The sequence below is a fragment of the Pseudorasbora parva genome, chromosome 12 (genome assembly GCF_024679245.1).
Source record: "Pseudorasbora parva isolate DD20220531a chromosome 12, ASM2467924v1, whole genome shotgun sequence".
In the NCBI taxonomy this organism is placed as follows: Eukaryota; Metazoa; Chordata; class Actinopteri; order Cypriniformes; family Gobionidae; genus Pseudorasbora; species Pseudorasbora parva.
In genome coordinates, this window is record NC_090183.1 from 17,821,842 (window position 1) to 17,966,020 (window position 144,179).

The following is a 144,179-nucleotide window of genomic DNA, read 5'->3' on the forward strand; positions in this document are numbered from 1 at the left end:
AACAATCGTTTTATTCAATAGACTGTAGCCTCAAAAGCGAGGCAAGATCGCTATGATCAGTAAAATGCTGTTGCTTTCTCAGTTTATTGCGATCTCACAAAGCTCCGTTATAAAATGAAGTTGTCAGCAATAAATCACTTACTTTGTTTGTTAATGAGCGGTTTCGCAAGCCTGCATTAACTCAGCACTGAATAGCCTAAAAACTCAAGCGTTTTGAGCGGTAAGATTCTAATCGTGTTTGAAAGTTCAACACCTATTTTTGATTGGCTACATTAGGCCTACTCACCACTGCAAAAACACGCTGTAAATGGATGCATTTGACACTCTCCAGAGCTTGCACTTCTGCCAAATCTGTTTCACCAATATTATCATTACATTATCAACTGAGGGTGCTTTTGCTTGGGTTTGAGAGCACCACCATTGAACCGGGCATTGACGCAGTGTCAAAATGACTGACAGATAGGGAAACATTACTTTAATGAGTCTACCCCCAAGGTTGTTATAAACATGAGAAACATCCGAAAGGGAGAAGGGAAAGTGTTGCTGCAATTTATATAATTTTGTTTTCAGTGTTTACTCAGAAGTCTTGTAATTATTGGTGATTTTAACATCCACCTTGATAATGAAAAATATGAATAATGATTGTTGTAGACATTCTAAACACTATTGGGGTTAGACAATGTGCCAGGGCCCACTCATTGTAAGCATTTAGATTTAATATAGTCGTATGGAATGTGTATGCTGATAATGTTGAAATAGTCTATTTTATACACTGCATTTAGCCGAAGCTACTAAAATAAACATACATTATAAACAAAAGTTATAAATATTGAACTATCATTTCTGCTACTAAAGATTGCTTTATTAATAGTCAACCTTAATTGTCTTAACTTCACAGTATACCAGATAATTTACAAAATCTTAATGTTGCAAAAGAAAAAAATAGATTCTCTCTTTTCTAGCTCACTAGATACTGTTGCTCCTCTGCACTTAAAGAAGGTTAGGGAAAACAATAAGGCACCCTGATAAAATGAGCATAGAGGAAGAATAGCATTTAGAATAGCAACAGAAAGGCTTTAAAAAGTGGCTAGACTTGCTTACTCTCTTAAAAGAAAACTAACAAAACCCAAGGTTATTTATTTTATATATTACAGAGGTTAAATTGACCAAAAAAAAAAAAAAAAATTGTTTTTGTTTTTTCTTTGGAAATCTTTCACTTCACTACACTAGGAAGCATAATGTCATACTTTTTCCTGCACTACATTTCATAAATAATAGTCTTTTCTTTAACTTTAATACTTAACTACATTAAAATGTAGTCTTACTTGTACTCAAAACTTTAAATTACTTTTACTTGAGTAAAAGTAAGAAAGTACTAGATTTCTAATCCATTTAAGTATTAAATGAAATTCAATATGAAATGTAGTGCAGTAAAAAGTACGACATCATGCTTTGGAATGTTGTAAAGTAAAGTCAAAAAAAATGTTGTGAAGTTTTCCAAAGAAAAACTCGGATAAAGTAGACACTTGAAAAATGTACTTAAGCAGAGTATAAATACTTCACTTCTGTCCGCCTCTGTGTGTTAGAAGTTCTATCAAGTCATCAGTCAAGAACCAGGGTGTGCTATTTAAAATGAATCTAAAAGGAATCTAGCCACATTTCTAGCATTTGTAAAACCACAAAATATCTCTAAATTAAGACACATGATCTCAATGTCAAATGCAGAAACGTTAATTAATGCATCTATGACCTCAAGGATATATTATTGTATTGCATTTTTGGGTGGATGCCTTGCAGGTTTATTAAACAAATTTTAACAAGTCCAAAATGCAGCAGCTCAGCTAGAGTGCTTAGAACCAAGATGTATGACTATATTCCCCCAGTTCTGTCAAACTGGCATTGACTGCCTAATAAGCATTGTATACATTTTAAAATATTGCTGATTCCTTTTAAAGCTAAATGGCTGAACTCCTCAGTACTTAAGCGAGATCCATTTCTGTCCTTCACTTTTATTGCTCAAAATTCTGTCCAGTTATACCTAGAATATAAAAATCCACCATGGATGGTAGATTCCGCGTATTATGCACCCAAAAGTATAGACAAGACTATGTCACAGATCCCTATGTATTAATGGCACAGCTATTAATGTATCATGTCAGGACCAGCTAGGACTGCAACATAACTAGACAAGATCTTTAACAACTAGACGGATCATTGTCACGGATAAGTCAATTGTTGCTGGCTATAGGCAGCTCTAACTTTATATTTCAATTTGACGGACAGACTACAACTCTATTTTCACCTAATTACATTTATTAGTATATTTCAAGTTCTATGTGTATAGCGTGCTGGAAGCAAATTTTTAAATATCAGTTCACAAATTCTGACGAGATTCAGGCTGAAATCATAAATCACAACATTTTTGTTCATTTAGGACAGAGGAGAACTGAACTCCCGACTGAGTCTGGTTTCTTTTTATATACCCAAAATAATTTTAATAGTATTTTCATGCTGTGAAGGTGGGGGCAGAAACCTTTAAGGCACAGCCATGCAGACTTACTGGTCTGTCTCATTCTAGTGTTTAATGCTGAGGATGACTCTAGCCTAGCCTCAGAAAGACAGCATGGCTTAGAAAGGACACAACCTCACTAGGATGCAGCATTCAGACTGAGAAAACCATTTGTATTGATTTGATGTGACCTATGCTCAAACCCCTTGCTTGGACCCAAAATAGGGCATAGAAATACCCCCAACAGCATAATAGCCACTGGATCCCCCAGATTCTCCTTTAATTTGTCACCCAAAATACATAAAAATGTATTTTAAGTCAGGATATGATGTTTAATATTGGTAAAACGTCTTCAGCACTTATCACTTTTCTTGCATAGTGGACACATCATACTGTATATGTCAGTGGATGGTCTTCGTAGCAATAGTTGACAAGTCCTCTCTCATAAGTCACATCTTCATCTTTTTCTCCATCCTCCAAAAAGTGGCTATGCCCATGTATTTCAGTGTCTTCGCTGTTTCTCTGTCGTCTCATTATATGCTTGTTGTTGCTGTTTCTTACTGATGCCTCAAGAGCTTTTTGTTTGCGGTAAAAATGTGAAAATTTGTTGAAAATGATAGTGATGGGGAGTGCCACAACTAATGTGCCACTCAGGATGCAGCCAGATGCTGCCAGCTTTCCTGCCACTGTCACTGGCACAAGATCTCCATATCCCACTGTTGTCATACTAACTGTCCCCCACCACCAGCAAGCTGGGATTGTGTCCAAACCAACATCTTCCTCATATTCTGCAGTGTAAGTCATTCCGGAGAACACTGAAACACCCACTGCCAGGTACAGTAATAAGATTCCAACCTCTCTGTAGCTGTGCTACACAAAGAAACAAAGACATCATTTTTTACATGTAAAATGTAGGTATAAAATCTTCAAAGCACTTTTATTGAGTTGCCAAAACGTCTCAGGTTAAGTATCTAACCATTGTTCCCTGAGAACAGGGAACGAGACGCTGCCTCAGCTGACGAAGCGTGAGTTCCTTTTCGAAAGGGAACTAAGTATTCTGACTGTTATAGATTTTTTTTTTTATTGTATGGAATTGAACGTTTTACAAAATTACAAGACAAGGTAGTAAAAAATAAACAATGCTATCTCACGACCAATTTGTACGTATTTGTATGAGGTGGCTAATTTGTAGGACCTCACTCATACGACTTCACTCGTACGAATTTATACAATTTGTTTAAACCCCAGTGATGGCTAGCGTTAGATTCATAAGATTTCATTGGGCAACTCATAAAATACACATGATTTAGAAAAAATCTTCATCGTCTTCAGAAATCGTACAAATTAGCCACCTCTTAAAATACTTACGAATTGCCGTGAGATCGGGTTGAATATAAATGTTATTTCTGGATTTTATGGAGAGGCATTATTTATTTATTTAGTTAGTTAAATAAAGCATAATCAAAACATTTAAAGTCAGTACTATTCAACATGCCAGTGGTTTTCAATCCTGATTCTGGTAACCCACAGGGCTTCACTTTTTTTTCTCCTTTTATGTAACACATCTGATTCAGATTATCAGCTCGTTAAGAGAGAGCTGCATACCAATTCGCCTACATACAGGTGCTGGTCATATAATTAGAATATCATTAAAAAGTTGATATATTTCACTAATTCCATTCAAAAAGTGAAACTTGAATATTATATTCATTCATTACATAGATATATTTCAAATGTTTGTTTATTTTATTATTTATTAAAATTTATGTAAAATTTTATTTTGATTATTATAACTGACAACTAAGTAAAATCCCAAATTCAGTATCTCATGAAAATAAAATATTGTGAGGTTCAATATTGAAGACACCTGGTGCCACACTCTAATCAGCTAATTAACTCAAAACACCTGCAAAGTCCTTTAAATAGTCTCACAGGCTAGTTCTGTAGGCTACATAATCATGGGAAGACTGCTGACTCGACAGCTGTACAAAAGATGACCATTGACACCTTGCACAAGGAAAGCAAGACATAAAAGGTAATTGCAAAAGAGGCTGGCTGTTTACAGGGCTCTGTGTCCAAGCACATTAACAGAGAGGCGCGAAGGGGAGGAAAAGATGTGGTAGAAAGAAAGTTTACAAGCAATAGGGATAAACCCACCCTGTAGAGGATTGTAAAACAAAACCCATTCAAAAATGTGGGGGAGATTCACAAAGAGTGGGCTGCAGCTGAAGTCAGTGCTACAAGAACCACTACACACAGACGTATGCAAAACATAGGTTTCAGCAATCGCATTCCTTGTGTCAAGCCACTCTTGAACAACAGACAGCGTCAGAAGCGTCTCGCCTGGGCTAAAGACAAAAAGGACTGCTGAGTGGTCCAGTCACATTCTCTGATGAAAGTACATTTTGCGTTTCCTTTGGAAATCAGAGTCCCAGAGTATGGAGGAAGAGAGGAGAGGCACACAATCCACATTGCTTGAGGTCCAGTGTAAAGTTTCCACCGTCAGTGATAGTTTGGTGTGCCATGTCATCTGCTGGTGTTAGTCCACTGTGTTTTCCGAGGTCTAAGTTCACCGTAGCCATATACCAGGAAGTTTTAGAGCACTTCATGCTTCCTGCTGCTGACAAACTTTATAGAGATGCAGATTTCATTTTCCAACAGGACTTGGCACCTGCACACAGTGCAAAAGCAACCAGTACCTGGTTTAACCCTCTGGTGCTCTTCGGTCATTTCTGACCGAAAAATTTTCTGTTTTAAAATTTTTAAAATCCCAGCTTCATCAGAATAATATGAAACTTGGTGACTTTTTTAGCATTAGGTATGTAAACACACAAAAAAATTGGGGTCATGATTCGAGCATGCTAATTGGTCATTAAAAAAAAAGTAACTTCATTGTCTTCGGTCATAAATGACCGACCATAGGAAATGAATGGGAAATCGGCAAAAATACAAAAATTCTCTGAATATTTGTGTGTACAATCTACAAATCGGCCACAATGCTGAAAAAATGTACACAGCAGTAAAGCGGTGACACTCAAAAAAATCAAGAGTGTGATACTGACACATCCACTCACACACACGCACACACATACACACACACACACCTATGAAAAATGTAATCTATGAACCACATTTAGAATTTTTAAAAATCACAGCTTCATCTGAAAATTATAAAACTTAGTTACTTTTCTAGCATTAGGTATGTAAACGCACACAAAAAATTAGGGCATTATTCGGGCATGCTAAGTGGTCATAAAAAAATTACTTCCACTTGTGCTCTTCGGTCAAAAATGACCCCCATAGGAAATGAATGGGAAATCTGCAAAAACACAAATATTTGCAGGATATTTGTGTGTACAATCTACAAATCGGTCACAATGCTGAAAAAAAGTACACAGCAGTATAGGGATGACACTCTAAAACATCAGGAGTGTGATATTGACACATCCACTCACATACACACGCACACACGCACACTTATACACACACACACCCATGAAAAACTGAACCTATGAACCACATTTTGAATTATTAAAAATCAACTCTACGTCAGAATGACATGAAACTTGGTGACTTTTCTAACATTAGGTATGTAAACACACAAAAAAATTGAGGGCATGATTCGAGCATGCTAAGTGGTTGTAAAAGAAATACTCCCACTTGCCATAGGAAATGAATGGGAAATCTGCAAAAACACAAATTCACAGAAAAAAAATCACCATTTCTAAAAAAAAAGTAATAATATAAAAATAGTATTTGATTATTTTTATATATTTATTCAAATCCAGCTAAAAAAACCCATGGTATCCCTGTTTTTAATTGGTCAGCAAACTCGCCTGACCTTAACCCCATAGAAAATCTATGGTGTATTGGGAAGAGGAAGATGTGATATGCCAGACCCAACAATGCAGAAGAGCTGAAGTACTATATCAGAGCAACCTGGGCTCTCTAACACCTGAGCAGTGCCACAGACTGATCAACTTTCCATGCCACGCCGCATTGCCCAACTAAGTATTGAGTGCTGTAAATGCTCATAATTTTCATGTTCATACTTTTCAGTTGGCCAAGATTTCTAAAAGATTTCCTTTCTTTGTATTGGTCTTAAGTTATATTCTAATTTTCTGAGATACTGAATTTGGAATTTTTCTTAGTTGTCAGTTATAATCATTAAAACTCAGAGGTGGAAAGTAACGAATTGCATTTACTCGCATTACTGTAATTGAGTAGCTTTTCTGTGTACTTCTACTTTTTTAAGTAGTTTTAAAAATCTGTAATTTTACTTTTACTTAAGTACATTTTGATTAAAGTATTGTACTTCGCTACATTTTAAACCACATTCGTTACTGAGTTAAAATAAATCATTAATGCATTATGCAAAGAGGGGAGGAAAAAAAACGCGATCCGGAAATGACTAATATTGAATAGAGGGCGCGGGGCGCGGGAGAGAACATGCGCGCAAATATCAGATGGAGACGAACAAGACAGACGTCAGTGACGCAGACCCAGGTGAAAGCAAAACGCCGTTGTGAACTCCTGGCTAGTATGGAAATACTTTGGATATAGAAAAAAATAATGTGGTGTTGTCCTGGAGGATATCAAATGTGCACAAAATGTGGATGCAAATGAAGAAACACATAGAACATGTTCGGGCACACATCCCTCTGTGCAAATAAAGGTATGTTTATAACTTAAGGCCGATGGATTTCTGTGACGCAGAGGGAATCGCGGAATCCAGTCATGAACCTTAACTTTACATTATAACGTAGAATTGGCGTAATACACGCAAACTGGTGGATCAACGAAAAACTCAAATGTAGAGCTGTAGGCCTTAGAAATAAATCAAACCGCGACATGGTCTGTGAACATTAAAGCACAAAACATTGCTATATGAATATATGATCTGCTTGTTCTCTCTCTGTGAATGATTTGCTACATATTGACTCTATTATTCTTTAAAAAAAAATTACGAATTAATGATAAAAATAAGTTGTTAATCTAATTCATAATAATGTTTTGAATTTAGTTTATTAGACATGTTTTATTGAAATTTTAATAAACAAAATAAACAAATGGTTTTAAGTTTGTTATAATAAAGCATTTGTTCAACCAAATAAAAAAGACCATTCTTCTTCATTCATTTAACATCATTTTAACTAGTGATAATAACCATCATTTCCCTATCTCGAGGGAATTTCGAGCTGCGTCGAAACGCTAGCGGACGCCTCTGCGTACCATGTCATGAAGCACTGGTGTAATCAGTCCAATAGCGAGACGATACGTCACAGGCGGGTGAGGTCATCGACCAGGAAGCTATAAAGCACACCTGGACCAAACAGTCACTAGCTTCTGTGTCTTCACAAGCGCTCTGTGTGAATTGTATGTCCATTTATTGTGTGTGTTCAAAAAAAGAAAAAAAAAAGAAAGAAAGAAATATGGCAAGTCAGTATAGGTTGTGTTCCTCCCTGCCCATGTTACATCACGGGTGGGGATACACACGTCCTAATGTGTGATGTGTTTGGGGCTCGAGCATGCCCAGTCAGCTCTCGAGGGGGTCGGCTGCGAGCATTGCGAGAGACTCCCAATGCGCATATTAAGATCACACCGGGCACTCTTCGAGGAGAGTGCTTTGGCTCGCGGTCCTCAGGGCTCGGGTCCCGCTGTTGCCGAGGCGCAGCGAAGGCTCGCGTCCTGGGGATCGCAGTTGGATCTAGTGGCGGGGTTAGAGACGGGTGATCCCCTATCTCTGCCTTTACCCGCTGGATCTCATGCCTCAGTTAGCGAGTTGGAAGCACGCTCTGCGGTTTTCTTCCGCTCGCGCTGAGGCACAAACGCAGCAGCCCTCCAGCTCCGAGGAACTGGATGTTGTTAGCGCTGATGATGATCTGCCAAAAGAAAACGACACACACTCATAAAAAGAGGTGCTATTGGTGTAACTCGCGCTGTGTCCAGGTTAAGTTTAGACTGGCCGGCCGAGTGTCAAGAAGTTCGCCAAAAAATAAATAAATATATAAATAAAATAAGAAAGAGAAAGAACAATATAATGGCGAGCAGACAGCATGTTTGAGATTACGAGGGGCTGAATCTAGTGGCTCGGATCTCGCGTTTGCCGAGGCAGCGTGTAGATCACGGGTCTACAATATAGATTATATGACTCGATCGCGGATCTCGCGCTTGCCGAGGCAGCGTGTAGATTACGGGGTTGAGTCTAGTGGCTCAGATCGCGTGTTTGCCGAGGCATCGCGTAGATTATGGGTCTACATCTATCATTCAGAAAGGGCGACGATGTCTCGCGGGGAAGAGACGCTTGCGAGCTATCTCTCCCCCGAGTCCGCATCGTCACACAGCCCCACAGCTGCCCACAACAAGCCGGTAAAAAAAAAAAAAAAAAAAAAGTCGGCTTTGGGGGTAGGGCATATTCGGCAGCAGATCAGGCGGCCGCCGGTTTGTATACGGCGGTTGCCCTGCAAGCATATAAAACAAGCAGACCTGCTGGGGGATATTGATATTGAGATGTGAAATATAAAAAATATATATATATATATATATATAATAAGTAAATAAATCAAAATGTCCCTCTGGGGCTGTCGGGCGGGGCAGCCTCAGCCGAGTACATCCTTTCTCAAACCTACACCGAGCAAAACAAAGAGAGAGCGTGGCCGCTCGGGGCCCCCCCGTAGAGAGATCGGGGGTCCGGGCGACGCGCTCAGCCGGGACCTTCCCATGGTAGGGCGGATCTGAGGGCCGTCCTTACTGCTAGGAAGGCCTCAGCTAAGAAGTCCTGACGTCAGAGGCGCAGGACTTCCGATGGCAGTCCCCTCCGGGAGAGTGCGGCTCGCCGAGGCACCCGCTCGTTCCCGGTGCCATCGGGGGGGGCCGGTCTGCCAACCCTGCCACCGTTGGTGATTCAGGGCGTGGCTGTCCCCGGCGAACATATATCTCCTTGTCCGCCCGGAAACGTAGCGGCTTGGGGATGTTCGCGCCCTCTCGTGAGGGCCCCGGGGCGGTCAGTTCGGTTGCTACCTGCCGGTTATCCGTTACAGGACACCGGGCTGACCACCCAGGAAAATCCAGAGACCAGCCTCGAGAGGCTGGTTCCCTTAGTAGATTTTCTGGCAGCGTGGAAACTTCTGCCGAATATCTCAGAATGGGTCCTGCTCACATTATAAAAAGGGTTCGGGTCACACCCACCCGTGTTCAGCAGGGTTACTCCTACGGTAGTAACCCCCGAGCAGCCTCTGGTCATGGAACGAGAGGTACAGACTCTTCTGCGAAAAGAGGCTATACACGGGTCCCTCCCCTCTGCAGAGAGTCGGGCTTTTACAGCCGGTACTTCATAGTTCCAAAGAAGGATGGAGGGTTAAGGCCTATTTTTAGATCTGCATCAGCTAAACAAAATGCTCACGATAAAACAGATCGTGTGTCACGTCAGGTCCGAGGACTGGTGTGTCACAATAGACCTAAAAAATGTATACTTCCACATCTCCATCCTTCCGCAGCACAGACAGGTCTTCAGGTTTGCTTTCGGGGGCGAAGCTTACCAGTATTGAGTGCTGCCATTCGGCCTAGCTTAATCACCCCACACTTTCACCAAGTGCGTGAATGCAGCTCTTGCTCAGGTGCGACTCCAGGGCATTCGCGTGCTCAACTATATCGACGATTGGCTGGTGTTAGCATAGTCGAAACAGTGGGCGTTCAGCATCGGATTACTTGGATCGATTGCTCCTGGCTGATTGATTGTTCCTGATCGATTGCTCCTGTCGGTCTGCCTGCTGCTGCTGCTGCTGCTGCCACCACAGTGTTTGTAGCTCTGTATAGCTGCATTTGAATCTCTATTTTATATATTTTCTTTGTAATTTACACTGCTAAATATAACTTACTCATCACCATATAGTGTTTTAATATAGCCTATCAATTTAAATTTGACATTACTAGCTTTTAATCTAAATCACTACCACACGTTAGCTTTTCACTAGCCTGGTAGCTTTCCATCCCAGCATCCGGGTCTCCTGTTTTCTGAGTTCTTTAGACAACTGTGGTGAGTTGGATTATTAAAAAGACTCCATCAGACAACTGTGGTAAGTTTTGGATTCATCAACAAATACGGTAAGCCATGTCTTCTTCTCCTGTCATTGTCACTTGCACTGCATGCTACATGTTTAGCATATCTATCTCCGTTGGCGAACAGGGCTTCACATGTGATAAATGTAAGGAATTAATCAGGCTGACGGAGAAGATTTCAGATTTAGAGACACGCATCCAAGCTTTATGTGAGAGTAGTGAGAATGTAACAGCTTTAGATACTGCTTTGGATGCGACTAGCTTAGTGGACACTCATTGTTTGGTTCCGGCTGAGCCCGTGCAGCAGGGCTGGGTGACGATGAGAAAGCATAGTCGCGGATCAAAAAACCACTCTTCCGTTCCGATTAGAACATCAAACAGGTTCTCCCCACTCAGTGACGCACCCACTGAGGATCCTGTTGAAAGTGCCCTAGTTATTGGCGATTCTATTACACGGAATGTGAAAATAGAGACACCAGCCACCATAGTCACATGTTTACCGGGAGTCAGAGCGCCTGACATCAGAGCAAATTTAAAAGTGCTGGCTAAAGCTAATCGTAAATTCTCTAAGATTATTATTCATGTTGGCACTAATGATGTTCGACTTCGCCAGTAGGAGATCACCAAAATTAACATTAAAGAGGTGTGTAAACTCGCAAGTACGATGTCAAAAGCCGTATTTTTCTCTGGTCCTCTCCCTGCTAAAAGGAGTGATGAAATAGTTAGCAGATTATCATCACTCAATGGCTGGTTGTCTAAGCGGTGTCTGCAAAATAACATAGGGTTCATAGACAATTGGAAAAGTTTTTGGGGCAGACCTGACCTGTTGAAGATAGACGGCATTCATCCCTCCTGGGCTGGTGCTGCTCTTCTCTCTAGTAATTTGGCACATAGTCTTAGAGCTAAACCTTGACTCACTGGGGCCCAGGTCAGGAAGCAGACAAACTGGCTAAACCAACCGTCTGCTAGCTGTCTCACGTCACCAAAGTCAGCTAAATCCCAGCACATAGAGACTCTTTCACCTAGATATTATCATATAGAGACTGTGTCTGTTCCCCGAATTAGTAAATACAAAAAACCATCAAAACCATTGAACAGTAAAAATTTAATTGATGTCCAACAAATAAACAACAGATATAATACGGATGAACAATTGATAAAGCTTGGGTTGCTGAATATTCGATCCCTTTCGCCAAAAACGCTTGTTGTCAATGATATGATTATAGATCATAACTTAGATGTGCTGTGCTTGACAGAAACCTGGCTAAAACCTGACGATTACATTACTTTAAATGAGTGCACCCCCCGAGATTATTATTACAAACATGAGCCACGTCTGAAAGGTAAAGGGGGAGGTGTTGCTATAATTTATAATAATATTTTCAGTATTACTCAGAAGTCTAGTTTCAAATATAATTCCTTTGAAGTTTTGGTGCTTTATGTAATGCTGTGTAGTGTAAATGATAAATCCCGTCTGACATTTGTGTTGGCTACTGTATACAGGCCACCAGGGCACAATACAGTCTTTATCAGAGAATTTGATGGTTTTGTATCGGAGTTAGTATTAGCTGTAGATAAAGTACTAATTGTTGGGGATTTTAATATCCATGTAGACAATGAAAAAGACGCATTGGGATTGGCATTTAGAGACATTCTAAACTCTATTGGAGTTAGACAACACGTATCGGGACCCACTCATCGCCTTAATCATACTTTAGATCTAATAATGTCACATGGAATAAATGTTGATACTGTTAAAATTCTGCAGCAGAGCGATGACATCTCAGATCATTACCTAATATCATGTATACTTAATTTACCTAAGGCTGCAAAGCCATCCCCTCGCTTCAAATATGGCAGGACGATAACCGCTGCGACTAAAGATTGCTTTGTCCATAATCTTCCTCATCAGTTCCATCTCCTCAGCATTACAGATAGCCAAGAGGAACTTGATGCTGCAACAGAAACTATTGACTCTCTTTACTAGCACTTTAGACATAGTTGCTCCCCGGCGCTTAAAGAAGATTAAAGCAAATAATCCAACGCCGTGGTACAACGAGCACACTCGGGCCCTTAAAACAGCAGCCAGAAAAATGGAGCGCAGCTGGAAGAAAACAAAACTGGAGGTTTTTCTCAATTTGTGGAAAGAGAGCATGATTGCATTCAGAAAGGCCATAAAAACTGCTAGATCTGCTTATTTCTCAACTCTTTTAGAAGAAAACAAACACAACCCTAAGTATTTATTCGATACAGTGGCTAAATTATCAAAAAATAAAGCTTCAGCTTCTGATGTTTGTAAACAACACAGCAGTAATGACTTTATGAACTTCTTTACTAGTAAGATTGATAATATTAGGAATAAAATTATAACCATGCAGCCGTCTATTACAGTATCACTTCAGACAGAGCATTGTAGTGTCACTGAGGAAAAATTACACTCATTCACTACTATAGGAGGAGAAGAATTGGCTAAACTTGTAAAATCATCAAAATCAACAACATGTATGCTTGACCCTATACCGACTAGGCTATTAAAAGAGATACTTCCAGAGGTCATAGATCCTCTGCTTAATATCATTAATTCATCTTTGACATTAGGATATGTACCGAAAACTTTTAAGTTGGCTATAATTAAAGCACTTATTAAAAAAACGCAACTTGATCCTAAAGAATTAGTCAATTACAGGCCAAACTCGAATCTACCGTTTCTATCAAAAATACTAGAAAAGGCCGTGTCTTCACAATTATGTTCCTATTTAGAAAGAAATGGTATATGTGAAGATTTCCAGTCAGGATTTAGACCTTATCATAGTACTGAGACTGCTCTAATTAGAGTTACAAACGATTTACTCTTATCATCTGATCGTGGTTGTATCGCTCTATTAGTGTTACTCGACCTTAGCGCTGCATTTGATACTATCGATCACAATATTCTTCTGAATAGAATCGAAAATTATGTTGGCGTTAGTGGAACTGCTTTGGCATGGTTTAAATCATACTTATCTGACCGTTATCAGTTTGTAGCAGTAAATGAAGAGATGTCACACCGATCACAAGTTCAGTATGGGGTACCGCAAGGCTCAGTGTTAGGACCGTTGCTTTTCACTCTGTATATGCTACCACTGGGAGATATCATTAGGAAGCATGGCGTTAGTCTTCATTGTTATGCTGACGATACTCAGCTCTATATTTCCTCACGCCCTGACTAAACCTACCAATTCACAAGATTAACGGAATGCATAGCTGATATAAAAAATTGGATGAATAGTAATTTCCTGCAACTTAATTCAGATAAAACTGAATTTTTAATTATTGGACAGAAAAGCTCCACAAGTAGTAACCGAGAATACGGTCTAACACTTGATGACTGCTCTGTCAAGCCCTCGTCGTCAGTGAGGAACCTGGGTGTGCTCTTTGATACCAATCTTTCATTTGAAAGCCACATTTCTAGCATCTGTAAAACCGCATTCTATCATCTTAAAAATATATCTAAATTACGGCACATGCTTTCAATGCAAAATGCTGAACAGTTAGTACATGCGTTCATGAGCTCAAGGCTAGATTATTGTAATGCTCTACTGGGTGGTTGCCCTGCTCGCTTAATAAACAAACTCCAGCTAGTCCAAAACGCAGCAGCTCGAGTTCTTACTAGAACCAGGAAGTATGATCATATTAGTCCAGTTCTGTCAACACTGCACTGGCTCCCTATTAAACATCGCATACATTTTAAAATCTTGCTTATTACTTAAAAAGCACTAAATAGTTTAGCTCCCCTGTACTTAAGCGAGCTTTTAACACATTATACTCCTTTACGTCTATTGCGGTCTCAAAACTCTGGCCAGTTGATCATATCTAGAATATCTAAATCAACTGCAGGCGGTCGCTCATTTTCCTATTTAGCTCCTAAACTCTGGAATAGTCTTCCTAGCATTGTTTGGGAAGCAGACACACTCTGTCAGTTTAAATCTAGACTAAAAACACATCTCTTTACTATGGCATACACATAGAACATTTTTTACTTTCATTATTCAAATCAATTGACTGATTGTTAGGCTGCATTAACTAGGTCAGCCGGAACCGGGAACACTTCCCATAACACCTGATGTACTCGTTACATCATAAAAAGAGTGGCATCTACGCTAATGTTAGTCTCACTGTTTATCCCGAGGTTTATCCCGGATCTGGGCCGTGTCCGGATCGGATGGTGGACCTGCCTGGACATGACCAGCTCATCCTGGAGTGTCTGCTGAGCCGTGTCAATTGGTGTCTCCTCTGAATTTGCCTCAACTGGCACGACATGCTCAAAACCCGTCTTCGGCGCAATAATTCCGATCTTTCATGTATTCATAGTTTTGTGTAATCGACACCCCATCCCATCATTTATTTCCAAATAAATCTGTCTCTTCCGTGATACCCTGAAATTTTGAATATTCCAATCTAATATGATTTCTGACCTGTAAGGTTGCCAGAATAATAATCTTACACGGTGTGTTAATAGGCCAGAGGAGAACTGGCACCCCGACTGAGTCTGGTTTCTCCCAAGGTTTATTTTTCTCCATCACGCCCTGATGGAGTTTTGGTTCCTTGCCACTGTCGCCTTTGGCATGGCTTGCTCAGTTGGGGACACTAAAAATATGATTAAAGTTATTCAACTTATTATACAAATAAAATGTATGAATTAGGTCTTATATAATTCTATAAACTATAATACTGATCTGCCAACATTGTTGCTATATGATAAATTAAAATAAGCTGATAACATTACTGTTTACTCCAGTACGACTGTGCAGCCAAATCTAATTTTGTCACAATATTATCCTGTTTGACACTGTGAAGCTGCTTTGACACAATCGTGATTGTAAAAGCGCTATATAAATAAAGTTGATTGATTGATTGATGCTGTTCTCGCCCATAGGAGAGTGTTGGGGCTAAGGTTGAACGGAAAGAAAAGTGTGCTGGCACCTATAAGCTGCAGAGCATTACTTTTCTGGCGGTAGTCTGGGACACGAAAATAATGTCGGCTCGGCTATCCCCTCCCAGGATAAAAACTATCCTGGATACCGTGAACCAGATAAAGCTAGATCAGTCACTCACTGTGAAACACTTTCAGAGAGTGTTAGGGCTGATGACAGCAGCGTCCAACGGGGTACCTTTTGGCCTGCGGTACATGAGACCCTTACAGTGGTGGCTCAGGACCAAGGGGTTCTCCCCGAGGGGAAACCCTTTTTCGCTTGATCAAGGTCACGCGGCGCTGCCTACGTGCCTTAGTGAAAGTGAAAAGATCCTTGGTTCCTGTCCCAAGGTCCAGTTCTGGGGGCTCCTTGTCGTCGCGTAACGCTAACGACGGATGCCTCCCTAACTGGCTGGGGAGCGGTCATGAGTGGCCGCTCGGCCCAAGGTCTGTAGGTCTGTACAACGTCTGTACGCCTTCCCCCCTCTGGCATTGCTCCCAGGAGTGCTGGAGGGCATCCGCCGGGACGGGGTTCAGCTTTTATTGGTAGCCCCGCTCTGGCCGGGCCAAATATGGCTCGCCGACATTATGTCTCTCCTAAAAGGTCCTCCCTGGGAAATCCCAGTCAGGAGAGATCTTCTTTCGCAGGCCGGGGGGTCAGTACTGCACCCGCGCCCGGAACTGTGGAAACGGTGGGCTTGGCCCCCAGAGGGGGCCCAGTTCATAAACATGGGTCTATCTACTGAGGTGATAGAGACCATGTTGCACTCCAGAGCACCATCCACAAGGAGACTTTACGCACTCAAATGGAGAGTTTTTGTCGCCTGGTGTACGCACCAGGCTTTGGACCCTGTTAACTGCCCGCTCGGTTCAGTTCTTGAGTTCCTACAAGAAAAATTCTCCGCAGGGTTATCTCCGTCGACACTGAAAGTATATGTGTCGGCGATATCTGCTTATCATATTCCATTAGATAATGCATCATTGGGGAAACACCCTTGGGTCATGCGTTTCCTTCGTGGTACTTTGAGGCTCAGACCTGCGGCACGCTCGAGGGTGCCTAGTTAGGCAGTGGCACCCTCTTGTCTGGAGTTTGCACCAGGAATGGTAAAAGCATTTCTCTTCCCGAGGGAAGGATATGCTCCCAAGGTCCCGACTAATGTGCCGGGACCAGTAATGCTGCAGGCTTTCTGTCCGCCTCCGTTCACTAGTCAAGACTAAGAGAAGCTAAATCTGCTATGTCCGGTCAGGGCCCTAGATGCATATGTCCACAGAGCTGCCCTGTGGCGAAACTCAGAACAGTTGTTTGTGTGTTTTTGGGTCCCCGAGCAAGGGAAAACCGGCTTCAAAGCAGACGCTTAGCAAGTGGATAGTCGAGGCTATTTCGCTCGCTTATGAGTCGGCCGGACATCCTTCACCAATGAGGGTCCGCGCCCACTCCACTAGGAGTATGGCTGCCTCTATGGCTCTTATTTCTGGAGTTTCATTGTCAGAGGTATGTGATGCGGCTGGGTGGTCCTCTCCGCATACATTTGTGAGGTTTTACAATCTAGATGTAGCCTTACAACGGCGTCCCGGGTGTTTCTGGGTTGATTCACACATACAGACATTTGGGACTCGGCGTGGGTATTGAGGTCCCCTAGCGTTTCGACGCAGCTCGAAGTTCCCTCGAGATAGGGAACGTCTCAGATTACGTATGTAACCATGGTTCCCTGAGAGGGAACGAGACGCTGCGTCGCTATGCCATACTCCCGGCATGCCTGTGATCGACTTGTTCGGCTTTTTCCAGAAGCTAGTGACTGTTTGGTCCAGGTGTGCTTTATAGCTTCCTGGTCGATGACGTCACCCGCCTGTGACGTATCGTCTCGCTATTGGACTGATTACACAAGTGCTTCATGACATGGTTCGCAGAGGCGTCCCCTAGCGTTTCGACGCAGCGTCTCGTTCCCTCTCAGGGAACCATGGTTACATACGTAACCTGAGACGTTAATAATAGGTACAGTAAATGTTTAATTGATGTTTTCTGAGATAGTTGTCATATCGTGAAAATCTCATTCTATCACAACCCTACAGGGGAGAGTCCCCCACCCCCACTGTTAAAAAAGTAACTAAGTAACTTTTACTCTGAGTACATTTTAAATGAGCTACTTTTTACTTTTACTTGAGTAAATTTTTAGACCAGTAATTTTACTTGTACTTAAGTAAAATTTCATTGAAGTAACAGTACTTTTACTTGAGTAGAATATTTTGTTACTCTTTCCACCTCTGTAAAACTTAAAGAAATAAACACTTATATATCTTATATACACTTATATATACAATATATCAGTCTGTGTGCAATGAATAAATATAAGTTTTACTTTTTGAATGGAATTAGTGAAATAAATCAACTTTTTGATGATATTCTAATTATATGAACAGCACCTGTATACTATATGCACTAAATTAATGGTAAAATAAAGGGAAAAGTACATACCTTTTATTGTGTTGCAGAAGAGGAAATTTCCTCATGTGTTTGCATAATGATGCATTTAAAAGTTAAGGGCCTAATGGATCTTTATAAAAGTCCACATTGTTGTTGTCGATGAAATATAACAGGTTACAACATAAAGGTTACATTTTGATTATTAGTCACTCAGAAACCCTCAGCTGTGCTAGTTCTGATTGCTCCTCTGAAGTGCAATGGGTTGTGGGCAATATTAGCCATTATAGTGTGCACAAATCCACACTTTGAAACAGTAAAAAAATAGACTATCCAAGGACTTTTAGCATAGGCTACTCTTTAAAACATACTATGCTTTAGGACACATTTATATGCCCATTATATGCACACAGTATGCACATTTGAATGCAATGACAGATACTAATTATGGTGGTTCGTATACAAACTGGGAACCAAGGTATTTTAGATAAGAGACAAACAAAATGTGGAGTAGCGTGGGTCCAGGATTAAACACCACTACAGCAAAGGTCTATAACCTTACTCCTGGGGACTCATTGTCCTGCAAATTTTATTTTCAACATGCTTTAGCACACCAGCCTATATATTTTCAAATGATTGAGCTTGATTAGCTGCTTCAGGTGTGTTTAATTAGGGGTAGAGCTAAATTCTGCAGGGCAGTGGGTGTCCAAAGAGCAGGGTAGATGACCTCTGCACTACAATATGCAGATTGTAAATGCACGTGCACAATGGCAGTGTAATCTCACCCGCAGAGTTGCCCCTAGTGACCTTAACCCTGTTGAATGCCTAGCCAACTTTAGCACTCTGAAGATTCTCATCAGCCGCAACACCTGGACCAGTTTTCCCAAGTTGCCCAGCTCTGACTCACTCCCAATGACCAGATCAAAAAAGATTGTGATGTAAATTGGCATCACTGAGATGATGTCGATCACATTTAGTGGTAGCAAGAAGAATTTACGATGGTTTGGAGCAAGAAGCATGCGTGTTACTACCTCAAATGTAAACCAGCAGATGCAGAACACTTCTAATACATGCATAGTTGGGTCTTCAACTGGATTACCATTTCCATCAAATCTCTGGTATTCTGGAATGCTATTGATACACATGGTGGCAACTGATATTAACACCACACAAATGGAAAGCAAGCTGAAAATTTTGCTTGGGATTGAATAACCTGGATTTTCCAATGTCAGCCACAGACACTTCCGAATGTTTCCAAAACGTATTTCATGGAAGTGCTCAATATCTTTGTTCAGATCAGAAATCTCATCAACTGAAGTATCCACACTGCTAACATCACTCTCTTCATCCCAGGATATATGATGTCTCTTCAGTTTACGATCAAGGTAACGGTAACTACAGCAGCTGTCCAGAAAAAAATCACTGATTCCCCAGTACTCTATTTCCTGAGAGAAGGAGAAAATGCACAATTCTTCCATAATGTGCAGCTTGCCAGTTTGATAGAAGTGCAGGACATAAGGGAAGAGACCAGGGTTACGGTCAAAGTAAAACTCTTTCTGTTGAACATCAAAGTCATCACAGAGCTGTAGAATGTCATCCTCTGAGTCACAAGACAAGAGCTGGCCAAGACGTGTGTCCGGAAACTTCTTCAGAATGCTTGAGCATAGAGTGTGCCTCAACCCACCTACATTGATATGTAAAAGGTGGTCCTTAGGATCCAAAATCCACCAAGCATGTCTTTCCTTCACCATGGTCTATCTTCACTCTGTAATGAAAAAAATAGGACAACATTTGGTTTAGTATGGCTGAAAAAAATAACAGGTTAATTTTGGTGATTCATTTTACATGTTAAAAATAATTTATGTAATTAATGTCATCCATTTTTTCATCCAAAAAAATCAAGCTTTTTCATATGTCAAACCTTTTTATTTAAAAATATATATTTTTATGTTTTTATACATTTTTAAACATTTTATTTTTAAAGTTATATTTATCAGTGTCAGGAGTTGGTTGGGTATAAACGCATGAAGACGAAAGAAAATCGATAAAATTGTCTTGTGAGAACAGAGATTAGCAAGACTAACACAACGTAATATTAATGAGAATGGACAGAGAATGAAAGGGAACACAAGGTATAAATTCATGGAGCAAACAAAGGGAACAAATGAGCTAAATAGTGGGATGACAGGTGAACTAAATGACTAATCAAATGAACTGAGAAACTGGGTCAAACAGACAAAGAGACCAAGGTGGATCCGCTGCGAAGAGCATTTGAGGTGGAATCAGAGGAGCCAGGGGGAAGGCGCAGCTAGACAGGGCCAAAGGCCGAACAACATCTGACCAAGGCAGATCCGGTAGGAGCCCTTTTGAACAGTTAGGATTATGGAGGAAGGAGCCAAGGCGAAGACGATGCGTTGACGGGCAGAGGTGGAGCAATGGGTTCAGAGGTTGGAGGTGGAGCCAGTGAATCCTCAGGGCTAGGTGGAGCTGGTGAACTGAGGACCCTAGGCAGATCCTTGCAACATGTAGGAGGAGCAGAAGGGCTGAAGAGAGTCAGCATAGGCAGGGCTATGGAACTGGTTGTCAGAGGAGGTGGAAGACGGGGGATGGGAGGGATCACAGAAGATTCAGGGCTGGAAGGAACAAGCAGGGAAACAGGAGAGTCAGAGCTCATGCACCTGGTCAGACACTTTAAGGGGCTAAGGCTCTAAGGTGATGTCCTTTCCTGTCCTCTCTGGGCTCGGGAATCATGGCACGATGGTCTCCCTTGTCTGCAGTTGGGTTACAAAAATAAAAAAATAAAAGAGTCATTGGTCACCAGCACCCACTCCACTAATACGGTAAAGTGTTCCCGGGACCTTGTGGTCTTTCCCGTGTGTGGTCCATGTGTGGACCTTCCCCAAGTGTGGTAGAGGCAGAGAAGTTGGACACCTGGTAAGTCCATGGAAAAGGTAAAAAAAACTAAAATAAACAAGAGGGGAAAAAAACGCAAAAAGAAAATCACTGTTGGCTCCGCTCTTCTGTCAGGAGTTGGTTGTGTAAATTCACAAAAACAAAAGGACAATCAATATAATATGTCTTTAATGACAAAACTCAGGAGAACAGACAGAATAGCTAGACTAACACAACCTGACATTAACAAGAATGAATGAAGAAGAACAAATAAATAAATATATGGCTCAAACAAAGGATAAACTAATGAGATAATGAGATGGGTTACTTCAGTGATTTCGCATTAAGCTTTGTATTAAAATTGGGTCATTAATGTAGTTGAAATGTGAAATTATTTTTGAATTTGGTGCCTTCTGGACTGAGAAAAGACAGAAAATGTATTTTTGGATCATGGGGATGAAAGACAACAATTCCAAGAATGCACTTGCTTTGCTGCCCTATGAGGCCAATCCTAAATCAACCGCTAGATTACTGGATCACTTGCCCACCGCAGCAACGCCCCTACCATATTGTTAATTTTTATAAAATCAGTTCAGTTAAAGAACAGACACTACAATAAAAACTGACCTTGTCTGTTCAAAATAATTTGAGTGAGCCGAGCAAATGTCAAGGCATAAACGCAGCAGGAATCAGATTGCATTCAATCAATCAATCAATCAACTTTATTTATATAACGCTTTTACAATCACGATTGTGTCAAAGCAGCTTCACAGTGTCAAACAGGACAATATTGCAACAAAATTTTGGCTGTACAGTCGTACTGGAGAAAACAGTGATGTTATCAACTTATTTTAATTTATCATAGAGTGACAATGTTGGCATATCAGTATTATAGTTTATAGAATTAAATAAAACCTAATTCATAAATTGTATTTGTATGATTAATTGAATAACTTTAATCATAATTTTAGTGTCCCCAACTGAGCAAGCCAAGCCAAAGGCGACAGTGGCAAGGAACCAAAACTCCATCAGGGCATGATGGAGAAAAATAAACCTTGGGAGAAACCAGACTCAGTCGGGGTGCCAGTTCTCCTCTGGCCTATTAACACACCGTGTATGATTATTATTCTGGCAACCTTACAGGTCAGAAATCATATTAGATCGGAATATTCAAAATTTCAGAGTATCCCGGAAATTCATCACTAGAGCTGAGGTAAGCACAGCATACATTCACAGCGCATGTTCAGTCTGGCGCGGTCAGTCTGACATGTGTCTTTGGAAGCTTAACTTTTGAAGGAATTAATATGAGAAGTTGAAACACTCACTTTGCTCTGCACTGCTCCGTTTACATGAATGCCCGCAGCTGCCCGAGCCAAGTGCTCTGAGTGCGATCCCACCCCCATGTGTGGGTTGAAAATATGTGGAAATAACTCCTACAACTGGCTGGCTGTAGTCTTTAGCCTCTGGCCAAAAAATCCTCAGATGATGCAAAATGCCTATTTTTGCATCATCCGAGGATTTTTTTCAGAAATAAAATACATCAACTTCAACTTCATTTATTTATAGAGCACTTTCAACACCACAAGTGGAACCAAAGTGCTGTACATGAGGTATATAAGAAAATTAAAAATAATAAGCGCAAAAACAATACAAACATATGACATACACAACTTACAAAGCATTATCAAAAGCTAAGGAAAACAAATACATTTTTAGCGCACTCTGAAAAACACCCAATGATGGACAAGTCTTTACAGACAGCGGAAGGTTGTTCCAAAGCCTAGGAGCTGCAACAGAGAAAGCCTGGTCACCTTTACATTTTAAACGTGTTCGTGGAACCACAAGAAGCAGCTGATCATTTGAGCGCAGAGACCTGCTGGAGTGACAGCGGGTGATTAAACCAGTAACATACACAGGGGCTAGACCACGCAGAGGCTTAAAAACATACAACAGCACTTTATATTGAATTCTATATTGTATGGGTAACCAATGAAGTTTAATTAAAACTGGAGTAATATGTTCTCTCTTTTTAGTGCCCGTTAAAAGCCTGGCAGCTGAGTTCTGAACAAGCTGCAAACGGGAGAGGGAAGCCTGACTCACACCCAGATAGAACACATTACAATAATCCAAACCCGATGACACAAAAGCATGAACAACCTTCTCCATATTATTAAAAGTAAGGATAGATTTCAATTTTTAATCTAAGATGGAAGAAGCTATTCTTAACGACAGCGTTGATTTGCTGCTCAAATTTCAGCTCAGAGTCAAAAATAACACCAAGGTTCCTTACACTAGACAGTTTTTTCCCAGGAAGCAACCCTAGGCAGTTGTACCACCCGCAATAGCTAATTGCGGTAGGCAGATTTATTTATTTATTTTGTCGTGTGGGCCACTAGGTTCGACTAGGGAGCCTGAGTTAACTGTGATTTAGAAATATGTACAGATAAGATGAATCAGAACTTCTTTTGATGTCAGCCGACTATTTACTATTTGAAATGTAAAGATAAAGAAATAAATTTGTTGTAAACAGTCAATGAGAACAATTACAAGAAAAAAAACAAATGAAATGAACAATATACCGGTATGAAAAAAATATACAAAAGTTAGATCTCAAAAAAAAACTATAGGTGCACCTTTGTAAATAACACACACTTATTTGTATGTCAAATAAATTCTGTTCACATTCATTCAATAGTTTGGTATGAGTACAAAAATCAGAATGTGTATCAGAAAAAATTCTCAAAGTCAATGAAATTTGAGCTCAACAGTCCTGAGTTTTCCTTCCAATAAATTTTAGTTTTGTCTCTCCTCAGAAAAAACAGTTAAGGAAAACAGTTCACTGGGGGAAAAAACAAAGTCCAGTCTTGTTGCGTGAAAGCGCAAGAAAAGAATAAGGGAAAAATAGCCCTTTAATCTCGATCCAGGAAAATTTTAATCACTCAGTCTCAAGTGATAGGAAAAATAGAGAAAGTGTGAGTGAAGATCCCACCTCAAATTGGAAGAAAATAGAGTTCACGATATAGGGCTTAGGCCTACTCAATCAGATGGTCTAGGGTCCAGATCCATGGGGGCTCGCCATCAAAGGGAATATCCAGAAATGTTTCAACATGAACAAAAACCTGACCTGTATTTTAGGTCAAAATGATAATACAATTATTTCGATTTCAATCTTATTACTTCTTAGAGAAATAACAGTATTAAGACAGCGGAGAGCTGCATTATTGTCTCGTTATAGCAATAATAACCCAAATAAAATGACATATAACATTCACATAAAAGAAGGTCAATATAAAACTCAAATTAAACCATATATACATTCAAATAAACTCAAGACTACACTTAAAACACATGCTTTCTATGATTTCGTCACACAGTTAATGTCACATGTAAACACATTTACTGATCGCTATTAAACCAGCATTTGTCTCATTTCAACCATATACATACAAAAAAACATCAACACTCACCAAATCCTTGTTTAGTGATAACTTCTATCAAATATTTGGCCTCAAAATACCGATGTTCAAACAAAAACAGCCACAGGACCTCTGCTCTAACACTTCTCAAAATGGAGGATTCAATTCTCCCTCTGCCTGAGAGCACGTTCTAGAAAGAGCAGGCTTAAAGGGGCAGTACTCTATTTTCACATACATGACAAAACCAAATGAAAAACTCAAAAATAAATTAAAACACATAGAAAAACAATTTCTTTTCACTTCTTTCTTTCAGAATGTTTCTTCTGCTTGTTTTTGTAATCAAACAAATTATGAGATTTGAATAAAATCAACATAAATGAATTAAATCACTATTGTGCATTATGTATTGTATCTCTTGTCACTATGTAGCTAAATCACCTGTGCTACACCCTCCCTTCCAGAATCTATGCACGTCCCGTTGCATTAGCTCTTATTGGCTGGGATGTAATTGGCACATCAAATGTTGGGGGTAAGGGTGCTTCAGCAAGGTTAAGCCCATTTAGAGAGTTTGTAAAGGCAGTGGTTAGGCCATGAAAAAGTGCTTGGGCAACAGATACTAGCGGGTTTCCCAATTCTCTATACTGCAGTCTTTCGGGCTTTTCTCTTTGCCTTTGTGAACGTCTTATTAAACATTCTGGCTCTTGAGACAGTTCAATCCTTTTAGCATTGGACGAACTATCCACTGGTATTTCAGTTTCCTCTCCGATTTCCACTTCATTACCATTTTGCTCTTCCTCAGCTGGACTTTCAGGTAAGTTTCCACTTAGCTGATTCTCTAACAATTCATCTTCTTCTAGCATTTTATCTGATTCAGTCAACTGATTCATAATATCAGGCATTTGAGTGTGTGAATTATCCAAGCATGCCTCATGTCCAGCAGGATCCATCACCACAGGAAGATGCTCATCACCTGGAGCTATTGAAGGTACTCGAGGATCACATCCTACAGGAAGATGCAAAGTAGGTGTTAAAGTAGCCGATGCTTCTCCATGAGACTTTTCAACGGTAGGGATTGTCAGCCAATACTCGAACTTCATCTTCCATTGACTCAGTGTTTTCTTCTGCACCATCCTCATCAGAATTTTCATCTCTGGACTGTTGACGTGTTCCAGGCTTTGAAACAGGTTTTGGTGAATTAGACACCATTTCACTTGCCACAGGGAGAAATCCACAGGGAAGCAGAAGATCTCGATGCAAGGTACGCACTGATCCTTCTTTTCCTTCAGGTCTTACTGTGTATACTGGAAGTTCACCAGCCCGACGTACTACAATGTAAGCAGATGGTTCCCACTTATCAGCTAGTTTGTGTTTTCCTCGCAAACGGACTTGTCGCACTAAGACTCTATCACCAATTTCCAAGGTAGACTCAACAACATGCTTGTCGAACCTCATCTTGTTCCTATCAGCATTCTTGAGTGCATTGCGAGTAGCAATTTGATAACTCTCCTCAAGGTGCTTTTTAAGGTTTGACACATATTGGGAGTGTGACAGTTGCTTGGAGGTGATGGGTAGACCAAAAGCTAGATCAATGGGTAGTCGGGGCTGCCTCCCAAACATCAGTTCGTAAGGGGTGAATCCTGTGACATCATTCTTCGTACAATTGTACGCGTGGACGAGAGGTTTAACAAAGTCACGCCAGTGAGTTTTCTGTACGTCACTCATGCTACCTAGCATATTCAAAAGTGTTCTGTTAAATCTCTCCACAGGATTACCACGTGGATGATAGGGTGTGGTCCTTCCCTTTTTAATCCCGGAGATGGCACAGAGTTCTTTAATAGTGTGTGACTCAAAATCAGGACCCTGGTCACTGTGTAACCTTTCTGGGAACCCATAGTGGACGATGAAATTGTCCCATAGAGCTTTGGCGACGGTTCGAGCCTTCTGATTGGCCGTTGGTATGGCCATTGCATACTTAGTAAAATGATCTGTTATCACAAGTATGTCTTTGGTATTACTGCGATCCGGCTCCAAAGAAAGGAAGTCAATACACAGTAGCTCTAGGGGTCGAGTTGTTCGTATGTTGACAAGCGGAGCTGCTTTCTCTGGGTGGGCTCTGTGAATCACACAACGAGGACAAGTTTTGATCTTTTGTTCAACATCCAAAGCCATTTTTGGCCAGTAAAACCGGGACCTTACTAGATCAATGGTCCGGTCCATCCCCATGTGGCCCATCTCATCATGGAGGCTGGTCAGGACATTTGCTCTGAACTCTTTGGGTAAAACCAACTGATAAGTCAGAACTTCTCCATCCTGTCTCTTTCTGTACAACACCCCATCTAGGAACACAAAACGATTCCACTCCCTCATCATAAGAGAAAGCTCCGGGAGCTCAGATCTCAAAGTGGGCGAAGGTTTCTCTCCGGTTTTCAGGTGAGTAATAAGCTGAGAGATGGTTGAGTCAGCGCTTTGCCTATCAATGAGATCCTGAACTGACAGATGAGGTATGAGTGAGATTTCATGCTTTTCTTCCTCATAGCTGCTTGGCACAGCACTAGAACTCATAGCAAGAGACTGAACTAACACTGTTTGATCATTTGCACCTTCCGTAACATCTCCAGGCACAGAGCAGATCATATGCTTGTCACAGATGGCTTCAACCTCATCCCGTGAAAGGCTTGTTGTTCCTGGATTCTCAAGATATAAGGTTAGGAACTTATCAATCCTCTCTTGTTCCTTTTTTGAGACAAGGTCAGCAGTTACTTCATGAGGACGCCTAGATAAGCCATCCGCATCAAGGTTAAGTTTCCCTGCCCGATACTTCAAGGAGAAAGAGTAAGTAGAAAGAGCAGATAACCAGCGATAGCTGGCTGCGTCCAACTTCGCAGTAGTTAGGACATATGTAAGCGGGTTACTGTCTGTGACGGCTGTGAATTTACTACCATAAAGATAATCGTGGAACTTTTCAGTCACAGCCCACTTTAAAGCGAGGAATTCCAGTTTGTGTGCTGGATAGCGACGCTCGCTGAGTGACAAACCCCTACTTGCAAAAGCAATCGGCCTCATGCTTCCTGCCTGCTCCTGGTATAATGCAGCTCCTAAACCTGTGGTGCTTGCATCCGTGTGTAAGATGTACGGCAGTTTAGGATCTGCAAACCCCAAGATAGGAGCCGAGGTAAGCTTGTCAATGATTTCATCAAAAGCTTGCTGGCAAGTAGCTGTCCAACGTTGTTTGAATGGCTCTCTAGGATTCAGGTATTGACCTTTTGTGTCTTGGGTGTTCTTCATTTTTCGAAGCGGAGGGTATCCAGAGGTAAGATTGTTTAGAGGTTTCACTATTTTGGAGAAGTCTTTGATAAATCTCCTGTAATACCCTGCGAATCCAAGGAAAGACCTGAGTTCCTTCAAGTTTGTCGGACTTGGCCAGGTTTTTAGTGCCTTGATCTTGTCAGGATCTGTCTCAACACCATCTGCAGACACAATGTGCCCAAGGTATCTCACAGAGGTCTGAAAAAATTTACATTTTTCTGGTGACAACTTGAGACCATAGTCTTTCAGACGCTGAAGAACTCGCAGAAGCCTTTTCTCATGCTCTTCTAATGTTGCAGAAAAGACTATGAGATCATCTATAAATACTAGAACCTCTTTTAGATTAATGTCCCCCATGCAGCGCTCCATTAGTCGCTGGAACGTGCTGGGTGCGTTTGTGACCCCCTGGGGCATCCTATTAAATTCCCAGAATCCCATGGGACAAACAAAGGCGGTTTTCAGCTTGTCAGCATCCTCTACCTCAATCTGATAGTACCCGGACTTGAGGTCTAAGACGGAGAACCATTTAGACCCAGTCAAAGCAGAGAAAGTCTCTTCCAGGTTAGGTAAAGCGTAAGCGTCTTTAATGGTTTGGAGGTTGAGCTTCCGATAATCAATATAAAGTCTCACCTCCCCATTCTTTTTCCTCACCACCACGATTGGGGAAGAGAAAGGCGACTCTGACTCCCTTATAACTCCAGCATCTAACAGTTCTTGTAGATGTTTCCGGACAGCTTGGATGTCCTTCGGGTGAATAGGTCTGGCTTTGTGTTTAAACGGCGTCTCGTCATGCAGTCGAATATGGTGTTTGGTCTTAGTAGTGTGACCGAAATCAAGATCATGGCATGCAAAAACTTCATGCATTGAATTAAGTTCTCTCGTCACTCTTTCCTTCCATTCGGGAGTCAACGGCGAATCGTCAAGATTGAAATCAATTTTAGAGTCATTTGACAACCTTGTATGGTCAAAAGGGGGTGTCAACACACTGTCTTGACTCCTAGGTAAGACACTATGAATTGAATTCACTTCGGCCACCCGGATCCTCGATGGAATGACCACATCGTGCTGTGACTCATTTTTCAGTACAATGGGTAAGTGGTCTCCTTTGACAGGAAGGGTAAGTAAACAACTTGACACCATTATCCCGCCAGGTAAAGATGACGTATGTGGAGCTTCCACAATAACCCATCTGTCATTCACTGGGCTAGCCATCCGGATTGACCCCTCAAGAACTACGGTCTTCCCAGCAGGAATGGTTTCAGGGACTTGACAGTTCAAACCCACCCAACCCAGGTGGTGGTCAGATGCACTCTGCTTGTGCGTGAACTCAAGGACTTGTAGTACTGCTTTGTAACCTTGGTGAATGGGTTGATGACTCAAGGGCTTCGAAGAAGTATACTCAGAATACAGAGAGTTCAATGTGTTAGTGCCTATGAGCACTTGAGCATTAGGTCTGCCGTCTGGAATGATCAACGCAAGGGTCTGCACCTCTGTATCTGATCCTACAAATTCCTTTGGAAAGGTTATCGATGTTTCAATGAACCCCAAGTAAGGAACTTGACAGCCGTTTGCACCTTCAATTTCAAGCAAGTCATGCAAAGGTTGAATGGCTTGATTAGTAAAGTTCTCTTGGTAGAATGAAAGAGGGAAGGTGGTCACTTGTGACCCAGTGTCAAGAAGACAATTAATCTCTTTGTCAGCAACTATCACTCTTGCAGTGCATTTTGTTCCAATAAGGCCAGGTGGAAGCCTTTTGCATTCACGAGTGGGATTGTGGTCAGCGGAGGTAGACACTGTAATGTTATCTCTGGGACACTGAGTAGTTTCTCCAGTTCCTCTTTGTCCCGTAACAGGAACTGGAACTAGTTTAAATCTTGGGAGTCAGGGGACTTACTACTTTTCTCCCACTGCAACTGCTTCTCTCTCAGCTGGCGTTTCTTAGCATTGACCAGGGATGGATTTGGATCACCATCACATTGGGATGCTATATGGCCGTCCTCCCCACAGTGAAAACAATACCAGGGTCTTGGCTTAGTTGGCTTGTTACGTTGCGGGTTGGTCTCTCTGTGTGGCTTCGGCGTGAATGTCTTGGCTGATCTTGGTTGCATACTGGGCTCCTTTGACTTGGACTCTTTACATTTCTTAGGCTGTTTCATTGAGGCAATCTGGTGCTGTAGCTCGACTACCAGTCGTTTTAGTTCTCCCACTTCATCGCACTTCTCAACAGAAGACACGGGACTGACAGAGTGAAGATTTGACACAACACGTCTTGTGGGTCCAGAGGATTGCTTGGCAAGACCTAAGTGTTGGTTCATCCGCACTGCTTTTATGGCTTGCTTATCTTCCTCTGTTCTCAACAGCAGCAGTAAATCAGAGAATGCGGGTGGGTTGTTTCTTTTCCGCTCTAACTGGAGCTCAGTTATTAAAGCATTATCCCAGCATCCTCTGCAGAATTGTTTCAAAAGATGCCGGTCACGCTCATCAGTGGATACACCGCCTCTTTTTATGGATGCATTCAAGATCTTTTGTAGCCTGTGCAGAAATTGCGATGGTTTCTCACCAGCATTTTGGAATGTGCTCATAAACTTTGCAAAGAGCTCGTCTCCATCCTCCACAGTACTAAAAGCTGAATCCAAGAGCTCAAGATAATCATTTGGAGGAGAATGAGGACTTAAGTGTTTCACGATATCAGCTGCAGGTGGAAGGAGGCTGTCTAACATTCGTTGTGAACGTTGCACATCTGAGAGTGTGGGGTCAGTCAAGAGGAATTCAACGTTTGTGCGCCAAGTATCATAGTCTATCTCATTAGCAGAGTATGAAGGTTTTCCTGAGAAGGGTCTCAAGCGTATAGAAGCAAGGGAGTGTGCAGGGGTATCACTTCTCACAATATGCTCCACGACTAAACGCTGCACCTCAGCGGGAGTCACGTCACCCACTGTTATTTTTAGTGGTGCGCCTGCATCAGCATTGGGCCTTGAAAGTGATGCACCAAGTTGTGGCAGAGAAACATTGGACTTTGTCTGGGGAGGGACTGACTCATTTAAAGGCGTGACATCACGTGGGGCTATCGTCGTTGTCTGCATTGACTCCACTATTCTTGTCAAATCACCTTCATGATCAGACTCACTAGCTGAGGACTCAGCTTGTGCAAGTGATACAGCAGAAGCTTTTAATTTAGCTAATTCTTGCAGCAAAAGCTCTTCCATGGGCTTGCCTGTTACTTTTGAGATTTCTTGTAGTCCTTCAATGAAAGTCTGAGTTGCACTGCTGCTGGCTGCAGGTGTATACACAGCGGTAAGGGACTTAATACTGTAAGTGACATCAGAAGAGGTAGGGCTCTGAAAAGCACAGGGAAGAGAAGGTTCTAATGACTGCATTGCTGAGTCATGACTAAATTCAACGATGAGTTGTTTGTGAAATTTACTCTCAGGATCATCAATAGTAATGAATCGTTCAATTGAGCCATATCCTCCCAGATATTTCAGCACCTCGTCATCTCTCTCAGTGTGGGTGAGACCACTGATTATCACAGCGTTACGGATGCAAATGTCTTCAGTGTGCACTACTTCCATTTCTAAATCTAGTTCAGTAAACCCTTTTATTCAAGTTTGTTCTGCATTATCTGTACAACCAGGCTCCTGGCTGGCTCGCCAATTTGTACCACCCGCAATAGCTAATTGCGGTAGGCAGATTTATTTATTTTTTTTTGTCGTGTGGGCCACTAGGTTCGACTAGGGAGCCTGAGTTAACTGTGATTTAGAAATATGTACAGATAAGATGAATCAGAACTTCTTTTGATGTCAGCCGACTATTTACTATTTGAAATGTAAAGATAAAGAAATAAATTTGTTGTAAACAGTCAATGAGAACAATTACAAGAAAAAAAACAAATGAAATGAACAATATACCGGTATGAAAAAAATATACAAAAGTTAGATCTCAAAAAAAAACTATAGGTGCACCTTTGTAAATAACACACACTTATTTGTATGTCAAATAAATTCTGTTCACATTCATTCAATAGTTTGGTATGAGTACAAAAATCAGAATGTGTATCAGAAAAAATTCTCAAAGTCAATGAAATTTGAGCTCAACAGTCCTGAGTTTTCCTTCCAATAAATTTTAGTTTTGTCTCTCCTCAGAAAAAACAGTTAAGGAAAACAGTTCACTGGGGGAAAAAACAAAGTCCAGTCTTGTTGCGTGAAAGCGCAAGAAAAGAATATGGGAAAAATAGCCCTTTAATCTCGATCCAGGAAAATTTTAATCACTCAGTCTCAAGTGATAGGAAAAATAGAGAAAGTGTGAGTGAAGATCCCACCTCAAATTGGAAGAAAATAGAGTTCACGATATAGGGCTTAGGCCTACTCAATCAGATGGTCTAGGGTCCAGATCCATGGGGGCTCGCCATCAAAGGGAATATCCAGAAATGTTTCAACAGGAACAAAAACCTGACCTGTATTTTAGGTCAAAATGATAATACAATTATTTCGATTTCAATCTTATTACTTCTGAGAGAAATAACAGTATTAAGACAGCGGAGAGCTGCATTATTGTCTCGTTATAGCAATAATAACCCAAATAAAATGACATATAACATTCACATAAAAGAAGGTCAATATAAAACTCAAATTAAACCATATATACATTCAAATAAACTCAAGACTACACTTAAAACACATGCTTTCTATGATTTCGTCACACAGTTAATGTCACATGTAAACACATTTACTGATCGCTATTAAACCAGCATTTGTCTCATTTCAACCATATACATACAAAAAAACATCAACACTCACCAAATCCTTGTTTAGTGATAACTTCTATCAAATATTTGGCCTCAAAATACCGATGTTCAAACAAAAACAGCCACAGGACCTCTGCTCTAACACTTCTCAAAATGGAGGATTCAATTCTCCCTCTGCCTGAGAGCACGTTCTAGAAAGAGCAGGCTTAAAGGGGCAGTACTCTATTTTCACATACATGACAAAACCAAATGAAAAACTCAAAAATAAATTAAAACACATAGAAAAACAATTTCTTTTCACTTCTTTCTTTCAGAATGTTTCTTCTGCTTGTTTTTGTAATCAAACAAATTATGAGATTTGAATAAAATCAACATAAATGAATTAAATCACTATTGTGCATTATGTATTGTATCTCTTGTCACTATGTAGCTAAATCACCTGTGCTACACCGTCATCATCCACACACCCGTTATTTCCAAATAAAATAACCTCAGTCTTATCCTCATTTAATTGGAGAAAATTTTTCGCAAGCCAGCACTTAACTTCTGCCAAACATGCATGAATGGCACATTTATGCCCTTGTTTCAATGGTAAGTAAATTTGAGAATCATCTGCATAAAGATGATACTGAGTCCCAAATTTCTCAAAGATAGAGCCCAGAGGGAGCATATAAAGGGAAAATAAAATTGGTCCCAGTATTGAGCCCTGTGGAACCCCACACAAGGGGGGCAACGGAAGAAGAATAATCACCTAAGCAGACTGAAAAAGTCCTCTCTTTCAAATAAGAAGAGAACCATTTCAGGGCTAAGCCCTGAATAGCAATCTGATCCCTAAGACGATCAATGAGAATGTTCTAATACATAAATCTCTTGTCTTAGGGGGATATGAGAGGGGGAAGCACGATCATTCGAATATACTCCAAGGTTTCTACTAATACAAAGCCATATGCTAAATCACTGAAGTAACCCTTTAATGACACGACAGGTGAGTTAAATGACTAATGAAAAGTAACTGAGAAATTGGGTCAAAATAGCAGACAACAAAGGCAGAATCAAAGCACAAAGAAACGTGACAGAACATAACTCTGACATAACTTAGTCAGTATCCGCGAAATATCTCATTAAATGTATACTTTATAAATTGAGTATAAGTAAACAATTACTTTATATATCAAGTACTTTTAATATTTAAAAAAAAAAATTAATAATTATGCTAGATGGCTGCATGGATGATCAAGCAGCCAAAGGGGGAATTAGTTAAATGTAAACTGTCTGGGGTACAGTATTTGATTATTTTTTTTGTAAAATAAAAGGCCTAGAGAAAATCTGAGCCCATTTGAAACTGTTGAAAAGCGTACATCAATAGAATTGTGAATTATTGCAAAAGAAATGTCTATTAATTTAGAAATTAAACTATGTTATTCCCTTAACTATGTTATTCCCTTCCCTTAACCAGTTAATTCACTATGATACCAAACAGAGATCAAGTTAGAAGCGACCAAACCCATTTTGAAAGTACTTCGACTTTTCAGGGAGGATTTTTCAGGCGTGACTTTTTACTGCGGCGAGCCGAAGTACTCTCAGTAGTGCTATTCCGTCATACATTATAGTTTCATTTTAACCTGCTAAGAAAAGAGCCACGTTTTATTTTGTGTCACTATACTAGGTCATTCAACTATTCGTGTAACTGTATTTAAATAGGGAAAATGTGGAGGTGTTTTGTCACTTCTAACTTGATCTCTGTTTGGTACCATAGTGAATGAACTGGGCTTAGTAGGCTAAGCTAAATGCTATCAGATCGTCACCGCACGTCAGACTGATTAAGTGCACGCACTGAGATGAGAGAGGTATTTTTCAACTCGTCTTAGTTAAGGGAATAACAGTTTAATATGAAAATGTGGTGGAGTATCCCTTTAAGGGACTCCTTTACATGACATCAAGCCAGGAGATTACATGGTGATAAGGGACCTAAGGAGGAAGAGCCGGAAGGCGAAAAGGTGGCTAGGATCTTTTGTCGTGCTTCTGACGACACACACCACCGTCAAGGTTGCTAAGAGAGAGCGACGTGGGTGCATGTGAGCCACTGCAGAAAGGGGAGAAGGAGCCGAGAGGAGAGGAGCACGAGGCACATGTCTGTGCGGGCGGAGATCAAACACAAACATTAATTGGCATTATGATCTGAGGAGCAGAGAAACTGGCAAACCGTGGCACTGAGGAAACCAGTTTTCAAGTTAGAACATATTGAAAGCCAACAGAATTGAGAAGCGGGTAGAAGGTTATTGAACAGGATATACAACCATAGTTGTGCCATCTGAAGAAAGGTGGCGCCTTTTCGTTAAAGTTCCCATGGCATGACACTTATGAGGTTTTTCAACATTAATATGAGTTCCCCTAGCCTGAATATTGTCCCCAAGTGGCTAGAAATTTTAATCAGTGTAAACCAAGTTCTTGCTAACGTTCTCTGCCTTTGAGAAAATGAGAGCTCAGACAAGCTGATCTTGAATTCTCCAGTTATGACGTCATAACATGAAATGTTACTTCCCCTTCCTCTGCTTTGCCCGCCCAGAGAATTAGTAGAGAATGGGTTCAGTTTATCAGTCACGATGTCAGCACAGGCTTTACCATATGGATTTGACAGCACCGCCACAAACAGTGAGTAACAGTGTTCATTAAAGCTACACTGTGTGATATTTTCCCCCATCTAGTGGTGTAAAGGTATATGACCCTCCAGTGAATATTAGTTTCTGTTCCTCTCAATTCTGATTTCGTTTTAACTCCTACGGTGGCCGATTTAGTCCAAGATTAACGTGGCAATCCCCCTCTTCACATTCAACACGGTGCCATTGAATGTTAAAACGTGAAAGGCGAAGCTTGAATTTACGGGTATGTCTTTCTTTGGCTAATGTACTTTCAAGATGGAAGGGCAACATGGCGACCAGCATTCAAACCACTCACCCGTATGTATTTTCAATGGCATATTATAAACGAGATTACGTTTATTATGTTTAAAGTATTACGAGAATACTTTATTACTTGAAAGAAGTAAATATACATTAATGAGCACATATATTTTTGAAAGAACTAAGTGTTTTTAGCTAAGAATAAACAAAAAAAGTTACACAGTGTAGCTTTAAATCTGCAGTAGGTAACTTTTGTAAAAATGTATTTTTTACATATTTGTTAAACCTGTCATTATGTCCTGACAGTAGAACGTGAGACAGATAACCTTTGAAAAAATAAAGCTCCTCTAGCTCCTCCCAGTGGTCCTATTGCCATTTGCAGAAATACACCGCTCCCGGTAAGAAACAACTAATCAGAGCCAGGAGGAGTGGCAGTTAGCTGTGTCAGTCAAGCTTGTGTGTGCGCTGATCACAACCCCCTTTTCATGTATACAGGCGTTTAAATTCAAGATTACCGGTCTGCCGCAGCTTTACTTATGCCGGGCAACAAACAATCCAAACTGCCAGTTCCTCGAGTGGCACCTGCCTGCTCATAAAATAAAGACGGGTAAACGGAAAAAGACAGATGACAATGATAAAAAAGAAAAAAAGAAAGAATTAGATAGAGCCTAAAATAAAAATTAAATATTGGAGCGGCTTTTCAGAGGTGGAGGGAGCCGTTAAAGGGATCCCCTGGTGTTGAGACTTGTATGGCTTAATATAACATAAATGATGTCTCTTACTGAATTATGTAGTAGAAAACCCATGAAAGTTCTACGTTATTTAAAAAATCGATTTTATATTTGGACCATGGGCGGCGCCATTTTGTTTGCGTTCTAGGTTGATGACGTAGATTGGTTGAACTCCTCAATCAGCTGGCGTTACCCGTAGCTATTTTTACCACAATGAAAATTGTTTCAGAGTTAAACAAAACCAATGAATTGCTTTGTAATTGTACTTAAAACACACTCAAACATACATGTGCACACAAACTCACCTACACAAACAGATCGGCGGCCGGGCACACACACCTGACAGACTGCGTTGTGTCTCAATCGAGATGTTGGGCTGCTCAGTCTCCATGACAGGGGCTGAATCCGAAATCGACCCCCTATACCCTGAAATAGGGCATTATTTGAAGGGACGGCCATTTGTAGTGTTGTCCGACATCATAGTGGACATGTTCGAGTGCAGTCATTCAGTCTCACGTTGCACCGCAGTGTACAGCCGATTTACAACAGCTGTCCGACTTCACGCACCCAAACATACATGTGGACACAAACTCTCTCGCTCACACAGACTCACACACACCCCAACAGATCGGCGCGAACACACACACACACACACACATATGAGGCGCGAACAGATCGGCGCGAACACACACGCACTGCGTGCGCGCATACATCACTATTCCCTGTGTTGATATCATAGATAGACTGTTGATATGCAGTAGATTAACTGTAATGCCTAATGTATCCAGCAGAGGGAAATATCTAGGTAGGATGATGGGATAAGTTAACGTGAGGAAGAGAGGCAGGATGTTTTGGTGATGATGCATGGGATTGTTTGTGCATTAAAGTTTGAGCACGCTCAGTGAATTAACCTCAATCTTTAAACTTTCACTTTTAAGACACAAATTACTTTCGCTACTTTTGTTCACTAATACAACTTGAAGGAGTTAATGAAGACGATCGAGTGCGTGAAGTCGGACAGCTGTTGTGTGTAAATCGGCTGTACACTCGTTATTGCGGTGGAACCGGGTGGAACGTGAGACTGAATGACTGTACTCGAACATGTCCCTATGGTGTCGGACAACACTACAAATGGCCGTCCCTTCAAATAATGCCCTATTTCAGGGTATAGGGGGTCGATTTCGGATTCAGCCCCGGTCGTGGAGACTGAGCAGCCCAACATCTCGATTGAGACACAACGCAGTCAGTCAGGTGTGTGTGCCCGCCCGCCGATCTGTTTGTGACTTGTGTAGGTGAGTTTGTGTGCACATGTATGTTTGAGTGTGTGAAGTCGGACAGCTGTTGTAAATCGGCTGTACACTGCGGTGCAACGTGAGACTGAATGACTGCACTTGAACATGTCCACTATGGTGTCGGACAACACTACAAATGGCCGTCCCTTCAAATAATGCCCTATTTCAAGGTATAGGGGGTCGATTTCGGATTCAGCCCCTGTCGTGGAGACTGAGCAGCCCAACATCTCGATTGAGACACAACGCAGTCTGTCAGGTGTGTGTGCCCGCCCGCCGATCTGTTTGTGACTTGTGTAGGTGAGTTTGTGTGCACATGTATGTTTGAGTGTGTTTTAAGTACAATTACAAAGCAATTCATTGGTTTTGTTTAACTCTGAAACAATTTTCGAGTTGCGTTGTGGTAAAAATAGCTACGGGTAATGCCAGCTGATTGAGGAGTTCAACCAATCTACGTCATCAACCTAGAACGCAAACAAAATGGCGCCGCCCATGGTCCAAATATAAAATCGATTTTTTTAAATAACGTAGATCTTTCATGGGTTTTCTACTACATAATTCAGTAAGAGACATCATTTATGTTATATTAAGCCATACAAGTCTCAACACCAGGGGATCCCTTTAAGTGTCCTGAAAGGATTAAAAACCGATGCAGAGTTAGCCACATTTCTGCTTGACAAGTAAGGATCCCTGCTTGATTTGTTTCATTTTTAAAGAAATACACAACTGTGTCAAAACTGAAGTGGAGGAAGGGCTGTAGCACAGCAGAGGATAAGGGGGAGTGACCTGTGAGCTGTGCTTGTTCAAGTTTTCAGGCTAAATCAATATTTTGACCTACTGTAACTTTAATGCCTGATCTGGGACCAATGATTTTTTATATGTAGCTAATCATTCAAGTTCAGACATACTTTCTTTATAAATCGTTTAATACTGTTAGTCCCGCCGCTGACCATCTTGATTCACAAAGCTGCATCAGTTGAATCAAGCCAGTGACCAAAAACTATCAACTTCATGTCTTTTCCTTTAGTAGCATGGAAAAAAACTGTTATTTAGAGGATTAAACAACAGAGAGCGATCAAAGAACATTATTTATAATGTTCGAATCTGTCAATCAAACGTATAACTGCAGTGCACACTTGTCCAAACTGCCGTTTGAATGAATTAGACTGCTAACAGAAGCTCTTACTGTATGTCGATGTCGTGTTTGTTGTTAGTTGTGGTGAAAGCATTTTGTGAGAGAAATAATATTGCAAAGTTCACTCGTGTTTATTCAGAGCTCTCAGATTCAAACTAAATAAATTTAGGACGCACAGCGCTCTCAAAAGCTTGGTACAATAACACTTTCTCAGCAAACTTTACCCAGCTCTCCGTCTCTCTCTCTCTGGACTGGCAGTGCTGTGGCTGCTGCTTGTGCCTGACTAAACCACGCCCCCTTCGCCACATATTCTCATAAACTTCGAAACTTCACAGCAATAAATCATCAGAAATATTGCTGACTTGTGCGTCTCAAGCACCCTCTTTACTTTCATCCTAATGCCCGTTAGTTGTCCATGGATTGCTGTATATTTAGCGTTGAAAATGAAAACATCATTTCAAATTGATTTTACAGTCGATTCAATGAACACATGTCTCAAAAATCAAATAGGATTTTTTTTACTACTCTTTTACTCTTTTTATTTTTTTATTTTTTTTAAAGATACTCTTTTCCTATAGGAGGTATAAGAGTCCACCGTCGCCTTTTGGCTTGAATTGCTCAGTTGGGGACACTAAAATTATGTTATTATTTTATAATAATTATATTATTAAGTTATTCTATATAACTAAATATACAAATAAAATTAATGAATTAGGTCTAGGTCTTATTTAATTCTATAAACTATAATACTGATCTGCCAGCATTGTCACTAGGCTATATGATAAATTAAAATAATCTGATAACATCACCGTTTTCTCCAGAGCGACTGTACAGCCAAATAAAATTTTGTTGCAATATCGTCCTGTTTAACACTGTGAAGCTGCTTTGAAACAATTGTCATTGTAAAAGCGCTTTATAAATTTGATTGAAAAAGTTGATTGATCGATTGATTGATTGATTGATTGATTGAAGAGCTTGGGCTTTTCTTTTGTTTCCTTAGTTCACACTCTGTACAGACACTGACGGCTGTATTGAATGTGGCTCTTCTTGCAAGAATAAATCTTTATAAAGACAACTGGCTAAGGTTTGTCTCTTATTCAGTAATGCAACAGAGTTAATTATTTTTGCCACAACAGTTCCATTTTAAAAAGAAATCATAACTGCAAGGATTTATAGTCAGGATTTAGACCGTATCATAGTACTGAAATTTCTCTCATTAGAGTTGCAAATTATTTGCTCTTATCATCTGACCGTGGACGTATTAGTGTTACTATTAGTGTTACTGGACTTTAGTGATACATTTGATACTATCAACAACAACATTCTTTTGAATAGACTTGAAAATGATCTTGGCATTAGTAGAATTGCCTTGGCATGGTTCAAATCATATTTATCTGACAGTTATCAGTTTGCAGCAGAAAATAAAGAGATATCATACCTATCACAAGTTCAATACGGTGTACTGCAAGGCTCAGTAATAGGAATGCTGCTTTTCACACTGTACTCTTGGGAGATTAGTGTAGCATCTGTGGTCTCTTACAATGAGGATCAAAGAGGAACCCAATGTTGATTGTAAAAAGGGGGGGGGGGGGGGGGGGGTAGCTTTTAGCCGCATGTAAATTAAGAGCCACGCCACAGAGTCTGGGGGAAGTGACAACTTCGGCAGTTTTACGACCCCGTCCAAATAACACAGGCCCTGATCGGGTCACACGACTCGAACCCTGTTTCCCCCCCCCCCCCCCCCCTTTCATTCCCCAGACCGAAAGGCGCCAAGGCTCCTGTCAATACACAAGGACTCACAAACACACACACACATTCCTTATGAAGCTTTAATTAAGACTATTCTAGACTGTATACGAGGTAGCTTGGTGTGTATATGCATGCTCCTTGACTCAGCCTACTCAGTCATGGCATAGAAACAATGTAAGCTCATTTTAAATGCTTGTATTTCTGTGTAAAATTGTATCTCTGTTTTAATATCTCCCAGCCATAAGGTGTTTGATACCTAAATATTCCTATTTCTTTGACTTACTCAACGATGCACAAAATGGGATTGTGAAATGTATCATTAATATGTTTAGCCGACTTGGGAGTCAAACCATACAAAATCAACACCCCTTTACGACACCTCAGAAACATGCAAAATAGGCATAAAATGAGACAAAGAAAACTTTTCCCGCTCAGAATTCACCCTCTGGATTGGGTGAATTAGCCAGAAGGGGGCGCGGATTAATCGTCTTAAAAGACCAGTGGAGACCACAATCCCTCTTCTAGCTTCTACTTCCTTCCTCTCTTCTCTTCTGAAAACTCCTCTTCAAGAAACTCCTTCTCTACAATCCGGTCTTCAACAACCCTTTGTTCCTCGTTCCATCAACTTACTAGCCCAGGGGCTTCTTCAGGAAGTGGGCCCGAAGCGCCGCTAAAGGAAAAACTACGTCACCTCCCGACCTCGGAGAGAACCCCCGGAGACGCAGAAATATACACACACACAAGCGAGAAGCCAAAACGAAACCAAAAAGAATGCAAGTATTCTTCTTCTTATAAAATTCAACTGCTGTAAAGAGGGTGTGTATTTTCCCGTTGGGACAAATTAACTCCGTGAAGGTCGTATTTGGTGAACTTGAAGGAAAGCTGTGTTTTTACCTCTAATGCTTTGCACCATCTCTCTCTCTCTCTCTCTCTCTCTCTCTCTCTCTCTCTCTCTCTCTCTCTCTCTCTCTCTCTCTCTCTCTCTCTCTCTCTCTCTCATCAGTCTATTCATTATTCTCTTTTATGTATTCTTTCGTTAATACCTACATGTCTACTTTCTTGATGCATATTTAGTGTGTACTTTCTGTGTGAATCGTAGTGTTTATTTTTAGTCTGTGTTTATTAAACCTCCAAAAGACAATTTAATGAGTTGGGTCTGTTGTTCTCCCACAATACACAAAGTCAATGAAACTTGCGATCTAAGTTACCTAACTGCTTATGCTACTATGTTAGTAAGTAAACTGTATGACCATTTGAAATATTGACTTGTCCTGATCAGTAAAGTTAATGTTTCTTATGCGCTCGTAAAGCAGTAATCCCTTATGGAGAATTGATTTGAAAAGTCTATAGCTAATTTGGTGGACGAACTTAGTAGGATAATTTCAAGCAATTTCATAAAGGGTTACTTGTATTTAATTAAACAATTTTCCCTATCGGAAAATTTTTAATACGTAATGAATGACTGGCAAATTATATTCATAAATTCATGAATATTGAATATTGAATCCCTTTTGAGTTAATTATTCCCCGAGACATTAAACTCATAAGTCGTTGTTGTTACATTAGAAAGCATGGCGTTTCACAGTTATGCTGATGATATTCAGCTCTATTTTTCTTCTCGCCCTGACAAAACGTACCATTTCAAAAAATTGATGGAATGTATAGCTAATATAAAAAAATTGGATAATAGTAATGTCTAGTCTAGTAATGTCTTGTATAATTTAATTCTGACAAAAAAGAGATTTTAATTATTGGACCAAAAACCTCTGCACGTAGTAACTTAGAATACTAATTGATACTATTTGCTCTGTCATTGTCATTAGTTAGAAACCTGAAAGTGCTCTTTGATACCAATCTTTCATTTGAAAGCCGTATTTCCATCTTAAAAACATATCTAAATTACGACAAATACTCTCAATGGAAAATGCAGAACAGTTAGTTTATAATAATAATAATAATAATAGATTTTATTTATAATGCACTTTTCATTCCGAAGAATCTCAAAGGCTGCATTTACACTGCAGGTCTTGATGCACAATTCCGATTTGGTGACTATATCCGATTTTTTGACGACCCGCTTACATCATCTTTTCAAAAGCGAACCCGTATCCGATATTTGCATTTACACTGTATACTGGTAAAACAGCCCAAGACGTTCTTAACTTAAATAAATAAATAAATACTACTGGGTGGTTTCCCTGCATGCTTAATAAACAAACTCCAGCTAGTCCAAAACACAGCAGCTAGCGTTCTTACTAGAACGACCATATTAGCCCGGTTCTGTCAAAACTGCATCGGATCACTATTAAACATTGCATACACCTTAAAATCTTGCTAATTACTTACAATACACTAAATGGTTTTGCACCTCAGTACTTGAGCAAGCTCTTAACACATTATACATCATGTCTGTTGTGATCTCAAAATTCTGGCCAGTTGATCATACCTAGAATACCAAAATCTTCTTCAGCTGGTCGATCCTTTTCATATTTAGCACCTAAACTCTGGAACAGTTTTCCTAGCATTGTTAAGGAAGCAGACACACTATGTCAGTTTAAATCTAAAAACATGTTTCTTTAACCTGGCATACACATAGAACATTATCAATTTATATTATTCAAATCAGTTAAATGATTGTTAGGCTGCATTAGGTCACCCAGAACCGGGAACACTTCCCATAACACCTCATGTACTTGTTACATCATAAGAGGAATGGTATCTAAACTAATATAAGTCTCTCTGTTTATCCCAAGGTTTACAGTAGCCTGCCGGTTCCAAGTCATATCCAGATCAGATGGTAGACCTGTGCCTAAACACGACCACAATGCAGCCCTGAAGTCAGCCCCACAGTCAGCAGAGACTGTGTCAACTAGACTCCCCTGTGACGGCCTCCTTCACGTCACTTTCCCTCTTTACAGATACTGTAGGCCTAGGTGCTTTAAAAACAATCTATAAATGAAGGTGACTTGACTTAAAAATACAAAAAACAGACTGATGGCAGGGTCTCACTATCTACATTGTATTTGCTAATTTTGTCCCATAAATGATGGCTATGTTGAAAGAAAAGTCTAAAAACGATGTATCTAAAGAAAAAAAAAAGACATTTTCACAATGAAAAATGTTATGCACATTTCATGGACGTTAAATTGTATTACATTCGGGATGTCTTCACAATTATAAAGCAAGATTTATTAACCAAATCTATCACTGACAAGCATGAGTTCTCAAAATTTCTAAAATTATTAAAATAATAAATTTTCAAGGTCTATTGTATATCGCCATGGGCCAACATGACCAATAAGGCATCTATGTATTTTATATTTCTATTTTCAGGATTACTAGAGAGCTACAGCCAAAAGAGTTTGTCAGGAGATAAACTCTGCAGGAATCTGGATTTCGAGAGCAAGAGTCGCCCCGTTCCCGGTTAGGGGATAGAATGTAAACTTTTACACAATAAAAATCATTATGTCCAAAGTCCTCATAAAACACACACATGTGTAGTCCTGGTAAACCCTATGTTATGGGGACAAAATGTCCCCACAAGGATGGTAAAGAAATCTTTGACCATGAGGGGACACATTTTGGTCCCCATAAGGAAAGCTTATAAATCATACTAAATTATATATATATATATATATATATATATATATATATATATATATATATATATATATATATATATATCATAGACCGTAAAAAAATATGGACGACTCGACATCATCCGTTTCCGCTTGCCATATTTGAAGCTTTCAGCCAGCCTTGCACACGGCGCGGACATCTTGGGACCGAGTCTGCGCAGTAGCGATTTCGGGACCGGAGTTGCGCAGTAGAGCGCAGGAAGTAGAGCAGGAAGTACAGTCGCGATATCAAAAGCCCGCCCACACTCTCGCAGATGCAGAACAATTAATTATGTTGGTGTGAAATAAACAGTTATGGAAATGTAGAAATTAAAGCTAAAGCTCTAATCTGCTCCCAAAAATTTCGAAAAAAGTCCGTTAGTGCCTCAGTGACAACTTCACTCAGAGAAGCCGTCAGTCTCAGCTGTCAATCATGACGTCACACACCCCGGTTTTATAGCATCAAATAACTAACTCAAACTAAACTTATTTTTAAAACGAACACCTGAAATGAAATCATCATGATGATAACTGCCTTCAGTGACATAAACTAACTTTGGGGAAAACATTTTTGAAGTGTAATTTTATTATTTAGTTTGCCTCGCGTCCATTAGAAATCACAGAGGGGCGGCTATACTGGGACCGGTCACCGGGGGGTGATCGAGGCGTGAAAGCTTCAGTAAATGAGAGGGAGACTGCAGGCTTGATATATATATAGACACACAAATGCATAAAGATTTCTGTGAGGGTTGAGTTTAGATTAAGGGTCCGGATTAGAGAATAGAATATACAGTTTGTACAGTACAAAAAATATGTCTATGAAAAGTGTGTGTAAGGTTTAGGTATACCCTACATTATGGGCTCAAAATCTCCCCCACAAAGATGGTAATAGCAATATCATTGTGGATGTTTTTTGGTCCCCATGAGAAAAACAACTTATAAATCATACATAAGTGATTTACAATACCGTTCTAACCAAGCAGTTCAATGTTGACCACACACACACACACACCACACTGTGGATATAAAAAAAGTTCTTAGCAGGGATACAGTTAACAATAGAAGCCGTTGATTTCTAGACTTAATCCTAATTAAAAATAAATAAATTAACCATGTGTATTTGCCATCCAGTAGTGAATCCGATGGAATCAGAAGTAGCCTAATGCCTCTTAATCAACAAACCTTCTACAATTTCAAAAGTAATAATATAAAACCATCCTTAGCCTAAAGAAAAAATATAGCCAACAAGTATTCATAAGTAATACTTTACATATTCAATTCCACAGTCCGCTCCAGTGAGGCCGAAATTGTATGTAGGCTATAGCTTACAGTAATACATCTGTATGACTACGATCTGTACATTATAACTGTATGAATGTGCACTTGAATGAATGTGGATGACACATCAAATGCATTCTGACTTAATTCTAAGTCATGTTGTCTTGTTCATTGTGGTAGCCAATATGATAATAATTTAACTAAAATCTAAATTGTAAAAGGTTATCTCTCTCTCTCTCTCTCTCTCTCTCTCTCTCTCTCTCTCTCTCTCTCTCTCTCTCTCTCTCTCTCTCTCTCTCTGTGTGTGTGTTTGTGTGTGTGTGTGTGTGTGTGTGTGTGTGTGTGTGTGTGTGTACATCTTGCCCTATAGCAGAGCTCCTCTCACCCTCATCTTATTTTTTTTCTCTTAGAGATGGCATAAAATCTCATCTCAGCACTTCTGATCAGCGTTATTTTTAATTTTGTCATTTCATCTAAATATCAACATGTGTGAGAATTAGTTTAAAATTTAAGAGATAATTGATCTAATATTGTGTCTCTGGAAAATAACAATCTATGACATTATATGATGCTGAATATCAAAGTTTTTGTGTCTGTTTGTTAATGAGATTTTTGTAGACACACCAATGCATTTGAATTTGCACAAAAGTTAATAGTTTTTATTTTGAAGTATATGTTCTCCACTAATTAAAATACGTAGCCTGTTAGCAAACAGCGCAACTGGTAGTGGTCAAAGGATAGTCTATCGTTTTAAATAAATTAGCCTTTATATTTCCGAATGAGTAGGCTAAACGAAGGAACCCTCAAAACCATGTACCTAACCTAACCGTCCAAATCCTAACCGTCCCTAAGTAAAACAATTACCGTCCAAATAGCACGTCACTGTACACGCTTACAGCCTTTAGCTAACATTAAAAAAGTTAAAAATAAATAAATAAATAAATAAATAAATAAATAAATAAATAAATAAATAAATAAATAAATAAATAAATAACACATATTTGACCTAGACATTAGCAAGCACTGTATTATTGAAAGCGTATCAAAAGCTTCTGACAGTTGTTAAGAAACTGTATCGTTATGCCCTCAAACACAAATCGTTCCGATTTCATAATCAAATAGGGTACTGGCTGGGTATATCGCCATGCGCTTCTATTTAACCTTGTTTTAAAGGCATGCTATCTAATAAGCTGTTAATATGTTTTGATAGAGCAGAAACCCAAAACATGAAATTTAAAGCAAATTACATATCCGCTTTTAATGTTCTTCCTCATCATCAGCATAAGGTTATATTTATAATTTAAAAAATGAAACCTACCACAGACGTTACTGTTTGTTCTCCACTTGTTTTCTTTTCATTCGTTTATTTACCGCGCATGTGTAAGATGGCAAAAAGTATCAATCGAATGATCTGTAGTAATCTATATTCAGATTTTGTAAATAGTGTATTCCTCTAATTTCAGTTTATCTTCTCGGTTCGCAACAAATTGCTCATCAGCCGACACTAGCTCATTTCCCCGCGCTCCTGCTGTTGCTTCGATGTGAAATGATGCGCATTTGTCCAGTCAGGCGCGGAAACACACCCTAGCAGTCAAACACTGCAGTTCATAGGAACGTGAATTCTTGAATGAACGTATTTACATATCCTGCTAACCAGACGAGACGCATTATTGGGAAGCCAGACGGAACAGTTTAAGAAACGGGGGGAGTTTGCTAGTCACCATGAAATCCAATTAATATGGAATATTGCAATAGCTTGCTTATCTGTGGACATTATCATTTTCTCACTTCATAATCAGGCTAATCAAAGTAATTTCTCCTCCCTTTTGCAACATCTCTTCTATGATGACGTATTTACTGGCGGAAGGGTGGGGCAATCTGTGATTACAGATAAGCATTTAGCTTTTATCCTAAGCAACTTACAAAAGAGAAATTAAGCTACATCAAAAAGCCCACAAAAACGTTGTAGTACACAATAGCCTATATATATATATATATATATATATATATATATATATATATATATATATATATATATATATATATATATATATATATATAACAACAAAGACAATTCAACAATTAATTAAAACAAAAACAGCTTTAAATAAATAAATGTGTCTATCAACTTTTTAGTGTTCCAGGTTACGTTGGTGTGTTTTTGATGGTAAGAGGAAACACATTCCATATAGCATGAAGGCTTTGAGTGACAAAGTTCTTTCCCCCATGGTCTTGAGTTGAAGGCTACATGAAGGCTGATGAAGTAAAAGAAAGCTAGCAGAACAGAGAGAATGTGCTGCTGTATAAGAAATAGATCACAAAAGATGTGATCTGACACTGGTGCAGTCTCATGCAGTGCCTTGTATGTTTAAATGAATCAATTCTTGCATTTATAGGAAGCCAGTGCAACCATGAAAGCACCGGTGTGATGTGTTCCTGAGGAGTAAGCACATGAGCGGCAGAATTTTGTCAGAATATACTGCAGCCTGCTGCTTAGAAATTTAGCCGGTGCGGAATCTTGGTGTCATTTTTGATATACAGTTAACATTTGAGGCACTCTTAAAACACATCTCTAAAATTGTGTTTTTTTTTTACCATCTGAGAAACTTTGCTTTTCTCTCTTTTGCTGACATAGAAAGGCTTATACATGCATTCATTTCAACTGGGTTAGATTACTGTAGTGCCTTATTCTTTGGCCTTGTGTGGATAAGCTCAGCTGGTTGTCAAACACTACCCCCAGGTTCCTTGCTGTCCTATGAGATCGCAATAGCAAATGACAACAATCCAATCAATTCCTGATGGACAGAATCAAGTTCTGCCCTATTTTTTTCTTTCTTTCATTTATACACCACAATAGGGAAGAAAAGACTATTGCAACTTCTGTTTCAAGCCAGCTTTAAGGAAATATATCAGACTAATCTTGTCAGGGTTCTGTCACTTCGGTCTAGCTTCCCCTTGGTTTTGTGACAGAGCCCTGACACTACTATATTGCATGTCTTCTGTGAGCGTGTAGCTTTGAGCATGCTTTGGTTTTGTGTTGGGATTTGGACATTCTTTTGCATGCTTTCCTGTTGTCATGTTTTGTGTGAACATGCAGCTTATGAGTTTTCATTAGCTGCATGTTCATGTCACGTTTTGTGTGAGTGCATGTTCATGTCACGTTTGGTGTGAGCACATGTTCATGTGTTTCTTGTCCCATGTGCTCATGTCGATTGGCTAACACCGCCCACCTTATTTCCTGCATGTTTTTGTATGTAAATACAACTAAAATCACAGTGTTTAATTGTTTTATATTTTACAGTGACCCTTACCCTTACTGTAAAATGTATTCACAGTAACTTACTGGCAAAGATTAGCCAGCAAGTTACTGTAAATACAACTAAAATCACAGTATTTAACTGTGTTTGATTTCAGAATGTATACATAAAATACTGTAAATGGAAGTACAGTACCTTTACTGTAAAACGTATTCACAGTAACTTACTGGCAACGATTAGATAATGAATATGCACGATATTGTTATCGTGGGCACTTCAAAATATTGTTAATAATAATTTATTAACAATTATTTAAAAAAAATTATAATATACTCGAGAATACTTTGCCCATCAACCTTATAAATGCTCAACACCACTGTACTGTATTCTGCGTGAAAGAGACACGTGCTGAGATGGAAATGAGAAGCACATGAACGTGTGAAGGAGACGCACTGCTGAATGAAGCGTTCAATAACAGCAGAGGGCGCTGATGAACTGCAGAATGCAGCGGTTACCCCGAAACCCCGCAAACAAAAGTAAGCGCTAGTCAGTCCCTCCAGTTTTTTCGCGATTCTGCAATCGCTGAATACAATGCAAAATCAGAAAAATGTCGCTTTTTTTGCGATCCTGCATAATTTGCCATTTCACCGCAAAATAATCACAAAAAATGTATTTTCAATAACAAACAAAAAAAAATAAACAAAATAAATATCTAACTGAACCATCTCTAATTTATTTAAAGCTTAAATACATTGTTTTCATGAGGATTACAGATGTTGGGGTGCTTGCACAGTGTGTCTTTGTAAAAGCGAAAGTAAATCTTTCTCGCCTGCCATCTCGTCTCGCATAGGCCTAAGTGCCAGGACCGGACGAATTGATTAGGCCTACTCTAGATGGATGAATGACCAAATAAAAGTATGATATGCCCGATAACACTAAAAAAAGAGTTAATAAAAGCGTTGTATACCACGAACTTAAAGCCCATCTTTCAAGTTGAAGATCACTGTGAATGGACGTGTAGATAAATAGTATAGGAACTCGACTTGCGTGAAGAAATTAATCATAAATGTGCATTAAAACAGTTTTTTAAAAGAAATTGTGAGTAAAATTATTCCGTTGTGAAAAACGCTCTGATCGGAAGTGACGCAACGGCCGGTAAACATCGTCTCTTTGTAATGGAGCTATTTTTTTACAGTCTATGTAATGGAGTCAGACAGCGAAGAGGTTGCAGTTGGGATAAATGTCAACTCTTACGATGGGCTATTGCCGTATAATTATGAGCCGCCTGGGCGAGAGAGGGGTCAGGGAGAGTTAAGGGGAAGGGTAAATGGACAGAGGAGAGAGATAGAGTTGTGGGATAACTACGTACACATTGCGGCATTAGTTTTGGCTTTTGTTCACACAGCGCTCGTCCCGGGTCGAACCCCGCAATGTTACTAGAGCCCCTTTCACACTGCACGTCCGACCCGCAATATTCCCGGAACATTGCCGGGTCGCCTTCTGTGTGAAAGCAACCACGTCCCGGCATTGATTACCGAATTCGACCCGGGTCGGGGACCTAGTAATATTGCGGTATTCGACCCGGGACGAGCGCTGTGTGAACAAAAGCCGAAACTAATGCCGCAACGTGTACGTAGTTATCGTGCGACTCCTAGAGCTTGGTTTTTCAATAATACAACCCTGCAGTGCCAGAAGAGCTAGTCGGTGTTTTAAACGCAGAGAGTGTTCGTTTATAAAAGAAACTAAAATTAAACAAGCAGAAATGTGTGCAAACTGGACACAAGTCGAGACCACGGAGCTCCTTACTATCTGCGCTGAAGCTGAGATCGCTCGCCATTATACGTCACATCAGAATGTCACGTGTCAACTCGACCCGGGACCGTTAAGCGTTGTGTGTGAAAGCGCACATATTACGGTATTTCGCTGGCAGTGTGAATGCACCAAATCTAGCGGCCCGGGAACAAATGCCGGGTCGCATTATCCGTGTATTTGCCGGAATCGCAGTGTGAAAGGGGCTTAGGTCTCCGACCCGGGTTCAGTTCGGTAATTAATTCAGCGACGTGGTTGCTTTCACACAGAAGGCGACCCGGCAATGTTCCGGGAATATTGCGGGTCCGACGTGCAGTGTGAAAGGGGTTTTGGTGAGTGACCACAGGGTAACGTTATAGCTAATTGTGGCTAACGTTGTCTCCATGTTTATCACATTGCAGTATCTTTAATAAATCATATTTAGCAATATTGTTGTCGACTTTGTTGTTTTTCAAGCATCCATGTAGATTGTCACCATCTATGCCAGCAATATGTGTCTTAAAATAATTAATTTAGATCCCAGATTTTAAATGAATGTTGTAGGATGTAGGCTATAGCTTACATCTGTGACGGTCAGATAGGGATAGACATTCTGTGCATTTCTACACAACATAGTTTATCGTGAAATTTTGTAGAAATTGCTAGCTGATGTTTAATCATTAACTGCTTTTAGACCTAGGTGTCCGCTCCGCATGTTCTGCTTCTGCAGATGTCAAGCGTTTGGGCCGTATATCTGAACAACATAACCGGACAGCTGGAATTCCGACCTTAGTCGGCTGTTATACTACTCACCTCTTAGTATTTCCGACGGACATAATGTAAATGAGCTCACATGTACTGTGGAATACGTGTATGAAAGCAGTTAGTCTTTCGGCTAGGAAGGGAATATGCTGTTCATGTAAATACAGTCATTGTAACAAGGATCTTTTATTGATTCACCATTGTGACAACAGAATTCACCATTGTGACGACTCAAACCTACTATAACTATAATTACGATAACGAAAATCTCTATTTTCTGTTTCCACCTCTCAGACTACGTAAACCCACAATGAGAGCCAGGGCTGCAGCGCCTATGTTTGCCTGTCGTTGCGTCATATGACGCGTTCTCTGGGAAAAGGCGGGTTTTTGGAGCGTAGCTTAGAACAGGCACTTTTTTTCTTAATTTCTGCGCGTGGGTGTTGTAAAACATATGTATTCTTATATATGTCTTTTTAAATTGACATTTTCATACAATATTCTGTATAAAATTAGTTATAAAATTAAATTGAAAGATGGCCTTTAATTCGCTCCTGACACACGGTGACGGACCGATGTCAGGCGGAGGATTGTTTGACGGCTGTCAGTGTTCGCGAGTATACAGATCTGTTCTAAAAGGGCTATATGCCCTTGAACAATCAGAACCAAATAGCCTACACCCATTATTGTGTCTAAATGTCCGTCTTGGCAGTGTCTTGAGGGAATAGGTTTGGGAAGTGTGTCAGTATAGGCTATTGGGTCCGTGTATTACTGGCAGTAATCTTTAAAGTGAAAGCAACCTAGGCTACCTATCAAATAACAATCACTGAAAAAAATAAAACAACAGTAGCCTGACTTAAACGATAAAAAAACGACTTAAAAAAGCATTTTTGTATTTATTCATCATTGTAGTTATTTGTCCTCATATCATTTGTTTATTAGTTCTTATTTTATTACTGACTGTTTACTTGATTACCGTAATTAATTATTTGAGAACTTTTTATATAGCCTAAGGCAATTGCTTATTGCTGTATTTACTTTTCCCAGATATTTCCCACCCTAAGCGATCATGTTATTAAAGCTAATAGTACACCATTGGCCTTTTTTTGTAAGATACCAAAATAAACAAGATTTGTCCATTTTGTTTGTTCTATTGTTGTGTATGACTATTGTGCATCTAACATAATACATAGGCCTAATATGGTAAATGTGGTATCTTAATTATTTTTTAAAAAACATCGCAAAATTTTTCGCAAATTTCTCGAAATTACCTCCACAAATTCAGTCATATTGATCGCAAAAATCACAAAAAAATATCGTGAAATCCTGGAGGGACTGGTGAAGTTTTTAAAACAGCCATTCGTTTTTTATCTCAATGTTGTTTATCACAGCACCAAATACTTAATACTTAAAGACTTAATAGGCTATTTATTTTCAAACTTAAACATTTTTATGTTTTAATCTGGACTACAACATGCCCTAATGATTATCATTTTTGTATTATTTGTTCTTGTTCAGTAAAACTTTGAGACATACGACTTCATTAGTTAACATGTTAATTCATTATTACCAAACTGACAATGAAAAATACTTATAAAGAATTAATTATTCTAAGTAATGTTAATTTCTTAGTTACTGTTTAATAACATTAAAATCAAAATCAAAAGAACTTTAATGGACTTAAGATACAACTAACAATGATCAGTATTTCTTAACCAACATTACCAAAAACATAATACTTTATGTAACAAATGTAGCTACTGCTCAATCTTAGTTAATGCATTAAATAATGAGACCGTATTGTATTTTGTTACCTGTTGTTCTTTATAGCCTAATTCTTTTGCACTTTAATCTGTTTGAAAATTTTACTTTTACACCTCTGAAAAAAATTAAAACCTTAATATTTTCCCAGAGCTTTTTGGTGCATTGTATTATTGTATTTAAACATTCAGTTATTTTTGTTATTGCAAAAATATTTCTTAAAGCTGTTATGCTATGACAACACTTTTTTGCAACTTATTTCAATATCGTGATAATATCGTAAACCGTGATAAAAGCTTCAGCAATTAATCACAACAGAAAAATTGATATCGGCACATGCCTATTTCCAAGACAAGCCAAGAGAAGTCAAGACTTGTTTTTCCCCCTCGGGGTTGTTTGTTTTTCTTGTTTTGTTTGATTTTTATAATAAAGAGCCCATTTTCTCCTGCATATTGAGTCCTTGCTCTCCTCCATTTAACCAACAAATCTGTTCAACATGTTTTGCCCATGTCTGGGTGCCATCTTGCTTCTTCCATTTTCTGAGAAATTAGTGTTTGCCCTCGCCTGTCACTCAATATGGGTCAACCTCGTTAGATGCAAAAAATAATGTAAATTATTTATTATAGTTTGAAAAAATCAAACAAAAACAAATAAACAAATAAAACAGTTTTTTTTATATAAATCTTTTAAATACATTTCAAACAGAAATCTTCAATATTTTGAAATATGTGACAGAAATGAAATATATTTTTTCTATTATACCATATTTTTTCAAAATTACCATTTACAACCATTGCAGCACATGTACAATAACTGGTGCACTAATGCATGCAGACAGCTGATTTTGTTTCAAATTCCAACCTTTCTGCTAGATTTTTACCCTCACCTTTAAGGCTGCAGCCTGATCGATTCCTATTCTTAAACCCCACTCCCTTAAGTAACCCTAAACCTGACCATACTAGGGTATATTTCCCAATAGCATCATAAGCCTATCGTATGAACCATATACTGATTGTCTCTACAGTCTACTAGAGTTACAATGCTTTAGCCCTGGGAGTAATCTGGTGTTGCTGTGCACAAGGCAAATAGTAGCAAGGTTGACAAGAATCCTGGATCTAATTTGTTGTTGTTGTTGTTGTTGTTTGTTGTTGTTTTTTGTCTCCTAAACACAAACATTTATATATTTAACAAAACTCATATTTTAACTGAACAAAATTCAGTTAAACCCTGTGATCCAACCAAACAGACTTAAAAGAAATAATTAACCCAAAAGTGATAATTACCCCATGATTTTCTCACCCTTAATTCAGGTGCATATGACATATGAGTTATATTAAAAAATGTCCTGGCTAATCCAAGCATTATAATGGCAGCCCAAAAAGTCCAAAAAAGTGTATCCCATCCATTATACAAGAAATCCTAAAAGGCCTACTGAAGCGAATGGATGGGTTTTGTAAGAAAAAATATTCATAATATGTAATACATAAAAAAATAAAAACTAGCTTCTGGTATACTGCTTTCCGTATTCAACTCACAAAAAAGCATAACTACCTTTTTCTTTACCATATCAGATTAGCCAGGAGATTTTTTTAAATATAACTCTGATTGTATTCATCTGAATAAAGAATGTCATATACACTTAGGATGGCTTGAGGGTAAGTCAATTATGAGATCATTTAAATTTTTGGGTGAACTACCCTTTACAAGGTCTGCTCTATGCACTTACCTCACTGACTCCATCTGAGGTATGTTGGTAACATATAGGAACATATACACTGTATGCTTACTTTTCCCCAGGGCTGTTAGTGTATAACGACTTCTGAGGATCAGTCTTTTCATATGCCCATATATCCATTTGTTATGCTGCTACAGAAGTCCATAATTTGCTATTACCATGTTAGCTTCCCTGTTAACTGAATCCCAACTGTATCTGATTTTTTGTAACTGCTGCATTTAAGAAATGTATTATTTACTGCATTAAATGCTGCATTAAACAGCTTTAATAAATTTTGCCAAGCCTAATTGAAATATGAAAGTTTCCTTTTGAAGAATAAATTCTCAAAGATTTTCTTTACAGAAGCAGGCGGCAAAGATTTGTAGGCTCTGTGCACATTTCAGTGCTCTGACCAGGCCATTAAGGGAATACAATACATAATTGAATCTCCCCCCTATACTGAGTGCCAAGATTTGAAACCCATCAGGAACTGTATCCAGACCTTTCCTGTCAGACAGAAATGCAGGAAGGCTTTTAGTCTTGTGAATACAATTGTCTGAAAGGAGGTCTACATGTCTTGTTTTAAACATTGCGGGATTAATGATGATTAACCTTTGACCCACCAGTTACAGGGATGTCTGTAAAGTACAGGTCCTTCTAAAAAAATTAGCATATGTGATAAAAGTTCATTATTTTCCATAATGTAATGATAAAAATTAAACTTTCATATATTTTAGATTCATTGCACACCAACTGAAATATTTCAGGTCTTTTATAGGACAATTTTATAGTCAAATTTGCATATTTCATCCAACCAATAAAAGAAAAGTGTTTTTAATACACACACAAAAAATAAAAAATAAATTTAAAAAATCAACCTTCAGATAATTATGTTCAGTTATGCATTCAATACTTGGTCGGGAATCCTTTTGCAGAAATGACTGCTTCAATGCGGCGTGGCATGGAGGCAATCAGCCTGTGGCACTGCTGAGGTGTTATGGAGGCCCAGGATGCTTCAATAGCGGCCTTAAGCTCATCCAGAGTGTTCGGTCTTGTGTCTCTCAACTTTCTCTTCACACTTTCCCACAGATTCTCTATGGGGTTCAGGTCAGGCGAGTTGGCAGGCCAATTGAGCACAGTAATACCATGGTCAGTAAACCATTTACCAGTGGTTTTGGCACTGTGAGCAGGTGCCAGATCGTGTTGAAAAACGAAATCTTCATCTCCATAAAACTTTTCAGCAGATGGAAGCATGAAGTGCTCCAAAATCTCCTGATAGCTAGCTGCATTGACCCTGCCCTTGATAAAACACAGTGGACCAACACCAGCAGCTGATATGGCACCCCAGACCATCACTGACTGTGGGTACTTGACACTGGACTTCAGGCATTTTGGCATTTCCTTCTCCCCAGACTTCCTCCAGACTCTGGCACCTTGATTTCCGAATGACATGCCATACAAAATTTGCTTTCATCCAAAAAAGTACTTTGGACCACTGAGCAACAGTCCAGTGCTGCTTCTCTGTAGCCCAAAAGTGGCTTGACCTGGGGAATGCGGCACCTGTAGCCCATTTCCTGCACATGCCTGTGCACGGTGGCTCTGGATGTTTCTACTCCAGACTCAGTCCACTGCTTCCGGAGGTCCCCCAAGGTCTGGAATGGGTCCTTCTGCACAATCTTCCTCAGGGTCCGGTCACCTCTTTTCGTTGTGCAACGTTTTTTGCCACACTTTTTCCTTCCCACAGACTTCCCACTGAGGTACCTTGATACAGCACTCTGGGAACAGCCTATTCGTTCAGAAATTTCTTTTTGTGTCTTACCTTAGTGTGTCAATGGCCTTCTGGACAGGGTCGGGTCGGCAGTCTTAGCCATGATTGCGGTTTTGAGTAATGAACCAGGCTGGGATTTTTAAAAGCTTCAGGAATCTTTTGCAGGTGTTTAGAGTTAATTAGTTGATTCAGATGATTAGGTTAATAGCGCGTTTAGAGAACCTCTTAATGATATGCAAATTTTTTGAGATAGGAATTTGGGGTTTTCATGAGCTGTATGCCAAAATCATCAGTATTAAAACAAAAAAGGACCTGAAATATTTCCGTTGGTGTGCAATGAATCTAAAATATATGAAAGTTTAATTTTTATCATTACATTATGGGAAATAATGAACTTTTATCACATATGCTAATTTTTTTAGCACCTGTAGATATTCTATGCATTACCAGCTGGCCAGCGTTTTGAGATCGCAATAGACGTGATTAAGTATAATGTGTTAAGAGTTCGCTTAAGTACTGGGTAGCTAAACCATTTAGTGCTTTGTAAGTAATAAGCAAGATTTTAAAATGTATGCGATGTTTAATAGGGAGCCAGTGCAGTGTTGACAGAATAAGATCGTACTTCCTCGTTCTATTAAAAACTCGAGCTGCTGTGTTTTGGACTAGCTGGAGTTTGTTTATTAAGCGAGGAGGGCAACCACCCAGTAGAGCGTTACAATAATCTAGCCTTGAGCTCATGAACGCATGTACTAACTGTTCAGCATTTTGCATCGAAAGAATGTGCCGTAATTTAGATATATTTTTAAGATGGTAGAAGGCAGTTTTAAAGATGCTAGAAACGTGGCTTTGAAATGAAAGATTGGTATCAAAGAGCACACCCAGGTTCCTCACTGACGACGAGGGCTTGACAGAGCAGTCATCAAGTGTAAGACAGTATTCTAGGTTGCTACTTGTGTAGCTTTTCTGTCCAATAATTAAAAATTCAGTTTTATCTGAATTAAGTTGCAGGAAATTACTATTCATCCAATTTTTATATCAGCTATGCATTCCTTTAATCTTGTGAATTGGTAAGTTTTGTCGAGCCCAATCTCACGAAATTGCGTATAAATAGTACAAGTTTGCAATCTCGTGGAATGTATAAGCCAAAATGAGTTTTGGTGTGCGCGTGCATATGATACGCACTTTATAGCGTATTATACATACGAACCCCCCACCCCACCACCCTAAACCTACCCAAAAACGTGTCATATGCACACCATAAAGTACGTATCATATGCACGCAAAAAACTGCGCATTTGCACGCCAAAACTCTTTTTGGCGTATCCATTCCACAAGATTTCACACTCATACTATTTATACGCATGACCATGAGATCGTGTTGGTTTTGTCAGGGCGTGAGGAAATATAGAGCTGAGTATCGTCAGCATAACAATGAAAACTAATGGCATGTTTCCTAATGATATCTCCCAGTGGTAGCATATACAGGGAGAAAAGCAACAGTCCTAACACTGAGCCTTGTGGTACTCCATACTGAACTTGTGGTCGATGTGACATCTCTTAATTTACTGCTACAAACTGATAACGGTCAGATAAGTACGATTTAAACCATGCCAATGCAATTCCACTAATGCCAACATAATTTTCGAGTCTATTCAAAATAATATTGTTATCGATAGTATCGAACACAGCGCTAAGATCAAGTAACACTAATAGAGAGATACATACACGATCAAATGATAAGAGTAAATCATTTGTAACTCTGATGAGAGCAGTCTCAGTACTATGATACTGTCAAAATCCTGACTGGAAATCCTCACATATACCGTTTCTTTCTAAAAAGGAACATAATTGTAAAGACACAGCCTTTTCTAGGAATTTTGATATAAACGGTAGATTCGAGATTGGCCTGTAATTGACTAATTCTTTAGGATCAAGTTGCGTTTTTTTAATAAGTGGTTTAATTATAACCAACTTAAAAGTTTTCGGTACATATCCTAATGTAAAGGATGAATTAATAATATTAAGCAGAGGATTTATGACCCCTGGAAGCATCTCTTTTAATAGCCTAGTTGGTATAGGGTCAAGCATACATGTTGTTGATTACTAGTGTAGTATGTAGATGAGTAGTATGTTTATGAATCCATTTACATTGTGGGGATCGCTGTTCCCCACAATGTAGGTGAACTCAGGTTTTACTATTTTGGGGACATTTGGTCCCCACAAATGTAATATAAACAAGGACACACGCACACAAACACACACACACACACACACACACACACACACACACACACACACACACACACACACACACACACACACACACACACACACACACTTCTTTCATTTTTTTGTTATAAATCAAATAATTATTATATTATTATTAATTTGCATGGTTAACTTCAATGGATTTCACAATATCAATAATAGGCTACACCAAAATGTTTCACAAAACTTTTTTCAAAGAACATGTGATGTTTAGAAATCAAATGGAGCTGAATACGCTGTCCAAACTGGTAAATGCAATAATCCTGTTTTTTTTTGTGTGTTTTTTTTAAATGTTACATTTAAAATTAACGTGTTAATGCCAATATAAAGGCTTGGTGGCTTGTACAATGAGCTTCAGTAGCCTATATCACTGACCAAAACATAACAACACTGCTATGAAGCTAGGCAATTGTAAGCATTGTTGCCTTGCAGCAAGAAGGTCCTGGTTCATGCTTACGATAACTGTTGTGATTAGCTCAGATTGAGTGGAAAATCATTATCAGGGCAAAATATATGTAGAAATAACTTTTTTGTTGTTGTTGTACAGAATACACTGAAGAGTTTAATCCATACAGTTGGCTTTTATGGGTACATGCTCATGTTGAAGTGAATGGAAATTAAGCAGTTATACAGCTAAAGTTCTTATATTTCCCAAAACTGAAAGATTTATAAAATACATTGCAGACATATGGGAAGTAAAAAGGGCTGTGAAAAGCAGTTTATGGCAGTAGAAGGAATGTATGAATAGGAATACCCTGCTATCAATAAATATATGAATATAATAGGGAAGCATGATTTTGGCAAATGTAAATGTGTTTACTTGCCCTTACGAAACAAAAATATATTGCAGTATATTGGAAAATGTCATGCAATACATTAGGCAATATATTCACATATATGGGAATTAATATTTATATTTTTCAATATATTGCAATATATTGAAAGCGGCAATCATTTGTATATTTTGCAATGTATTACATGAATATATAATATATTTTATAATACCATCAATATATTATTCCATATATTTACAATATATTAAAATATATTTCAAGTAATATATTGGTAAATATATTTTCCTTTCGAAAGGGTGATGCATGTGCTGAATCCAGCTCAGAAAATCTATCTTAGAAAATAACTGAAACCGTTTTAAATCAATTTTTAAAACGTTCTAGAATTCTTATAAAGTATATAAATGACTTATATTTCTAACATTTTAAAATAAATAACTTGTATTATTTATATACTCTTCACACTCCACCCCAATAGGTGGTGGAAATGCACCAGTACAGTAGTTTGCCAACCGCCATTAAACCTAGAAGAAGACGAAGAAGAAGACACGATACTGCAGTGAATAAGCATTTTAGGTCATTCGTCGAAGTTTTAAGACGTCACTGTATGCTTAAATGTTAACTTCTAACGAAAAATTTGTTTGATTATACTGCGTCGACAAACCGAAAAGTTCACTTTATGAGATAGAAACAACGATGAAGATCTTTCTGGAGGGCGTGGAAAAGTTTGTTGTTATCACGTGATAGACCTCTAATGTTTGATAAACTATTTCTTTTTTAACATCCAGTTGTTTGATTTTGACGTTCAAAGGTTATTTTCAAAGAATGCCTCAACCTAAATACAGAAAGATTGCTGTATTGGGGTATCGTTCAGTTGGTGAGTGTTTGGTTATACATTTTAGTAGGAAGTATTTGATTTGTTGTGTTGTCGTTAAGTTAGCAGAGTACTTGCAGCTGAATCGTACATTTTATTTTAACTGATTACTGGTTTCCAGACACTTTAAGGTTTACGTGTTTACAAATTCGCGTATTTCTGTCGATGCTGTACAGAAGCTTCTAAAAGCGCACCAGCTTTTGGCGACATAATGGAGAAGCGCATGGTGCTGGCAGGAATTAGCAACGTGCTTCATCAGTCAGCTCACACTCGATATGCCCACCAATACTCGAATATCATCAATCGGGTAGTTCTAGTAACATGTCAACATGTCTTAAAAGTGCTCTGTAACGCGATGCATTTCCTTTGTAACCGATTATTCGATTTGCTAAATAGATATTTCTGTTCTACCTTAAATGACGCTACGCTACGCTAAACGTGTCGATGCTGGCGCTGTGTCCATAAAGGGATTTAAAGCGCTGATTCTAGGTCATTTTCAAGGGTACGCAAAAAATTACACTGTAGAATGGAAAACAGTGTGGTGCCCTGTCAAAATTTTGACATAATACAGAATGAGTGGACTTCAAATATAATTTTTAATGGTTGTGTGAAATTGACGTACGATAACAAAGAATAAGCTGTGCTGTTGCAATTTCAGTCAGCGTTTCTCTGTCAAAGTTTGAACAATTGTTACGGTAGCAGTCTGTTGTAACTTAACTTTACATTTGAGACGATATGAACCGAGATTTATTTTAGCTCTGTCCGTGTGGATAATTCCCAAGGGTGTTGTAATTCGAGGGCTGATAACGTTACAGAAATGGCAAATTTGAAGAATTACTATGCCATAATAGAAATCAAATGGTTTTATCAATATAGTATTTTATTATTTTGCTTAAGGTCTTGTTTGGTTTTATACAATTTTTTCAAAATGTGAGTGGAAAGTGTGTATTTGTAGATGAATAGCAACCCATGTACACGTTTATCTTACACACCCTTCGACCTGTGAAATCCTTGTATATTTAAGAATAATAATAATAAATTTGATTTATAATGCATTTTATATTAAACAAAATCTCAAAGTGCTAAAATACTATTTGATGTAATGCCATCTGAATTGGCAATTCTTGCGGAGTTGTTTGCTGACTGGAGCCAGTTTTCTGCAAGTTGAGGGCAGCAAACTATATCTCTCTTTTTATTCGTTCAACTGCATGACTCACTGCATGTAAAAGTTCTGGTAATGTAAGTAAGGAATTGCAAATGTATTGCTCAAGATGGCAGTAGATTAATTAGTGGAAGCTGTGTGGTTAATTGATAAAATATGCTATAAATGTTATTATAATATAGTACTTTGTATTGTTAAATGCGTTATGAACAAACGTTTTAATCTTTGTACTTTGATACAAGGTCACACTGTGTATCAGTTCCATTATCATTATTTAACACAGAGAGATGCCGAAAAGAAATGAGCAGAAAGTTCAATAAGATTTGTCCTTCTGTATTACCCTTATGTGAAGTACATGGGTTCATTAGTAAAATGTACACTAAATTTTTTTTAGAAATTCGGCAGAAGGACCAAGGAAAAAGCCACTTATTCTTTATTATCCCATACACTATGTTGACTTAATGGAATCATACAGTATTGGCATTCAAAAAGTGTATTTTCACAGTGCATTATGCCATGTATCAAGCCAGTGTCATATTTAATGCAGAAACGCATCCATGAAAATGACTGAGAAACCTTAACCTTTAATTGTGCAGAGGTTGCAATAGGATGGCACATTCCACACCATCTGTAATTTATAAAGTTACTCAGTCCATTTAAAAAGAAAAAAATATTATTGTCATTACATGTACATTTGTTGTGTTAGACAAAGTCTTAATCTGCATGCATGATATGGCTTGATCAGTAAGAAGCTATATCAACAATTTTTCATTACTTAAGTTTTATTTTTTTTCACAGTTATTAAAATAATACGAATATTTAATGTAATTTAAAACCCTTATAATAGCTGTGACGTGTTTTGTTACAATTTTTATTAAACATTGATTTGATAATCATTTTGATTTATTTTACAACAGGAAAATCCTCCCTCACGATACAGTTTGTGGAAGGACAATTTGTAGATTCCTACGACCCTACTATTGAAAACAGTGAGTACTGAAATACTTTGCATGATTCTAAAATGCCATAATGGGCAAATACATTACATGTATTTATTAGTAGATCCTCATTTAAAGACTACATTTTAAGTTTTGTTTAATGCAGAAGCTTCAAACACAGTATTATACAAAAGTATGAGAGTGGGCTAGGCCTGTTCTGGCCAGTGTGGTGCCTAAGGCACAATCAATCATTGAATCGTTGGCACTTATGTGGGGGAACGTGTGTGTGTGTGTGTGTGTGTGTGTGTGTGTGTGTGTGTGTGTGTGTGTGTGTGTGTGTGTGTGTGTGTGTGTGTGTGTGTGTGTGTGTGTGTGTGTGTGTGTGTGTGTGTGTGTGTGTGTGTGTGTGTGTGTGTGTGTGTGTGTGAGGGGGGGATGGTGTCTGATATCTAATCTATAGTACAACATATTATAACCAGGTTTGTGTTATTCGTTTCTTTTTTTATTGTTTTGCTTTTTCTTCTTACTTTTTTTTTTTTTTTAGATTTAGTGCAATGTATGCCTTTTTCGTTTATTTTAATGTTTATGCAGGTTTAGTGTGCATTACGTGTTAACATTAATTATTCATTAACAAACATTATTACAAAATACAGATGATTACTTATTTTCAGATTGGGATTATTATAAAAAATAAAAATGTTTGTTTAAGGAACAATCAGAATTTTTTTATTAGTGTTACCAATGTGTTTCATTAAGCGATCAGTAATGTTTGCTATTGTTTAGTAATACCAGTCCCGCCAGCTTAATTTAATACGTTTCTGAATTCTATTGTATTTTATCATTCAGTTTTATGTTTGTGTGGTGACTGAACAGCCATGGTGGAAATTGTGTTATAACGTTGTTCCACCCAAATTCATGACATTTGGTCCCCATAGAAATTTCTGATGTCCCCAAATCAATATATCTTTCTGTTTGTTTTTAAGCTTTTAATAAAATGGTGTCTGTGAATGGCCAGGATTTCAATCTCCAGTTAGTTGACACTGCTGGACAGGTAAGACCCGCCACACATTTGTTCTGTATCAATCTTTTTCTTTTCTTCATCATTTTTCATACCAGTTGTTCCCCTCCCCTTTTCTGTTTAGGATGAGTATTCCATTTTCCCCCAGTCTCATTCTATGGATATTCATGGTTACGTTCTGGTATACTCTGTCACTTCAATGAAAAGGTCAGGGTTTTTTTTCTTACTTGCATTGTTATTATTCTTTTTTGTTTTGTTTATTCATACACTGGAATGTTTAAATGTGTGGTCTATTTTGACCCATTTTATTTTCTTAAGTGACAGGTTAATAATGCAAATAAACCAACTTGCATGCGTATGTAATCACTCTTTTTTTTGTTTTGTTTTTGTTCTTCATTCGTGGACTCATCAATATACCCAGTGTTGTTTTTGTGTGTGCATCTTTTTTTGTAGTTTTCTGACTTTGTTTTTCTTTTTGAGTATGCTCTATTAGCCATGAGCTTGTATGGACAAATGTGAAGCATGTGTACTACGACTGATTTGTTGTACTTTCACTTGGTTGTCATCTTTATGCTGTTTCAAACTCATCATTTTTAGTTGTTTCCAACTTCTTTGATCATTTCTTAAATTAACAGCCCTGCTAGAACCATTAGTGCAGTGAATTCAGTCAGACACAAAAGTGGGCGAAGCAGTCAGACATTAGGCTGGAACATTTGGACTACACATGCACAGTCCTTGCAGCAGATCCATAGAGGAGCACATGAAGGAAAAGGAGAAGTGCAGTAACCTACAACACTGATCAACAGATCTTCTACAAACTTACTAAAGATGTAAAAGTAAAACCAAACCCTCTAAGGATAATCATGAATGTCATCGCCATTTCAAATGTGCGATAACGTGTTTACATCTTACCAGATATGGACACGAGTTATACTTGGTATATGTATTAAACTGTTGAATAAGTTTACTAATTAAACGTGAGGTGCTGTTTGCACGAAACCGCTTTAAGGAGAAAATGTGAAACTTTGTATGCGTTTTGGCCATTCATTTACATAATATCTGCATTTTGGGGGCCTAAAAATGCAAACCTTTGAAAACTATAGTGTTATTGCTTTAGTGTCAACTACAAAAACTAATTTGTGAAAAAGGAGACGTGATGTGCATGCAGACTACAGGCACATTAGCCTGACAAGCCAGGCCCACGTCAAGCTGTTTGGTCTGGAAACTCTCCATTGACAGGGCTCAATCCGAGGGGCGGGAAAAACGGTTGTCTTTTAAACTCCCGCTGCACACGATTGTATAGCACTAAAACCAACCAGAGCAACGTGAAGCGGAGCTCGTTGATAGATAAAACATTCGCTGTATCCGGTCGGCAAAACTTCAAACACATCTTGCCTTTTTAAGAATGACTTCAGTGCCGTTCTTTTCTCAGAGAAAAGCTTAACTCCCAATTCTTCCAGAGTCACGGTCAAAGCTGATTCGACCGCCGTTCGCCAGCTTCTGTGTTTACTAGAAGCACGCAAGCGCAGCTCGGCCATCATTATGTTAAGCCCTGCCCACCGACTCTATACACAATGTGATTGGCCTGACCAGAGTTTGGTTTTACAACCCAGACATGTATTGAGAGTTGCTAGATGAAACTCGCGGCATATTAAATTTGCTGCCGCTAGGGTGCGTCTAGATTTCTAGGCTACAGGCACATAGTGTTTCTTTAAAAAATGGTATTGCCAACTACTGGCCTGGCATGCATAATAGAGCTGCATGATTAATAGTTGAAAGATCACAATCTCTATTCATACACCCACTCAATCTTATTTATAAATGACCATGATTCTGCTATGTCTTTTATGCCTGTGTCAAAAAAGCAAGCAGCAGCGGAGCGTGAACAACGTGTATTTTGCCACTGCTCATGTTAATGACAGGTGTCCACTAGCGTGAAGCAGAGCGAGCGTTTTCAATTCATTTCTATGGAAGTTGAGCTTCATGCTCATGCGTCAGCTTAAGCTCAACTTCCATAGAAATGAATTGAAAATGCTCACTCTGTTACGTGCCAGTGGACACACACAGGTGTTGCTCATTCTCTTAGGTACAACGTGAAACTGTTTAAAACAAAGACTTTAGTTAACCTTAGAAAGTAGGGTTGCATCACACTGCAACGTTCAAATCTGCATAAATAACGGTGATAAAAGTGTACTGGGATAAAAGTTAATAGTTTTGTTATAGACACAGTATTGATCAAAATAAGAGTAAATCATCTTTTTTTTTAAAGTTGCATGTATTGCACTGCTTATCGTTACGCCAAGGGGGTGTTTTTTTCCCCCGCGGGTTGTTTTCTATGTCCGCGGCTTGAAGCAACTATAATGTGATATATAGACCCATTAGTGCGAATTTTAGCAGGCAACATTGCCAAAATAACACACATTTTACCCCCCAAGCATAATTTTTTTTTTCTTCCGTAGAACCCCCCAAGAAGCTATTGTTTAGGGCTAGTAGTTGGCTGGTTTTGTTGTAAAAACTTGGCAACCCTGTCTGCACCTGCGCTAAAAATAAACGATCTTTGCCGGTGTTGTAAATAAAAATAAAATAATTTAATGATACACAGAGTACTTACCCAACATGATCATCATTTCTGAGAGAAATAGTGAAGGTGAATGCATATAGAAACAAGCTCTCCGTTTAAGATTTGAACAAATATAATCCAAGCCCCTTTGATGAAGCGCATGATTAAGTTACTGTTTATCATCGATCCGTCATCTTCTAAAGCCCGCCCTGATGATTTCATTGGTCCGAACAGTTTCTGTTCGGAGTTAATTACTCCTCTATGGAGCAAGGCCAAACCGTACTGCCCGACCTAAAAATGTTGTGTGCGGGGCTAAGTTCGGCTGGCATCCAGGCTACAGAACTGCATGCGTCTTGCAGAAGAACATTGCAGCCGGAGCTACTCAATTTTCCAAAGCATGTTTTTGTTTTACCCTGACTAAAGCTATTAACATTTTGTCAGAACCTAGTTTGCATTTTATTTTGTTTAGTTGTGTTGGAGAATCGCTATCTCCATTTGACATCTCCTATCTCCAGAAATCGTGCTTCTCAATTTATCCAGAATCACGCAGCTCTAATGTATAATACATTGCTTTAATCATAATCCTTGTGAGCAGGGATAGTTTTGAGAACGTTGTCGTCTGTAAAACATTTCTTTATGTAGTATATCAATTTCGTTTAAACATACTCTACTTAGTAGAGTAAAAATAAAACTGTTCAAACATTTCCTGTTTTGGTTGTAAGTAACCACTACAACCTCCATATACTGTACTATATATGTACTGTCATAGGTACAAATAGAATGCTGAAACCATGAGCACTGGCTCTGTCAAGACACATTTTACTCTGTCATGGTTGTGGTGCAGGTTACTGACTACTATTCCATTCTCAAACTGTTCTAGGCTGGAAAAATCGATTCCACTTATGCCCTATGGCAGTCCCACTGAGCAATGGAATAACATTGCATTACATTAGTATAGGTCTTAAGATATTAAATTGCATGAGATAGAAAGAATCTGCGGTTCAGTTTCAAGCAAGTACAGAAGAGAGTACCTACAGTTTACCGGCAGATATGCACAAGAATGACTACCGGTACCTTGAACAACATAATGCAGAAGTGCACTTACACAAACACTGACACATCATATTTGTTTTTGGACTGGTTATGTAGTCACATAAACGACACGTATTACACCTTGTATCAACTTCTGTAGCAGAAGTCTGTGTAGAAACAGGGCTGGTTCTAGACAGGCTTCAATTCGGCCAGCAAAACACTAGTCGAGAACAGGATTGGCACCAAAAATATGTTTAATTGTGCATTTTAAAGCAAAATGCATATTGTATTAATATGTGGTATTTTTTTTTTAAACCATTGTACTCTGATACGGGCTATTTTCCTTCTGATTGTAAGGGCCTAGATGCTGATCTGAATGTTTTTTAGAGGCCAGCAAAATGTAAACATAATCCGCTCTGTTTTCAGTTTTGAAGTTGTGCAGGTTCTACATGACAAGCTTCTTGATATGGTTGGAAAGATACAGTAAGTGTGATTTTTAAACTCATCTGAACATATGGTCAAAATATTACACAAGGTCATAAAACATGGTCATAAATATTACATGTTTACTCAGGGTACCTACTGTTCTAGTTGGGAACAAAAAAGATCTTCACATGGAAAGGTAAGCATATACTATATATTCACAATATTTCACTCCACCACTTGTCGGTCGGGCATACACACACCCTTCAGTTTTGACAGGCGGCATTATAATAAATCTTTTGATATTTGGACATGCTGGATGAATACTAATTTTACCCATGTAATATTTCCTTTCTGTCATTTTAAATTAAATCTAATAACTACTTCAAACCCATCCTAGTTCAAAGGGCATTTGTCTCATTTGCCATATATAATCATTATAAGCTCTTGACGAAAAGTTATCAAAATAATGTTGTTATTTAGCATGTATTGTCTGTAGTAGACACGCTTGCATATACTACACAAAAATCAATAATTTGCCTTTTTTTATCTTAATAATTTAGCCTGGGACTGGTCTATTTCAATTATTTACAGAATTGAATGATTACAAATCCGTTCATTCTGAGCCTCTCTTGGGAACGTATTTGGCACCCATTTTTATTATTATAATTAAAGGCATAGTTCACCAAAAAATGTACTCATTCTCAAGCCATCCTAGTTGTATATGACATTCTTTTTTCAGATTAAAACAGAAGGTGGTCCGCCGGAAGCTATATATTTTACTTAGCGTGATAATAGAGACAATAGAGATATTTTTTTCTTACAAAATCCCATTGGTTTACTTCAGAAGGCCTTTGTTACCAACCCCACCCCCCCGAGCCGTGTGGATTACTATTATAATGGATGGATGCACTTTTGGGGGGCTTCAAATTTTTGGCTGCCATTATTAAGCTTGGGAGCCAGGACAATTTTTCATATAAATTTTCATAATTGTATTCATCTGTAAGAAGAATGTCATATACACCTAGGATGAGCTTGAGTAAATCATGGACTAATTTTTATTTTTGGGTAAACTATACATTAAAGTACTGCTCCTAATTGAATAGGAAAACATTGACATCTTCAGACCTGAAATGACTGGTATCAGGAGATTCAAATGAAAAGAAACCATTAATTGTATTGTCTGTTAACGTAAGGTAGTGATGTGCAATTTAGGTAAAATACAAAAAAAGAATTTGTAATTAAGTTAACGTAACGTTAAATTTATAAACACTCATCAGTGTGATTTAATGTATTGTTGTGCTTTCATCTGTAATACATGTAGCAAAAAGAAGTTCTTAAATATTTATCACATTTCAGACTACAAAATTGTCTTCCAGACTCAGAAATGGTTTTCTACCATTTTGAAGGCAAAGCATTTCCACTCTGTCATTTCTTTTTTTATTATTTTATTTATTTAGAGTGATTAAACCAGAAGAGGGCAAGAAGCTAGCTGATTCTTGGGGTGCTGCTTTTATGGAGTCGTCTGCTAAGGAAAATCAGGTAACACCTTTGAATCTTGAATAGGAACTTTTTCTTGCCTACAGTTAGTTTAACAAAACATTTTTGTAGACTGATTATATAAGCATATATTTGTTTTCTGTACAGTTTAGAAATTTGTGTATATGTTCTCCTTTTTAAAAGAACATTCATTTTACAGACGGCTGTAGAGGTTTTCAAGAGGATTATTCTGGAAATGGAAAAAGTTGATGGAAACGCCCCATCAGAGGAGAAGAAGTGTGCAGTGATGTAAGGCATGCGGTAAACTCGCATGCTGAAGTTAAAAGACACATCACCTTGCCATTAATTATAACAAAGCAGTTCAGAAATAGGTCCTCTCCCGATTCATTTCCAAATGCGTCAACAAACATTTATTCCCAAAAAAAAAATGCAGTATTGGGAATTAAATATTGATGCTTTTTGACACTCAAATTACTGTAAAAGGTTTTACTTAAAATCTCCCCTCTCTGTTACCTTCAGCTTTGATATGTTGACTGACATTTCATGTTTAATCTGACAGGTACTAACCTGTCTGCAACTACTATCTCAATTTATCTCAACAATACACAGTTGTTCTCATTTTTATTTTTTATTTTTTAAAAATTGCTCTCCCTCTGACACACATTTACTAATTTTACTTTTCTTGTGTAACCAAATTAAATTAAATGGCTAGTCAGTTTAAATTGAGTTTGAATAGAGACTGTCATTAAGAAGGCACATATGACAACTCTTCTTTCCTAGTGGAGTATGTGAACAGTGTCAGTATATACTATATAAGTTGATGTAAACGGAACCCCAAAAAGATCCACTTTTGCCTGCCACTGATGGTTTTATACACAATCAAGTGACTGCAAGAATTGTATTCTTTCTAAACTTTAAGTATAAGGTAAATATGAGATCTTTAAGACGTTGTTAGAATTATATTTGAGAGATTCAGCCTTTTGGGGGTGGGGGGTGGGGGATTTGTTTTGCTTTGATTCAGAAATTAACTTGGTTACCTGTAAAGGTGCCCATGACATTCTTCATTAAATAAATACACTTTTTTTAGTACACTGCTGAACTTCATACAGACCATTTGCCATCTGTGAGGGCTAATATTTACATAGTTACCAAGGACCAGTCAATTCATGATCAACAATTTGCCCCTGTGGTGTCTTATATGAGCTTGATTTAAAAGCAGGGTCATCAACAATATCTCTGTAGAGTTGAGACTGATAATACACTGGCTACCAGAAGAAGATTTTTTTTTTGTTGTTGTTCTAATGCATTTGACATCTTTTGCATCATCCTCCCAACTTCCTATATTTAGTAACCTTTAGTGACATTGAATAGTACCTTGACATGAATACCGAAATGTCCTGTCCCATACTATATTGAATTAGCACTACTGAAGTCCAAGGGTCCTTTTAAATCGGACCTTCTCAGTTTCCTGTAAAGTTCAGGGTGCCAGGTTTTTCTTTTCTTTTTAAAAATTTTTTTTTGACATCCTTCATTATAATTTTAGGGTCTTCTGTATATGGATTTTTTGTATGTGGAAAAATAAACATTTAAAGAATGTGTTTTCTGTTTATTTGTTCTTCCAACTTTCAAGAGTTTGTTGGATTATCTCTCACAAACACCTAAGTACAATGACTCGTTGGAGAGTATGGTTTAACTTCGTCATACTTCTGTTGTTCGATCCACGCTGTGCTGGAAGGACTACGGACACCATCTTCTGGTGAAAGGCGGGAATTCATTCAGAGTGACGCAGTTGAATGGTTTGGGTATCCCTATTCTCTAGTCGCAGCTGCAGAACCATTATGGCAAGCCGTTTTAGCATTAAATACACCTTCGCATACTAGTCATAAATCAGTTTTGACTAGTCATAATTCCAGTTCCAGATATCTCCTCTGCAATTTTGACTAGTCCATATTGCAATTAAGATATCTACAATGTGATTGTGACTAGTCATAATATGGATTGAAGATATCTACAATGTTAATTTGACTAGTCATAATATACATTCAAGATATCTATGCTATTTTGACTAGTCACATTCTTCCATTGACTTCCATTGGAAAATATTTCCAGATATCTTCAAATGAGTTTTGACTAGTAGAAATTGTAATTAAAGATATCTATAATTGATTTAATACTAGGCATAATTCTAATTAGAGATATCTCAAATTACAATTGCACTAGTCATAATTAAATTAGAGATATCTCTAACTGAATTATTACTAGTAAAAATTATAATTAGAGATATCTCTAACTGGTTTTTGACTAGTCATAATCACATTTAAGATATCTTTAATTCATCAAATTTAAAGATATCTAAAATACATTTGTAGATATCTGCAAATAATTTATTACTAGTCAAATTATAATTGTAGATATCTTGAATTGGATTTTTGTCTAGGCAAAATGTACTCGGTTACTTTCGTAACCTTGGTTCCCTGAGAGAGAGGAACGAGTATTACGTATGGGAAAAACTCCTTTTCTCGAGAATATGAAGCAAAACTTTATAATAAAGGTATCCATGTAAAGCGCAGTGCCGCTGAACGGCCATAGCCCAGCGCGAGGAGCGCTCTGATTGGCCGGGCCATGGCAACTGCAAGAACCTATGGTGAGGCGGCTGAGAGGAACGAGCCAATGGGGGGCGTTCCAAAAGCCCGCCGAAAAAAGGTGCTTATATTTGCATACAGGAGGCTATATAAAGCCCTAATTTCGCCATAGGTGTCAGGTTTTTAGATCGACTGAAGCGATACCTGAGAAGCATAAACACGGCACGGAACGTAATACTCGTTCCTCTCTCAGGGAACCGAGGTTACGAAAGTAACCGAGTACGTTCCCTTTCGAGAGAGGTTCCTCGTATTACGTATGGGAACACAATGTAAAGCGCCGTGTGTGCTGACTGACCCAGTATGCCCAAAGCACATGTTAATAACCCCCGAGACACCGAAGAGGCAGCTATAAGGGGGATGAAGTACCGGAAGAGTCGGTTCGTTTGAACGGCTGATCGGACATAGTCGGATCTTATGATAAATGAACAGTGCTTAAGGACTGATGTGTACAGGCCAAAACTAAAGGCAATCTGTTTAACAGGGTCAAGATAGAGCCTGGATGGAGAGAAGCCCTGCTTGTAGAGCTGGAACCTCCAATTTATAGAATCTGATAAAAGTGGACGGAGAGGCCCAGCCTGCCGCCGCACAGATATCTTCCAAAGAAATGCCACACGACCAAGCCCAAGATGAGGCCATGCCTCTAGTGGAGTGGGCTTTAACACCTATAGGGCAAGTCAGGTTTTTAGACTCATATGCCAGCGAGATCGCGTCCACTATCCAGTGTGAGAGAATTTGCTTCGTGACAGCACAACCTTTAGTGCGGCCACCGAAGCAGACAAACAGTTGGTCCGACTGCTTGAAGGGGGAGGAGCGCTCCAGATACAGTCTCAAAGCTCTGACAGGGCAGAGTAGATTCACGTCCTGTTCACCCTGAGATGCGGGTAAAGGAAGCAGAGTAATAACCTGTGCTCTAAAAGGGGTAGAAAGCACTTTGGGTATAAAACCATGTCTCGGTTTAAGAACAACTTTGGAGTTGTTGGGCCCGAACTCGAGACAGGACGGACTCACTGAGAGTGCGTGTAAGTCACTCACACGTTTAACCGAGGCCAGAGCCAGCAGAAACGCGGTTTTGAGTGATAAAAGCTTTATGGTCGCGGTCTGGAGAGGCTCGAAGGGGGGACCCTTCATAGCGTCTAGAACCACCGCGAGGTCCCAAATAGGAACCGAGGGGGGGCGAGGGGGGTTCAATCTCCTGGCCCCTTTAAGAAAACGTACAATCAGCTCACTTTTCCCTAGTGAATGTCCCGCGACCTGAGCGTGGTTAGCTGCTATGGCGGCGACATAAACTTTGAGCGTGGAGGGGGAACAACCCGCGTCCAGTAGCTCTTGGAGAAAAGCGAGCACTTCTGTTGTTTCGCATGAGTGTGCGTCGATATTTCGGACGGCACACCAGTTAGAAAACACTGACCACTTCAGAGTATAGAGCCGCCTTGTCGAGGGGGCTCTAGCTTCCGCTATAGTGTTCATAACTCTGTCAGAGAGGTTTCCCGATACCAGTTGATGGGCCATACGTGGAGGGCCCATAGTTCGGGACTGGGATGCCAGATCCCCCCCTTCGCCTGCGTGAGGAGGTCTTTCCTCAGCGGAATGGGCCATGGGGCTGTGTCTGACAGCTGGATCAGATCGGAGAACCACGTTCGGTTCCTCCAGAGCGGGGCTATTAAAAGCACCGCGGATGCTGTCTCCCTGATTTTCTTGATGGTTTGTGGTAGCATCGCGATCGGGGGGAAAGCATATAGCGGGAGGCTGGGCCAGACATGGGCCAGGGCATCCCTGCGTTTGGAGAAAAATATTGGGCAGTGAGTGTTGTCCTCTGAGGCGAAGAGATCCACCTTCGCTCTGCCGAAGGTGTTCCAAATTAAGAGAACCGTTTGCGGGTGAAGAGACCATTTCCCCTGGGGGAATGGTTCTCCTGGATAGCATATCCGGACCCACATTCAGAATACCTGGCACGTGAGCCGCCCTCAGGGAGCTCAGGTTGTGCTCTGCCCATAAAAGGAGATGCTTCGCCATGCGGTGAAGGGAATATGATCTCAGGCCGCCCTGGCGATTTATGTACGCTACCACCGACATGTTGTCTGAACGAACCAAGACGTGGTGGTTCTTTATATGTGGAAGGAAAGCTCTCAGCGATAAGGCGACCGCTTTCATCTCTAGACAGTTTATGTGCAGCCGCTCTTCTGTTTCTGCCCACAGGCCAGAGATCGGCTTGCCCTCGTGCAGGGCTCCCCACCCCCGAGTGGAGGCATCTTTCGAGACCACTTTCAACTTCGTAACCGTGCCCATAAGCACGCCCCTCCGATACCACTCTGTCCTCGTCCAAGGAGCCAAAGTTTTGACAACGCTGTGGCTCACTTTGACGGGAAAACGGCCCCATTTCCATGCATAAGGAGGGACACGGGCGCGTAGCCAACGCTGGAGGGGGCGCATGTGTAGCAGTCCCAGCCTGAGCACTGACGATGCCGAGGCCATAAGGCCGAGCATTCTCTGAAAGTGTTTCAGGGGAACGCGAGTTCCGGCTTTGAATGAAGTCGCCATGTTCTGGACGGATAGCGCGCGCTGTGTCGTTAGCCGCGCGTTCATGAGTCTCGAGTCTAGAACAATGCCCAGAAAAGATATCTTTTGAGTGGGTGACATCGAGCTCTTGGCGATATTGATCCTGAGACCCAAACAGTCTAAATGGTTGAGGAGCCAGGATCTGTGTGTTAGTAGTTCTGCTCGAGACTGGGCTATCACTAGCCAGTCGTCGAGGTAGTTGAGCACCCGCATCCCTTTCAGCCTGAGCGGGGCTAATGCCGCGTCCATACATTTCGTAAACGTGCGGGGCGCCAGGGATAAGCCGAATGGCAGGACCGTGTACTGATAAGCCTGCCCCTCGAAGGCGAATCTCAAGAATGGCCTGTGGTGGGGGGCTACCTGAACGTGAAAGTACGCATCTTTCAGATCTATCGTGAAAAACCAGTCCCCAGGGCGAATGTGCGCGAGGATCTGTTTCACCGTTAGCATTTTGAAAGAGCGAGTCATTAGAGCTTTGTTCAAATGCCTTAGATCTAGGATGGGCCTGAGCTCTCCGTCCTTCTTCGGAACGAGAAAGTATCGGCTGTAGAAGCCCGACTCGCTTTTGGAAGGGGGAACGGGCTCCACCGCTCCCTTCTCTGTTTCAAAATCTCGGTGCGAAGCACGTGACTGACGCTGCTTCTCACCGAGGTCTCGACCACGGCGCGAAAGCGCGGGGGCCTGCGAACGAACTGTAGCGAGTAGCCCCTTTTTACTATGTTCACAACCCAATTTGATACCCCGGGCATGGCTTGCCAGGCCTGAGCCCGACATGATAGCGGCTGGAGCCGGCGCGGATAAGGGTCGCCTACTAGAGGGAACTCGGTAGCGCTGCCATTTTGTGCTTGAGACATAGAGGGGGTAGTGCTTATGTGTGGCAGCGTGCACTGTGGAGTGGGCGCCGGGACATTTATAGCATGGGTGGGAGGGGTGAATGAGTGTAGGAGTGCAGACTGATGTGTGGGCACATTTACTACAGAGAAAAGGCTCTTTTTGAGATTTATTTGGGTCGCCGTGATAACGGCGTTTGTGTGCAGGCGAGTGCGTTTGACAACGGGCTCGTTGGCTGCTAAACTGAGGTCGGCAGTCACCTGGGTGCAGGGAACTGGGAGACCGGGAGGGAGAGATGGGGGTCCGGCCGAGGCGAGACCTGACCATCTCCTTTTTATCCCTGCGGCTAGGACGGCTTCGGAGGCTCGGGGTTCAACACAAGCCTGGGTCGAGGTCCCCGGCGTTCAGGCCGACTGCTGCGGTTCGCGGAGCAGGAACGTTGGCGCGGTCCAGAAGAGGAGCGAGGCCGGGAAGGTGGCTCTGCCGGCTTAGCGGGTTGAGAAGGCGGGGGTCTACCTCGAGAGCGTCCCTGGCCTGAAGACGAGCTGGAGCGCTTAGGCAGGAAATGCCTCATAGCCTGCGAAGCCTTTTGCGCTTCTGTGAAACGCTCCGCGAAGCCCACGACTGACGGGCCGAAGAGACCGGTAGTGGAGATGGGGGCGTCCAAGAAGGAGGCTTTATCCGCGTCCTTCATCTCGGTCAAATTCAGCCAAAGGTGCCTCTCTAAGACCGTCAGGTTAGCCATATTTTTCCCAATGGCTTGTGCAGTGGCTTTAGTGGCGCGAAGGGCCAAGTCCGTCGCGCTGCGAAGGTCCTTCAAAACCTCGGAGTCGGGGACAGACTCATCCAAGGAGCGGAGAAGTCTGGCCTGGAACACCTGAAGGACAGCCATGGTGTGAAGGGCCGCGGAAGCCTGGCCAGCGGAGGCATATGCCCGGCCAGCGAGAGCAGAAGTGGTGCGGCAGGGCTTGGACGGGTGCTGAGCCCTGGACTGCCATCCTCTGGAGGAGGAGGGCGGGCAGAGGTGCGCGGCGACAGCCTCCTCGAGGGGGGGAAGAGACTCATAGCCTTTTTCCTTAGCGCCGTCGACGATGGAGAGCGCTGGGGAAAAGGCGGATCTAGCGCGAGCAGAGTAGGGCGACTTCCGCGACTTCGTAAGCTCGTCGTGTACCTCAGGGAAGAAAGGCGCGGGCTTCTGAGGAGAAGAGAGGCGGCGGCTTTCCAGGAACCACTCGTCCAATCTGCTGCGCGTCGGCTCATCGGGCTGGGACCACTCGAGCCCGAGGTCTTCCACGGCCCTAGAGAGCACGCGGATGAGTTCCGCGTCAACATTAGATTTGGCGCTCGTGGCGGTCTGCGTCGAAGCGGGGGGCTCCGAGACAGAAGCTGACCACTCGCTACCAGAAGCGGCTGTGGAGAGGCTGTCCTCATCATCCTCTGGCGACGGGCCACCGAAGGAAACCGAACAGGCCGCTGCATGAGAGGGACGCTGTTCCTCCTGGGTGAAGGTGACCGGCGATGGCGAGGCACGCGGGGAGTCATCCGGCGTGCAGTCGCCAGACCGTTCCGGCAGTCTCTGGTCGCTGCGTTTCTTGCGGCGCGGCCCAGCGGCAGGAGGAGGGACCTGGTCGAAGGTGGCGAGGCGAGCCCGAAGGGTCTGCAGCGCCATCTCATCACACTCGGGGCAGCCGCCCTGAGAGAGCGCGAGCTGCGCGTGGTCCCGTCCAAGGCATGCCACACAGATGACATGACGGTCGCCGCCAAGGAGAGGAGCTCTGCAAGAGCCGCAGGAAATGCGAGGCATTTGAAACAACGCCCCGCGCTCTTTTAGGAGAAGAGAAGTAAAAAGGATACGATCGCCGGATGGCGTAGCTGGAACGGCAGAGAAGGCGGAGAGGGAGTCCGTCGTCCTCAGCTGCAGGTTCCGCTGGTGCTTTTTCGACGGCGGTTGCTTCTTCCGGAGGTCAGCGAAGGTATCGCTGAAGGAGATAAAATCTGACACCTATGGCGGAATTAGGGCTTTATATAGCCTCCTGTATGCAAATATAAGCACCTTTTTTCGGCGGGCTTTTGGAACGCCCCCCATTGGCTCGTTCCTCTCAGCCGCCTCGCCATAGGTTCCTGCAGTTGCCGTGTCCCGGCCAATCAGAGCGCTCCTCGCGCTGGGCTATGGCCGTTCAGCGGCACTGCGCTTTACATGGATACCTTTATTATAAAGTTTTGCTTCATATTCTCGAGAAAAGGAGTTTTTCCCATACGTAATACGAGGAACCTCTCTCGAAAGGGAACTTAATACAAGATATCTTGAATTGGAATTCTTCCTAGTCAAAACTCATTTAAAGATATCTGCAATTTAATTATAGATATCTCTGTCTGATTTTTGACTAGAACGATCTTTCTTTGGAGATATCTGCAATTAGCTTTGTGACTAGGAAGAATATAAATGTAGATATCTGGAATTAACATTCTGACTAGTCAAAACTCCTTTATAGATATCTTAAACATGCATGCAAATATGCCTTAGCTAAGCCACACCTTAAACATTTTATTAACCAATCCTACCGCAGAAACCGTTGCCATTTTGTTTAAGAATTGTATAATAAAAGTCCTGCGTCTTTGGTCATTTTAAGCTTCTTTATAGAGAAGGAAATCAAACGTATGAAAATAAAAATGTACCTGGGACGTGTAAACGTGACATATAATATGCTGAGAAGATCAAGAAAGTTGTTGTCTTATTCTAGGCTATATATTAAAGTAATAAATAATGTTGAGATGTGCATGCTGTGGATTAAATTGTGATAGTTTTTATTCCCAAACGAACACATTTAAAGCTAAGCATTTGGCCTTATTTCTGGTGCAACATTACATATGTTATAATTTTAAAATAACTTTTCAACACACTGGTGCTCATCACTCAACACAGCAGAATATCACATCGCAGATCTTTTGCTATAATACAACACACCACTCCCACCTTGTGGATTATTACCTTTATGACACGAGTAAACACAACGCAATGTACTAATCAATGTAATCAGTTGTTGCATCATGTCAATGTTATTTAAACATTTATTAACCTTTAAAATCATTCTTAAATGTTTTCGACTGGGTCTGCTGGAGACATTTAATCATATGCATCCAAATGTTGTCACTCGTCGATTATTGGTGGAAAATTTCCTCACGTCACAACCCTACACAACAGCGCAGATTTGACTAGGAGCGGGTACAATTCAGATATCTTAAAATAGAGTTGTATGGAAGGCCGTTTCAGCATAAAAACGTTCCAGCGTTACTCGTGGTAATTATATTTTTACTAGTAACAATTCAATTAAAGAGCTCTATAATTCAATTTGTACTAGTAACAATTACAATTATAGAGCTCTATAATTCAATTTTTACTAGTAACAATTATGATTGTAGAGCTCTCTAATTGTATTATTACTAGTAACAGTTATGATTATAGAGCTCTCTAATTCAATTGTTACTAGTAACAATTCCAATTAGAGAGCTCTACAATTCATTTATTACTAGTCATATGTCTCCATTGACTTCCATTCATTTTTAATTATAGAGCTCTGTAATTCAATTGTTACTAGTAACAATTGGGATTATAGAGCTCTCTAATTGAATTGTTACTAGTAACAATTACAATTGTAGAGCTCTATAATTGAATTGTTACTAGTAACAATTGGGATTATAGAGCTCTGTAATTCAATTGTTACTAGTAACAATTACGATTAGAGAGCTCTCTAATTGAATTCTTACTAGTAACAATTGAATTACAGAGCTCTTCAAATTTTACAAATACTTACATTTTCCCACTTTAATATTTCATGTTTGACTAGCCTGTTAGGGTTAATTTTAGAGTTAGCATTAAAAAATCTCAAATATCACCTGATTAAATTGTATAAATCCTGAAAAGTTTCCATCAGAATGAATTATGAGCGGTTCAGAAATGACATACAATAAACCTACTTTTTCTCATAGGTATTTATCTCGTAAGTATTTCTCATATTTACCTTGATATATATCCAATGTATTAACCTCTGCTGTCTCTGCCATTCTTTCATTTAGGCATGTGGCTTCCTCTCGAGTGTCAGTTACTATAGTTAATGAGTATACAAATCTAGAACACTGAGACTGGGATTGCATGCAGAGGTGTGTAAATGACAGTGAACCCAAGAGACAAGTGACATATATATATATATATATATATATATATATATATATATATACTAGATGAGGTTGAAGACTCAAAGTTTGGCCTAGGGACAGAGGCAAAATAGGGGAAAAAAACGCATATAAAAATGCCTCCTATTTATAAAACAACAGAATTGAACAATGAATTTTTTAGTATAGGCCTATAGGTTCCCCTGCACATGTAGTAAGTGTGAAAGAAGAAGAAAAGTGGAAATGTTTTTTTTAGTTTTTTTTTATATCTGTCAAGGACAGAAAAAGTACCATAGTTGGAGAATCACCCTAATATGTCTTGTTCATGTTTGTTCAAGGTAAATGGAGTAAAAGTGAGGGTGCTACATATGCCATAGTAAGTATTTTTAGTTTAGTGTTTCTGTTTCCCAAAGAATGCTAGGAAGAACGTTCCAGAGTTTAGGTAGTAGGTAAATGGGAAAAGGATTAACCAGCTGCAGTTGATTTTGATATTCTATGATCAAAAATTTTTATGACGGTATTTTTCTAAATTATATTGGTTTCGCCGTATATGACAGTATTTGTGTTTCTATGCATGACCAGGTGTTAACCACATTTTCTACTGATTGAGAGAGGAAATACTGCAGTAGATTGACTAGAATGCACTATTTTACTGTCAGGAGTGAATATTGTAGAAAAATTCCACACTAGAGTTAATACAGAGCTTGCAATACACTACAGAATTATGCAACTTATTACATGCATGAATATTAAAATATGACCACAGAGAGAAAAAAAAACAGAGTTGAGGGCACCCTAAGTATTTAAAAAATGTAACAATATATAACAACAAACTGCCAACACGAGGGAGAAACGCGGAGGAATATTTAAAAGGTCTAGGATTTTCAATACATTTGAACAGTGGCCGATTTAGTCCAAGATTAACATGGCAATCGCCCTCTTCACATTCAACACAGTGCCATTGAGTGTTAAAACGCGAAAGACGAAGCTTGAATTTATGGGTATGTCCCTCTTTGGCTAATGTACTTGCAAGATGGAGGCGACCATAGTGGATGTTGAGTGTAGCCTACTCATTCAATCTCACATTGCACTGCAATAAGTACAGCCGATGTACACACAACAGCTGTCCCACTTCACACACTCATTTTCATTCACTCCTTCAAGTGAACTATTAGTGGATAACGTAGGGAAAAGTGAATGTGGGCTTCAGTGGGCGATTTAATTCGGATTCAGCCTTGCGATCTCTGCTGTGCTCTCACAACAGTGCAACAGTGAAAAGGGACCCTTCTATAAACAGTGTTGCGCTGCGTTCAGAACCTTGTTTGCGTTCATATACGGTATTCGGTATGAACCGGTATACCGCCCAGCACTACTAGGTATATCAACTGGCCAGAGTTTTGAGACCACAGACGTGATGGAGTATAATGCGTTAGCTTGCTCACATAGTAAGTAATTAGCAAGATTTTAAAATGTAGGCCCTATACAATGTTTAAAAGGGGAGTTATATAACAGTTTTTTAGAGAGAGAGAGAGAGAGCCTTTTGTTTGTTTCTAGAACAATCCGAATATTGGAATACATATACCGTAATTCCTCAAATAAAGACCGGGTCCTTTATTTACCTGAACTGCCGATGGGAACCGGCTTTTATTTGAAGCAGGCTTTTATTAGGGGCAGGCCTGTATTTCTAATTCCCTCTGTTTGAAAAATAAATGCTTTAAATAAACCGTTTTAAATTTAAAGCAATCGTCAGTGCCGCCGCTTCCACCACGCGTATCACGCACTTCGCGTATAGGGCACCCCATTTGTTATTTTACTAACCAAAATAATTTTCTGTGCTTTCTTTATGTTGCATGTGAGGGTAAAAGCTTCCTTCCACTAAAGAAGAGTTTTAAGCACTTTTTAGGTTATTATATCTCTTTACATAAATATTATTTTCTACTTTAAAAAACAATCATTTCATTATTTTTCTAACCCAACTAATGACTCTGTGCTTTCTATAGTTGCACGCGAGGGAAAAAGCTCTTCCTCTTAAGAACAGTTGTGCACTTTTAAGCACTTTTTATGTCTCTTTACATCATTTTTTATACCTAAAAACAATAATTTCATTATTTTTCTGACCCAACTAATTACTCATCCACACTTCCAATAGTTTGCATGCACTTTTCTCAATCCATTAAAGGTGCCCTAGAATGATTTGAAACAATATGTTAAATTGTTCTCTGATATCTACATAGAGGGTATGTGAGCCCTCTGCTCTGAGCTCTGCTCTGATTGGCTTATTTCAGCAGCTCACAGCAGTTCAGTAAAGCAGCTTGTGAGTCCTGACCGTCCTGACAGAACACAGACTGACGGAATGACACTTTAAGCAGAACATCTCAAATGGAGATTTTTCAAATGCAGCTTACTTGTTTATTGGTGTTTTCATATCATCATCTGTGCACGAGAAAGAGCTCGCGTTCGTGCGGTTGCCAGATTTCAGTAATTAAATCCCCCAAACAGAGCTTTTCTGTGGAAAAAAAAAACCCTTATACTATCCAGTGTTTTACCTAAACATGTCCAATCTGGCAACCATACTCATTCTCTTAGCGGATGATCTGAAAACACCAATAAACAAGATGCATTTTATCAATCTCCATTGACTGTCGTTTTAACTTACATGGTGGAAAAGGTGACGTTTGCTAGAAGGATTGAGTGAATGGTATACGGTTGTATTTTGTAATACAAAATAATATTAACCTTTGTCATTAGACACTATAGGAGTTTCCTATTGTTACTGTTAGGGATGTCAATTTTCACAAATTCCCATGATCGATCGTCGTTTAAATTAACGATCAATTAATCGATTAATCGTTAACCATAATACTGAAATATGCGTCTACAGCAGTGGCTTATAGCCGACAGCATGATAGTAGGCCTAAGTGCAATGCTGCTCAAAATGCCATGTTCTTCACCAAATGAATGAGAAGGATTTTTATTTAAACAAAGGGCTATGGGATTGTAAAATTAGTCGATGTTATTTATAATTTAATTAAATTAGGCTACTTATTTAATAACCAAATATAACATGTAATACAACATGAACGCCGCCTCAGATCTATTATTCAGAATTTGTGGACGCACTTGCAAGAGCAACGTGCTGAAACGTCACCTAAACCCAGTTAATTCAAAAGGATTTATTAAAATATTGTTTTCATTAATGTTATGTAATGTGACATTATATAACATAGTTATTATTAGTCGTGCGTTGCTGTTTGAACTGCGCGAGCTGCGATGCGTTGAATCAACACTGGTTACACTGAAACTTTGCTAGCACGTTATTTAACTCAACAAAAAGCTTCCTATATGAGATTAATCAGATTTATATAAAGTTAACAAAATATTACAAATTATATATCTTCACAAAATGATGCGAATGGACAAGTGAACTTGAATTGAGTTGCTGATATTCATCTTCAGAATGGGAGACGCGTGGTGTTCACGCGCTCTAGGAACAACGCTCTGAACACGGCACCTAAACCCAATGACTTTACAACCATTTATTAAAATAGTGTTCTCATTTCTGTTACATAATATGATCGTCCCAATCATCGTTATTATGCATTGCTCTGCATGCGCTAAAGCCGAAACACTGAATGAAAACCGGTAGCCATCACTGACTGAAGCCATTTGTTAGTGCGTTTTATTTCGCTTGAAAGAAACGCATCCTATATGATTGATCACATATATAACGTCACAAAATAAATGTAATATTACAAATTACTTCAGCACAATCTGATGCGAATGCACAAGTGAACTAAGTTACATGCGCGAGTCAGAATGCGTGACTCATGTTGTGCATGCGCTCTTCCTGGATCAACGCAATGAAACACACGGCAAATAAACCCAAATAATTAACAATCACAATGTTTTATTAGGCTACAATAGTGTTCTCATTAATGTGGTGTAATATGAAAGTCCCAATCATAGTCATTATTAGTGCTGTTGGAGCTGCACGCTGAAGCTGATCACAGCCACGCTTTTACTACCGCTCACCTCTAACGTGAATTATTAACCAAATGCATCCTTATGAGATAAATCAGCTAAAGATAGGCCTGCACAAAATAAACACAATATTACAACTTACATTTGCACAAAACAAAAGGCTGCGAATGCACATGCAAACTTGCAGTAATGATGTAGGTGTAACTCCAGCTGTAAAATGGTTCCAAATAGAACTCGGGTACGCTCGCATCATTTTTCCTCACGCACGCGCATGACCCTGCTTAATCGATGATCGATAAGTCTTATCGATCAAATGTCTTATCGACAATTAATCGATCATCGATTAATCGTTGACATCCCTAGTTACTGTACTTGCATCTTGTATCATCTAGACAATGCGGTCTCTAAGAAACTTTCAATTTAATCAGAAATTGTTTAAACAGCTAGTCAATAAGTGGATAAATTACTTACTGCTTACAGGAATATAGTTGTCATTGCCCCTTTCTTCAGTTTAAGATGCTGAGTGAAGCTTGCTTGAAATGGGCCGAACAAACGAACGATTTGTTGTGGTATCCGATTATAATAAACCTCAACCGTGTGTCATGAGAGCCGTTTTTGCTATCTTTGAGTGTCTTTCCATCAGTAGATTCGGCTTGTTTGGACATGCAAATGTCAGGGGCTTGCATATAAATGATCCCCAACACTTGCGTCACGGTTGGGTTTATGTTGAGAAGCACTTTTTTTTCCCGTGGAGTTTTTGATTTACAAGATTTACATAAGAAGGAGGCAATGGCGTTTTAGACTCACAGTATGTGATGTAACTCTTATTATTTCACTATGGCAAGGTAAATTAAATTTTTATTTCAAGGTATTATATTAAATTTATATTATATTTCTCTCAAATCGTCAATGTACATACTGATTTCACCCTGTGCTACAGGATACACCCATTGCGCAGCTCTTCTGTCAGAAGTCGATTCAAAATTGAGCTTGCGCGTGGGCTATATAATGTGCGCATCCGATGTGCGACCCCTTCAGATACAGACGCGACCTTTAATCAGCTCCCTAGTTCAGTAGTCAGGGCACTGATCAGGACATAAGTCAATGGACTGACTCACTGATCAGTGCCCTGAATACTAAACTAGGGAGCAGATTGAGATGCACGCATTGTGAAGATCAATATTTGTAGCCTGCCTGACACTGTATTTTCAGATGTCGCATCTCTCATAGACTAAAGTAGTCTATTTAAAATGGCACATGCATCCGTTATATTCTCAATTTAATTTACAGAGCAATCCCTGCAAAGTTTTTAGGTTAACTATAGAAGAGACCAGGATTAGTGTGTGTCACACTGGCAAGACTTGCATCAGGGCGCGTGGCATCAGGATTGTTTCGCTCCATCGTGATGTTGGTTAGCCGGCACGGCACAGCCCTACTGAACATTACGATGAACTTGAATGCACATTAAATGAAAGGCCTTTAGGAGATTATCCACACCTTTTCCCCTGGCCTTAATTTGAGACCGGCCTTTATTTGTTCGTGCTGACCACGCCCCGGCCACTATCAGAGGCCCGGTGTTTAATTTACTACAGGCTTTTATTTGAGGAAATACGGTACACACCAATCATGCCTAACATTAAGACCTAATATTTTCTTGGTCCCCCTTTTGCTGCCAAAACAGCTATATTTTGGAAACAGGAATACTGTTTCCATGAAAGGCTGTACAAGGTCTGCAACAATGCTAAGGTAGATGGTACGTGTCAAAGTAACATCCACATGGATGCCAGGACCCACAGTTTCCAAGCAGAACATTGTCCAAAGCATTACACTGCTCTGCCCACTAATTCCTGCTATAGTACATCCTGGTGCCACAATTTGCCCCTTATCAGACCCGCTCAAATCCTTACGATTGCCCATTTTTACTGCTTCTAACACATCAACTTTGAGGACAAAATGTTGACTTGCTGCCTAAAATGTCCCACCCACTAGCAGGTGCCGTGATGAAGAGATAATTAGTGTAATTTACATCATTATGTGAAGTAAGGTCATAATGTTATGCCTGATTGGTGTATATACACAACAAAATTATAACACTTTTTTTTTGCCCCCTTTTTTCATGAGCTGAACTCAAATATCTAAGACTTTTTCTATGTATACAAAAGGCCTATTTCTCTATTATTATTCGCAAATCTGTCTAAATTTGTGTTAGTGAGCACTTCTCCTTACAGCACCTTACAGCCATATCAAAATGCTGATTACACAGCATTATTGCACTGGTGTGCCTTAGGTTGGCCACAATAAAATGCCAATCTAAAATGTGCAGTTTTACTGTACCAGTCAGTATCTGGTGTGACCACCATTTGCCTCACGCTGTGCAACACATCTCCTTCGCATAGAGTTTATCAGTTTGTTGATTGTGGCCTGGAAATTGGCAGGAACTAGAACATGCTGTCGTATACGCTGATCCAGAGCATCCCAAACATGCTCAATGGGTGACTTGTATGGTGAGTATGCTGGCCAGGCAAGAACTGTTTTCAGCTTCCAGGAATTGTGTTTCGATCAGTCAACATGGGGCTGTGCATTATCATGCTGCAACATGAGGTGATGGTCGTGGGATGAATGGCACAACTGCAATGTGCAAGTCCCAACCTATTGCCTAAAGCACTATTGCCTCAGACTGTTTCTTCTTCACTCTTCTATGCTGTCTTCGAGAAGCCACCTGTTGCTCATCATTGAGGTACACCCTTCAGGATGGCATGGCATGGACTGACATTCCTCTGCAGCATTCCAGTGAGTGACATCTTTTAAATTATGCTTAGAGACAGAAGCTGCGCCAGCATGAAATAGGAAGTTTAGTTGATGGGCCTGATTTGGCCAATTCCCACGTTCCCCTCTTTATCTCCCACATCTAACCTTCTCAACCTTCCCACATGTCTCTCTACCTGGGCTGCACCCACACAGATGTAGTGCTACACAAGTTCTTCTACCCTCAGGCAGCCTACAAGGACTTTGGTAGGAAGCTATGCGGGCTCAGTTTGCACATTTTCCTCAGCCCTCCAACCAACCTCTCCTCTCCCACCTGAAGTTGGCGGGAAAGTAGCCTTGTCGCTAACATTTGATTCGGCTGTACAGCCGCTCTGGAGAAACGGTGATGCCATCCAGCTAATTTCAATTATCATATAGCGACAATGTGGGCAGATTGTTAATGTAGTTTAGTAATTAAATGTATTTGGGTATTTTAGTTGAAATTTTTGTCCCCAACTGAGCAAGCCAAGGCAAAGGCAACCCAGCCAACACACCCATGTGGGACCCAAAGGGGTTGCACATGGGCTGATATCTGGGGCCCATATTACATTACAGTAAAATAAGGTAACCCAAACAGAAACTATGCTAGCCCATATACACTCACCTAAGGGATTATTAGGAAAACCATACTAATACTGTGTTTGACCCCCTTTCGCCTTCAGAACTGCCCTATTTGTGTGTGGCATTGATTCAACAAGGTGCTGAAAGCATTCATCAGAAATGTTGGCTTATATTGATATGATAGCATCTTGCAGTTAATGGAGATTTGTGGGATTCACATACAGGGCACAAAGCTCCCGTTCCACCTCATCCCAAATATGCTCTATTAGGTTGAGATCTGGTGACTGTGGGGGCCATTTCAGTCAGTGAACTCATTTTTATGTTCAAGAAACCAATTTGAAATTATTCAAGCTTTATGACATGGTGTATTATCCTGCTGGAAGTAGCCATCAGAGGATGGGTACATTGTTGTCATAAAGGGATGGACATGGTCAGAAACAATGCTCAGGTAGGTTGTGGCATTTAAACGATGCCCAATTGACACTAAGGGGTCTAAAGTGTGCCAAGAAAACATCCCCACACCATTACACCACCAGCAGCCTGTACAGTGGTAACAAGGCATGATGGATCCATGTTCTCATTCTGTTTACACCAAATTTGACTCTACCATCTGAATGTCTTAACAGAAATTGAGACTCATCAGACCAGGCAACATTTTTCCAGTCTTTAACTGTCCTGTTTTGGTGAGCTTGTGCAAATTGTAGTCTCTTTTTCCTATTTGTAGTGAAGATTGTTGTGTTGAAACTGTTATTACGAAGAATGAACACTAGGGGGAGATGTGACGGTAGGAAGAAGGATGGTAGAGACACATGGAGAGTTCGGTCTGGATTAAAGAAGTATGATAATCCAAGGAATTCTTGTGCCATCGTGTTTTTTATTATTTTGCAAAGTTAAGTGACAGTACAACAAATTGGCGACGAGGTGGTCTGCATCTATATTGCGCAGCGATGGCTACACTGAATGCTCCATTCCCAGACTTATTTCTGCCTTGCCCAGGTGAGCCCAGCATTGCGTTCACAACGTGGATCAAGATGTTCCGCAACTATCTCCTCGTTGTAGGAGCTACAGGTGATGCTTGGCCGGAGGAAAGGAAAAGAGCCTTGCTGCTGCACTGCTTAGGGACTGAAGGGCAAAGGATTTTTTATACCTTACCAGAGACTGGAGAGACACTAGAGTCTGCTATCACTGCATTGAGTACGCATTTCACACCTGCCATTAATGTAGTGGTAGAACGACATAATTTCCGTAAAAGAGTGCAAGGTGCTCACGAGTCCATCGTGAATTATATTGCTGCACTTAGACAGTTGGCAGCAACTTGTGATTTTCCTAATACAGAAGACATGATCAGAGATCAAATGATTGAGCATGTATCGGATCCCCGTATTCGTGAGAGACTACTCTTAAAACTTAACCTCACATTGGCAGAAGCCATCGCAACTGCGACCCAAATTGAATCTGCGTCAGAACAAGCGAAGGCCATAGGAGAAAGCCGGAGCTTTCCCGTGCAAGCAGTTCAAATTTTACAAAAGGCTCAACAGCGAAAACAAAGAACCACATCCATCGCAAAGACATTTCCAAAACCACATGCACCTGCTGCGCATGCACATTCATGTTTTCGTTGTGGTTCTAGTGGACACTTGGCTAATGCAAAAGAGGGCCCAGCGATCAGGGCAATGTGTAAAAACTGTAAAAAGAAAGGACATTTTGCGCGTGTGTGTCGTTCGACTCCAACACACACTGTTAGAGAAGTCGAGTTACCTGAGTACACATTGCTGTTAATCCAAGGATCCAGTATGCAGAAAAAGATCCAGTGTGCTGTGGGTATTCAAACGGCAAAGTCCTTTGCAACTGTAGAATTGACTGTGGATACTGGCGCCTCAGTATCAGTTTTGCCTCGATCTGTGTAGGAGAAAAACTTTAAAAGTACACACCTGCAGCCATCGACTGCGCGACTAGTTACATACTCTCGCTCGCCTATTGAGGTGCTCGGCTGTATGTCAGCTACTGTCATTAAAGACAATACCAGTTGTGCTGCCACCTTCTTTATTGTGGATTCAGGAACCGCTATAATGGGGATGGACTTGATATCTGCTCTCCAACTCTGCATTAAAGGGAATACAGTCACTTCTGCGCAAGCCTCCGACATACCTGCTCCTCTTTCCCTGACAACGGTGATGCAGCTGTCATCTTCAGCACCTGCGACAGGCTGCGTGAAAGGGTTCATGCATGAAGTAAAAGTTCTGCCCTCTGCTGAACCTGTTCGACAAAAACTACGACGTCTTCCTTTATCGGTACGTGCTGCTGTGTCTGATGAACTAGACCGCCTTCTTAGCACAGGTGTAATAGAGAAAGTGGATGCGTCACCGTGGATTTCACCGATTGTGGTAATACAGAAGAAGACGGGAGGTATTAGGATGTGTGTTGATTTGCGGGAGCCCAATAAGGCCATTATAGTGGATGCTTACCCTCTGCCACACATGGACGAGACCTTAGCTGCCTTGTCAGGTGCAACAGTTTTTTCAACGATTGATCTGGAAAATGCTTACCATCAAGTGCCGCTTCACCCAGATAGCCGTGACCTCACGGCCTTTATCACACATGATGGGCTGTTTCGTTTCTGCCGTGTTCCGTATGGTCTCGCGTCGGCTCCGTCCGCATTTCAAAAAATGATGTCAATAATACTCAAAGGCATTCCCAATGTCCAAAATTACTTAGATGACATTATCTGTTTTGGATGTACACAGCAAGAACATGATGTTGCTTTGGATGCTGTGCTCAAACGTCTCAGCGAAGCTGGTCTACGGATGAATGAAAAAAAGTGCAACTTCCGTCAGTCATGTCTGCGTTTTCTTGGACACATGGTGAATGGAAACGGTATCCAACCTGATGGAGAACATCTGCAAGCAATGACGCAAGCCCCAGCCCCAACTGATGTCACCAGTCTGCGCTCCTTCCTGGGTATGTTGTCCTGGTATAACAAGTTCATACCTAACTATGCCACTCTTGTTGAGCCTTTGCGTGCATGTCTGCGCCAGGATGCTGAATTTGAATGGACTAATGAGGCCCAGCAAAGCTTCATGGATGTTAAGAAATGCTTAGTGGACAGTCCAGCACTGGCCCTGTTCAATCCGGAACTTCCTGTCATTGTGTCCACTGATGCATCAGATTATGGTCTGGGAGCGATATTATCGCAGGTGCACTCAGATCACAGTGAACGCACAGTGGCATTTGCGTCACGAACTTTAACCCCAGCGGAGCCAGAGCTTGTCGCTCTACTGTCTACTGCCTTGACTGCAATTTCACCATCTGAGTTCAAAACTGCTGTAGCCTCGTGTCCTGAACTGACTGCTGTGCGCACTCAAATCGAAAAAGGATGGCCTGTCTCTGTAAAAGCTGTGCATGCCGACCTTCAGCCTTACTATCATGTAAGAAATGAACTGAGTGTCAAGGACAAGGCGATTTTTAGAGACACTCGTCTGGTAGTCCCAGTGACATTGCGACATACGGTAATAGCGCTTGCGCACGAGGGTCACCAGGGAATCGTGCGGACAAAGCAGCGTTTACGCGAACTGTACTGGTTCCCTGGAATGGATAAAGTGATCCAGACTCAAGTCTCCTCATGTGAGTTGTGTCAAAAGCTGGATAAATCGGCTCAGACTGTTACTGCCCCCCTCCAACCAGTACCTTTCCTGGAAGCACCATGGATTAAATTGGGCATGGACATTGTAGGGCCATTTGACACTGCTGTTTGGGACTGTAAGTATGCTATCACCTTAACTGATTACTATTCCAAATGGCCTGAAGTTGCTTTTACATCGTCAGTGACCACAGGGGTTGTGATTGACTTTCTCAACGGCGTTTTTAGTCGCCATGGTTACCCAGTAGAGTTGGTCACGGACAATGGGCCACAATTCACATCGGATGCTTTCACAACCTTTCTGCGAGAAAGGGGCATTACGGCAATCCGCACGGCTGTGTATCATCCAGCAGCGAATGGTGCCATAGAACGCTTTAACAGAGTTCTTAAGGGCTGTGTACAGTCGGCTATAGTTCAGTCCAAGCCATGGAAGCGTACTGTGACAGACTTTCTCCAAGTTTACCGCTCTACCCCACATGCCACCACGGGAGTTTCACCCTTTGAATTGCTCCATGGGCGGAAGATGAGAACTAGACTGAACGTTACCCTTCATTCCCTTGTCAGTACTCTTCAGCCAGCGGCTCTTCGCAAGCGAGTTGTTCTTAAACAATCTCAGATGAAGCGCTACACGGATGCAAAGCGGGGCGCAAAACTGATTATCTTCAAAAAGGGGGACAGGGTGCGAGTGCGCAAGCCCTTTCATGTGCCGAAGGGACACTGCAAATTCTCAGATTCCGTTGAAATTCAGGAACAAGTGGGCCCGAATACCTACTTACTAGAGGATGGAAGAAAATGGCATTCTTCGCAACTGGCACAAGCAGTTCAGATGCCTGGTCCTGCACCTGAGCTTGTGAAGGAAACCTCCACCTGTAATGAAACTGAGAACTCTCAGATGGCCGAGGGACGACCATCAAGAACGCGCAAACCTCCCTCATGGCTCAAAGATTTTGAGACATAAAACATAGGCTATATACTGCCTATACGTTCTGTTGCCGGTTATAATTAAGATACTGTTGTGCTCAAGCAAGAGGCTGTTCAGGAAGCTAATGCAAAGAAGAAAAAAAAATATATATTTTAAATATTTGTACTTCCCTGGATCTAGGTTCATCTGCTAGTTGTTAAAAGTGTTCTTGTTATTTCATTGCTAAATGATAAGATTAAGGTTGTGAAGAAAATATCTTACGTGTTGGGGGGATGTTGTGTTGAAACTGTTATTACGAAGAATGAACACTAGGGGGAGATGTGACGGTAGGAAGAAGGATGGTAGAGACACATGGAGAGTTAGGTCTGGATTAAAGAAGTATGATAATCCAAGGAATTCTTGTGCCATCGTGTTTTTTATTATTTTGCAAAGTTAAGTGACAGTACAACAAAGATGAATGGTACCCGGTGGGGTCTTCCGCTGTTGTAGCCCATCTGCCTCAAGGTTGTGCATGTTGTGGCTTCACAAATGCTTTGCTGCATACCTCGGTTATAACGAGTGGTTATTTCAGTCAAAGTTGCTTTTCTATCAGCTCGAATCAGTCGGCCCATTCTCCTCTGACCTCTAGCATCAACAAGGCATTTTCGCCGACAGGACTGCCGCATACTGTATGTTTTTACCTTTTCACACCATTCTTTGTAAACCCTAGAAATAGTTGTGTGTGAAAATCTCAGTAATTGAGCAGATTGTGAAATACTAAGACCGACCCATCTGGCACCAACAAACATGCCACGCTCAAAATTGCTTAAATCACCTTTCTTTCCCATTCTGACATTCAGTTTGGAGTTCGGGAGATTGTCTTGAGCAGGACCACACTCCTAAATGCATTGAAGCAACTGCCATGTGATTGGTTGATTAGATAATTGCATTAATGAGAAATTGAACAGGTGTTCCTAATAATCCTTTAGGTGAGTGTATTTGGAACAGTATTCTAAAGTGTTACTATATTGGGTATCTTTTGTGCATTTGTTATTTGAATTAGCACTAAATAAAAAAGGGGAAAAAACACAGGCAGCCATTCCTCTTCGGAAACTAGTGGTTCTATGCCTAAATAAACATTTATTAAAGATTTATTCAAAATGAAACATTTGAGAATGGAAATATTTCACTCGATGTTTACACTTTTATAATAAAAGCTAAAATGGTCCCTGTATGGTGCTGGTCTGTGATCACAAAATCAACTTTTTTTCCCTTTTTTTGTATCCACAGGCTCTTGATACTTTTATATGGGAGAAAATTTGGTAAAAATGCTATTGTCTTGGCATTTTTAGATTTTCATTAGATTGAAGTCGCATTCATTGTGTTTAAGTGTCAAAATAACAAAAAAACATTTTCAAGGGTGAATATTTGTGTACTATCTACCCATGTTATCAACCTTTGGAATTGACTGTGTTTGCACTTGTTTTGACTCTGAATGAATTAGACCAGTGAGTGAGTAGCCCATTTCCAATCCATGTACTCATTTTCCATTAGTGAACTAACTAGGCCCACATGGGGAGCCCATGCCCACTCTGTACCCCTGTAGCCCATGTTTAATCCATGTGGGCCCCACATACACATGTTGGCTGGGAACAGTGGCAAAGAAATAAAACTCCATCAGGTGGCATAATGGTTACATAGGTAAAAGATATACAGAGCACAGAGAAGCTCCAATCTCTCTGATTCACATGATATAAGCAACCCCTTGCCACAGGGGAAGTCAGTTATGTACAATGCACAAAAAAGTTCCAGTCGCTCACTCATTCACACAATGTAAGCTGCCCCTGCCTCAGAGCAGTACTCAGCTGTGTACAGAGCACAAAGGAGTTCCAATCGCTTCCTCATTCACATGATATGCAAGGAATGCAAGAGCTTTAGATACTGCTTTTGACACGATTAGCTTAGCGAACCCTGTACTTTGTTCGGTTCCAGTTGCAGAGCCCACAGAGGGCAACTGAGTTATTGTGAACACAGCTATTCCATTCTGATTAAAACATCAAACAGGTTCTTCCCACTCAGTGACACACCCACTGAGAATCCTGTTGAAAGTGCACTAGTTATTGCCGATTCCATTACACGGAACATGAAAATAGAGACACCAGCCACCATAGTCATATTTGTTGGGAGCCAGAGCACCTGACATCAAAGCAAATTTAAAAGTAATGGTTAATAATAATCATAAATGCTCTAAGATTATTATTCACATAGACACATATTCACGGTACAAAACATTTCTGACCTCTCCTTAATATTAAAGAGTAGCCTGACGTGGTCATACTCAATTCTAGTCAGAATATGAGTCTGAAACTGCTCCATTGGGCTGTGATTATGAGGCGTTTCAACTGAACCAGGAAAAACCTCAACTGGATAGACCTACAACCAATCAGAGCAACGAAGCGACGCATTGTCAAATGTAAACAGACAGAGCTCAACTGTGTTGCCAAGTCCGCGTTTTTTTCCGTGGTTGTTTTATATGTCCAAGGGTTGAAGCGACTATTATGTGATATATAGACCCATCAGTGCAAATTTTAGCAGGCAACCTTGCCAAAATAACACTCATTTTACCCCCAAACGCCATTTTTCCCCCGGAAAACCCCCCAAGAAGCTATTGTTTAGGGCTAGTAGTTGGCAGATTTTGTTGTAAAAACTTCGCAACCCTGTCTGCACGCACTGGAATAAACGATCTTAGCCGGTGTTGAAAAAAAAAAAAAAGAATTTATTGATACACCGAGTACTTACCCAACATGATCATCATCTTTGAGAGAAATTGTGAAGGTGAATGCAGATACAAACAAGCTCTCCATTTAGGATTCGAGTAAATATAATCCAAGCCCCTTTGTTGACGTGCATGATTACGTTCCTGTTTATCATCGATCCGTCATCGTCTAAAGCCCGCACTGATGATTTCATTGGTCCGAACAGTTTCTGTTCGGAGATAATTACTCCTTTATGGAGCGATGCCAGACCGAACTGCCCGACCTAAAAATGTTGTGGGCGGGGCTAGGTTCGGCTGGCATCCAGGCTAATTAAAGAGGTGTGTAAACTCGCAATTATGATGTTTTACACTGTAATATGCTCTGGCCATACTGTTGTCACTCAATGGCTGGCTTTCTTTCATTTACACTGCACATCTTGATGCCCAATTCCAATTTGGTGACTATATACGATTTTTTGTTGACCCGCTTACATCATCGTTTAAAAGCGACTCGTATCCTATATTTGCATTTACGCTATACACTGGCGAAACAGCCCAAGACATTCAAACCCAGAAAAGGAAGTAAAACGGTGCAATATTTCAGCGCACAAAATGATTACTTAATGTTTTGCTTTTCGCACTATCTTTAAAGGTCAGCAAAACATTGCTCTCGTAAGGTGGAGAAAAAAGAGGATAACCCTTGTTGCATGTGATCGCAATTTGTGTCCACTGAGTTGACGTCATTCGCCTCCGTCCCTTTTCCAGTGACGTACAACTCACATTTACTGGGGAATATCTGATTTGACCACTTACATGGCAGATGCAAATGCACGTATCGGAATCATTTCACGATTTATTACCACATATGAGTGAAGCCTGAATCCGATTTGAGAATATCTTAATTCATGTGTTCTTTTCCTGCTTACACGTTCACATGCCATATCCGATCGGTGCCACATGAGGGAAAAATTAGGATTGAGCCACTTAAACCATGCAGTGTAAAATGGGGCCATCCACTAAAGTGGTTTCCGCAGTATAATATAGGGTTCATAGACAATTGGAAAAGTTTTGGGGGCAGACCTGACCTGCTGAAAAGGGATTGGTATTCCTGGGCTGGGGGCGTTCTACTGAATAGTAAGGCCCAGATCACACAGAACGCGCTTTTGCAGCAAGAGGCGCCTTTTTTGAATGGATTTCAGTTGGCAGAGAGCGTTATGCACGCTGCTTATGCACCCAGGGCACCTCGCGTTTAAACCACTTGCTGCGCCTCACGTTTTTGAAGGAGCGCTCCAAGCGTGTGAAGTTGAAAAAAAGTCAACTCTGAGCGGAAAAGCATGCAACGTCATCGTGTTTATTTTCTGTTGTCCAGTCGAATTAATGGAGAGGCGGGCCTTCCGTTGTGTTGACCGTTACATTGATTTGACTGACAGTACAGGTGATTCGGGGGTTGCCTAGAAACATTAAAAAAACCCAGGGCACTGCTCTTTTCTGAATGAAAAAACGCCAACCAAAAAGGGGAGTGCAGCGCGCCTCACGTTTTCGAACCTGAAAAACGCGTTCTGTTAGCCTAGAAATCTAGATGCACCCTAGCGGCAGCAAATTTAATTTGCCCGCAAGTGTCGTCTAGGCACTCTCAATACCATTCTGAGCTGTGTTCCTCAAAATCTGGACGGCCCAATCACATCATGTATAGAGTCGGCGGGCGGGGCCATAATGACGACGGCCGAGTTACGTTTGCGTGCTTCTAGTTAACACAGAAACTGGCGAACGGCGGCGGTCTTTCGAATCAGCTCTGACCGCGACTCTGGAAGACTTGGAGTTAAGCTTTTCTCTGAGAAAAGAACAAAGAGCGGGAAGATGTGTTCCTAGTTTAGCCGACCGGATACGGCGAATGTTTAATCAGTCAGCGAGCTCTGTTTCACCTTCGTTGCTCCGGTTGGTGTAGCGCTATCCTATATATCCTATCGCGTGCAGAGGGAGTTTGAAAGACAACCGTTTATCCCGCCCCTCGGATTGAGCCCCGTCTATGGTGAGTTTCCAGACCAACCATCTTGATGTGGGTCTGGCTTGTCAGGCTAGCGTTCTGTGTGATCGGGGCCTAATATGGCACATAGTCTTAAGGTCACACACCGCACTGGACATGAGGCTCAGCGCCGTGAAACAGAGTGGCTAAACCGGCCATCTGTTAGCAATCTCGCGCATCACAGAAGTCAGATAACTCCGAACACATAGAGACTCTTTGTATCATTGTATAGAGACACTTTGTGCGCATTTAGTTTTTTCAGCCTGGCAAAGTAATTTAATTCCAGTTTAGTTTGAACAGACTTTATTTTATCATGACCTTAAATATAGATTAGAATGGCGACTGGTTATTTGCTCAGTTGTATAATAGTTTAACTACACATTTGATTATTCTATTTACCACTATTTTGAAATTATACCCGTTCATACAAATTCCAATAACACTTTGAGTCTCATGATTATGATCTCTTTATCACAAATGCGTCAGTCTTGGTCATTAGACAGAGGTGATTGACTAATGTTCTAGACTGCCGTACTCCACTTTGCTCATTCTAGAATATATTATTTAGTCCCCATAGATCTGAACACACTTAATTAATGCAAGACTTTATCTAACAGAGGCCATGACCATTATCATGAATGACCAACTTAACGTCCTCTAATGGTTACTCTGTATAATCATACTGTTGTTTCCCATGTATATGTAGTTAGAATAATATTACAATAATCAGAGGTTTGATGGCACCCTATTTAGATTCTAACAACACTCTCTTGCACTAAACGGAAAATGCATTAGGCCTATAAGCCTCTACAGTCCCTGACAAAAGTCTTGTCGCTTATCTATTTTCTAGAAATACCTGATATTAACCTGACTTTTAATTAATTCATTGGTGTTAGAAATAGCTCATATGAAAAGCTAAAACCCTCCCAAATGATGTTTAATGCACTGAAATAAATAATTTTCACAGAAAAAATATTTATCATTTAATCAAGACAGAAAGGTCAAATTTTGGCAAGACAAAAGTTTTGTCGCCTATACAGAAATTGAACAAATTTACAGCAAATACAAAAATATGTCAGCAAATTAAGTTGTGGTGCTGTGAGATTCAAATTTAATATCTTGTATGACTTCCATGAGCTTGAAGGACTGCATCCATGCGGTTTGGCAATGACTCATACAATTTATTGATGAAGTCATCAGGAATAGCTAAGAAAACAGTCTTGCATGCCTCCCAGAGTTCATCAATATTCTTTGATTTCGTCTTCCATGCGTCCTCTTTCATCCTACCCCACATATGCTCAATGATGTTCATGTCTGGTGACTGGGCTGGCCAATCCTGGAGCATCTTGATCTTCTTCGCCTTGAGGAACTTTGATGTGGAGATGGAAGTATGCGATGGAGCACCGTCCTGCTGCAGAATTTGGCCTCTTTTATGGTTGGGAATATAAGAGGTAGCTAAGATTTCTTGGTATTTTAGACTATTGATGTTGCCTTCCACCCTGCAGATCTCTCGCACACCCCCATACTGGATGTAACCCCAGACCATGATTTTTCCGCCACCAAACTTCACTGTTTTCTGGGTGAATCTCGGATCCATTCTGGCTCCAGTAGGTCTCCTGCAATATTTGCGGCGACTGTGGTGTAATTCAACAGAAGATTCATCTGAAAAATCCACCTTCTGCCACTTTTCCAGCGTCCATCCTTTTAGCAGGCTGTGGGCCTTGGCAAATGCCACACGGTTTTTCAATGGTCTTTTGTTTAGTGCTGGCTTCCGGGCACTGATTCGACCATGGAGGCCATTTCGAGACAGAATCCGACAAACTGTTCTGGTTGACACAGGGACTTCAGGTGACCAGGTCTTGTGGAGCTCTGCTGCAGTGGAAAATGGGTCCTCTCGAGCAGTTGTCTTGCGGGGTCTGCCTGACCTGGGCTTGTCAAAAACGTCTCCAGTCTCTTCAAATCTTTTTTTTAATCCTCTGTACTTGATTCTGAGACACACTGAAGGTGTCTGCCACATCAGCAGTGGATCTGGTCTTCAGCCTCTTGATAATCAAAACTTTAGTCTCAGGGTGAATCTTAGGCATGTTTGCAGAGGTCTAGTTGCAGTTGATGTGAAGGTCTAGTGTACTGGGGTTCTTTTTATACACACTTGAGACCTAATTGATCCATTATTAGTCACAGGTGAAGCTCATATGACAAGGCGACAACACTTATGTCTTTGCAAAAATTGACTCAATGGGCTTTACCAAGCTGTGAATATTAGAATACTTTTTGAAAGTTTAGTTTTTCACTGAAACATTATCACAAAAGCTGGTGGGATTAAAATGAGCCATTTCTTGTAAAAAAAAATCTTGATTAGAAATATATTTCAGCGGCACTTTAGGTCAATTTGTACACAAGCGACAAGACTTTTGTCAGGGACTGTACAGTCTAAGTACATGCAACTAGCTAACAGTAGCATAGATTTCCGGTGTTAATAATTCCAGTGTAAGTCAGAATAAATCAAATTTAATAATTCATTATTTATCAGGTAAATGTATCATGCCAATTACTTAATCAATTAAAAGATACATCAAAACATAACATCAAATGCTCTGAAGTAAAGAGTAAAATATGGATAACTGACATCTTAAAATGACATAACACTAAGTGTATAGAAGACAGTGACCTAAGTAAAGGATCGCAACAGTAGTTCCTGCAACATCCCCTTAAATACCAGACCAAGACAGAAACTCCTTTTAAATGTAAACATGAGTTCACAATGGGAATTTGCATTAATCAAGCCTCCAGTATTTTACACGTAACAGTGTAAAACTGTACACTTTTAAAACCTTTATTACCTTTTGGTTTAATTCTGTGTGAATGGGGCCTTTGTACGCAGCCGTACCAGCTTTGTACTGAGACGTTTCAAATGATAGTACTAGTTCACATTAACCCATATAGATTTTAAATTTGAATTTCAGGTCATGTCAACATGTGGAGAGGAGATAATGAGGGTGAAGGGAATACAATTTTAATGAAGGAGATTGACTCATTGTGGTTGCATCTTGGGTGGAGATGCTAAATGCACAAGAGAGAGTTCAGATGTTAATTTCCTTTGTTTTCTCAGAGAGTTGCCCTCTCTTCCAGTTTTCCAGTTTCTCCAGTCTTACAGAAGTAAAGAGGCTTTATGTAACAATATCTAGTGTAAGTGATAAATGGGGAATTTGGAAGCCAAGTCAACACCTCAAACTCGTACGCCTCAAACCATTCCTGAACCCTTTTTGCTTTGTGGCAGGGCACATTCTCCTGCTGAAAGAGGCCACAGCCGGGAATACTGTTTGAAGAAAGTGTGTGCATGGTCTGTAGCAATGCTTAGGTAGGTACGTGGTAAAAAAAAATTTTAAATCCACATGAATGGCAGTACCCCAGGCTCACCAGTAGAAAATTGCCCAAAGCATCACATAGCCTCCACCGGCTTGCCATAGTGCATCCTGGTGCCATGTGTTCCCAGGTAAGCGACACACACGCACCTGGCCATACACGTGATGTAAAATAATAATAATAATTAAAAAAAACTGATCCCTCAGACCAGGCCACCTTCTTCCATTGCTCCGTGGTCCACTTCTAATGCTCGCTCATCTGTTTGATCAAACCACACTGGCCAGCCTACACGTGCATCAATGAGCCTTGGCCACCAGACTTGGCAACCCTGTCATCGGTTCAACATTTTTCCTTTTTGGACCACTTTTGATAGATACTTACTACTGAAGACTGAGAACACCCCAAAAAAGCAATATATACAACAATCAGGCTTAACATTATGACCATGTAACGTGAATAACACTGATTATCTCTTCATCACGGCACTTGTTAGTGGGTGGGATATAATAGGCAGCAAGTGAACATTTTGTGAACACGTGTATAAGAAGCAGGAAAAATGAGCAAGCGATTAAAGCTTTAAGTGAGTTTTACAAGGGCCAAATTGTGATGGCTAGACAACTGGGTCAGAGCATCTCCAAAACTGCAGTTCTTGTGGGGTGTTTCTGGTCAGCAGTGGTCAGTATCTATTAAAAGTGGTTCAAGGAACAAATAATGCATTTTGGGTGAACTTACCAATAGTAGGTAGGAACTTTTAGCTAGAGAAAGTTTCCTTTGTCTACTTTTTATGACCTAATTTGCATGTTTAAGGTGATGTAAGATTGTTACAGTTTTACCCCCAGGTATAGTAACAATGATACAATGCATCTCATCACATGATGTACATGTTTGATTAGAAAATAAAGTACTACTATTTTCTGTTAAGATATGGCTAGAAGATATTAAAGCAGACATAAATTCTTACAGCTGAATATAAACACTTAAGAGTTTAACTAACACAACTAAAAAGTTGTAACTAGGCTAATATAATGTGGGGACATGCATACATACACACACATTAAATGAAGAGAGTATCCAACACAATCACATGAGAATGCGCATCAATAGTACGAGTGTGCAATGTCATGGAAAGTAGGCTATACAGCAAAAGGAGTTTTGGTGTGCATAAAGAGACTATTATATTACTAAATTACATGTTTAATATTTTAAATAATCAGTGGTGCAGTGTTTTAAATGGTTTTGTAAGAATGATCAAATTATACACATATATATACACACACACATACATATATATATATATATATATATATATATATATATATATATATATATATATATATATATATATATATATATATATATATATATATATATACAGTCTTGTTCAAAATAATAGCAGTACAATGTGACTAACCAGAATAATCAAGGTTTTTAGTATATTTTTTATTGCTACGTGGCAAACAAGTTACCAGTAGGTTCAGTAAATTGTCAGAAAACAAACAAGACCCAGCATTCATGATATGCACGCTCTTAAGGCTGTGCAATTGGGCAATTAGTTGAAAGGGGTGTGTTCAAAAAAATAGCAGTGTCTACCTTTGACTGTACAAACTCAAAACTATTTTGTACAAACATTTTTTTTTTCTGGGATTTAGCAATCCTGTGAATCACTAAACTAATATTTAGTTGTATGACCACAGTTTTTTAAAACTGCTTGACATCTGTGTGGCATGGAGTCAACCAACTTGTGGCACCTCTCAGCTGTTATTCCACTCCATGATTCTTTAACAACATTCCACAATTCATTCACATTTCTTGCTTTTGCTTCAGAAACAGCATTTTTGATATCACCCCACAAGTTCTCAATTGGATTAAGGTCTGGAGATTGGGCTGGCCACTCCATAACATTAATTTTGTTGGTTTGGAACCAAGACTTTGCCCGTTTACTAGTGTGTTTTGGGTCATTGTCTTGTTGAAACAACCGTTTCAAGGGCATGTCCTCTTCAGCATAGGGCAACATGACCTCTTCAAGTATTTTAACATACAGTCTTGTTCAAAATAATAGCAGTACAATGTGACTAACCAGAATAATCAAGGTTTTTCGTATATTTTTTATTGCTACGTAGCAAACAAGTTACCAGTAGGTTCAGTAGATTCTCAGAAAACAAACAAGACCCAGCATTCATGATATGCACGCTCTTAAGGCTGTGCAATTGGGCAATTAGTTGAATTAGTTGAAAGGGGTGTGTTCAAAAAAATAGCAGTGTGGCATTCAATCACTGAGGTCATCAATTTTGTGAAGAAACAGGTGAGAATCAGGTGGCCCCTATTTAAGGATGAATGCCAACACTTGTTGAACATGCATTTGAAAACTGAGGAAAATGGGTCGTTCAAGACATTGTTCAGAAGAACAGCGTACTTTGATTAAAAAGTTGATTAGAGAGGGGAAAACCTATAAAGAGGTGCAAAAAAATGATAGGCTGTTCAGCTAAAATGATCTCCAATGCCTTAAAATGGAGAGCAAAACCAGAGAGGCGTGGAAGAAAACGGAAGACAACCATCAAAATGGATAGAAGAATAACCAGAATGGCAAAGGCTCAGCCAATGATCACCTCCAGGATAATCAAAGACAGTCTGGAGTTACCTGTAAGTACTGTGACAGTTAGAAGACGTCTGTGTGAAGCTAATCTATTTTCAAGAATCCCCCGCAAAGTCCCTCTGTTAAAAAAAAGGCATGTGCAGAAGAGGTTACAATTTGCCAAAGAACACATCAACTGGCCTAAAGAGAAATGGAGGAACATTTTGTGGACTGATGAGAGTAAAATTGTTCTTTTTGGGTCCAAGGGCCACAGGCAGTTTGTGAGACGACCCCCAAACTCTGAATTCAAGCCACAGTACACAGTGAAGACAGTGAAGCATGGAGGTGCAAGCATCATGATATGGGCATGTTTCTCCTACTATGGTGTTGGGCCTATTTATCGCATACCAGGGATCATGGATCAGTTTGCATATGTTAAAATACTTGAAGAGGTCATGTTGCCCTATGCTGAAGAGGACATGCCCTTGAAATGGTTGTTTCAACAAGACAATGACCCAAAACACACTAGTAAACGGGCAAAGTCTTGGTTCCAAACCAACAAAATTAATGTTATGGAGTGGCCAGCCCAATCTCCAGACCTTAATCCAATTGAGAACTTGTGGGGTGATATCAAAAATGCTGTTTCTGAAGCAAAACCAAGAAATGTGAATGAATTGTGGAATGTTGTTAAAGAATCATGGAGTGGAATAACAACTGAGAGGTGCCACAAGTTGGTTGACTCCATGCCACACAGATGTCAAGCAGTTTAAAAAAAACTGTGGTCATACAACTAAATATTAGTTTAGTGATTCACAGGATTGCTAAATCCCAGAAGAAAAAAAAATGTTTGTACAAAATAGTTTTGAGTTTGTACAGTCAAAGGTAGACACTGCTATTTTTTTGAACACACCCCTTTCAACTAATTGCCCAATTGCACAGCCTTAAGAGCGTGCATATCATGAATGCTGGGTCTTTTTTGTTTTCTGACAATCTACTGAACCTACTGGTAACTTGTTTGCCACGTAGCAATAAAAAATATACTAAAAACCTTGATTATTCTGGTTAGTCACATTGTACTGCTATTATTTTGAACAAGACTGTATGCAAATTGATCCATGATCCCTGGTATGCGATAAATAGGCCCAACACCATAGTAGGAGAAACAAGCCCATATCATGATGCTTGCACCTCCATGCTTCACTGTCTTCACTGTGTACTGTGGCTTGAATTCAGAGTTTGGGGGTCGTCTTACAAACTGCCTGTGGCCCTTGGACCCAAAAAGAACAATTTTACTCTCATCAGTCCACAAAATGTTCCTCCATTTCTCTTTAGGCCAGTTGATGTGTTCTTTGGCAAATTGTAACCTCTTCTGCACATGCCTTTTTTTTAACAGAGGGACTTTGCGGGGGATTCTTGAAAATAGATTAGCTTCACACAGACGTCTTCTAACTGTCACAGTACTTACAGGTAACTCCAGACTGTCTTTGATCATCCTGGAGGTGATCATTGGCTGAGCCTTTGCCATTCTGGTTATTCTTCTATCCATTTTGATGGTTGTCTTCCGTTTTCTTCCACGTCTCTCTGGTTTTGCTCTCCATTTTAAGGCATTGGAGATCATTTTAGCTGAACAGCCTATCATTTTTTGCACCTCTTTATAGGTTTTCCCCTCTCTAATCAACTTTTTAATCAAAGTACGCTGTTCTTCTGAACAATGTCTTGAACAACCCATTTTCCTCAGCTTTCAAATGCATGTTCAACAAGTGTTGGCTTCATCCTTAAATAGGGGCCACCTGATTCACACCTGTTTCTTCACAAAATTGATGACCTCAGTGATTGAATGCCACACTGCTATTTTTTTGAACACACCCCTTTCAACTAATTCAACTAATTGCCCAATTGCACAGCCTTAAGAGCGTGCATATCATGAATGCTGGGTCTCATTTGTTTTCTGAGAATCTACTGAACCTACTGGTAACTTGTTTGCCACGTAGCAATAAAAAATATACGAAAAACCTTGATTATTCTGGTTAGTCACATTGTACTGCTATTATTTTGAACAAGACTATATATATATATATATACAGTAGATCAGTTCAGTAGATTCTCAGAAAACAAATGAGACCCAGCATTCATGATATGCACGCTCTTAAGGCTGTGCAATTGGGCAATTAGTTGAATTAGTTGAAAGGGGTGTGTTCAAAAAAATAGCAGTGTGGCATTCAATCACTGAGGTCATCAATTTTGTGAAGACACAGGTGTGAATCAGGTGGCCCCTATTTAAGGATGAAGCCAACACTTGTTGAACATGCATTTGAAAGCTGAGGAAAATGGGTCGTTCAAGACATTGTTCAGAAGAACAGCGTACTTTGATTAAAAAGTTTATTAGAGAGGGGAAAACCTATAAAGAGGTGCAAAAAATGATAGGCTGTTCAGCTAAAATGATCTCCAATGCCTTAAAATGGAGAGCAAAACCAGAGAGACGTGGAAGAAAACGGAAGACAACCATCAAAATGGATAGAAGAATAACCAGAATGGCAAAGGCTCAGCCAATGATCACCTCCAGGATGATCAAAGACAGTCTGGAGTTACCTGTAAGTACTGTGACAGTTAGAAGACGTCTGTGTGAAGCTAATCTATTTTCAAGAATCCCCCGCAAAGTCCCTCTGTTAAAAAAAAGGCATGTGCAGAAGAGGTTACAATTTGCCAAAGAACACATCAACTGGCCTAAAGAGAAATGGAGGAACATTTTGTGGACTGATGAGAATAAAATTGTTCTTTTTGGGTCCAAGGGCCACAGGCAGTTTGTGAGACGACCCCCAAACTCTGAATTCAAGCCACAGTACACAGTGAAGACAGTGAAGCATGGAGAGGTGCAAGCATCATGATATGGGCATGTTTCTCCTACTATGGTGTTGGGCCTATTTATCGCATACCAGGGATCATGGATCAGTTTGCATATGTTAAAATACTTGAAGAGGTCATGTTGCCCTATGCTGAAGAGGACATGCCCTTGAAACGGTTGTTTCAACAAGACAATGACCCAAAACACACTCGTAAACGGGCAAAGTCTTGGTTCCAAACCAACAAAATTAATGTTATGGAGTGGCCAGCCCAATCTCCAGACCTTAATCCAATTGAGAACTTGTGGGGTGATATCAAAAATGCTGTTTCTGAAGCAAAACCAAGAAATGTGAATGAATTGTGGAATGTTGTTAAAGAATCATGGAGTGGAATAACAGCTGAGAGGTGCCACAAGTTGGTTGACTCCATGCCACACAGATTTTAAAAAACTGTGGTCATACAACTAAATATTAGTTTAGTGATTCACAGGATTGCTAAATCCCAGAAAAAAAAAAATGTTTGTACAAAATAGTTTTGAGTTTGTACAGTCAAAGGTAGACACTGCTATTTTTTTGAACACACCCCTTTCAACTAATTGCCCAATTGCACAGCCTTAAGAGCGTGCATATCATGAATGCTGGGTCTCATTTGTTTTCTGACAATCTACTGAACCTACTGGTAACTTGTTTGCCACGTAGCAATACAAAAATATACTAAAAACCTTGATTATTCTGGTTAGTCACATTGTACTGCTATTATTTTGAACAAGACTGTATATATATAAACAGTATATCAACAGTTTTGACAGATGTTTTTTTTTTTTTTTTTGGCCAAACTCCTCCTAAAGTTTTCATCAAAATTTCACTAACTTTAGCACATACAAATTGTGCACTATAAGACACATTAAGAGGACAGTTGGGGACATGCTGCATAAAAGTTGTTAGACATTTTTTTTAACATGTTGATTGGAAATATGATTGCAAGATGTCAAGAGTTGTAGGCAATTGTATTATACTTATGTCTTTTACATTTCCCGCCTTCCATGATTATTTCATAAAATAACACCTGGGATGCTACATCCTATTAAACTTGCAACATATTTGCCACTGTTGTGCAGTGTAATTCAATCAACAACAAAAAAACAAAACAAAAAATTCACACATGAACTGACAAGGAAGAATTCGTTTAGTCTGTATTTTGCCCAACACTGGAAGTTGCTACAGTACAGAAGGACATTATTGTGTCGTAAATGACCAGAAAGAGAAACAGCAAGACAAAATCTAAAAGTTGCATGAAATAATGCAGCCATGCATGAAAACAGAATTCTATCTCCTTAAAATCAAAAGGCACAGAAAAAGGCCCTGAGATAAAGAGGCCACAATGGTTTTATGTCCAAAATACAACAAATTTCATGTTTTTAATCCTTGAATTCAAGTGCCATTTTATAGCCATTCATATGAGTACAGGAATCAATATCTGTATCTGTAATATACTGCCAAGGCAAATCAGTTAATCCCCTCCCCAAAAAAGAAATCATTCACAAGACAAACTAAGTTGTCTAATAAAACAAATTGGCGGCTTCAGAAAATGTGAGTGCAGGACATGGACTGCTACTCTCAAAAGACTATTTCTGATAAAATGTATCTTTAATATTTTGTGTTAATGATTGATGTAGTTTAAAAATAATCTAGTCAACAAATATGTAATTAAATTCATAATACAATCATTAAATAATAATTTTAAAAAAGTCAATTAAAAGATGACAATGACATTGTCTTACATTACCACTGTCATTGCCATTAACTGTTGCCATTCCTAAAAATACCACAAAACAGCTGAGTCTTTAGGCTTAGTTCAAATCTTGAACTCGGCTTAAGGTCTTTACAATAATTTCGTCAGAATAATTTTACAATAATTTCATTTAAGTGTATAAGACAGTTAGCAACTCAAATAAAAAAAGCACAATGGGGGAGCAAGACCCTCTTTCTGTGTGAAAACACCCCTCCCCCCACTACATTTACCTTTTTGTTCCTTGAAGCATAATTTTTCATTGTTGAGCGTGGTGATAATTTTCCCTTTTTTACCTGGATCTCACTAACCCCTCTCTATTCTCCCCTATTACAGTACAAATGTGCAACATGCAAAATAAGTAACAGAAAGGGTAAAGAAAAATAAAATCGAAGAAGCGCTTGTTAAAATCTAAATTAAATCGTTAAACAAAATTGACATTATTTGGTCTGTAGAAAACAAAAATTCAAAAAAGTTATGGAAAAAAAAAAATAAACAGTCAGTTTAAAGTAGCCCTGTATTTAGATTTGGCACTTTTTCTTTCTGCAAGTAAGTAATTGCATCGGAATAAGTGAGACGAGAGAATAAGAGCAAGAAAAGAGGAAAACCTAGAGGCTGAGAGATGGAGAAGAAATGGATGAAGAATTTACTGTACAGCTACACCAATAAATTAGATACTCCTGATGTAGTAGATATGGTGCCACATCAAGGTGCAGTAGGAGAAGAAAAACAATGACATGACAAGCCCTGAGGGGTGTGTAAAAGAGATGAGTGAAAATTATGGGTGCAACAGAGGAAGGCTCAGATAATGGCATTGGTGCCGCGAAGGCCGACCCCACGGGCAAACTGCTCCAGCAGGCCTGAGATAGCACCGGAAGGGCTTGGAGATGACGATTTGAGTCCTACTGTAGAGCTATAGGCTGAAAGGAACAACTCCCTCACTGCCTCCAACCTCACCTGCCTTTCAGGTACAAATGTGCACCTAGAAACAGAAGAAAACACAGAAACTACATTTATCATATTCTCTCCCTTCACTTAATAACTTCCTCACACACATAAATAAACAGCTGAAAATGTACGCAAAATCTTCATGCATTTTAATTCTCACAATATCAAACATTAACATAACGGTTTCATTTTTGGTATCTTTACAGTTGTACACCAGCATTAATGTTTCCATACACAGAATTAGTGATACTATCATTACTGCAGAAAGATTGTTTTTTTTATATATAAAACATTGTTTCTGCAGTAATGATAGTATAGACTTTGGTGTGTGTTCCATATAGAAGTGATTATTTCACATTTACATTTATGCATTTGGGAGGACCTTTCTTTGCAAACACCTTCTTTGCAATCTTTGCAAACACCTTCTTACTTAAAGTGACTTAAAATATAGTGTGCAAATCATCTTAGTGGCAAACAGCATATAATACAAGAATACAGTGAATAGGTGGGAATAGTTGGAGTGTGTATGAGACTTACATTCGTCCACTGGGACCCTCATCCTGGAAGCTGAATGGAAGAGGAGACTCTGAGGGCACCGGGGGAAGATCATGGATGCTCCCACATCCTGAGACAATCTGCCAACTACCATAATCTGTGGATAGCGAGGAGCCTGATCGAGCATACTCGACTATTGGTCTGAGATTGAGAAAGACATTCAAAGTATTAAAAGATTAATAGAACAAGAAGAAAATTATACTTATAAAAGACAGAAAGTAAGGTTGGTCCAATAACATTTTTGCTTTTTGGTATTTGAGAGAGTGTGTGTGTTGACACAGTTCAACTAAGTCAAGAACAGGAATTGGTTCTTCACTTTTGGGTATACTAAAATCTACATAAGTTATTTTAAAGAAGACAGTTGACATGTTCGGTTCAATTAAAATGAACCCTGGTGCGATTGCTCTGTTAGCGGTACAGCCAAATCAAATTTTGTTGCAATATTGTCCTGTTTAACACTGTGAAGCTGCTTTGGAACAATCGTCATTGTAAAAGCACTATATAAATAAGATTGATTGATTAGTGCGGTTCATTGTGAACCGTGCCATCCGAACACTGGTGCGCACTAAACAAGCAGACCGAGAAGGCTGAAAAGATAGTCTGGTGCACTTCGAATAATATATGAATACAACTGAATTCAGTCACAAAACAGGCAATACTTCATAAAAGCCGACCAATCAAGTTGCAAACGTATCTCTAGGCCTTACGGGTCGGTGATAAAAATGCCAATCTGAACACTAAGTGGACCAGAAATAAATGTTTGTTTGTTTTTGGTCCAGACTAAATGAACCAAGCAAAAGAAACTACAAGTGTGAACAGACCCATATTGTGAAAACATCACAAGGTATCATCATCATCAAGTATGTACACTGAAAGACGCAAATGGATTGTTATAACTCCTTCCAAACAAGGACAAAACAAATTAATCAATTTACAAGCAAAACAAAACGGACAAATGCACTACAAAATAAACTTAACAAGTACCCACCTCCTTCCTGGTACGGCTAATGGGGTACTTCCCGTCCGTGAGAGATTTTGATCTGAGTGGTTGGATGAGGAAGAGCTTGATGACTTGAAGGACCCCAGAGGACTGGCCTCAGCAATTACATTAGGTATTCGCTCCTCTGAAGTGATCGGTCGGGTCCAAAGCACAGAATTAGAAGACAATGGCATGCCTTTCCTCCTGTGATAAACACTAAATAAGTCAAAAGCATTTAAAACTGCAATTGTCAAAACAATTATGTATTCAAATATAAAATGTGAACATTAACTAATACATTATTAAAATCAAAAGTTGTTAAAATCAGTTAATGCACTGTGACCTAATAAACAATGAAACATTTTTTTTTCCAAACTAACATTAACAAAGATTAACAAATGCTTTCCAAAAATGTATTCATTGTTAGTTTATGTAACAAATGCATTAACTAATGTTAACAAATTAGTCCTTTTTGTGAGGTGTTAGCATAATAATGCAGCATCCATTTTTTCCTCCACTACTGAGGTTACGCCTAATACATTTTCTCCACTTTTCTGTGGCTAGATATGTATGCGCACGGTAAAGTGCAGCAGATCTACAGAGGACAATTCACACATACAGTAACGTAATCATGCGCTTCATCAAAGGGGCTCGGATTATATTTTTTTGAATCCTAAATGGAGAGTTTGTTTGTATATGCATTCACCTTCACTATTTCTCTCAGAAATGATGATCATGTTGGGTAAGTACTCTGTGTATCATTAAATTATAAAATAATTACAACACCGGCAAAGATCGTGTATTCCAGCCTGATTACAGCGTGCGTGCAGACAGGGTTGCCAAGTTTTTACAACAAAACCCGCCGACTACTAGCCCTAAACAATAGCTTCTCGGGGGGGGTTCTCTGGGGGAAAAATGGCGTTTGGGGGGTAAAATGTGTGTTATTTTGGCAAGCTTGCCTGCTAAAATTCACACTCATGGGTCTATATATATCACATAATAGTCGCTTCAACCCGCGGACATAGAAAACAACCCGCGGGGGGAAAAAAACGCAGACTTGGCAACACAGTGCAGTTGAACTATGTTGACGTTTGACAAGGCGTCGCTTCGTTGCTCTGATTGGTTGTAGGTCAATCCAACTGATGTCTTTCCTGGTTCAGTTGAAACGCCCCATAATCACAGCCCAATGAAGCAGTTTCAGACTCATATTCTGACTAGAATTGAGTATGACCACGTCAGGCTACCACGAAGTGGTAGGCCCCATGAAATCACAGAGCAGGGTCAGCGCATGCTAAGGCATGGTGCGCAGAAGTTGCAAACTTTAGGCAGAGTCAATAGCTACAGACCTCCAAACTTCATGTGACCTTCAGATTAGCTCAGGAACATGTGTAAAGAGCTTCATGGTATGGGTTTCCATGGCAGAGCAGCTGCATCCAAGCCTTACATCACCAGGAGCAATGCAAAGCGTCAGATGCAGTGGTGTAAATCCACTGGACTCTAGAACACTGGAGGCATGTTCTCTGGAGTGACCAATCATGCTTCTCTGTCTGGTATTCAGATGGACTAGGCATGTGCCGATAACAATTTTTCTGTTGTGATTAATTGCTGAAGCTTTTATCACGGTATACGATATCACAATATTGAAATAAGTTGCAAAAAAAGTGTTGTCATAGCATAACAGCTTTAAGAACTATTTTTGTAATAACAAAAATAACTGAATGTTTAAATACAATAATACAATGCACCAAAAATATATATAAAGCTCTGGAAAAAAATTAAGGTCTCTTAATTTTTTTCAGAGGTGTAAAAGTAAAATTTTCAAACAGATTAAAGTGCAAAAGAATTAGGCTATAAAGAACAACAGGTAACAAAATACAATACGGTCTCATTATTTAATGCATTAACTAAGATTGAGCAGTAGCTACATTTGTTACATAAAGTATTATGTTTTTGGTAATGTTGGTTAAGAAATACTGATCATTGTTAGTTGTATCTTAAGTTCATTAAAGTTCTTTTGATTTTGATTTTAATGTTATTAAACAGTAACTAAGAAATTAACATTCCTTAATTAATAATAATTAATTCTTTATAAGTATTTTTCATTGTCAGTTTGGTAATAATGAATTAACATGTTAACTAATGAAGTCGTATGTCTCAAAGTTTTACTGAACAATGACAAATAATACAAAAATTATAATCATTAGGGCATGTTGTAGTCCAGATTAAAACATAAAAATGTTTAAGTTTGAAAATAAATAGCCTATTAAGTCTAATTATTAATTTGGTGCTGTGATGAACAACATTGAGATAAAAAACGAATGGCTGTTTTAAAAACTTCACTAGGGCTTGCTTTTGTTTGCGGGGTTTCCGGGGTAACCTCAGTATTCTGCAGTTCATCAGCGCCCTCTGCTGTTATTGAACGCTTCATTCAGCAGCGCGTCTCATTCACACGTTCATGTGCTTCTCATTTACATCTGAGCACGTGTCTCTTTCCCGCAGAATACAGCGGTGTTTAGCATTTATACGGTTGATGGGCAAATAGGAGAATAGGAATAGGATGTCATTACAGATCATGTGCATGTAAAGGCAGACGGCCCCAAAAAAAACTTTTTGGAATATAGTGTATCTTATGATTGGCCATACTCGCCCTGCCTCCTCCTCAGAGGTTGTCAAGAGACCCATATGTAACCACAGTCTCCATCTGGCTACCTGACTGATGCTCCAAGTAACATGCAATTATCTTACAAAACTTCCCAAGGTTTAATTTTCTCCATTATGCCACTTGATGGAGTTTTGGTTCCTTGCCTCTGTCACCTGTGGCTTGGCTTGCTCAGTTGGAGACCCTAAAATTTCAATTAAATATCCAATTAAATTGAATTGCTAAACTAAATGAATTATATCAACTAAAATTACTGATCTGCCCACATTGTCGCTATATGATAATTGAAATTAGCTGGATGACATCACCGTTTTCTCCAGAGCGGCTGTATAGCCGAATCAAATTCCGTTGCATTATTTTCCTATTAACACTGTGAAGCTGCTTTGAAACAATCAGCATTGTAAAATGCGCTATATAAATAAAGTTGACTTGACTTACACAGGTGTAAGTGCATTCATACCAATAAGGTGCCTATTTTGTAAGCCCTACCCGCTAGAAGCCTGTGGTCCAGTGGTAATCAGGTCTGTAGCTTCTGCAAGTAGACTGGAAGCAGATGTATCTTCTGTGATGAGAGAGAAATCACTGCTCAGACTTGTCACACTACCCCGATCTCTGGACTCTGAAGAAAGAAAAAGAAAGAAAGAAAGAAAGAAAGAAAGAAAGAAAGAAAGAAAGAAAGAAAGAAAGAAAGAAAGAAAGAAAGAAAGAAAGAAAGAAAGAAAGAAAGAAAGAAAGAAAGAAAGAAAGAAAGAAAGAAAGAAAGAAAAAGACCATTAAACAGCAAGCCATGTAGAATAAAGTCTGTAGTCTATTTTTAAAAATTCTGCCGGGACAACCACAAGCATGAGGATCTACTCTTTTTTGATATTTAGATAATTGTTATAATCATAGTATATACATAAAGGTTTGTAAATCTGCTGTTTGGCCATTATAGTCAGAATATTCACTAAATCACTAATTTTAATTGAAAGATATTCTAAAAAAACTGACAAAATGTTGTGATACAGGACTTACTTAACTGGCAGAGGTCATCAACTGTGAAGTCAGCATCTTTGAACTGAGAATTTTTTCTTCTGTTAAAAGCAATTTATAGGAAATAGGAAAAAAATGGGGGAAATTACAATCATACAGTCAGCAAGAGAAGTGCATTGAGAAACAAATATTACCTTAGTTTCCAAATTTAGCAGCACAGAATACATTTTTCACCAATTTGATATAATCACAAAACCTATAAAGATGTGAAGCTTACAGACGGCCTTATTAGTGGAATTTCAATGTATTTGCTAAACAATTTTTGCTGTGTGGGAATAATACATACAACATTTCACAATTCACACCAATTAGACAAACAATCTGGGAGGAGTTTTATTTGAATTTAGTTGTGAAAAATTATCACAGAAATAAAAATTTATTTGGAGGTACAGACAAATTTAGAGGAAGAAAGAGCTGGTCCATCATCCAGCTGGTGCAAAAGGCTTTGTAAAAACGGTATATTTTTCCCAGTTGTTATAGATGTTTTGTAATGTAAGGCAATGCCTATAACTACTGATAGTCCTGTAGATATGCCGAATTCAAATTTCAACATGTATTTGATGTTGGATTTAAAGTGTCTCCAAAGACTTTTCCTGCAAAAATAGATTATGCAAAAAATAATAATAAAAATAATAAAAAAGATTGTTTTAATAAACATTACTGTAAAAGCAAAGTTGTTCAGTGAGGTCTGTTTTTGAACAATTGGAGACATGGATTCACAAGAGATTTCAATCTTATGATAAGCACTTGCAAAATATAGGCAAAAATGCTTTTTTTTGCCAAATTGAAACATGTTGAAGCAGAAAAGAGCAGAAGTGGATCTCAAGGGCTAGAATTTTGTCATCAAATCATTGATGACACTACAGACCAAAAAAAAGGTGCATGCATATTTTCAGGTCTCTTAATCTGTAGGTCGCTCTAAGCCAAAACATCTCAGATTCTTTATGCATAATTTTGATGATTAAAAAAAGTTTAAAAGTTACACGGCGCTGGTTAATGTCAAAATGATTGAGATGGCCAATAAAATAAAAGTAGGCGTAGTTACATTCTCTTTTGGTACGATTGCGCCAATCTATCGCTTAAAGGTGCACTATGCAGCTTTCCGTCCACTGGAGAGCGCCTATTCAAAACAAATGCGTAGTTTGATGACGCAAAGTGTGAGCGCAGCATCTTGGGAGATGTGGTCTTCTCATCACAGCTGGTGGAAAATAGGACTCGGGCAGAAATCACGTTCATGCATGCGGTTATAAACGTTACTGTAGTCTAAAGCAGAGCAGGACCGAGTGTTGTGGAGCTGAGCACAGCTGCTGGAGCGATTGTTAAAGGGGGGGTGAAACACTCAGTTTCAGTCAATCTCATGTCAATCTTGAGTACCTATAGAGTAGTATTGCATCCTTCATATCTCCGAAAAGTCTTTCGTTTTATTATATTTGTAAAAGAAATATGGGCTGTACAGAGTCTTTCCGGAAAAAACCGAGCGCCTGGAGGCGTATTGTGTGGGCGGAGCTAAAGAATGACATATGCGCAAAGCGGTGACGTCCTCAAGTGTGGAGAAAAACCCATCTCAGCTATCTCAGCTAATAGATATGATCCAGAATCTAATTCGGAGGCTGAATAAGAAACAGCAACAGCAGGACGTCCGTCTCTGTGGTAAGTACTGTATTTAGAGGCCTGTCAACATGACATGATTCGGTTTATGGACTATTGTATGCGACCAAACCTTAGTAGCAAGCAGAACGGTTTTGCACGTCAGAGTAGTGTAACGTTATAAGTTACATAGAACAGCAATGAAGTCCATTAGTGCATTTGAATGACGAAGCACGCGATCGTGTCGTTTACTGATGTTTACATACGCGACGATAAGCACAGCACAGACATTTGAAGCAGTTTTACTTACCGGCTGCTTCCAAAGCAGGACCGAACCTTTATCGCTGGGACGGCTCCGTCAAAAACACACTTCTTGGAGTGTGGAGATCCACTTTGCGATGCGACTGAAGCATTTCTGCTTTTAAATCGGTTCAAATGCAGCGCTGCCTTCCCGGAATGCTGTGCTGAAGCGTTGAAGTCGCCTTAATGTCAAAGTGGAGGAATGAAGTGGAGCGCGGCGCGGACTAAAACCGACATTAGTGTTCACGGACGACTGGATCTGCAGCTGAGAGCAGTTTACTGTTTACAGCGTGCATTTCCTCTCTCGCGCCAGTGACGCGCGCGCACCCTACCGGGAGAAGAGCCCGTACGGCCCATACAAGGACCTTCCGATCTTTTAACGTCAAGTAGACCCATACTCGGAAAAAACTCTCCGAAACTTGTGAGAAACCGGAAGGAGTATTTTTGACACAGAAATACTCTATCAAACGTCCAACATTAGTTTTTGAAACTTTGACTATGTTTAAGATGGGAATCCAAGTCTTTAACAGTGTAAAAAGCTCAGTATGCATGAAACAGCATTTCACCCCCCCTTTAAACAAATACCCGCCTCGCGAATACCGGGACTTTTATTATGACGGGACGGGACACATTCGCCGGGCGCCTGCACAGATCCACTCTTCCGGTTATGATTTTGAGGTAATGTAGCTCTGTTTATCATATTAGATACATTTAAGTGTGTTTAAAACGATGTTATGACGTTACTCCGTGCGTTCACTTGTTCACACTGCTAAGAGTAAAGCGCTCCTGCCAAATAAAAGCCGAAACCGAGGGTAACGCAGATATGACGCAATTGACAGGCGACTCCCTCAAATGCAATGCTGAAACGTCCCTGTCCTTAGTTTAAATAGCAATTTTCTCACAATTTACACATAGTTGGAAACTTCTGGGATATTGTAGGTACTCAACTGAACAAAATATATAACACCGGCCTAGTGGTTTTTGGATATTTTACTGCAAAAATACTACATAGTGCACCTTTAATGCCGTTGCGGAGAGAGACTCTATTCTGTCCGGTGAAATCACAAAAAAAACACACAAACGTGTTCTTATTTTGCTCTTAATATACAATCATTGATGACCATCTTTGATTTAAATGAAGAAAAAGAAAAAAACAAGCTATATGAGAGTGGATTACAACCTGGAACCTTTGACACGGTTTACAATAATTTTACCACCAGACCAGGGATTTCAAATGTTAATAGCCAATCTATGTTTTTATTCACTAATGCGAAGAATCTTTGGACTAGTAAAATATTTGACAAAAATAAACCCAAATATTGCTTGCAAATAGTCCAAAAATGATTATTTCCCAACTAGAATATGACCTAGAATTTTGTTCATTGTTCTATTCTGTCTTTATGCTTTATACAAATTTAAAAAAAATGGTCCCCCTAATGTTCAAGACATGGTTACGGCCTTGGGTTCAAAGAGTACCAACTTTTCTAGTATATACTCATAGAGTGAGACACACAAAGACAAATCTTATATTTAAAAGTATGGTAACAATTTAGAATGGGAAACATTAATTATTAACTGTGACTTTTGCCTTGAACTCCCAATTTACTCATATAGTAAGGCAGGTTTTTTTTTGCTTTTAAGTTTAGGTATTAGGTAGGATTAAGGGGTGTATAATAAGTTTGAACTGATAATCAAATCAAATAAAAGAAATTTAAAAATAAGATCAGATTCAGATCGCTTTACTGTCAGAATCTAGTGTCTATACTGTCAGCAGGCTATATTCATGGCAAAAACTCAATAACAAAAATACAATACCAAGCAAACACACAGCAAATCATAAAATATTTTAACTCTTTTTAAATAGTGTTACCAAAATCAAGTCAGATAGCTTACCTTTGTTTTTTTTTGACTGAAAATGTCTCACAAACAATATGCTTCAGAAAATTGAAGCAGAAAAAGAAAATCTAGGAGAGAGAATACCAAAACTTAAATTGCTTTCATACAAAATACATTTATAAAACAACACTATATGCAATAAACAAACCAATCATCGTCTAATACGTCTACACAATTCTCCCACATGAACAATGTCTGGAAGGTGCACACCAAACCATAATTACCATAATTATCTAAATCACATAAACTCTATTCCATTCAAAAGTAGGTATAAAATAGGTGAAGTCTCACCTCCTCCCCCTTAGAGAGCCGGTCAGGCAACATATGACTAGTGAAAAGGACAAAAAAATAAACATCTGTGAGAATATTCTTAGATTTTATTTCACATCTAATGATGTTCATACATAAATATTTTCTTTTTATTCACTCTTCAGACATACTGTAGCACAAATGTTCATATTCATGTTGTTGAACAAAATGTGAAAATCAGATATACATGTATATGTGGTTAACATTACTTGATGTTTTGTGATTATTGCTTGCAAATGGACAACTGCTTTTTTTTCTACAAATAAAAAAACCCCACCACATTTAAACTTAACTAAAGGGAACACATGGTGCTGTCAAGCTTTTTGGGGTTCTTACAAATTAATGTCATAAAGCTGCTTTATAGTTAACACACAATTTAGTCAGTCACATGGCAGACTGCAGGTCACATACTTCCTGGGCTGCATGTGCCTGTCAAACAACTGCCAAAAGATGAATGGGAATGTTAAAGAATTACTCTCCCCAGACATATTAGAATTCCTTGCAGTGTTAGTTGTGTGCATTAAATAATAGTAGGGTCAGTGTGTTCATGCATTTAATTGGTTGAGTTTAGTAATTTAGTACCATGAAATGTTACCTTGTGTGGTGTTATATGTTTAATATTGGTACATTCCAAGACACATATGTGCAAGTGAAATAGGAATGAGACTAACCCAAAAAGAAACCAGTCATATGCGATAGTCAGGTAAAGGATCTCAGACGGCTCCAGACTGGCATGAATGGCACCATCCTATGAAAATGCAAAACTAATTCAAACATTCAACTCTTAAACTTAATAATTGCTTAACATTAGCCACAGCACAAACAATGGTAAGGAAAGGAAGGGGGAAAAAATAGTTAGCACTGTGGGCTGAATGCAGTTATAAAATTAGGACAGACTTATGAGAGATACAATAATTGATACTCACTGCCCACAAAGAGAGTCTGAGTAGGGACACAAAGAGGGGTGTCCTGTCCCAGCCTGATATACAGTGCACCAGTAAACCACTCTCATCTAAAACACACAACACACCAAACAGTTATCCAAAACAATACAGACAAGTAAAACCTGTTGTACAGTTTGGTGAGGACGTGTGTAGTATAGTAGTTTACCATCAGAATTGATAATGTGTAGCAGCAGTTTCAGGTAGTTTTGAGTCTGCTGCACCAGGTCCCATGACTGAAAAACACATCAAAAGGCCATAATTCAATTTAAGAACACAAACCTGTGGATCACCATCCTGAATTCTTTATTATTTTATTTTTAATAATTAATTATATTATTTTACCATTTTAAAATATTAACCAAATGTGCACTGGCAAAATTTTAGTGGCATCTAGCGGTTGTAACTGTCTATCATTCACCGCTCCCTTTTGAAGCATAGAGAAGCTACAGTGGCCGACACAGGACAAAGATGTCATTGTCTGAGACAGCAAAGAGAAGCTAGCTCTCTGTAGAGCAGTTTGTCTGTTTAGGGCTACTGTAGAAACATGCCGGCGCAAAATGGCGAATTCACTGTAAGGGGACCCGCTGTGTATATCAGTCCCTCCAGTTTTTTGCGATTCCGCGATCGCTGAATACAATGCAAAATCCAAAAAAATGTCGCATTTTTTTGCGATCCTGCATAATTTGCCATTTCACCGCAAAATAATCACAAAAATGTATTTTCAATAACAAACAAAATAAATAAATAAATAAATATCTAACTGAACCATCTCTAATTTATTTAAAGCTTAAATACATTGTTTTCATGAGGATTACAGATGTTGGGGTGTCTTTGTAAAAGCGAAAGTAAATCTTTCTCGCCTGCCATCTCGTCTCGCATAGGCCTAAGTACCAGGATCGGACGAATTGATTAGGCCTACTCTAGATGGATGAATGACCAAATAAAAGTATGATATGCCGATAACACTAAAAAAAAAAGTTAATAAAAGCGTTGTATACCACGAACTCAATTCGCTCCTGACACACGGTGACGGACCGATGTCAGGCGGAGGATTGTTTGCCTGCTGTCAGTGTTCGCGAGTATACAGATCTGTTCTATATAGGCTTATGCCCTTGAACAATCATAATCAAATAGCCTACACCCATTATTATGTATAAATGTCCATCTTGGCAGGGTCTGGAGTGAATAGGTTTGGGAAGTGTGTCAGTATAGGCTATTGGGTCCGTGTATTACTGGCAGTAATCTTTAAAGTGAAAGCAACCTAGGCTACCTATCAAATAACAATCACTGAAAAAAATAAAACAACAGTAGCCTGACTTAAACGATAAAAAAACGACTTAAAAAAGCATTTTTGTATTTATTTATCATTGTAGTTATTTGTCCTCATATCATTTGTTTATTAGTTCTTATTTTATTACTGACTGTTTACTTGATTACCGTAATTAATTATTTGAGAACTTTTTATATAGCCTAAGGCAATTGCTTATTGCTGTATTTACTTTTCCCAGATATTTCCCACCCTAATAATAAATAATAATAATAATGTGTGATTTATATAGCGCTTTTCAAGGCACTCAAAGCGCTTTACATTGAAGGGGGGAATCTCCTCAACCACCACCAATGTGCAGCATCTACCTGGATGATGCGACGGCAGCCATATTGCGGCAGAATGCTCACCACACACCAGCAGGAGGCCATGTTGGACAGAGGGCAATGGGCAAATTTGGCCTTGGGATTTTTAACGACCACAGAGAGTCAGGACCTCGGTTTAACATCTCATCTGAAAGACGGTGCTCTTTGTCAGTATAGTGTCCCCATCACAGGGGCGTTAGGACCCACACAGACCACACTAACCTCACTAACACCTCTACCAGCAGCTACCTGGTTTTCCCAGTTGGTCTCCCATCCAGGTACTGACCAGGCTCAGCCCTGCTTAGATTCAGTGGGAAACCATTCTTGGGCTACAGGGTGATATGGCACCCTAAGCGATCATGTTATTAAAGCTAATAGTAGCCTACACCACTGGCCTTTTTTTGTAAGATACCAAAATAAACAAGATAGATACAAGACAAAATAGATAGAAATGGCTCATTCTAAGGTAATAAAACATAAGGGTTCATTATGTAAGATCTATATTATATTGCATTTCTGTCAATAGATCCTCATACATATTACACACTGCACCTTTAAGCTTTACTTCTTATTATAACAATACATTTTTTACAAATGTTAATTTCATTTTGTGAAGACACCTAAAAGCTACCAGTCAATGCAATAAACTCCCTCTAGGACTACATTTTAATATGTATCAGTAAGCACTGTGCTGTGGCATCAATTACTAAACTATTTTTGACAAAACTTCAAAAAGCATTTTTGAAGGCTGTGTGGTTTGCTTTAACACATTTCTGAATGTGAAGCTATCCAGCAGAGTTTACATCCAGCTTGTGCCATTTCTATAAACCCATACATTTCCTGTGTATCGGTCTAAAAGACAGTCAAAGTTGATGAGGAGCTCTGAGCACCTGGTATTCACTCCAGTTGGTGTTGAGGTTTCTTGTAAAGCAGTCAGGGATTGTCAAAGGAGCATCCACATAGTCCTGCACACACAAGCACACAAAAGTGATGGTCAGTGTAAAATCTTTTTCTGTTTCCTTCTCTGTCCAAACAACAATCTAGCCTTATATGAAGACATATGAAAGTGACTGTGTTTGTACTTGATATAGACCTGATTCCAGTTGAAGACAAGTCCTTCTGCTGTGTAATCTCGGTCTTTATATTCCCTGAAGAATTCACATCCTGAAAACAAGCAGAACAATGAACAATTTAAAGTACAATGTAATGATTACTGCCATTGAATAAGTAAAATAGAACATAAACATAGAACTTAAAATGAAATCAGCATGAGCATGAAACATGGGAAGATCTACACCTGGATAAGGCACAGAGAGTAGGGTGAAGTCAGCATATCGTTGGGCCTTGTCCACCTTTTCTGAGGAAGTCACACTGAAGACAAACACAAAATTGTAAAGAGAGTAAGAGATGACTGGAAAAGGCGTCTCATAGACATATTACATTTTTTATAAAGTTAACAGACACCTTCATGTCATAATGAACATTGGCCCGGGTCCAAAATTAACTCCAAAGTGCCAAAAGTGGGTAAAATGTTAATTTGGCCAGGGAAATACTGATTTTGAGTGTCACAAATTTCAGATTAGTTGGATATGTATGCTGCGGTGGTACAAAAACCTCACAAAAGTTAAAACAATGATAGTATGAAACCCCATTTAAAAAAATGGCAAAGTACAAGAATGCCACGTCTGGCTAGTGGCTACCAATTAAAATCATTTATAGTATTTACATATAAATTATTTATAGTAATTACAACGTGGAGTGAATGCAGAATGTGGAGTGTTAGAAGGTGTTAGTACATTCAAAGGCGTGAAGCAAAATCTACATTTCTGTAGATTATTCTTCCTCTTACCAGTTGAAAACTGTGAAAAATGTTTTATCTATAATCTAGCATTTGTCCTGCTATGTTAAGTTTATATTGTAAACTTTATTTGTTTAATCTCTTTGGGACACCTTATAGAGCATATACAAAATCATTTCAGAACAGATTTAGAACTAAATATATAATAACAGTTGAACATTTTAATGGTAATTGTTTTGCCACCTTGGCTGCTAGGCAAAAGGTACATTTTGGACCCTGATATTTTAGGTGTGAGAGGCCTACAATATTTAAGGCACACACCATTTACAATAATGTTGCATGCAATTTTTAACAGAAGCATTCTAACATGAATTTAACAGGAAGTTCACTCACTTGAGGCCAAACTTGACCTTCTTCTTCTCCACCATGAGGTCACAAATGTAGTGTACAGACAAATACTTCAACAGCTTAATGTCAGAGCCCCTGACCTTATCAAACAACTGTGAATCATTCCTGTAGGGGTAAAAAAGAAAGACCAAGATATTAGAGAGAGAGAGAGAGAGAGAGAGAGAGAGAGAGAGAGAGAGAGAGAGAGAGAGAGAGAGAGAGAGAGAGAGAGAGAGAGAGAGAGAGAGAGAGAGAGAGAGAGAGAGAGAGACCAGACAGACAGACAGACAGACAGACAGACAGACAGACAGACAGACAGACAGATACACAGTAAAAAAAATTGTGGTGGTTTTTGTTGGTTTAACTTAAAAAAGTAAGTAACTTGGTTGCCTTAAAATTTTGAGTTTATTGAAATTAAAAATGTGAGTTGATACAATGAAGGAAATTAGTTTAATAAATAGAAACTCAAAATATTTTTGTCTCTGAACCACATAAAAAATGTGATAAATCATGAAAATAGCACAATTTGGCATGTTTCACTGCGTTATCAGAAATAACACACACATTATTACCCAATATGCTTACAAAATCTTTTAATAATCTTTTAATAAAGGTTGTCGAATCTCAAAAAAATTCATTGTATTAACTCAAAATTTTAATTTCAATGAACTCAAAATTTTAAGGCAACCAGGTAACTTTTTTTCTAAATAATTTTTTACAGTGTAGATAGATAGATAGATAGATAGATAGATAGATAGATAGATAGATAGATGGATGGATGGATGGATGGATGGATGGATGGATGGATGGATGGATGGATGGATGGATGGATGGATGGATGGATGGATGGATGGATGGATGGATGGATGGATGGATGGATGGATGGATGGATGGATGGATGGATGGATGGATGGATGGATGGATGGATGGATGGATGGATGGATGGATGGATGGATGGATGGATGGATGGATGGATGGATGGATAGATAGATAGATAGATAGATAGATAGATAGATAGATAGATAGATAGATAGATAGATAGATAGATAGATAGATAGATAGATAGATAGATAGGCTCCCTGTAAAATTGTGTTCTTTGCCAGCTTATCTTACCGAACTGCACAGTCATCCTCCAGAACCTCTTCAGCATCAGCCAAGGTGTCATCTGAACCCCCTGCAATAGTTTGAGATTAAACCTAATGCAATCCAACAAGTAATTTCCACATCTACATCTATACTGCCCCACAGTTTAAGCTCTCTGAGTCAATTACTGTAGCCATGTGACTGAAATGTTTCAATAAAGATTTCAGGTTCAATTCTCAATACACTCAATGCCCTTGATGGGTTGGGTTAAATTCCGTTTTGGTTACCATATTTGACCTTCATGTCACGTCACTTTCAATGGAGTTTAATTAACAATACAATCTGAACAATACAATCTAACAAACAATACAATCTGAAATTGTATCTTTAATGCAGGGGTCTCCAATCTTGCACCAGGAGTGCCACTTTCTTGCAGAACCTTATTAAACATGCCTGAACCCGCAAATCAAAATGCTGTGTTCATGGATTTACAGCTCTGTATGATTTCGAATAGCTTTTGCGTTGCGTTGATGTCATAAGCCGATTGGTCTGCACAGCGCTGCTTCAAGAAAGCCACATGGTGCAAGTCGCAGCTCTCAGAAAATGACAAGTTCTACAAGCATTTGAAGGCTTTTTACAGTTCAGAATCATTATCGTTAAAATTACAATTGTAATTTACATTTACAGATTAAAATGACAATTGTTTAAGGTTTTTGAAAGCAGGCTACATTTATTTAACCCATTAAGCCCTGAAGAGGCAGTCTCAGTTGTTTTTTCTGAGTGACATAAACAAAAGTAAAGACTCATAACTCCAAAAGTATAGCAAGAAGAGTCAAAGGTCAGTATCGTTTGATAAAAAACTTCTTTTTACATTTTTAAATAAAATAAAACATAACATTTAATTACATTTGGACATTCTCATGCTGAGAAAATGCTAATAAAAACAACAAAAAAACTGTGTTCAAGCACTTTTAATAAAATGTAAATTCATCCTTCACACATTTTACTATATATTCACATAGAAAACAGCTATTTTAAATTATAATACTATATCACAATATTACTGTTAAGTAATATTAAGACCCTTAAGACCGAAGTGAACCACAAGGCTCAATCGTAGGACTTTTCATTTGCTTTTCATCCTGTACATGCTACCCTTAAGCACAGCTCTATATTTCTTTGTGCCCAGACAAAACATTCCAATTTACATAATTAACGTAATACATCGTTGATATAAAAAAATTGGATGACTAGTACTACTTAATTCTGAAAAAACTGAGATTCTAATAATTGGACCAAAAACCTCTGCACATAATAACCTAGAATACCTTCTAGGCTGGTTAGGAACCTGCGTGTGCTCTTTGATACCAATCTTTCATTTGAAAGCCACATTTTTAGCATCTATAAAATATTTTGACATATGCAGATAAGTTAGTTAATGTGTTCATGAGCTCAAGGCTAGATTATTGTAATGCTCTACTGGGTGGTTTCCCTGCATGGTTTCCCTGCATGCTTAATAAACAAACTCCAGCTGGTCCAAAATACAGCAGCTCGAGTTCTTACTAGAACCAGGAAGTATGACCATATTAGACTGGTTCTTTCAATACTGCATTGGCTCCCTATTAAACAATGCATACATTTTAAAATCCTGCTAATTACTTATAAAACAATTATGGCCAGTTGATAACACCAATATCAAAGAGAATATCAAAATCAACTTCAGGTGGTAGATCATTTTCCTGTTTAGTGCCCAAACTATGGAATAGTCTTCCTGAAAAAGGCTAGGAAGCAGACACACTCACAGACACAGTTTAAATCTAGACTTAAAATACATCTCTTTAATACAGAAAACACATAACATATTTTCTATTATTCAAATCAGTTAAATGGCTGTTGGGTTGCATAAAATAGATCAATCGGAAAACGGGAAAGTACACCCAATGTACTTGTTACATCGTAAGAATGGCATCTACGCTAATATTAGTCTGTTTTTCTCAAGTTCAGATCCAGATCAGATGGTGAACTTGCACCTAGACACAACCAAAACGCAGCCCTGAATGTCAACAGAGACCATGTCAACTAACTATCCCCTGTGAAGGCCTCGTCGACATGACAGCCATCAGCACAAATCCACAGCAAAGACCACAAGAACCATACAGGTCCTCCGCACAGACCCTATGGCCAGCTTTGGCTCCATACCACCATGATGAATCTGATCTTCAAGCAAAAGGAACTGGATAAATATTTGAATTCTACCAATCCTAATTTGAATTCTAACTTGTGATACAGCCTAAATAATATTCACACCATGTTTGTGTTCGTTGGAGAACTGGCCCTCTGACTGAGCCTGCTACAAACAACAGAGCTGTCTTAGTAGCTAAATGTGAGTCTGTACCTGAAAAAATGTAGTTGTATCCAGTGCGTCCATAAAGTTCACCCCAACCTGCTAGTGTGGATGATCGACACACATGCTACAAAAGAAGAGAAAAAAGGAGAGCTTAAGGTTACCAAAACAAAATTAGAAAAACAGGCCCCTGGTAAAGCTAAAGACAGCTTGAAGCTTGTTGGTAGCTCCCATTAAATTATACCAACCTTCACAAAGTCAAAGGCTGAATGTCCAGAACTCAACACTTCAGTAATAAAGATCCCGACAGCCAGATTTCACAAGAAAAAATGTATTCTGTTATTGACACTATGATTTGTCAACTATCAATATATTCAAATATCTAATAGAGGCATGTCCTAAAAGGGTATAGCAGTTTATTGAAGCGGCATAAACTTGAAACATGGTGGTCAAAAAAATACTATGTGGCAAAATGCTCAGTGAAAAGTGGCAAAATAGTTACCTTTCCATTGTAAAGGATGACAGGACAGACAAATCTCCCTCTACAACGAGCCATCTTACTACGGTTCACCAAATCCTGCAATTTACTGATCTGCACTGTACTCTCAAAGCTGCACACAGATGAAGAAAAAGAAGGAAATTATTTTTTTAATTAAATTGTACAATACACTGCTGACAGAACAAAATATTGGCTGGTATTCTACCATTCGATACAAGTTCAGGCAAGAACTTTGCCCAACTGGCCAATTAACAGAAGTAGTCATAAGAATAACAATTAAATGTCAGCATTATGCCAAAAAAGGTACTTGTGTTTGATCAGCTACAATAAAGTTCCATGTCCTTGTTTTAACATTTAAATTAAAAGCATTAATAACAGACTACTATAATGGAACTGTAACATCTCAGATACAAGATCAGGGTTTATTGCTAACCTAATTTAAGAAAGCCTCAAGAAAGCCCTAAATTCTTCACATTTAAAATGGTCAAGAATTTACATTAAATAGTAAATTACAACATTAAAAAAATATATATTTCTGAAATTCTGAACCATTTGTTCTTATCTACTGAATTGTAAGAAAAGTCAAATCATATGGCATTTACAATTGATACAATAACAAGCATTAGAGGTAGTGTTGGCAAGCTGTGCATGTCAGTTTTCTGGTTTTAGAACTTATTCAAGGTAGGCGGCATGTAAAATTGTATGTGGATGAAAACAAGGCAGTGAGGGATAGTCGTACAGTCTTTACCATGATATGCACTGTATACATTTCTATATTACATGTATTTTTCAAAACTCACAACTATAAAAACACTAGATAAAACAAAGATAATAAACTCTACAAACAGTGTGAAGTTTTGAAGTTTTTTTTTCTTCTGAAAAGTATTTTGGAAAGGTGTTTTGTCAGCTTAGTAATCAATGTTGTTCTAAAAAATCAGTACAATCCATTGAACACACTGTACTTCTATCCCTCAGAGCTATGTTTTCATTCCTGTCGAAAAGTAAATATAGCGCTACCCTGACTAAGGTCTATGGTCAATGTTTCAGACCTAACACAACTGTCAACAGTAAAAACATTCCCATCCATTTAAATACCATACAGAAATTATGAAACTAAATATTACATACAATATGTAATAAATATTAGGAAATTGTATTGTTCAAAATAAAAAACAGCAACAACAAACAAAAAAAACATTCACATGTACATAAGTATTCACAGCCTATGCTCAATACTTTGTTGAAGAACCTTTAGCAACAGTTACAGCCTCAAGTCTTTTTTAGTATGATGCTACAAGCTTAGCACACCTATTTTTGGGCAGTTTCTCCCATTTCTTCTTTGCAGGACCTCTCATGCTCCATCAGGTTGGATGGGGAGCGCTTTATTGCACAATCATTTTTAGATCTCTCCAGAGATGTTCAATAAGGTTCAAGTCTGGGTTCTAACTGGGCCACTCAAGGACATTCACAGAGTTGTCCTGTAGCCACTCCTTTGTTATCTTGGCTGTGTGCTTAGGGTCGTTGACCTGGTGGAAGATGAACCGTCGCCACAGTCTGAGGTCAAGAGCGCTCTGGAGCAGGTTTTCACCAAGGATGTCTCTGTACATTGCTGCATTCATCTTTCCCTCAATCCTGACTAGTCTCCCAGTTCCTGTTGCTGAAAAACATCCCCACATCATGATGCTGCCACCAACATGCTTCACTGTAGGGATAGTATTGGCCAGGTGATGAGTGGTGCCTGATTTCCTCCAGACATGATGCTTGCTATTCAGGCTGAAGAGTTCAATCTTTGTTTCATCAGACCAGAGAATTTTATTTCTTGTGGTCTGAGAGTCCTTCAGATGCCCTTTGGCAAACTCCAGGCAGCCTTTTGACTGAGGAGTGGCTTTCGTCTGGCCACTCTACCATTCAGGGCTGATTGGTAAAGAGCTGCAGAGATGGTTGTTCTTCTGGAAGATTTTCCTCTCTCCACAGAGAAACGCTGGAGCTCTGTCAGAGTGACCATAAGGTTTTTGATCACCTCCCTGACTAAGACCCTTCTTCCCCGATCCCCGTTTTGCTGGGTGACAGACTCTAGGAAGAGTCCTGGTGGTTCAAAACTTCCTCCATTTACAGATGATTGAGGCCATTGTGCTCATTGGGACCTTCAATGGTACAGACATTTTTCTGTACCTTTCCCAAGATCTGTACCTTGATAGAGTCCTGTCTCTGAGGTCTACAGACAATTCCTTGGACTTCATGGCTGGGTTTGTGCTCTGACTTGCACCGTTAAATGTGGGACCTTATAAAGAAAGGTGTGTGCTTTTCCAAATCATGTCTAATCAACTGAATTTACCCCAGGTGGACTCCAATCAAGTTGTAGAAAAATTAAGGATGATCAGTGGAAACAGGATGCACCTGGTCTCAATTTTGAGTGTCATGACAAAGGCATGGCAAAGGAGTACATGTGATTTTTGGCGCTTTTTTATTTTTAATAAATTTGCTAAGATTGTAAACAAACTTCTATCACATTTCATTATAAGGTATTGTTTGTAGAATTGAGAGAAAAAAATGATTTTAATCAATTTTGGAATAACGCTGTAACATAAAATGTGAAAAAAGTGAAGCGCTGTGAATACTTTCCGGATGCACTGTATTTAATAGTGTGTAAACTGTAAAATACTACATATCTATCTATCCCCACAACTAAGATTTTATCTGGCACACATTTGGTGCAACTGTTCCTTGGTAACCTACTGCACATAACAAAAATCAAAGTATACAAATTTTGTGGAGGCATGTGAGATTGGTGCAGCATAGCAATGTATTAATCATACCACATTGATAATATTTTTATTTCACTATAAAAATCCTATTAGCTTTCAAGAAATGTTCAGAGAAATAATGGCAAAACATAAATATAAAATACTTCTTTCTACAAATCTGTCTACTGTGTGTCTTGAGTAGACTAAAAAAGGTGGTGATGTTATTACCTCTCTTTATTATTGTCTGAAGATTCATATTCCAGAAACACGATTTTCCGTGGGTAGTGGCCACACACCTCCCCATTGGTGTTGTGGATAATGCTGTACTTGTAGTCCCGTTCAAACAGCTCCAGATAGCGCTTCTCTATTCTCTCTACCTGAAAATACATTTAAAATACCGTACATTAAGCTTAGTCAAAATGGCATTAAAGGTGCAGTGTGTAGTATTTATAAGGTTCTTTTGACATAAATGCAATATAATATACATAACTATGTTTTCAGTGGTATATAAAGACCTTACATGATGAACCATTTTTTTAATACTTTAACTGAGCCATTTTATCTATAAATAGAGAGAATGCATCGACGTCATGATTATTTATAACTGATCATTCATTACATTTTTCCGAGTGAATCCCACTTGTATATGTGGATAGGTCCGTGTATTGAAGCGTGTATGTGGCCGCTTGTCACGAATGAAAAAACAAAAGTTTTATTCAAATTCTGAATGTAAGACCTATTAATAAAAAATAAATAATAATTATATTGCACAGACAGCGTGCAAAGAGTGCTTCCTTTATAATCACTAAAAGTTGTCACTCATTCAATAAACGCAATCTCACAGATTTCCGCAGTGAAGCTGGTACACAATGAAGCTCTTATTTTCACAATGTCTGTACTTACAGAGACACGCACGTGTAAACTGAACTCAGCACCCGGACAAACAAACACTCGAGCGGTGAGTGGATTCCAAGTTCAACACCTGTGATTGGCCAACTGCATTGCAGATATCAACAAACATGTCTGTGATTGGCTACATTACTCACCGAGGCGAAAACACGTTGGAAATGTAATCATTTGACGAGTGCAAATAAAGATACATACTGGATCATTTGCTAGCTCCTTTTCGCTAATAATATGCTTTTATTACGTATTCTTACGGAGGATTACAGATCCTAGACAAGCAGTTATGGGCATTGTTTCCCTCTTAAAGCAGAAGCAGCAGCAGGTTGGTGGTTTGAGTGAGAAAATTGCACGCTATTATCAAGTCCGTCTCAAGCTTGGAACAGCGATGTCTATTGGGTCCGTGGACAAGCCTCCCTCTACCCCACCTCTGGTGCCGGGCCTGGTTTTGTGTGTTTTCGCTGCATTCACGCTGTAAACCGATAATGCTGCCTCTCAGTCTTTCTGCCACTCAGCGGGGCGTAATCACAGTCGCTCCAACTGATGGTGACGTCACGTGCATTCCCTCTATACTGAGGGTCTCATTACAGTAAATTCGCCATTTTGCACCGCAATGTTTCTACAATAGCTCTAAACGGACAAACTTCTCTACAGTGCGCTAGTCTCTCTGCTCTTTCCGACGACATTTTTGTCCTGTGTTGGCTACCGTAGATTCTCCACAAGGGAGGGGTGAGTGGTGGGTAATTGCAATTAACAACCTCACCACTAGATGCTGCTAAAATGTGCACAGTGCACATTTAAAGATGCAATCCGTAACTTTTTGCGCTCTAATGGTTAATAAACAGAACTGCACGTGTCTTGCGGAAGAATATTGCAGCCAGAGCTACATCTCTCTGTTGTCTATGTCTATGGCGAGTCACACAGGGACTGTGCTCCTCTGCAGCAGTACTTACCAGTCTGGCCTGAAATATTCCCAATATAAACACTTATAAGTATACCATAATGATTCAGGGTAAGACAAAAACATGGTTTGGAAAATTGATTCACGTTGTACATTCTCATTATATCATTTTTGTAAATCTTGACCACAAAAAAAGTTACGGACAGCAGCTTTAAGTCACAAACGACCGCGTTAGAAGCTTCAGCAAATCAGGCTATTACATGCCAAATATATAAAATACAAAGCTTTGCTTCCAGATATATTTTTAATCATGCTAAAAAGGAGGGTACAAAGTGACACAATCAAAGTTGTTGTGGTCCATGTATACACAACAAATAATTACATTTTTGAAGAGGAAGGAACATCAGGCTATGGAGAAGTAGCTATAATTAAGCCATTAGGATTGTTAATTATTGTGGGTTATTTTTTACTAGTGGGTTAGGAGACACCTGCGTCCTCATATCATCACATCCATTGTTTGTTTCCTCAATAAAATTAGCAGTAATTAGTATTAGTAAGACATTAATTTGTGTCCGCGTAATCTGTCACTTTGGAAAAAACTTATGAAACCAGTTTTCCTTTGGAAGTTCCTTACAGTCACATGCGCTACTTCCAGTTGTCTCAAAACCAAGTGAACTGCAGACAGAGATAAAATGTATTATCCTGATTACTACACATTATTATTATTAATAATAATTTAAAATTTGTATAAAAGTTTTAAAAAATCATATCAACCCAAAATAAATACATGGACTACATTTATAAGAATTTGGCAAGTGAATTTTGACATTATGTCAGTGACCAAGGGTGATTTTTCCAGTCATCTCAATGGCAAAATGTGTCCCAATCAACCTGATTTACCCTTTAATGGCTGCTGTGCATTATGGGAAAGAAATAACTGATGTTTGATGTGTTCGGTCTTACCCACGGGGTGACCTCTTTTGCTCTGTACTGGCTCTTAGAGAACTCATAGATCAGATCGGTTATCTCCTCGCTCCTGCTAGCCATCATCGAGCACCCACCGTCACCCGCCTTCTGCTCGAATCGAACCCGCCCTTCCTTATATAGCGCAGCTCCCTGGGGCCGAGAGGATCCTCCAGGCCATCCCTTCAGGACAAGCTTCTTCCTCACCGCCCGCTTTAAGGAGCCGGGGCCGGAGCCGGGGACGCGTCCCGAGTTCAGGGTCCTGGTGAGATGATCCCCCTCCACAGCTCGGTGATCAAAATAGCCCGTTACCGACGATACTATACGACACGAGAAAGACTTCAAAACTTCTTACCGCTATTTATATTTTCCAGTCAGCAACAATAAAAAGTATTGCCCATTTATAATGAAACTCCCGCTTTGGTTAGTCTTCTATTTTTCAGAGCCCACAGAACACCGCATCCCACAAAATAATCTCAACACCGGCCATTAATCACAGGAAATCCAAGTCTTCAACTTAATTTCGACCTGGAGACAAAACATTCAGTGTTGCTTATAATGCCGAAACTGTCGGGTTTATGTAAAAGCATACAAAAGAACGGTTTTGTAACATTGCAATGAAATCTATCCGTGTTAGATTTAGCCAAGGAACTTTAACCAGGGCCAGTAGTAAACAGGAAACTGACGTGATCATGTGATCAATACTTCCTGAGAGATGACGTCAAGCGTCGCTTGAGCTGTCATTTCCATAGTGGTCATTTCAGCCAAGATCGTTTGCTCTTGTTTTTATCCAAATTTTTAAATTATTATTAGATTAGTATTAGAAACTGTCGATAATAATTAAATTTGTATTATTATACATTTTTTGATAGTTTTTAAAACTATTTATAACGATTAAAACTGTTATATATTTAATAATATAGCCTATATTTATTTTCGATTCAATCATACTGATTATTCTGACATTATTATAAGATATTAAATTTCTTTTTTTTTTTTACTGTAAGCTGTTGATACTACGGAGAATCCTTTTATTTTATTTAGTATAAGTTTACTAATTTATAACGTGATGATAATATATATTTAATAATATAAGGGAGCCCGGTGGCCTGTTGCACAAAGCTGGTTTCAGTTGTTACCCAGGTAAATTCGAGATTAGCAAACTCTACTTTTTCAGGCTGGGTTAGAGATCGCAAACCCGAACTGGACCAATCAGCTGCAAGTAAAGATGCAAAAAAAAAAAAAAAAAAAAGCCACACACCTCCTATACATAGCCCTAGCTCCTATATAGCTAGCTATCACCCCGGTGGATATTATAATGTTACATCTCACCCAGTGTTTATTACAACTAACCCAGATATGGGGTGAATTGTAACATTCGACTCCTCGTGTTTGAAACTAAACCATGCATTTTCTTTTAGTGTTGCAAAGATAAATTATCTAATTTTATAGCAGACACTTGTATCTAGTTTGAATCACATTTTGAACACACTGGCTTAAAATTACTCTATGATATAGACATATAGCCTACAAGATATAGGTTTAAAAAAAAAAAGTAAAACCATCCTATATTTTTTTCAATCATGATTATTCTGACATTATATGAGAAGAAAATATATTTCATCCTTTTTTCCTTTTTGTTCTTTTTTAAGCCATTGATACAGTCAAGATTCATTTTATTTATATATTTACTATTTTTACACTTTCAATTTGTAATGTTGTAACTTAACCCTCTGGTGCTCTTCGTTTAGGGGTTGCCTAATAAGTGACCGGACACCTAAAAATTAAACTTCCTTACCCCAGTAAAACCAATGCAATTTATTTTTCTCCAATAATATTTTTTCTTTTTAATTTTGTATTTTGAGATGATTTGATGGTATTTTTTAATAATTTTTTTGCAATAATTATTGTCTATTTTTGACATTTAAAATTATAAAATATTTTTATTTTATTTTTAATTTTTTTTTTATTGTATTTTTTATTGCAGTATTTTAGGTTAAAATAGAGACTAGTCCTTCAAAAAAAAAAAAAAAAGTGAAGACAGATTAGCGCCCTCTTTTGGAATTATTTAAGAAATTATGCAACCATGGGTGTAATCCACTAGAGGTCTCTGGAGGAGGTTGTGAATTCCCAGTTTCACTTTTTAACACTTTCAATAACTTTTTTTTTAGCTGGATTTGAATATATATTTAAAAAATATCAAATACTATTTATATATATATATATATATATATATATATATATATATATATATATATATATATATATATATATATATATTATATTAGATTTTTTTTTTCTGTGAATTTGTGTTTTTGCAGATTTCCCATTCATTTCCTATGGTGGTCATTTTTGACCAAAGAAGCAAGTGGGAGAATTTTTTTTACTACCACTTAGCATGCTCGAATCATGCCCTCAATCTTTTTGTGTGTTTACATACCTAATGTTAGAAAAGTCACCAAGTTTCATATCATCCTGACGAAGATGTGATTTTTAATAATTCAAAATGTGGTTCATAGGTTCAGTTTTCATGGGTGTGTGTATAAGTGTGCGTGTGTGCGTGTGTGCGTGTGTGCGTGGATGTGTCAATATCACACCCCTGATGTTTTGGAGTGTCATCCCTATACTGCTGTGCACTTTTTTCAGCATTGTGGCCGATTTGCAGATTGTACACACAAATATTCTGCAAATATTTGTGTTTTTGCAGATTTCCCATTTATTTATTTATTTTATAAGTGGAAGTAATTTTTTTATGACCACTTAGCATGCCCGAATCATGCCCTCATTTTTGTGTGTGTGTTTAATAATAATAATAATAATAATAATAATAATAATAATAATAATAATAATAATAATAATACATTTTATTTATAATGCACTTTATATTAAACAAAATCTCAAAGTGCTACAGAATTAAAAACAATCAACAACGATAAATAAATAAGTAAATGAATAAAATAAAATAAATAGAACAGAAAAATTAATAAGTAACAAGTCAATTAAAAGCTCTGCTAAAAAGGTGGGATTTAAGACCACGCTTAAAAGCATCTATAGTCTGTGGAGTCCGCAGGTGGTCAGGGAGAGCATTCCACAGACTGGGGGCTGCAGAGCAGAAGGCCCGATCTCGCATAGTACAGAGATTGGTCAAGGGAGTTTTAAGACGAAACAGAGAAAAAGAGCGGAGGTTACTAGTGGCTGTTTGTGTGGTGAGGAGTTCCTTGAGATAGGAGGCAGCATCACCATGGATGCACTGGTGCATAAGGAGAGAGATCTTGTACTCGATCCTGAACAACACAGGAAGCCAGTGGAGTGATTTTAGAATGGGGGTGATGTGGTCGTATTTGCGCACCCTCATGAATATCCTAGCAGCACTGTTCTAAATACACTGCAGCCTCTGGAGATTTTTTTGCTAGGGATGCCGATAAGGAGCGCATTGCAGTCCAGCCTGGAGGAGATAAAGGCGTGGACAAGCTTCTCCGCATCTGCCAGTGTTAGAATGGGACAAAGTTTGGCAATGTTTCTGAGGTGGAAGAAGGAGGTCTTACACAGGTGTTTGATGTGAGCTTCAAAAGTAAGCTGCGGTTCCATTCTGACCCCCATCTGGTGACTGAAGTGGAAAGTGGAATGACCTGACCAGAGAAAGCAATTCTGGTGATAACGGACTTCTGGACCTGAAGTGCAGTGCCGACTATGATAGCTTCAGTCTTGGAGCTGTTTAGCTGCAAAAAGTTTTGCTTCATCCACGCCTTTATCTCATCCAAGCAAGTGATCAAATTGGATGGTGTGAGGTCAGCAGGGGGAGATGAACTTGTCCTAAAGTAAAGTTGAGTGTCATCAGCATAGCAGTGAAAATAAATCCCATGCCGGCTGATGAGACGGCCAAGGGGGAACATGTAGAGTATGAACAGGGTGGGTCCGAGCACTGAGCCTTGAGGGACACCGCAGGTGACATTGTGTGACAGGGATGTAGCTTCTCCTAACGCAACATATTCAGTTCTCCCAGTGAGATAAGAAGAAAACCAATTGTGGACAGAGTCAGATGGTGGAATGTAAACGGTGAAGGAGGATGTTGTGGTCAACTATCGAAAGCTGCAGTTAAGTCCAGGAGGATGAGAAGGGATGGGGAACCAGCATCTGCCACCATCAATAGATCGTTTGTGACCCTGACCAAAGCTGTTTCTGTGTTGTGTCCTAAGCGGAAACCAGACTGAAATTTCTCATAAAGATTGTTATGCTCCAAATGGACCTGAAGCTGTGCAGCAACAACTTTTTCCAGCCCCTTAGAGAGGTATGGGAGGTTGGAGATGGGCCTGTAGTTGTCAATAATAAGTGGTCTGTTGATAGCAGTTTTTAGAGATGAAGGAACAAGGCCAGCCTGGAGGGAATTATTAATAATCTTGGTTATAAAAAATAAATGGACTTAAGACACAGAGGTTAGATTTTTACCAAGGCTGTAGGAAAAGGATCCAGTGCACAGGTGGATGGTTTCATTTTTCTGATGATGTCCTCAACCTCGAGCTGTGTGATGATGGAGAAGCAGCAGAGATCTGCTTGGAAGGTCCCTGGCTGTGGATCAACAACGGGACAGGCAGAGCAGAGGTGCTAGATAGAAGTGAGTGGATGTTGTCTACTTTGTTCCTAAAAAAGGTCATGAACTTATTGCACCTCTCTTCTGTGGCTTCTGAAAAAGAGTGAGTTTGCGGTTTGAGGATGTGATTTATAGTGGAGAAAAGCTTCTTGGAGTTTCCAGGGTTATTGTTGATGATGCAAGAGTAGAACTGTGACTGAGCATCTCTCAAGGACCTTGCGTAGGCCTTCTGATGATCTCTATAGGCTTGCCTATGAACAGTGAGTCCTAAAGAGCTTGAGACGCCTCTCAAGTACACGCCCAACCGTCTTCATCTTCCGCAGTTCGCTGGTGTACCAGGGTGCTGAGCGCAAGAAGGTGACCATTCAATTTTTGACAGGTGCGTGAAGATCTAGAGGGCTGCTCAGAGATTTGTTGTAGAAGTCAACCGACTCCGAGACTGAGGAGAGATCAGCAGAGGAGAATTGCTGAAGGTCTGTAGTTAAAGAGTCTTGGTTAATCTTTTTCAGGTTCCTGAAGCAAATTTGATGGGTATCTTTGGTAAGGGAAGAGGGGCGTGTCAGCTCCAATGAGATGGCCTGGTGGTCAGACACAGATCATACACCAAAAGGTTTCTTAATATGAGGAGAGTTGGAAATGACCAAGTCCAGAGTGTGCCCCCTAGAATGAGTGGGGCCAACCACATGCTGTTGGAGATTGAGGCAGTCCAATAATTGCAGAAACTCAGCTGCCAGGTGGCAGGAGGGGGTCTCTACATGAATATTAAAATCTCCTAATACTAAAATGTTGGCAGAAGTAGAGCAGAGTGTTGTGAGAAAGTCATGCATCTCAGAGATAAAAACAGAATTTGTTTTTGGGGGCCAATAAATAAGCAGTATTGTCAAAGAAAAAGGGGGTTTACGTTTAAAAGCAAGGTATTCAAATGATGACACTGTGGGCAGAGGGAGAAAAGACAGCTCCAATGATTGTCTATGAATTACAGCTAAGCCACCACCATGACCAGTGTAACAGGCTTTCTCTAGGTAGCTGTAACCAGGAGGACAGGCATCATTAAGTGCTGAGTAAACTGCAGGCTGATGCCATGTTTCCATTAAGCACATAAGGTCTAATCTCTTATCAATGATGTGGTCTTTGTGGGGTTATTGCTGTTTAACTATAGGCTTGCTCTGGCGATGTGACGCCACTAGAGGGTGTGGGAGAACGAGAAAATGCCTGAAAATGTTGTTCAAGAGTTTGGAGTAAAAGACACGTTAAAACACAGTAAGAATCCAGAGTCTTTATTTACAAGACACGACATGGTGTCAGAAGTGCTGTAGTTTAACGTGACAGCGGGTAGCTGGGAAGAAGCCCGGATACGCTGGGAAGAAAGCTCGAGCTGAAATGGACGCCGGAGATAATGTGGTCGCTGCGCCGAGAGCAGCGGAACCAAGTGCTACATTCAGCATACGGCCGCCCGAGCCTTTCGACTTTTCTAAACCACAGGAATGGGCGAAATGGATCCGTAGATTCGAACGGTTTCGATTGGCGAGCAACTTCCATGAAAACTCGGATGAAAACCAGATGAATACTTTCATTTACTGCATGGGAGATGAAGCGAATGATATTCTTCGGGGATTACCGCTGGCAGACGCGGATAAAACAAAGTATAGTGCAGTAAAAGCAGGCTTTGAGACACACTTCGTGGGAAAGAGAAACGCGATTTATGAACGTGCTCGTTTCAATATGCAAAAGCAGGAGGAAAATGAGACTGTGGATTCATTTGTGACAGCTTTGTATGCGTTGGCTGAGCATTGCAATTATTCAGCATTACATGACGAGCTGATTAGAGACAGGCTCGTTGTGGGGTTGGCGGATAGACGACTTTCTGAACACATGCAGCTGGATAATGAGCTGACGCTGGATAAAGCAATTGCAATGGCAAGACAAAGTGAGGAGGTGAAACGACAGCAAGTGGCACTGAGAAGCACATCAGAAAGTGTGGCTGCTGATTCTAGCTCTGTCGATAGAGTGTTCAAAGGAAGGCGAGATGGTGGCAGACCCCAGAAAGGGTACAATTCTAAACTAAAGCCCCATGCATCACTCTCCGGAAAAATGAGTAGCAATCAGTAAAATGTCATTCCTGCGGAAAAAAGGTCATTATAAGCGAGTGTGTGCATCATCAAAAGCTGTGCGTGAAGTGTGTGAGGGTGACCCCATATTCTTGGGCAGCATCAAAGGACCTGGCGAACCATGGATGGTAGACATAGACATTGGCCGCAAACAGGTGTCATTCAAAATTTATACGGGGGCTGATGTCACTGTCATTCCAGCAGAAATGTTCAAAGACATTTTTAAAGAGAACGTACCTGCCCTGGGGAATGTGACGAGGCCGTTGCTTGGTCCAGGGCAAGTTCCTTTGGATGTAGTGGGAGTTGCCAGGCTTCTGTTAAAAAGAGGTGGGAAACAGTCAGAGGACGACGTGTATGTAATCAAAAATTTGCATACAGCACTTCTGGGACGACCGGCTATCTCAAAGCTTGGGCTTGTGGCACGATTAGATAGTATCAATATCAAAACACTAAAACTGAGCTACCCAAAATTGTGCAGTGGTCTGGGAGAAGTACAACAGTCGTATGTGATAAGTCTGAAACCAGGAGCCACTTCATTCTCACTCAAAACTCCGAGACGAATCCCACTACCTTTAATGAAGAAAGTTAAAGAGAAGCTGCTCTGAATGGAGATGTTGGGAGTGATTAGTAGAGTAGAGGAACCAACAGACTGGTGTGCCGGGATGGTTGTGGTCCCGAAGAAGTCGGGTACTGTCCGAATATGTGTAGACCTCTCCAAGTTGAATGAGTCCGTTCGTCGAGAGAAATACATCCTGCCATCAGTCGAACAGATGCTTGGAATGTTGATTGGTGCCCAAATTTTCAGTAAGCTGGATGCCAATATGGGATTCTGGCAGATTCCATTGGCAGAGGAGTCGGCACGGTACACAACGTTAATAACCCCGTTTGGACGTTATTTCTTCAGACGGCTTCCTTTTGGAATAACTTCTGCACCTGAACACTTCTAGAATAGAATGTCTACGGAGGTCATGGATGGGCTGGAAGGCACAGTGTGCCATATCGATGATGTTCTGGTGTGGGGGAGAACAGAGAAGGAGCATGACTCTCAACTGCATGCAGTGCTAGAGAAAATGCAAAAGGCAGGCATCACTCTCAATATTGAGAAGTGTGAGTTGTCAAAGCGGAAAGTGCATTTCTTACGTCACATAATTTCTGCAGAAGGAATTAGTCCAGACCCAATGAAGACTGCAGCTATCCGAAACATGACTGAGCCCTCTAATGTGAGTGAATTGAGGAGTTTCTTGGGAATGGTAAATCAGCTTGGGAGGTTCATTCCCCAAATGTCGGACAAAGATAAAGCTCTTCGCGACCTGCTGTTGAAAAAGAACTGTTGGATCTGGGGCACGGAACAGGCCAAAGCTTTTCAAACTCTGAAAGATGCATTGATGTCTCCACCTGTTTTAGCGATTTATGACAAACAGAGATTCCAAAGTTTCTGCTGATGCTTCGTCCTATGGACTAGGGGGTGTCCTTATGCAGAGGTGGCAGGAAGGATGGAAGCCTTTTGCTTGCACATCTAGATCTCTCACTCAGACTGAGCAGAGGTATGCACAAGTGGAAAAAGAGGCGTTGGGTCTCACATGGGCATGTGAAAGGTTCAGAGACTTTCTCATTGGCAAGCACTTTGAAATGGAGACCGATCACAAGCTGTTACTAAGTCTCTTAGGAGCGCAAGCTCTGGAGACTCTTCCCCCTCGGATCCAGAGGTTTAAAATGCGGTTGATGCGGTACTCCTACTCCATTGTTCACGTGCCAGGAAAGAGTCTGTGGGTAGCTGACACTCTGTCACGCTCTCCTGAAAAACAGAGCGAGTCACAGGAAGAGAGTTTTGGGAGGACACAAATATATATGTAGATTAAATCTTGGGAAATTTATCAGCAAGTACAACGTACCTGGGACAGCTGAGAGAGGAATTAAAGAGTGACAATGTCTGTTCCAGTGAGATGGAGTTGTGCATGGAAGGGTGGACAGAGTGTAGCAAGAGTGACCCTATACTAAAACGATATTGGGCAGAACGTGCTGTCTTAACTGTGCAAGAGGGTCTATTGCTTAGAGGCACAAGGCTGGTCATTCCAGCTGCCATGAGAAGCAGCGTTCTAAACAAGTTGCACGAGGGTCACTTGGGACTTGTGAAATCCAGAGAGCGGGCAAGACAGGCTGTGTGGTGGCCAGGGTTAAGTCATCAGCTGAAGGAAATAGTGCTCAATTGCAGGACATGCCTTAAAGAGAGACAAAACCCAAAAGAGCCTCTAATGCCCACTCAATTTCCTGACAGGCCATGGCAGAGGCTGGGGGCAGATTTGTCCATGTTTGGAAACAAGACATACCAGCTTGTGGTATACTACTACTCCAGATATGTTTAGGTGGCTCAGTTATCACCTACCAGGTCTACCGACGTCATTGTTCACACGAAGTCCATATTTGCGCGTCATGGAGTTCCAGAGATACTGGTTACAGACAATGGGCCACAATTCTCTGGCCGATCGTTTGCATCTTTTGCTGCTTCATATGGATTTTTTCATGTAACTAGTAGCCCAAGATTTCCCCAAAGTAATGGTGAGGCCGAACATGCAGTCAAGACGGTGAAGGCTCTTCTCAAGAAAGACAATGATCCATATCTTGCTCTGTTAGCTTATAGAGCTACTCCCTTGCAGAATGGGTACAGTCCAGCTCAACTTCTTATGGGTAGGAGGCTCCGGACAACTGTGCCTACACTGCCATCATTGCTGAACCCAGTACTCCCTGATACTGAGGTGTTTTTTTTCAAAAGAGAAGGAAAGAAGAGATGCAGATGCAGGGCGTTTCAACAGGAATCATAGAGCCAGAAAACTCAGCATACTGCAGCCAGGAGATCAAGTCTGGGTATCTGATGCTAACGATCCAGGAACAATTGTTGCCAGTCACTTTGCTCCAAGGTCTTACCTTGTTAACACACAGCAAGGGACTGTGAGACGTAACCGTCACCATCTGGTACCAAGGAAAGCAGAAGCTACAGGGGACAACAGCGAAACATCAGATCAGCTTTTGGGTGAAAATTCGGAATCACTTCCTACAACTCAGGAATCAGAAATGCAGGACATTCCGGATTCAACATGCACTCCTAGAACCAATTATGGAAGGCGAATAGTAAAACCAGTAAGACTAAATCTGTGAATTGCAGAATGTAAATAATTGAAAATAATTAAGGAAGAATGTTCAAGATGCATGCACCAACGGAGAAACTATCGGTTTGTTCAAGGAGTTAGATAGGATCAGATCTTCCAGCAAAAGAGGCAGAATAATCCTCTAAGATCTGTTGAGACAAAGGTAGTCTACTCTTTGTTCTCTAGAAAGGGGAGATGTGGGGTTATTGCTGTTTAACTATTGGCTTGTTCTGGCGATGTGACGCCACTAGAGGATGTGGGAGAGCGAGAAGATAATATATCAGCTAGAGGTAATGCCTGAAAATGTTGTTCAAGAGTTTGGAGTAAAAGACACGTTAAAACACAGTAAGAATCCAGAGTCTTTATTTACAAGACACGACAGTCTTGGATGAAAGATGACTTATTTGTGAGGGATTGTGCATTAAAAAGTTCTATTTTGAGCGTTGATGGGGTGGTGAATCTTGTTAATGGCCGTAAAACACTAAAATCCACTCCAAGTTTTCTGTCATGCGCTGTGCTAAAAGATCTCGCGGTGTTTCCCGTGCAATCCAGCTTAGATTGGTGAGATCTCGCGGTGATTCCCGTGTTACCAAAACGGAGAGCAACACTGTTGTGATGACGCAGCAGATGTGCGACGGAGGTCCAGATGGATGGTATGGCTGATGCAGAGTTTTCAGGCTGATGATAAACTAGCCCGCGACGAGAGCCTCTATGGATGTAACGCGGTCTGCGCAGAAGTCCAAGTTCCATAGTTTACATACCTAATGCTAGAAAAGTCACCAAGTTTGATAATTTTCAGATTCAGCTGTGATTTTTAAAAATTCAAAATGTGGTTCATAGGTTAAATTTTTCATAGGTGTGTGCTGGGCCGCATTAATGCACGGGCTTACCTGGGGGAGGGCCCCGATGATACCGGAAAATATTGTAACGGGATTTTATAATATGTTGGCTGTCCCTTTAAAATTATGCTTTATCACGTTGAATGCACATGCAGGCTTTGCAAGTCCTGCTTGAGAAATGTCATTCAAACCCTCTCACTCAATGAACCCTGCAATCATCAGTCACATTTAGAGCTTAGAGCTCAAAAAATCAAGCCCGACCCTACCGAGCCCCTTATTTTGTCCAGGCTCAGCCCGACACATTAGCTGTAATTACAACCCCAAATCAGAAAAAGTTGGGTCAGTTTGGAAAACGTGAAAGTAGTGATTTCTAAATTTACTTTGACTTGCATTTCATTGCAGACAATATGAACACAAAATATTTCATGTTTTGTCTGGTCAACTTCATGTCATTTGTAAATATGCATCCTTTCCTGTCATTCAGACCTGCAACACATTTCAAAAAAAGTTGGGACAGGAGCAATTTAGGGCTAGTAATGAGGTAAAAGGGTTAAATAGTGATGTGATTTGAAGCAGGTGATGTCAACAGGTGACTGAAATTATGATTTGGTACAAAAGCAGCATCCAAGAAAGATCTAATCCTTTAGGAGCAAAGATGGGCCGAGGATCGCCAGTTTGCCAACAAATACGTGAGAAGATTATTGAAATGTTTAAAAACAATGTTCCTCAAAGAAAGATAGGAAGAGATTTGGATATTTCACATTCAACTGTGCATAACATAATTACAAGATTCAAGGAATCTGGAGGAATTTCAGTGCGTAAAGGACAAGGCCGCAAGCCTAAGCTGAACAACCGTGATCTCCGATCCCTCAGGCGGCACTGCATCAAGAATCGTCATTCATCTATAAGCGATATCACCACATGGGCTCAGGACTACTTTGGCAGCTTGGTAACTTGCACTTCTGTGAAGGCACCATTAATGCTGAAAAGTACATAGAGATTTTGGAGCATAATATGCTGCCTTCAAGAAGATATCTTTTCCAGAGACGTCCATGCATATTTCAACAAGACAATGCAAAACCACATTCTGCACACATTACAAAGTCCTGGCTGCGGAGGAAGAGGGTGCAGGTACTTGACTGGCCTGCCCGACCTGTCTCCAATAGAGAATGTGTGGCGCATTTTGAAGCGCAAAATGCGACAACGAAGACCCCGTACTGTTGCCCACCTTAAGACTTGTTTGCAGGAAGAATGGGACAAAATTATACCTGAAACACTTCATCACTTGATGTCTTCAGTCCCTAAACGTCTTTTAAGTGTTGGAAAAGGAATGGCAACATTACAAAGTGGTAAATGCTTTACTGTCCCAACTTTTTTTGAAATGTATTGTAGGTCTGAATGACAGGAAAGGATGCATATTTACAAATGACATGAAGTTGACCAGACAAAACATGAAATATTTTGTGTTCATATTGTCTGCAATGAAATACATGTCAATGTAATTTTAGAAATCACTTCTTTTTTATTTTATTTGCACATTCCATACTGTCCCAACTTTTGCTGATTTGGGGTTGTATGAGCCCGATTTAAACCCGACCATTTTTCAATACATTGGTGTTCTGACGAGAAAGATTGAGCCTGTAATGAGCAAAGCGGATCGGTGTGACTCCGCTCAAAAATCAACCCTGACCGGTAAAATTATGTTCGCTCAAAAGACGTATGTGAAAACTGGTGACACTTCTGTTTAGGGTTGGGCATCGAGAACCGGTTCCAACTTGGAACCATTTAAAAAATAACGATTCCATTGGAATCGTTTAGAAAATTTATTTTCGGTTCCGATCTTCGGTTCCAAGCGCGCAAGTTTTGGTTTCCATGGCCACCTGATTTCCGGTGCTTGCGCGCCCGCTTGTTCATGGAAGCCCGGTAAGCGGCTCTGAAGTGTGGATTTATTTCACTTTTAAAAGCCTGGGTCGGCACAGTGCAACTAGTGTTGTCAAAAATATCGATACTGAAATATCTGAAAAGATACGATAGCCTGCTCAGCCTACACAATCCATCCCAGCTGCTCTCCTCTCCTCTCCTCTCTGACCGACAGCGAGTTGACACGCAGCCGCATATTCTCATTCAGCCGGTTAACCTCTGAACACGACGGACGCGCGTTCTGCTGGACTTTTCCTTACGACAGCGTGTCAGTGTTAGTGTGTGTGATCGGTCTGAATTTCGCGCGGGATTGCACATAATTCTACGAATCCCCGCAGATTTCAAGCTCACATCTGAAGCGCACACACACACATAGCCTACCGTAATAAAGCCGCCCCTGACATACAAGTGCAAATATTTGCTTCTTTTTCCAGCTTATTATTGGTCAAATACACTCAAACTAATTCTCAGTGCACATTTTGAACAGTATGTAAACACAGTCTGAAACAAGCAGTTCTTAAAGGGACAGCAGTCATTTGTTATTCAAAGTCAAACTACAAAAAGACAAACGATCACACTGCTCTTGACTGATCAACTTGTGTAACTTTAATGGTTTTATATGAAACTATTTAATTTTTTGCAAAAACATTATCCAATGTTAATTTAAATTTATTCAGCCACTTTGCATTTTTTTATTCAGTTTCTTACCTGAATGTTAGACCTACCTGAAAAAATAAAGCAGTCTATTTCATTTATATCTTTTATTCTATTGTATTTATTTGTGCTATTTTTTGTAATATGTATCTTTGTTTATTCAATTTACCATTCAAAATCAAGCTTACTTGTGCTGTGTGTAAACTATTGCAACACAATTACCCCGTTGTAAAAAAAATACATTGAGTTAACAAATATTTGTGAGATAATTTTAATAGTAATTGATCAATGTTTATATATGAGAAAAAGCTTAAAAGCTTTATCATATAAAGTGATCTCTTCAGAAGAAATGTTTGATTGCCTAGACTTTCAAAAGACAGACAAAAAAAAAAAAATTATATAAAAAATATCAAATTGACAGTATATGGAGC

The 144,179-nt window shown here is 39.7% G+C and overlaps 3 protein-coding genes across 6 annotated transcripts; 1 reads left to right on the forward strand and 2 right to left on the reverse strand.

The window, feature by feature from the left end:
• Positions 1-1,460: 1,460 nt before the first annotated feature.
• On the reverse strand, positions 1,461-46,563 carry si:dkey-43k4.5 (potassium voltage-gated channel subfamily S member 2). Its single transcript, XM_067459387.1, has 3 exons — positions 46,313-46,563; positions 18,723-19,702; positions 1,461-3,379 (listed from the first exon to the last, which is right to left on the reverse strand). The coding sequence occupies exons 2-3, from the start codon at positions 19,686-19,688 to the stop codon at positions 2,897-2,899; spliced, it is 1,449 nt and encodes a 482-aa protein (XP_067315488.1). The 5' UTR covers positions 19,689-19,702; positions 46,313-46,563; the 3' UTR covers positions 1,461-2,896.
• Positions 46,564-59,621: 13,058 nt separating this feature from the next.
• On the forward strand, positions 59,622-70,205 carry rhebl1 (Ras homolog, mTORC1 binding like 1). Its single transcript, XM_067459388.1, has 8 exons — positions 59,622-59,977; positions 62,054-62,125; positions 63,058-63,125; positions 63,217-63,299; positions 67,111-67,167; positions 67,259-67,306; positions 68,568-68,649; positions 68,807-70,205. Exons 1-8 carry the CDS (start codon positions 59,926-59,928, stop codon positions 68,897-68,899), a joined length of 555 nt encoding a protein of 184 aa, XP_067315489.1. The 5' UTR covers positions 59,622-59,925; the 3' UTR covers positions 68,900-70,205.
• A 35,214-nt stretch (positions 70,206-105,419) lies between these two features.
• Positions 105,420-131,192, reverse strand: mtmr14 (myotubularin related protein 14). 4 transcript variants are annotated; one of them, XM_067459392.1, is made up of 19 exons: positions 130,497-131,192; positions 127,958-128,106; positions 124,989-125,097; positions 124,538-124,613; positions 122,173-122,233; positions 121,066-121,185; positions 120,172-120,245; positions 119,968-120,038; positions 119,765-119,839; positions 117,409-117,475; positions 117,225-117,310; positions 116,970-117,046; positions 116,281-116,317; positions 115,987-116,057; positions 112,189-112,247; positions 111,664-111,736; positions 108,525-108,719; positions 107,519-107,677; positions 105,420-107,015 (listed from the first exon to the last, which is right to left on the reverse strand). In XM_067459392.1, exons 1-19 carry the CDS (start codon positions 130,581-130,583, stop codon positions 106,835-106,837), a joined length of 1,827 nt encoding a protein of 608 aa, XP_067315493.1. In that variant the 5' UTR covers positions 130,584-131,192; the 3' UTR covers positions 105,420-106,834. The 4 variants fall into 4 exon arrangements, with proteins under 4 accessions (XP_067315493.1, XP_067315492.1, XP_067315490.1 ...); XM_067459391.1 differs by having other exon boundaries at positions 108,525-108,731; XM_067459389.1 differs by having other exon boundaries at positions 108,525-108,731; positions 111,664-111,793.
• Positions 131,193-144,179: the final 12,987 nt, after the last annotated feature.

What these genes read in the sequence shown, in the direction of transcription:
- rhebl1 (XM_067459388.1), top strand. Translation starts at nt 59,926, where the DNA reads ATGCCTCAACCTAAATACAGAAAGATTGCTGTATTGGGGTATCGTTCA. An exon ending in CGACCCTACTATTGAAAACA is followed by an intron (nt 62,126 to 63,057) that starts GTGAGTACTGAA and finishes TTTGTTTTTAAG; the next exon opens with CTTTTAATAAAATGGTGTCT. An exon ending in GATATGGTTGGAAAGATACA is followed by an intron (nt 67,168 to 67,258) that starts GTAAGTGTGATT and finishes ATGTTTACTCAG; the next exon opens with GGTACCTACTGTTCTAGTTG.
- mtmr14 (XM_067459389.1), bottom strand. Translation starts at nt 130,583, where the DNA reads ATGATGGCTAGCAGGAGCGAGGAGATAACCGATCTGATCTATGAGTTC. An exon ending in TCATCCTTTACAATGGAAAG is followed by an intron (nt 124,614 to 124,988) that starts GTAACTATTTTG and finishes CTTCTTTTGTAG; the next exon opens with CATGTGTGTCGATCATCCAC. An exon ending in TATGACTGGTTTCTTTTTGG is followed by an intron (nt 116,318 to 116,969) that starts GTTAGTCTCATT and finishes CCTTTTCACTAG; the next exon opens with TCATATGTTGCCTGACCGGC.
- si:dkey-43k4.5 (XM_067459387.1), bottom strand. Translation starts at nt 19,688, where the DNA reads ATGGTGAAGGAAAGACATGCTTGGTGGATTTTGGATCCTAAGGACCAC. An exon ending in CACTAGGGGCAACTCTGCGG is followed by an intron (nt 3,380 to 18,722) that starts GTGAGATTACAC and finishes TTCTTTGTGTAG; the next exon opens with CACAGCTACAGAGAGGTTGG.